This window comes from Bubalus bubalis, chromosome 2, assembly GCF_019923935.1.
Source record: "Bubalus bubalis isolate 160015118507 breed Murrah chromosome 2, NDDB_SH_1, whole genome shotgun sequence".
Lineage (NCBI taxonomy): Eukaryota > Metazoa > Chordata > Mammalia > Artiodactyla > Bovidae > Bubalus > Bubalus bubalis.
This window is the reverse complement of record NC_059158.1, coordinates 76,250,979-76,395,157: the sequence shown is the minus strand read 5'-3', so window position 1 is coordinate 76,395,157 and position 144,179 is coordinate 76,250,979. Positions and strand designations below refer to the sequence as shown.

The 144,179-nt window shown below is 42.6% G+C and overlaps 1 protein-coding gene and 1 long non-coding RNA gene across 4 annotated transcripts; one reads left to right on the top strand and one right to left on the bottom strand.

The window, feature by feature from the left end:
• Nucleotides 1–51,397: 51,397 nt before the first annotated feature.
• Nucleotides 51,398–53,137, bottom strand: LOC123330990. Its single transcript, XR_006547365.2, has 3 exons — nucleotides 53,024–53,137; nucleotides 52,365–52,487; nucleotides 51,398–51,878 (listed from the first exon to the last, which is right to left on the bottom strand). It is a non-coding gene; the product is annotated as an uncharacterized LOC123330990 (long non-coding RNA).
• Nucleotides 53,138–53,632: 495 nt separating this feature from the next.
• Nucleotides 53,633–141,243, top strand: ITGA6 (integrin subunit alpha 6). Of its 3 annotated transcripts, none has more exons than XM_044933773.2 (26): nucleotides 53,633–53,985; nucleotides 94,592–94,716; nucleotides 96,055–96,134; nucleotides 97,811–98,066; nucleotides 99,694–99,825; nucleotides 101,717–101,833; nucleotides 102,928–103,138; nucleotides 103,841–104,034; nucleotides 104,177–104,265; nucleotides 104,967–105,085; nucleotides 110,534–110,632; nucleotides 110,885–110,946; nucleotides 116,461–116,621; nucleotides 116,795–116,938; nucleotides 119,325–119,440; nucleotides 119,561–119,750; nucleotides 119,845–119,928; nucleotides 120,025–120,104; nucleotides 120,259–120,336; nucleotides 120,424–120,526; nucleotides 121,920–122,093; nucleotides 123,998–124,096; nucleotides 124,194–124,304; nucleotides 124,404–124,502; nucleotides 134,232–134,357; nucleotides 139,075–141,243. In XM_044933773.2, exons 1-26 carry the CDS (start codon nucleotides 53,804–53,806, stop codon nucleotides 139,234–139,236), a joined length of 3,393 nt encoding a protein of 1,130 aa, XP_044789708.1. In that variant the 5' UTR covers nucleotides 53,633–53,803; the 3' UTR covers nucleotides 139,237–141,243. The 3 variants fall into 3 exon arrangements, with proteins under 3 accessions (XP_044789708.1, XP_006070322.1, XP_006070321.1); XM_006070260.4 differs by lacking the exon at nucleotides 101,717–101,833 and adding an exon at nucleotides 136,755–136,884 and having other exon boundaries at nucleotides 139,075–139,240; XM_006070259.4 differs by lacking the exon at nucleotides 101,717–101,833.
• The last annotated feature ends 2,936 nt before the right edge of the window (nucleotides 141,244–144,179 follow it).

Genomic DNA, 144,179 nt, shown 5'->3' with positions numbered 1-144,179 from the left:
ATGCAGATAATTCCCTAAGATAGTCTGTACTATGTCTGAGATCAGGGACATGAAACCGAAAGGAAGGGAGTGAGTGAAGGCACAGGAGCGGAAAGGGGCTGGTAACCAGAGCCCCGTGTAAGGTGAATCACATGGTGTCATGTGATAGGAAAAGCAATTCCCATTAGCTGCTCTGATGCCCTGATTCTAATGTCCCAGAGATTTCCTCTAACCTAAAACTTTAGTCCTAAGGGCAAATTTGTTTGCTGCTTAGAAATAGGAAATGGAAGTAAGAATGGTGGTCAAGAGATCTTGCCTCATCTCCACCACTCTCTCTTTGTACATATAAATGTATGTGTGTGTGTTCACATGTATGTGTGTACCTATAAACACACATGCATGTACACAAATACACATGTACACACAAACCTACACTTGTATGTCTTTATGTGTAAGTCCTGATATCAGCATGTTTCTAACCATGTTTTGCTTTTAACAGACATTTTTCTGGATCTCTGCTTTCAGAACATGGTATTATGTGTTTCAATTGTGACCTATATTCTGTGATCTTTCACCTCCATGTCTATTTTGAGGCATTAATCCTTGGCATTAAGTTTTAGATATTCTACATGTTAAATTCCATCAGTATGTTCCATGTAACAGAACTTGGGTCCAATATCCATAAAGACAGCGTTTGCTTAAGAATAGATTCTGTCTCCTTGTTGACTCACTTTGAGGCCTGGAGAGTGGAATGTCTTGCTCTCAGAGGCTCCCTGATAAGCATCAGAGTTGCCCTGTTTGACTAGGAGGATGGGGAGTGGACACAGGAAGACTCCAGTACTTAAGCTGTGACGACCAAGTCAAGCCCTTTCCTTGGCTCAAACTGAGAGACAGTCCTTTGTGAGAAAATGCAAGCGTAGAAATTTTCAGTGAGACCAAGAGGAAGAGGAGGCAAGTCCATGAACCATAAATGCTAGGGAAGGCCAGGCAGAACTGCAGTTTGAAGGAGCTGGGCCTGAGACCACGGGCTCCTTGGGTGGGAGCCAGTGGAAATCTGTGTGGCTGACATGGGCCCGGAGGTTCTCCTTGGCTATGAGGTCCTTTGTCTAGACCAGTGGACATCTCTGTGCCTCTCCTGAGTCCTGTGATGCTTATGAACTCCAAATGGGTGGGCCTGTAAGAGACAGATCTGGGGGCTGAGCTGCTTAGGAGAATCCAGACACCACAATGAGCACAGACCCTGAGTCTGTTAAGAGCCTGTGAGGTAAAAGCTACTCATTCCCAGCTACAACTTTCCCATATCCACTGACCTTGAAAAAATAGCAGATGGAACACGAACAGCTGGGCTCTTTCATGCCACAGCCCCCAAAACCCGTGAAAGCCTTCCGTGCAGTTTTCCCCACTGGCGGGTTTTGTGCCTAGAGGTGATGCCCCTGAGCTTGCATCATCTGTGATTTCTATTTAAAGGCAAATCCCAGACAGAGAAATGTTTGTCGTAAATTATTACAGCAATGTGACACACGGCTTTTCGGCCACTGAGGTCACTCTGCCATAGGCCTCTAGCTTCCTCCTCAATTGCTGTTCATTCCAGGAGGCTTCCTCAATTTCAGCAATTCCTGTGCACAACTGCCCGCCCAGCCATTTATCACTGGTAACAGCCCAGAGAGCTGTGATCTTTTACATCTCCACACAATGGTCTGAGTCTTGGAAGCCTTCCTAAACTCCCCGACCCCCTCTGCCTGGCCAGGGCCTCTCTTCCTTTCCGAGTGCCACAGATCCCTCTGCTAGAATCCTGAGGTTGACCATCCAACAGATTCATTAACATAGCAATCGCAGGAAAGAAAAGAAGGCTGAGTCGTCCTGGTGAATGCTGAGCCTTGTTCCAAATCCTCACAGAGAATCTTTTTTTGTTTGTCTGTTTTTACCATTGCAATTTATTTATTTACTTATTTTGAAATACAGTTGATTTACATGTTGTGTTCGTTTCAGGTGTACAGTGAAGTATATGTAAGTAAAATGTATATTTCTTTAGATTCTTTTCCCATATAGGTTATTATAACATATTGAGAATAGTTGCCTATGCTATACTGTAGGTCCTTGTTGATTATTTTATTTATGATAATGTATACATGTTACTCTCAAATTCCTAATTTATCCCTCTCCCCCTCCTTTCCCCTTTGGGACCATAGGTTTGTTTTCTATGTTTGTGAGTCTGTTTCTGTTTTGTAAATAAGTTCATTTATATTATTTTTTAAGATTCCACATGTAAGTGATATCATATCATATTGGTCTTTCTCTGTCTGACTTATTCCACTTAGTATGATCATCTCACATAGAATCTTGATAGACCCATGAGCAAGAGATTTGAGATACTGTTTTGCAAAAGAATTTCAGAAAGTCAGAAGCACGGAAGGGAACCATCTGGACAGAAAGGCATGTGTTGCAAAGCCCTACTAGAATAAGCTCCGCTCTGGGGAGAGGTCTTAACTGAAAAAAATAGCACACAGCTGTCAGTCATTCCAGCTCCATTCCAGCTGGTGAAAGCATTTGAAGATTTTGAGTGGGACTTCCCTGGTGGTCCAGTAGCTAAGACTGTGCTCCCAATGCAAGGTGCTGGGGTTTGATCCCCAGTCAGGGAACTAGAGCCCACATGCCACAACTAAGACCTAGGGCATCCAAATAAATAAATAAAAGTAAATATTTAAAAAATAAAAAATAAAAATTTTGAACCAAGGCAAGAAATCTTTTTCTCCCTGTCTGTGGTACCCATTACTTCTTCTCTTAGGACTCAAAGCTTTCCTTTAGATCTAACTTTTGGAGCCAGAGGATCCTCTTGCATCTTGTAGACATTTCCCTATTTTTTGATGGACCCACCCTGGATTTGAGGGTGGGAAGCAGGGTGTGTTAGTTAAATACAAAGTCCCAGAGGATGCATTTCTTGAGGAAACAGGCCTGCATGTGCCTGCCTCTATCCCAGTTTTTTCCATGGATGCGTCCCGCCTGTGAGTGGCCCTCCAGGCTGGCACCCCCGCCAGCTTGCACGATGGCCTGTGAGGTGTTGCTGGCCAGAGCCAGGACTCTACGGGAGTCCACAGCAAACAGAAAGGTCTGAGCATGTGGGATCTGGACAATGGACCGTCCTGAACTTAAAATTACGTGTTGGGAGCAAAAACTATATTATATAGAGATTTAAGGAATTCAGTATTAAGATAAAAGACCAACAGTGCTATGAGGGGAAAGCTGATTTTTGTCCCACCTACTTTTTTGGGCCACAAATTCCAGAAAACTTCTGGAATTGCTTATTCTAAAAATCTTGATCAGAAAAAAATCTAAAACACATTTCCCTTTCCCAACTACTTACAAGTACTAGATTTGGAACATAAAACCCAATAAACCAATTGCCTCTTCCTCCTTTGCGACTACACAAAATCAAACACACTAATAAGGTGCATTTTTGCTTCACAAAGTGCAGTCACAAGAGTTTCTTTCTCTTTACAATTTATTTTGGTAATGAGTTGCTACAGAGAAATTTAGTGATAGATGTGCTTGCTCTGCACTGATCTTCCTCCTTTAGCACCCCAGTTTCTTCTGATCAGAGAGCAAAACAGGTGCCTACATAGGAGAGGAGCACCTCTCCTGAGTAGCTGCCCCTGCCCCCTCCTAAGATCACAGGCTCCTTACTCAGAGGGAGGAAGAGTTGCCATTTCTTTTCGGTCAAAAGTCATGGTCAACTCATGCTATTGGTCTGGGTCCCTCACATCACAGTAACAGGGGCTCTCATGGGAGCAGACTCACTGGAAAAGACCCTGATGCTGGTTAAGATTGAGGGCAGGAGGAGAAGGGGGCGACAGAGAATGAGATGGTTGGATGGCATCACCAACTCAATGGATATGAGTTCAAGCAAACTCCAGGAGAGAGTGAAGGACAGGAAAACTTGGCGTGCTGCAGTCCATGGGGTCACGAAGAGTCAGACATGACTTAGTGGCTGAAAAACAACCACAATGTGGGAGCAGGGAAAGGGGGACTGAGCCAGGTGACTTTGGGGTTTGAAAGTTGGAGGCACAATGAAATAGCACAGGTTGGAGGGTCAGGGATGGGGAGGGGTGGGCTCAGGGTCTGCAGATGCGGAGGGAACCAGCTTTCCTACTTCTGGCCCCTAAAGTGCTACCAGGCAGGGCTGACCTGTACAATCCTGGGGGCCCCATTCACCCTGGCTCCTGGGTCTGTGTCTTCCCAGCCTTGCTGCCTGAGGGGAAGAGGTGCTGAGGACTGGGCAGATCTATGATTCTGCCCCGACTCCACCTGCTGTTCCAGTGTGCTTCCATTCAGAGTTGTGTGGCAGATTGTGCCAGAGTCCATCTCTGAATGCCCCATGTGGGCGAGAGTCTCTTTCTGGTTTGGAGATGCTCTCAGGCTGCCCCAAGTAATGGGGGATTTTGTAAGGACACAACAGCGATGCAGAGATGGGGGTCCTGCAGGAGCCCAGGCTAGAGGACAGAGGGTCCTCATGGAAGAGGGAATAGAGTTCGGGAACTGGAAAGAGCTAAGATTTCTCTGGGGTCTGTTTTGTTGCTCCCTCAGGATGACATTTTGAATCCACAAGGAATCACAGTGGCGGCACTCTTCCTGTCTTTCCTTGGATTTTCCCAGCGTCTACCTACCTCCTGTATCATCTTCCATCCTCTACATCTTTTTTCTACCTTAGGGACTTCAGTTCAGTTCAGTTCAGTCGCTCAGTCATGTCTGACTCTTTGCGACCCCATGAATCACAGCACGCCAGGCCTCCCTGTCCATCACCAACTCCCGGAGTTTACTCAGACTCACGTCCATCGAGTTGGTGATGCCATCCAGCCATCTCATCCTCTGTCGTTCCCTTCTCCTCCTGCTCCCAATCCCTCCCAGCGTGAGTCTTTCCCAATGAGTCACCTCTTAGGGACTTCTGCTAGTCCCAATTCAGGGGTACTCGTGACTTCAGTTAACCCCTAACTTTGCTTAACTTGTGGACTCTCACTGCCCACTGCCAATCAGCACTCTTATGTCTCATTGTCAAGATGCTCCAAGAGACAGACTCTAACTGGCCCCGGGTGTGTCACCAACAATCCTTTGGGCAGAAGCTTTCATGCTGGGCCATGCAATGAACCTTCTGTGACTTGCCTGTTCCTTAGCAAGGAGGGGTGGGGGTGAGGAGGGGATGTCAGTGAGGGATTTCCAATGAAAGACTGGCTTGCAGTACTTGACAGTTCCCTCCAGAATGTAGGACAAAATGTGAAAAGGCTGAAAATGAGATTTTTCTCTGATTCCAAAACAACTCGAAAGTCCCCCTGATACTGAGGCATTGTGGGAACCTGCTCTTAGCAGAGAGGTTCCCAGAACATCTCTGGCATTTCTGCCAACAGCAGAGCCTGTAGATTGCTGGCCTGAAAGCAGCTCTCCGTTTTCTAAAAGCAAAAGAAAAAAACCCCAAAACCCAAACAAAAACGCCCTCCCAAACCTTTGCTCAAGGCTATGAATACTAAAATTTGCCAAAGGAAGTGGTGGCAACTGCATTACTTAAATCCTTTCAAAATTGCCTGAATAAAGCACTTCACTCAGACATAAGGAGAATAGGCTGGCACTAACCCTGCAGGGCATCCGTAAGATGACCTCAGAGGGTTTTTCTTTTTCTTTTTTTCCTGTGTCTGGTTTCTATGAAGGAGAAAGCGTGGAGCTGAACCAATGAAACAAAGAAGTAAGTTCATACCCCATCCTGCCCCCAAGCCCTTTAATCTTCAGTTGGGTTCTGATTCCAGATTGTCTTCACCAAAGAAGTTTTAAAAGCGTCCACACATCATGTCATCCTAAAATATTGTAAGATCATCCTTTCCACTTTGAAGAGAGAATTCATTTCCAAAAGCTGTTCGTGTTTCCATTGCTCCTTCCATAATTACTTCAAATGTCATGGTGAGTGGACTCTGAATAATGCTCCAGATTCCCTCTGGTGCCTCAACAGGCCCTCCAGCTTACAGCCGCCAAATGGAGCAAAATGCGCCTTGCATGGCTTTACTTCATCTGTTATGAAATAATGGTGGTTTGCTCTTTGAGATCCAAATGATCACAGCGCAGCATCTCAGGCAACAGCTAGAATTCTGAAAAGGAAAAGTAGATGGAAATAGGCATATTTTGCAGAAAATGTGGCTTTGCTTTCTTTTCTTCTTCTTTCATTCATTCTTCGGTTAGAAAGCAGATAAGGAGGTATTGTTTATTGAGAAGGAAGTGTATGTATTTGCTACCATGGTAACTTATGTTACTGTTGGCACTATCCAGGCCAATTAAGAGCCTTTTATAATGCTCATTTTCTTTCTAGGGGCTGGAAAGCCACTCAAGTCAAGATAGATAAGTATCTTACAAGCCCTGAACATCAGGCTTCGAATGTCCCTCTGGTGACTTTGCTGAAAATCTTACTGTGCACATGGGAGTCCAATTTACTCCCAGCCTGTGCCCTGGATGGCACCCAGCTCTGGGGCTGGGCAGGGAGACAGCATTTAGCAGGGGTCAGTCTTACCATCACACCCTTCTGCAGCTGCTGCCCAGCACTCTGCAGTTAGATTTTAAGCCTCACTTTTTTGATTCTGTGAGATTTTCCTTTCCTGGCTCTTGGCCCTCAGTCCCTGGGTCAGACTTCTTTGGTGCTAAAACTGCTGGTCTGATGATAACTGCGAGTTTATCCATCTGCTCATCTACACAGTCACCTACCCATCCATCTGTCCATTTATTGCCTTCCTACTACACACCACATGCTATATTTGGTGCCACAGATACGGAGGTGAATGGGACATAGTTTCTGCCTTCAAGGGACTCATCGTTTCATGGACCAGGCAGACAAATGAAAAGGCCAGTGATTTTATATGTGGAGGTCTGCCCTGGTGGCTCAGAGGTTAAAGCGTCTGCCTGCAATGCAGGAGACCTGGGTTCAATCCCTGGGTCCGGAAGATCCCCTGGAGAAGGAAATGGCAACCCACTCCAGTACTCTTGCCTGGAGAATCCCATGGACAGATGAGCCTGGTGGGCTACAGTCCACAGGGTCACAAAGAGTTGGACACGACTGAGCAACTTCACTTCACTTCACATCACTTTTATATGTGGACATACAAAAGTCACATTATATGAAGGATTTACAGTGAAACATTTCATGCCCACTCCTGCAGTGCAGAGCCTCAGTTCCCTTCCCCACTAACTTCAACCAATTTGTTAACATCCTTCCAGGGATACCGTGCACACCCAGATGTCATGGTAAGGCAGGCATATGGTGGATGCCTTCTGGACATGGGGCCTCTGGCTGAAGCAATTAGTGTACAGGCACATTAGCAGGGCCCACGGGGCTCCATCCCACTCCTGGCACACTGGCAAACACACTCATTCTTTCAACTCTCATTCTTACAACTGTGGGTTATTCCTCCCAGGCTACTATATTGTGTGTGATGTGCGCCAGTCCCTAACTATCTGCTCATCTGGATACTTTCTTGTTTCCACAACCACTTCTTTGGAGGTGACATGAGGCGCCCTGGGACTTGCATTTCAGATCCTATGTGCATCATTCCCGTTGCCTCTTGGGAGGCCCAACTCCTTCATTCATACTTCATTATCCATGAGGGGTGTTCACCGTCATGCAAAATGATGGGCAGGAAGGAAGGTCACACAATCAAGTTAAAAAGTGATTGTTTAGCTCAGGGGAGTATAGCTGAGTGCTCGTGATTCATAGTCTGGAGAACATACACACTAATGGAGGATTTCTAGTGGAAGGATTTTGTAAGTGTTCAGCGCTTACATTCATCTAGTATGCAGTGGGACAGCTATATGTTGGCTAATAGCTGGTATATTTCTGATTAGCTGGTGTGCATGCCATACAAATTGGAACCATTTCAGTGATTAATAGTGTTAATATAAATAAGTACTTCACTGGATAGTTTTAAATGAATAATGCATGTATTTTTATGTATAATCAATGGTATAAATTAGTTCTGGGATTTGAAAAGCATTTTCTGAATCCCTTTAGCTTTCCCTTGGAAATTTCTCAGGGTGACCTCCTTGAGTAAGCAGTGGGGCCAGGCAGGCAGGCCTTGGGTCTCCCTCCTTCTCCTGCCTCCACTTCCTCAGACATCTGCTCTGAGATTTTGCCTTCAGTTCTGAGTTAAGATTTCTTTTGAAGAAATTAGAAATAAGCGTGAAACCCTTTGAGACATACAATCCCCATCCTCTGGTGGTATTTCTAAGAGGGCCATAGGAGTGCATGGGGAAGGACCCCTAATCCAGTCTTAGGGTATGACATGGATCAGGGAAGGCTTTCCATGAAAAGTGATTCCTGAGTGTGTGTAGGGTGTGATCAGGTGATTATGTATCTTCTGGGCAGAGGTAGCAACACATGTGAAGTCCCAGAGCAAGGCAAAGAAAGTTCAGGTTCTTCAGAAAAGTTGCAAGGTGTTCAGTGTGGCTGGAGCATTTGGTTTAAGATGAGAGTGAAGGGCTGCCTCCTGCCTACTCCTCCTTGACAGTTTCACATCCTCAACCAGTGCTCTGGCCATGGGCAGTGCCTCCCAAACTCTGAACTTCAAGCCTGTGAGAGCACCAACGACCCCCGCCTGTCTTCTCAGCACTGCTGAACTTTGACCCAACCACATTCTCAGAACCTGCATCCGACCTGACTCAGTCTGAAAGACCAGACATTGAATGCAGTTAGCTCACCTATGCATTTGCTTTTTTTGGAAGTCTGTGTATACTCATCAACTTTGCAGATTCCTGAGCCCTGGCACTTGATTTGTTTAAATCGAGTGCTGAACATCCACTGGCCATGACCTAATTTTTGGACTCTCATTTGGTTTCTTAGTTGAGTCTTTGGACAAGAATGTTGCAATGGACTAATGCAGCAATCTTCTAAATGCTCAGCACCTTACAGCAAGAAGGGGCAGCCTGCTTAGGAAGATAGCTTTTGGTTTCAGTCTGAAGTGAAGTGAAGTGAAGTTGCTCAGTCATGTCCGACTCTTTGCAACCCTATGAACTGTAGCCTGTCAGGCTCCTCTATCCATGGGATTTTCCAGGCAAGAATCCTGAAGTGGGTTGCCATTTCCTTCTCCAGGGGATCTTCCCAACTCAGGGATCAAACCTGGGTCTCCTGCATTGCAGGCAGACTCCTTACTGGCTGAGCCACAAGGGAAGTCTAGCCAACCCTTAACAATTATGGTGCTTGCTTTTGAATAACCAACAATTCACAGAAGAAATAAAAAAAGAAATAAAAATATGCATAGAAACGAATGAAAATGAAAACACAACAACCCAAAACCTATGGGATTCAGTAAAAGCAGTGCTAAGGGGAAGGTTCATAGCAATTCAAGCTTACCTCAAGAAACAAGAGAAAAATCAAATAAATAAACTAACCTTATACTTAAAGCAACTAGAAAAAGAAGAAGAACCCCAGGGTTAGTAGAAGGAAAGAAATCATAAAAATTAGGGCAGAAATAAGTGAAAAAGAAACAAAGGAGACCATAGCAAAAATCAACAAAGCTAAAAGCTGGTTCTTTGAGAAGATAAATAAAATAGATAAACCATTAGCCAGACTCATCAAGGAAAAAAGTGAGAAGAATCAAATCAACAAAGTTAGAAATGAAAATGGAGAAATCACAACAGACAACACAGAAATACAAAGGATCATAAGAGACTACTATCAGCAATTATATGCCAATAAAATGGACAACTTGGAAGAAATGGACAAATTCTTAGAAAAGTATAACTTTCCAAAACTGTACCAGGAAGAAATAGAAAATCTTAACAGACCCCTCACAAGCATGGAAATCAAAACTGTAATCAGAAATCTTCTAACAAACAAAAGCCCAGGACCAGATGGCTTCACAGCTGAATTCTACCAAAAATTTAGAGAAGAGCTAACACCTATCCTACTCAAACTCTTCCAGAAAATTGCAGAGGAAGGTAAACTTCCAAACTCATTCTATGAGGCCACCATCACCCTAATACCAAAAACAGACAAAGATGCCACAAAAAAAGAAAACTACAGGCCAATATCACTGATGAACATAGATGCAAAAATCCTTAACAAAATTCTAGCAAACAGAATCCAACAACATATTAAAAAGATCATATATAATGACCAAATGGGCTTTATCCCAGGGATGCAAGGATTCTTCAATATTCGCAAATCAATCAATGTGATACACCACATTAACAAATTGAAAGATAAAAACCATATGATTATCTCAATAGATGCAGAGTAAGCCTTTGACAAAATTCAACATCCATTTATGATAAAAACCCTCCAGAAAGCAGGCACAAAAGGACCATACCTCAACATAATAAAAGCCATATATGATAAACCCACAGCAAACATTATCCTCAATGGTGAAAAATTGAAAGCATTTCCCCTAAAGTCAGGAACAAGACAAGGGTGCCCACTCTCACCACTACTATTCAACATAGTTTTGGAAGTTTTAGCCACAGCAATCAGAGAAGAAAAAGAAATAAAAGGAATCCAGATTGGAAAAGAGGAAGTAAAACCCTCACTGTTTGCAGATGACATGATCCTCTACATAGAATACCCTAAAGACTCCACCAGAAAAGTACTAGAGCTAATCAATGACTATAGTAAAGTTGCAGGATATAAAATTAACACACAGAAATTCCTTGAATTCCTATACACTAACAATTCAGACTTAAACTGAAGAAAGTAGGGAAAACCACTAGACCATTCAGGTATGACCTAAATCAAATCCCTTATGATTATACAGTGGAAGTGAAAAATAGGTTTAAGGGCCTAGATCTGATAGACAGAGTGCCTGATGAACTATGGAATGAGGTTCGTGACATTGTACAGGAGACAGGGATCAAGACCATCCCCATGGAAAAGAAATGCAAAAAGGCAAAATGGTTCTCTGGGGAGGCCTTACAAATAGCTGTGAAAAGACGAGAAGCGAAAAGCAAAGGAGAAAAGGAAAGATATAAGCATCTGAATGCAGAGTTCCGAAGAATAGCAAGAAGAGATAACAAATCCTTCCTCAGCAATCAATGCAAAGAAATAGAGGAAAACAACAGAATGGGAAAGACTAGAGATCTCTTCAAGAAAATCAGAGATACCAAAGGAACATTTCATGCAAAGATGGGCTCGATAAAGGACAGAAATGGTATGAACCTAACAGAAGCAGAAGGTATCAAGAAGAGGTGGCAAGAATACACAGAAGAACTATACAAAAAAGATCTTCATGACCCAGATAAACATGATGGTGTGATCACTCACCTAGAGCCAGACATCCTGGAATGTGAAGACAAGTGGGCCTTAGAAAGCATCACTACAAACAAAGCTAGAAGAGGTGATGGAATTCCAGTTGAGCTATTCCAAATCCTGAAAGATGATGCTGTGAAAGTGCTGCACTCAATATGCCAGCAAATTTGGAAAACTCAGCAGTGACCACAGGACTGGAAAAGGTCAGTTTTCATTCCAATCCCAAAGAAAGGCAATGCCAAAGAATGCTCAAACTACCGCACAATTGCACTCATCTCACATGCTAGTAAAGTAATGCTCAAAATTCTCCAAGCCAGGCTTCAGCAATATGTGAACCGTGAACTTCCTGATGTTCAAGCTGGTTTTAGAAAAGGCAGAGGAACCAGAGATCAAATTGCCAATATCCGCTGGATCATGGAAAAAGCAAGAGAGTTCCAGAAAAGCATCTATTTCTGCTTTATTGACTATGCCAAAGCCTTTGACTGTGTGGATCACAATAAACTGTGGGAAATTCTGAAAGAGATGGGAATACCAGACCACCTGATCTGCCTCTTGAGAAATTTGTATGCAGGTCAGGAAGCAACAGTTAGAACTGGACATGGAACAACAGACTGGTTGCAAATAGGAAAAGGAGTACGTCAAGGCTGTATATTGTCACCCTGTTTATTTAACTTATATGCAGAGTACATCATGAGAAACGCTGGACTGGAAGAAACACAAGCTGGAATCAAGATTGCCAGGAGAAATATCAATAACCTCAGATATGCAGATGACACCACCCTTATGGCAGAAAGTGAAGAGGAACTCAAAAGCCTCTTGATGAAAGTGAAAGTGGAGAGTGAAAAGGTTGGCTTAAAGCTCAGCATTCAGAAAACGAAGATCATGGCATCCGGTCCCATCACTTCATGGGAACAGTGTCAGACTTTATTTTTCTGGGCTCCAAAATCACTACAGATGGTGATTGCAGCCATGAAATTAAAAGATGCTTACTCCTTGGAAGGAAAGTTATGACCAACCTAGATAGCATATTCAAAAGCAGAGACATTACCTTGCCAACAAAGGTTCATCTAATCAAGGCTATGGTTTTTCCTGTGGTCATGTATGGATGTGAGAGTTGGACTGTGAAGAAGGCTGAGCACCGAAGAATTGATGCTTTTGAACTGTGGTGTTGGAGAAGACTCTCGAGAGTCCCTTGGACTGCAAGGAGATCCAACCAGTCCATTCTGAAGGAGATCAGCCCTGGGATTTCTTTGGAAGGAATGCTGCTAAAGCTGAAACTCCAGTACTTTGGCCACCTCATGCGAAGAGTTGACTCATTGGAAAAGACTCCGATGCTGGGAGGGATTGGGGGCAGGAGGAGAAGGGGACGACAGAGGATGAGATGGTTGGATGGCATCACTGACTCGATGGACGTGCATCTCAGTGAACTCCGGGAGTTGGTGATGGACAGGGAGGCCTGGCGTGCTGTGATTCATGGGATCGCAAAGAGTCGGACACAACTGAGTGACTGATCTGATCTGAACAATGAGAAAACAAAGAGAAATTAAAGAAACAATTCCATTCACCATTGCAATGAAAAGAATAAAATACTTAGGAGTAAATCTACCTAAAGAAACAAAAGACCTATATATAGAAAACTATAAAACACTGATGAAAGAAATCAAAGATGACACAAATAGGGAGAAATATACCACATTCATGGATCGGAAGAATCAATACAGTGAAAATGAGTATACTACCCAAAGCAATCTATAGATTCAATGCAATCCCTATCAAGCTACCAATGGTATTTTTCAGAGAACTAGAACAAATAATTTCACAATTTGTTTGGAAATACAAAAAACCTCGAATAGCCAAAGCAATCTTAAGAAGAATGAAACTGGAGGAATCAACCTGCCTGATTTCAGACTAAACTACAAAGCTACAGTCATCCAGACAGTATGGTACTGGCACAAAGACAGAAATATAGATCAATGGAACAAAATAGAAAGCCCAGAGATAAATCCACGCACCTATGGACACCTTATCTTTTACAAAGGAGGTAAGAATATACAGTGGAGAAAAGACAATCTCTTTGACAAGTGGTGCTGGGAAAACTGGTCAACCACTTGTAAAAGAATGAAACTAGAACACTTTCTAACACCACACACAAAAATAAACTCAAAATGGATTAAAGATCTAAATATAAGATCAGAAACTATAAAACTCCTAGAGGAAAACATAGGCAAAACACTCTCTGACATAAATCACAGCAGGATCCTCTGTGACCCACCTCCCAGAGTATTGGAAATAAAAGCAAAAATAAACAAATGGGACCTAATTAAACTTAAAAGCTTTTGCACAACAAAGCAAACTATAAGCAAGGTGAAAAGACAGCCTTCAGAATGGGAGAAAATAATAGCAAATGAAGCAACAGAGAAAGAATTAATCTCAAAAATATACAAGCAGCTCATGCAGCTCAATTCCAGAAAAATAAACAACCCAATCAAAAAATGTGCCAAAGAACTAGACAGACATTTCTCCAAAGAAGACATACAGATAGCTAACAAACACATGAAAAGATGCTCAGTATCACTCATGATAAGAGAAATGCAAATCAAAACCACAATGAGGTACCATATCATGCTGGTCAGAATGGCTGCTATCAAAAAATCTACAAACAATAAATGCTGGAGAGGGTGCGGAGAAAAGGGAACCCTCTTACACTGTTGGTGGGAATGCAAACTAGTACAGCCACTATGGAGAACAGTGTGGAGATTCCTTGAAAAAACTGGAAATACAACTGCCATGCAACCCAGCAATCCCACTGCTGTGCATACACATCAAGGAAACCAGAATTGAAAGAGATATGTGTACCCCAATGTTCATCAGAGCACTGTTTATAATAGCCAGGACATGGAAGCAACCTAGATGTCCATCGGCAGATGAATGGATAAGAAAGCTGTGGTACAGATACACAATGCAATATTACTCAGCTATTAAAAAGAGTGCATTTGAATCAGTGCTAATGAGGTGGATGAAACTGGAGCCTATTATACAGAGTGAAGTAAGTTAGAAAGAAAAACACCAATACAGTGTATTAACGCATATATATGGAATTTAGAAAGATGGTAAAGATGATCCTATATGCGAGACAGCAAAAGAGACATAGATGCAAAGAACAGTTTTTTGGACTCTGTGGGAGAAGGCTAGGGTAAGATGATTTGAGAGAATAGCATTGAAACATGTATATTATCATATGTGAAATAGATCGCCAGTCCAGGTTCGATGCATGAGACAGGGTGTTCAGGGCTGGTGCGCTGGGATGACCCTGAGGGATGGGATGGGGAGGGAGGTGGGAGGGGGGTTCAGGATGGGGAACACATGAACACATGTACACCCATGGCTGATTCATGTCAATGTATGGCAAAAACCACCACAATATCGTAAAGTAATTAGCCTCCAATTAAAATAAATAAGTAAATTAAAAAAAAAAAAAACCAGTTATGGTGCTCTCTCTCCAGTTTGCTAAGATGTCTTTGGTAAAATTGTAGTCCAGCCTATGACATTTTAGGTTAAAGTCTAGTCTTTCATTTGTAGGAAATGTTCTATCCTTTTTTCTTCACATTGAACATAGTCAAAGGGGATCTCCAGGTTATGAGAATTAGCAAATGCCAGCAATGTCTTCCCTTTGTGCAGTGTTGAGCATCATGGTGGGTGCCAGGAAGGGAACTTTGGGCTTGTCAAGATCAAAGAGCTCAGTTCAGAGTCTTTCAGGAGCACTTTCTAATGAAGAAACCATCAGGTCCTACACTGCTTATTATGGTCTCCAAATTGTTGATTGTGACAAAGCCAGTTTTGTGTACAGGAAACAACCGCTTCCCTTCTCCCTTAGGAGAACCTAAAAAAATTTGATCTTAGATAAGAAGCCATAAATAATTAGATAAACAATTACTCAGCCTTTGCCTTTTTTCTTTTAATCCTATAATGGTACTTTAGCAAAAACATCAAATACCACTCTTCCTCTTCAGTTTTCACAGTGGATAAAAATAGGAAGAGAATTCAAATATTGTAAGTACTTGGTCTTTAAGACTTCATTAGTTGTGAGAAGACGCTGTTATGGATGCATTGCTGACTCCTGATGTGCTAACCCTGCATGACTGCACAACTGAATGCAAATTTTCCCTGAGCAGAGAATAAGACCATTTTTACAGTATGCCATTGGGAACATAAATTTCCAAATATATGAAGTGCTTAGATTAAAATGATGCTTTTTGATCTAAACCCTAGCTCTGATATTTAGTGTTAATTATCTAAACTTTAACTTCTCCCAAGCCATGAAGAAGTTAAAAGCCAGGCCACTCTCTAAACAGAGGTTGGGCTTTCTAATATACTGTAATCTTTAATGGGAAGAAAAGTATTGGCAAGGCTCCATACATGTTAAGCTGAATTATCCTATATAGCTTTCTAGGGGAAGTCAGGAATAAAAATATGACCTGTCAATGTGGACAATAAATATTTGCCATGTACTTAGTGATAGATTAGGCATTTACTATTTGGAAACACTCTTGAAAAGAAAGTAGAAGTCATTTGACCATGGAGAATATGACTATCCATTAACAAGTGAAAAGAATTTCCAGGATTTGAAGTTACTCAAAACAATTGATTTAATATTTAACATTAGCATTGTATATATTTTAATATTTTATAGCCATGACAATACCTGCTTGTGATCTGAATGGTTAAATACTGGATAATGTGCTGTGCCTAGTAAAGCCTATTTCATGAAAAGTATCAAGTGGGAAGCTTCGTTTAATGCCCTAAAGTAGTTGTGTAACTGTCCCTTTTATTTTATTAAGCCTGTTGGTGGTAGTAGAGTTGATTGCACAAACACCCTCCTCTGTGCCTTCCTGTGGTGCTTTTGTCATTCATTTATTCACTCTATTTAAGTGGTTCATTATTCATTCATTCTACTTAACAGCTGTTGAGCACCTAGAGCTGCCAAGCTACTCAGTAGGTGCAAAGACACAAAGTGAGGAGGCCTGCGTCTTCACTCTCCAGGAATAAAAAACAATTGGAACCAGAGTGTTTGACCTGCTCTGACTCAAGTGTGAACAGAGTGCAGAGGAACAGTGGGTCTTGGGTCTTGACAGGGGCCTGGTCTACATAGTCCTACTTGATGCAGGATTTACCACGAAATGCAGACGAGAGGGTATCATGAAAGAGTCCTGCCCTGGGCATTAGGAAACTTAGGTCTGCTGGCTCCATGTCCAGCTACTTAACTAGATTTGTGACCCTGAGCAATTCATTTCAATTCCCAGAGTTTTCTAACCTGCAAAACAGAAATGATAATAGTGCTTCACTCATCACACAGAATGGTGGTTTAAAGGCTCAAATGAGCTAATGCATATAATTGTATTATATAATATTATTTGCATTATATATACATATATAATATTATTTACATTGCATAATTATATACACTTACCGAGGGCCGAAGAACTGATGCTTTTGAACTGTGGTGTTGGAGAAGACTCTTGAGAGTCCCTTGGACTGCAAGGAGATCCAACCAGTCCATCCTAAAGGAGATCAGTCCTGGGTGTTCGTTGGAAGGACTGATGTTGAAGCTGAAACTCCAATACTTTGGCCACCTGATGTGAAGAGCTGACTCATTTGAAAAGACCCTGATGCTGGGAAAGATTGAGGGCAGGAGGAGAAAGGGACAACAGAGGATGAGATGATTGCATGGCATCACTGACTCAATGAACGTGGGTTTGGGTGGACTCCGGGAGTTGGTGATGGACATGGAGGCCTGGTGTGCTGCGATTCATGGGGTCGCAGAGTTGGACATGACTGAGCGACTGAACTGAACTGAACACACACATGTATATATACACACACATATCTTTCCTACATGGGGACTACATATTATTATAACCACTTCTCTTCCATAATAAAAAAGGGGGATAAAGAATTTGAAGAGGACTCAGAAGAGGTGGATAAGAAGGTAAAAAAAGAATAAAATGGGAAACTTGAGACAGTTGTGCAGTAAACACAGGAGGGGCTCCAGGTGTTTCCTATATTTACCAAGGCCAAACAAGAAGAAATGGATTTAAACTGCAGCGTGAGGGGTTTAGGTTAGGAATAAGGATGATTTGATTTTCTCTAAAGAGCTGTTAAAATACTAAAATGGCCAGTGAAAGAAGGTTCTGCTGCTTCTCCTCTGGGAGTTTTTAGAAATAGAAAGAAGAGAGCCATCTTACATTGGGTCAGTGGTCAGTGCAGAGGATCCAAGCAGAGTTCAGGTACAAGGAATGTCCAGGTGATGCTTGGAACATGTGCAGCTTTATAGTATTCCTCTGGAGGAGAATCAGAACGTGGAGAAGTACATCAGGGCCCAGTTACCTTCTGGACGAAATGGATGGAAAAGAGACACTTTCTCTTCTGCAGACCTGTTTCTGTTATTCTTTTTTCCTTACTTGGTGTAATTTCAGATGTTTCACACCTATACAGCCTGAGGGCCATGAAAGATTTGCTTTAGGACCAACCAAACACACAGCTGGTTTCTCTGAAGCACTTGAGTGGATCCTCACTTTTTGGTGGGATTCTCTGTTTTCATCCTAATGCTGCGTGGAGTGCTGCGCAGGCCTAGTGGACACTGGGTTAAGCTAAGTCACCAAATTATAGCTCTCAGCTTACTGGAGTGTATTTCAGGGACTCCTGGTATGTGGCTGGCAGAAAACCAGGTACACTGGGACCTAAAGACCCTACTTAACTTGGCTATTTTCCAGGCTCTATAAAGTGACTAAAATGAAACAGAACCTTTAAAACAGCCAGGTACAGACCTAGACCAGGCAGAAAGCAAAAGACAGCCCGTATAACTAGCCCCAATGTACTTCAGAGAAGCCAACTGTCCTATTGGAGATCTTCTGAAATGTTCTTGAACCCAAACTTGGCTTTCATCCCCCAAAGAAATGAGAGCCTGCAAACAAGCTGTGGCCTATGCTAGGTTTGTCCCTCTGGCTGTGGGTTTGTCTTGCCATTCCTTCCTTGGCTATGGGAGGAAGGGTTCAGTACCAGATGATGACCCAGTGGGTCCTCTATTCTCCAGGTATGTTATTTGTCATTCCTGAAATGGCACTGTTCTTTCTAAAACTTATTTTCGCTCAGATTATACCATAGCTTAGAGCTATAGTGATACTTTTTTCTACCTCTCATGTCTAGAGTCTGCCTCTGTATTTGTGTAGCCAACAGGGAAGATGGCAGAAGTCGGAGGGAGTTTCTGTTGTAACTGTCTATTTTTAGTGGCTCATAAACTTCCCAATATTCCTTTGGCCTGAAGCTGCACATGCTTGGTCAGCCCAAAGGGAAGTTGTCTTGGAAAGTCTGAGCAAAGTTCTCTCCATTGCTGCTTAGGCTGGGTAAGGGAGAGAGAGAGAAAAAAGAAAAAAAAAGAGCTTTTGCAACATCAGATCAGTAACTTTGGGGCTGGTGTGCAACTGGCCACTAGAATTCTGTGTGGTCCATCCTCCCCCAGCCCCCTATTAGAGGTGAAGCTGCTGGACTGAACACTTGAGGGAGGGGCCTTTTCATAGGCTGCTTCTTGTCAGAAGAAAGTGGCCACACCATTGCCCCTGAGTTAAGGGCAAATACTAGGGCAGTCAATAGGCTGCACTGTGGAATTAAAGAAAAAACTAGATCAGAACTCAGGAGACTCCCAATTTGCCTCTTACTGTGAATAGCTGTGGGGTCTTGGACACATCCAGTCCCTCCCTGAAGTTCAGTTGCCTCCCCTTTAAGATGAAGTAGTTAGGCCAGCTCTCAGTGCTAAGTGTGCTCTGGAATAAGTGGATAGAAATGTATTTCTGCTTGGGATGAAAGTACTCAAATAATTGTGGGGAAATTATCTTCATCCTTTAGGGGCATTGCTCGTAAGAAACCATTGAGACCAAAGGTAGGCTTTTCCTGTAAGGAGAATAAACATTTGAGGCTCTAGAATACAAATATATAGAGGATTTCTTGTTTTTGGAGGGTGGAGATGTAGGAAAGATATTAACAAAAGTGAAGTGAAGATATTTTTATATGGTCATTCTATGTAGTTTCCCAGAAGTAAAGCTATTTATCCATCAAAGCAGATGAAAACTGAGGTCAACTCTCTTTGCTCAAAAAATATGAAAACGTTCATTTGTTTATTTATTCATCTATTTATTTCTTCAACTAATATTTACTGAATGCCCACTAATTTTTACCCTTTCCTCTTGGTAGTGGGAAAGGAAATGAATAGGGGGGAAAATCTGGCTGAGCTTCAAGTCACAGAAGGTGGGCTTGAGGCCTCTGGAGTGCCCTGAACATGAGAATGGTGTCCTCCAGGGGGGCTTAAAGCATCACTGAGCAAACAGAGTGACCAAGTGCCTGAACTGTATGTTTGTGCTTCCGACGGGCTTCCGGGTTTCAGAGGCAAATCCCCCTTGCTGACTGGCCGAGACGATGCTGGGGCTTTGCACTCAGAAGCAATGGGCAGGATGCCATCACACCTACATCAACCTTCTCGCTTCCTTGCTCTGTCATCCATTCCCATGGGAAGCTCTGAGTTCCCACGTGTCCTCGGCCAGGAAGGTCAGTGTGGACACATCTGTGTGTGTCGTGGGGTGGGACTGATAAGCGCCAGCTGCTGGATCCTATTTGGCCCAGAGTGCCACATCCTCTTCCATATCAGCTATGGCAACAAAACCACAGATCCCAGTCTGCTGATCAGAGCCGGCTTTTAAGAAGGAGAAACAGGCATAATGCCAGGAGCTTGATTGATTTTCTTACCAACCAGGTGGGACCAGGTGTTGGGACTGCTGCTGGCAGGAGCCGCAGAGGGGAAATGGTGACATCTTTTTTCTGAGGCTTTGACATAAAACCAAGAGAAAGGAATACCTATATTCTCACTAATCTGAGAAACTGATAGCAGAGCATAGGGAAGTCCTTCTCAAGCTTTATGGGACCTGAGAATTTGCATGAGTAACAAGCTCATGGGTGATGGCTACATGGCTGGTCCATGGATTACACTTTGAACAGCAAGGCTTTATTTTAGTCTCCCCAGTATTCCTCCTCAGAGGAAGCTACATGAACATGAACCAAGCTAGATCAATGATAATATCTCAACACAGGTCAAGGGGTAACACATGAGCCAGAGTTTTGCCTTTTTTAAAAAAATTGAAGTTTGGGGATTCAATATAGACCCAAGGAAAGGAAGCCCTATCCTATTTGCTAAAGCATGAGCTGGAGCTGCTGCTGGCGATGAGTCCCACCTCGCAGAGGCAGTACCCTGAGAAGATGCAGCAGACGGGTGGGAAAGTGAGCAGGGAGCAGAAGTCTGTGTTCAGTGTCCTGGTTCCAATTGTGCCTATGGGCAGCTCCTCCGGGCCTTTCCTGCGGTTTCCTCGGTGAGCCTGCAAATTACCCTCTGTCTCTTAAACCAGCGGTTCTCCAGCTGGCTGCACGTTGGAATCTGATGTTGGGCCCCTCACCTGGGATGGAACTTGGGCAAAGGTCATTTCTAAAGGTCCCCACGGAGAAGGCAATGGCACCCCACTCCAGCGTTCTTGCCTGGAAAATCCATGGACAGAGGAGCCTGGTGGGCTGCAGTCCATGGGGTTGCTAAGAGTCGGACATGACTGAGCGACTTCACTTTCACTTTTTACTTTCATGCATTGGAGAAGGAAATGGCAACCCACTCCAGTGTTCTTGCCTGGAGAATCCCAGGGACTGCGGAACCTGGTGGGTGGCCGTCTATGGGGTCGCACAGAGTCGGACACGACTGAAGCGACTTAGCAAAGGTCCCCAAGTGATTCTGATGTGCAGCCAGGATGGAGACCCAGTGTTTTTTTTTTATTTTTTAAAGTTAAAGTGTAGTTGATTTATATTATTGTGTTAATTTCTGCTGTACAACAAAGTGATTCAGTGATACATACACATTCTTCATGTATGTTTTTACACACATCAGTTCAGTCGTTCAGTCGTGTCCGACTCTTTGCGACCCCATGAATCGCAGCACGCCAGGCCTCCCTGTCCATCAGCAACTCCCGGAGTTTACCCAAACTCATGTCCATTGAGTCAGTGATGCCATCCAACCATCTCATCCTCTGTACACACATACACACACATGTATGTATATATTCTTTTCCATTATGGTTTATCACATATTGAGTATAGTTCTCTGTGTTGTACAATAGGACCTTATTGTTATCCACTCTGTATATAATAGTTTGCATCTGTTAGCCCCAAACTCCCACTCCATCCTTCTGCTTTCCCCACATCTCCCTTGACAGCCACAAATACGTTCCCTATGAAACCCACTCTCTTAATACTCATTCAAGTTGTGTACGTGTCAGTAGCACCTGAGAGAGTCCTAAACTGGGTTCTTAGGAATCACTGAAGCCGAAGAGTCAGACTGAGCAAGAGGGTTGGGATAGACTCCTGGGTGAACAGCATCTACAAAGGGCCTGAAGAAAGGGAGACTTAGGACCGCTTTCTATCCTCCGGTGATTTCTCTGCTTCCTAAGCTCTCTGAGTGCCATGGGATACCATCTCTGAATTATGTGCACTACTGAGTCTTATTTTGGTCTTTGAATCCAAGGGGTTAGCCCTCATTCCAGATTGTATGCTCCTCTAGGGCAAGGGTTGCATCTTATGCCTCCTTCGTTTCTTTCAAAACACCAGTCACTGTACATGTACTTGCTAACATTCCCAAATTCAAGGTGATAAACGGATATCCAAGCATGCGCCATAAATGGCTGGCCACATCTTTCAAACCCAAGTCTCACTGACTTCCTCCTTGATTGTGAAGAATTCCTAAGGCAGTTCACCATGTTCTCAGCATGTGTTTTGGAGGCGGGCAGGGGAAGTGCTTATTTTATAGTCCAGACCCACATCTTAGCCCAGAGTGGCTGGAACGTGCCAGAAGTGGGAGATCAAGGGGTTGGCGAACTCTCTTGCCACTTCAGGTTCAACAACTTGTTCTCTTGAAATAGAAAGAGCTGCTCGGTTTATGGGTTGTTGTTTTTTCCCCCCCTAAGTCCATATCCTTTTCTCAGAAATGCAGTTGCCTGTGGAAAACTGACACTCCCTAATGAGCCCTTAACAGCTGTTAGCCCCACAGCAATAGTAATTATTCTGCAGGCTTCTTGCTAAATTCCAGCGATGGTCTCTGCCAGAACCGGGGTGCACATGCGCACTGGAGGTGGCGGGAGATCCCTGGGCTCTTCGGGAGGGATCCTCTCCCTTCCCTGGGGAGGATTTGGCCTGGGCGGCTTCCAGGCAAACCTTCTGTAATGGAGGTGAGGAGACCAGGGAGTGTATGCAAAGCTCTCAGGCTGCGCCTTAAGGCTGTTCTCCCAGAGTCAAAGAACCTGAGGCACATCAGAGACTGAGCCGATGACCCCAGCCTTGCCAAGAAAAAAAAAAAAAGGTACATGAAACCTGTCAATATATAGAAAACCTTTCACAAATTAAACTCTATCATTCTTTCTCCTTCAGTATTTTGTACCTTTTGACCGAAGCCCTCGGTGAGGAGTCCAGCTCTAGGCTGTGGTCTTCTAGGCCTTCTACCACCAACTTCCTTTGTGACAATTCAGCTGGTTGGCCCGGGCCTCCGATTTCTTACATCTGGATATCCACCTGTTCTAGCAACAAGATTTTTACAGTTAGGCAGAGTGTTCATTGGAGAAGGCATGGACGGTCAACAGTCCTCAAATCATGTGTGGGAAAATAATTACAATTATTGGCAAGAATCAGTTCAGTTCAGTCGCTCAGTCATGTCCGACTCTTTGCGACCCCATGAATCGCAGCACGCCAGGCCTCCCTGTCCATCACCAACTCCCGGAGTTCACTCAAACTCACGTCCATCGAGTCAGTGATGCCATCCAGCCATCTCATCCTCTGTCGTCCCCTTCTCCTCCTGCCCCCAAATCCCTCCCAGCATCAGAGTCTTTTCCAATGAGTCAACTCTTCACATGAAGTGGCCAAAGGATTGGAGTTTCAGCTTTAGCATCAGTCCTTCCAATGAACACCCAGGACTGATCTCCTTTAGAATGGACTGGCTGGATCTCCTTGCAGTTCAAGGGACTCTCAAGAGTCTTCTCCAGCACCACAGTTCAAAAACATCACTTCTTCGGTGCTCAGCTTTCTTCACAGTCCAACTCTCACGAAAGGGGCTATTTCCAAGTGACTTGAATTGTTTGGGTGTCAGTTATTTATTTCGAGGAGCCAAGGCCAAAATAAAGGGCTAAGTGGGGAGGACTTGTAGCTCCCTGGTTGTTGCCTTAGTGTTTTAAATGGATGCTCTGTGGCTTAGTGAGCTAGAGAGTTCATTTTTCTAACTCATCTGAGAGTTTCCTCTGGGCTCTGTTTCTCTCTCCCTTCTCCTTTCCCCAGTTTTTACAAGAACACCTGGAAAAGGCACGGGGGCGGGGATGTCCTAGATGGGTCAGCTGCTGCCCACAGCACATGCTGTAAGGGCTTTAAGCAAACAGTGCAGGATGCCTATCCAGAGGGCTGCCCCTCCCAGGCCATTCCATAGAGCTGGAGTCCAGCCAGTTCTTTCCAGCTGGCTCCGAAATCCGATGCTTCAGTGATTGATCTCACCATCTGACTCCAAAAGCCTTGCATGCTGGGGTGAGAGGGACATCTCTCAAGAGTGTGTTAATCCACACTTCCTGAGGAGGTTTCCAAACACCAACTTCAGTTTTTTTCTCATTTGGTTGTAGATCTTTCTCTTGATCATCTGAAAACATCATTCGGTGTTACAAAGTGAGTTTTGTACTCTTTTTCCCTAGAATGTGAAGAATTCAAAATCTGTGGTTTTCACGCCCATTCCTCTCTGTTGCCACATATCAGAAGGAGTTGTAATTGTGGTGGTGGTGTTTAGTCGCTAAGATGTGTCCGACTCTTTTGCCACCTGCCAGGCTCCTCTGTTCATAGGATTTCCCAGGCAAGAATACTAGAGCAGGTTGCCATTTCCTTCTCCAGGGGATCTTCCTGACTCAGGGATCCAACCTGCGTCTCCTGCATTGGCAGACGGATTCTTTACCACTGAGCCACCTGGGAAGCCCAATTGTTGTGTGTGTCTTCATTTAACAATGATCTCTTCATAGATGACGGAGAAGGCAATGGCACCCCACTCCAGTACTTTTGCCTAGAAAATCCCATGGACGGAGGAGCCTGGTAGGCTGCAGTCCATGGGGTCGCTAGAGTCGGACACGACTGAGCAACTTCACTTTCACTTTTCACTTTCATGCATTGGAGAAGGAAATGGCAACCCACTCCAGTGTTCTTGCCTGGAGAATCCCAGGGACGGGGGAGCCTGGTGGGCTGCCGTCTATGGGGTCACACAGAGTTGGACACGACTGAAGCAACTTAGCAGCAGCAGCAGCAGCAGCTTCATAGACAAAAGCTGGGCTATATTTATTCTCGTTGATTCAGCACCTAGCAACAGTTGGTGTTAACAGTAGGTGTTAACCAAATGTTTTTGAATGGCTGCTTTGCACAAACTACAAGAGGGCATTATGATGATTTCCAGGAAGAGTGGAGACCATCAAAATCAAAAGTCAAAATGTAAAAAACTGCATGGGGTTTTAAGGTATCAGTAGGGGAAAGAACATTTGACTCGAATTCAGAACCTGAGATAACTTTTGATGTCAGTATAATCCAACTGTTGGTTAAATTGTTTTTTTCATAAATGACTCCAAAATCTTTTAAGATAACATGAAATCCCATGAGGCCTTAAACATGTAGATGTAAAGAGACTATCTTCATTTACCCATTCATAAGTTTTTGTCAAATGAATGAATCTCTTAATAAACAGAAGATACATAAATTCCCTTTAATTTTCTTTGAACTCCATTATTAAAAAAAAAACTACCTTTAAATGAGATAATATACACAAACCTACTATGATGTGTGGCACATAAATGTTATCTATTTTGGTTATTTTATTCTGGATAATGAAGTGTTATTCTTCCAATCATTCAGTACAAGTCACAGCTAATGCCAAGAACTTCCCCACCCTTATGTTTTATTAAAAGCAAGTTAAAAATAACTTTTGGAAAATTCTGTAGCTAAATATACAGAATAATTTCTTATATCTGAAGCACTTTCTGTTTTTCTTTAGAAACACTTTGATATAGCAAGGCAACAAATATTACCTTCAATTTGTAGATGAAAAAAAAAAAATGGATAGTTTAGGAGAAGAATTTGGCTAGATCTCAGGTCCCAGTCTCTCTCCAGGGACGTCTGAGTTGGTAGCTTATTGTTGTTGTTCAGCCGCTAAGTCACGTCTGACTCTTTGTGACCCCATGAACTGTAGCACACCAGGCTTCACTATATCCCAAAGTTTGCTCAAATTCATGTTCATTGAGTCAGTGATGCCATCCAACCATCTCATCCTCTGTTCTGCATCATTCCCTTTGCTTTGCATGGAACCAGGTGAGGACAATTCTGTTCATGGCGTTCTTGGCCCCAGAGGCTCCTAGAAAATGGGGCTGGAGTAAAGGACTGAGGAGAGAGGAGAAAGGGAGGGAATTGGGGAATTTCATTACTTACTGCTGTCTTCAAAACTCCTGAGAGGTTTTGGCTAATCCCATCAGGGAACTAGAGAAGGTCATCACCGCTCAAGAGGGTCTAGTGTTGTTTTTTACTTATTTAAAAAAAAAATTATTTATTTATTTGGCTGCATCAGGCCTTAGTTGCAGCACACCGGGTCTTTATTGGGTCATGCAGGACTCTTTCATTGTGGCACCAGGACTTACTTATCCCAAGGCATGTGAGAGTCCCTGGTGGCTCAGATGGTAAAGACTCTGCATGCAATGCAGGAGACCTGGGTTCAATCCCTGGGTCAGAAAGATCCCCTGGAGAAGGAAATAGCAAACCAGTCTGGTACTCTTGCCTGGAGAATTCCATGGAGAGGGGAGCCTGGCAGGCTACAGTCCACGGGGTCGCAAAGAGTTGGACCTGACTGAGAGACTCAGACACACCCACATACACACACACACACACACACACACACACACACACACACACACGTGGGATCCCCGGTTCCTGACCAGGTATGGAACCCATGTCCCCTGCATTGCAAGGCAGATTCCCAACCACTGGACCACCAGGGAAGTCCATGGTGTTGTTTTAAATAATCCTGGTGAGCGAGGTCTTCTCACAGGACACACAGTCTCCTCACCCTCCACCCAAGCCTTCTCCATATCTCAGTGGTGAGGCTGGGCTCCACCCCCTTTGCCAGCCCCCATGGGTGCAGGGGGGACCTCCCTTTTTTCCTCCCTCTCTCCATAGGAGGCACAGGAGGCAGTTTCTGACTTCACACGATCCTGTTGTCCCCAAATATGGGCACATGAGTCACACCCATTTTAAGGACAATTTTGCTATTTGGGACAGGAAGACAGACAGGAGATGACGAAGCTTACAAGATCCACAGAACCCCCATCTCCGGAGCAAGGCTGGAGTTAAGAGGGAGGTGAGTGAGGGTGAGTCATTCAAGTGCAGGGTCTGATCTCATCTTTATTTAAAATGTGGATATTTTGTTTATTCTGGATTTTTTTTTTGCATTAAAATTGCCTTGATTACTGGCTTCTTTGCCCCCTACCCTCCTTACATTTTGACTGAGTCAGTAGTATTTAAATCACCAGGACTGTCAGACTGGTTAGCTGTTTTTTCTTGAAGATCTCAGAGCATGTCAAGGCCCTGGTACTTCCATCATGTCACAGAGCACCTTGTCACCTGAGTTAACACAGAGGCGTAACCATGCCCGGCGTGGGGTGGGAACTTGACAGGTACAGCTTCCCCTTCTTCCACTTGAGTGTGGAAGTGTCTCAAAGCCTGAGCCATAACTAACACGCTTCAAGTGAATGTGGTGGTTGAGCATGTCTGGGATCTATTCTCCACTGAAACGGAAGGGCTGTCTTTACTTCGGAGGGAAGGAAGCTGTTTGCTTCTTCCTTTGAGCTCCCACAGCACTTTGTTTTCCCTAAATGACAGCTCTGACTGCTCGTGTTCACATGTCTGTCTCTCTAGACTGTGCCTCTCTCTGTGTGTGGATGCTGTTTCCTCCCAGGACCCAGCACAGTGCTGGCCCTGGACCTGCTCAGTAAGTGCTTGTGGACTGAAGGCATCAGTTGGCCATGTTTCTGTATTTGTATTATTGTTCTCCAGTTTGTAGTCACCTACCCGACGGGTATAGGATTTTATTTTATCATGATTGTGCCCTCCTACTGTCTCTCTGCAGCTTCTTTGCCTTTGGACACGTGGTAACTTTTTTGGTGGATTCCAATGCTCATGGCACCCCACTCCAGTGTTCTTGCCTGGAGAATCCCAGGGACCAGGGAGCCTAGTGGGCTGCCGTCTATGGGGTCGCACGGAGTCGGACACGACTGAAGCAACTTAGCAGCAGCAGCAGCAGTGTTGTCCTGTTGATGGTCGTTCAACAGTTAGTTGCAATTTTGGTGCTCTTGCAGGAAGAGATGAGTGCGCATCCTTCTACTCTGCCATCCTGAACTGGAAAAAAAAAAAAAAAAATTAGGCCATGTTTCTGACTCAGAAGTTTTTGAGTAAATTTTGTATAAATTTTTGGTTCCAGAAATTCTATAATAAATCAGAACTTAGTGCTTTCTGTGAATGCTCTCTCTGGCTCTCACTTTCAGTATTGCCATTTGGGAGAGTTCAGTATATGTAGGATCTAGCCATTAAGGGATGTTATTAGGAACTGTCCACAATGCCTGTCACTGAAGATCATTATTTTAGCAACTGAAAATTTTTTTGAGTTAATCAGGAACTTTTCAGTTGCAAGCAACAGACTCCAGTTGAAATTAGCTAAAATGGGAATTAGTACAAATAACAGCGGTGCAGAGTCTGAAATGATGTAATTAAAACCCCATCTCTCACTGATGAAGATGGTTTTCAGCATCTCAAGGTTCACATGCAACCTGCTTTCAACTTCCAATGAGGAAGAGCTCCTTCCCTTGAGCTCCACCAGGAAAGTGCTGGCAGAGACTCAGCCAGGCAGTCTCTGCCATGCTGAGATCACATGCTCATGATCACATGCTCACCAGAGAACCCATCCCTGGGGCCCGAGGGATGGGCTACCTTGAACAGGCTTGGGTCATATTCCCACACCTGTGGCTAAGGGCGGGCGGGCAATCAGGTCCACTTGAACTGCATGGCCTGGGAGGCAATGGGGATGGGTCTGAGCTGGCAGAAGCAATAGATGCTTGCTACACTTGTTAACTGGGTATACTCATTTTCCATGTTTACATTCAGTCTTATTATCTTATCTTTATTTAAGTTGTGAATTCAATTATAATTGGATCCTTTTTATGGTTCGGTCTTTACCTTTTTTTTTCCACTTTGGTAAATGTTTTCAGGCCTGTCCTGAGGTAGCCTGCTTTCTTGTTTCCCACTCTCCATCCTTGGTCTGCTTCCCTTTATTTACCATATCTCCCCCATTTTAGTCCCCAGCTCAGGGTTGGTCTTCGTTATCCAGGGTGTATCTTGGGCTTCTGGTTGTAAACAGCAGTACCGTGGGTGTGTGTTTTGTTTCCAGTCCTGATTATCTTCAGATGTCACTTCTGATGCCTTCTAGATGGCTTCTGTCTCATTTCACAGAGCCTGCTTCTGATAAGCCCCCGGGATGCTCCCCGAGCCTGTGTGGTGAAGTTACGCCCCTTCGCCTGGATGTGCAGCGTGCACTCACTCTACCAAGCATTGGTGCTGTTATCTCTGTCTGAAATGACCTTGCCTGGCTAATTTCTACCTGTCCTTCAAGTGTCTAAGCAGGCATCACTTCCTTCAGGGAGCCCCCTGTCCATCCAGACTGGGCTAGAGACAAAGTTCTCTCCTCATCAGCTGGTATAGTCATTGATGGAGCCAATAGTTTATGATTGGAGTCAGTTTGGATTGGTCAGTTATATATCTTGAATCCCCCTATTATGTTGTGTATTATGCTGTTCTGTATTCATCTGTTTATCTTGCTCTCCTGGTAGACAGTGTGCAACTTGAAAACCAGGACTATCTTTTAACTCCATTCCTAGTGTTGGGAACAAACTAGGCCCTTGGATAAATTTCTGGAGAATGACCTAACCCCTCCACCTAAGCTCTGCCTTAGGTCCCCACTGTCCTCAGGGCTCACACTTGTTATAGCATCACTGCTATTTGTTTATGCATCTCATTTCCGCTGAGACATTGTAAAGTTCCTGGGCTAACCAACTATGTCTTCATTCAAATCTGTTATCTGCCACTGAGTCAGCCACCTGCCATGTATATAGTAGGTGCTAAAAAAGTGTAACAAAAATATTTTAAACTCTAAAAAGTTTCAAAGTGGCAGTTTATTACATATCCTTTTCTTTTTATATCTACTGAAGTGCTTGGCTAGTTTCACATGAGGTGAACCATGTGCTTTTTGTCAGCACTTGGTTTGGATGTTCCTTAGATGCTCTCAGATGCCACACTGTGGAGTAGCATGACTAGACTTCGGTTCCTCTTGATATTATGATGACAACAAACTCTGAGAGACAGTGAGCACAGACTGGACATTCTGAGCATCCCATGTCCTGAAATGTGTCTTTATCAGGCATCTTGCAGATGGGACTTCAGTCTTTGAACTGGATTCCAAGACCTCAGGCTGGTACTGGATGTAAACGGACTGGAATTTGTATCCAAAGCTGAAGGTGGGGTGGGATCAAGTACAGGTGGGTAGAAGGAGAACAAGAACTGGTTTGCAAGTAGAAGATCCAAAGGGAGCCGAAGCTAGAGAGACCCCGAAAGGAAGTACTGGAAAGACTTCAGAGGCAATGAAATGCAGCAAGGACCTTCTCTCTGCAAACCTACAGTTGGGTCTGTGGGTGGAGAGGGATTGTTTCGGGGCCATGGGTGAGCTCTGAAAGAGCCAGAAGAAGTTGACCTCTTGGCTTTATGCAGCAGCATGCTTGAGGGCCACCACAAACATACCATGTATGTCAAAGGACATGGTACAGATGGAATGATGAGTTTCCCTGAATTGGTCTTAGCCTGGAGGCCTTTGGGGCGCGATGAGGTGGAGGAAAGATGGGTTTGTTGTTCTCTTCTGTGTTCTGAGCAGCCCAGTCTCTGACAGCCAAAAACTCTTCCTTGTCCCAGAATGAGGCTGAACTAGCTTACATAAATATGATAAATAATGTGTCAGAAGGGTCCAGATAAAGGAGCTCAGACCCAGCATTGGTTACCCAGCCTGTGATTCACACTGGCTCAGTAGCTGTGGGCTCACAGCCTGTGCTGGATAAATGAAGGGAGACTGGGACAAAACTCCAGGGAAGTGAAGATGGGAAACCTTGATTCTGCATTTTTATAATACCCATCACGGGGAGCAGGATTAGATATGGAGAAAACAGACTCGATCCACTTTCCTCTCGGGAAGGAGACACTTTATTTCTTAGCCAGCTTACGTCAGAGTAAAAGAAGAGAATTTGATAAAAACAATGTCTTTATTTCCTATGTATATTTCTTTGTTCCAAAAAGAGCTCTAACGTGTTTTCATGTTAGGTTCAAAGAAGAGATTGTCCTGGAAAATCTCAGCTCTTTTGGAAGGGCAACTGGGATGTGAAAGCCCTGCTGCTAAATCTTCACCCTGTTAAGCTGAGCTCTCTGGCTCAGGTGGTTTTTAATTAAAGCAATTTATATTCAAAGAATGTGCACGCATGCAGGCTCACACAAAATCAATGAAGTCAAGAGAGGAAAAACAACTGATGTAACCAAGAAGTACTTACAAAGAAGGGCAAAAGAAATTTTTTTTGGTTTAATTTCTGTTTAAAGTATTTGTACACATTGCTTTATTTCAGCCAAAATCCCAAGTGTGTTGCACAAAGTTTACTATTCTCCCCCTCCCTCACTGTTCTCCTTACAATGTAAGGCTAAGTTCATCCTGGATTCTGCATGGCTTCTTGTTTTTCTTACATTTAAGAAAGCACACAGTGTGGGTGCTTAGTAGAGCTCTTGGAATCATTTGCTGCCGCTCTCCTTCTACCAGCTCAACGGGAGTGAGGTATTAATGAGAGTGTCCCCTTAAACAAGCTGCACAGTTTTGTCATTTCCATGAGGTTTGCTGGCATATGAATATATCCCCACATTCTTTTATGAAATACATAAGTGTAATCAAATAGTTGCTTTGGTTCTTTTCTGGAGGCATAAGGAGAAAAATGTCAAACTCTCATTGTTCAGTGTTTCTAACAGACCCCTTTTGTATAACTGCTGACTTTCCAGCACAAAGTTCCAAACTGCAGATAATAGCTTAAAAGGCTATCTGAACCCATTCTGTTATATAGATGAAAGGAAGTCTTTACAATTAATCTATGGCATCTCTGAATAAAAAAGAAGGGCACTCATCCAAGTCATTTCCTTGGGCCAAGGCAGTGAGTGAACAGAATGAAAATGCCAAATTTTGCTGCTTGAAACCAGAGTTTGACATGGCACAGGGGCAGCCGATAGCAACCAGATTTTTGCTTCTGACCTGTCACTGTTTGGAAATCTGAAACAATGTGTTATTATTCAATGTTATCAGTAAATTTAATATAATGCATCTGACTAAAGAAAGTGTAGCATAAATATTTAGAACCTGTTACATTGCTGGTTTACAATAAAATATCTTACGAGAAAACATATTTAAAAGGAGATGAAATAATTCTAATTAAAAAATTAGAAGATTATCTTAGAAGTTCCCTGGTGGGCCAGTGGTTAGGACTCAGCACTTCACTTCTATGGCTCAGGTTCAGTCCCTGGTCAGGGAACTAACTCCTGTAGCTGCATAGCATGGCCAAAATAAATAATTCAGAAGACTGTCTAAAAAGCAAGGGAAGCAATTGAAAACCTATGTTTGTCAAATTGGAAAGAACATACTGGGAAATATGAAGGACATGTCATCCTAGAAAATAAATCTTATAATAAAATTGTGTCTCCAAATTGTATATTACAACAAATACAATATCAAGGAATCAAATGAAAGTGATAATAGAATAAGAAATTAAAAAAAAATTTCAGTTAATAACATCAGTTAAAATGGTATCTGCCATTCAGGGCATTTGGGTGAAATGATTTAGGATTACTCAATTATCAGAACTAATAAGCATTTAGGGGGATCAGCTATAAATAATTATGCAGATCAATACTGTTCTGTATGCAGGCAATTAATGGAAAATGTAATAAAAAAACAGATCCCATTCACAATAAGACAGCTATACACAAAATATATAATACATGAGAATAGAAATATTCTAGACCTATATTTAGGAAAAAACCTATTTCCTTTTGACATACGGGAAGGAGGATTTTAATACATGGAGAAATATGTTCTAGATTTCTACCACTAAAGACACAATATTATTAATAAGTCAGTCTCCTCAGTTAAGCTTTGATTACTGCTGCTGCTGCTGCTAAGTCGCTTCAGTTGTGTCCGACTCTTAGTGACCCCATGGACGGCAGCCTACCAGGCTCCTCCGTCCATGGGATTTTCCAGGCAAGAGTACTGGAGTGGGGTGCCATTGCCTTCTCTGTAAGCTTTGATTACTATCACATTCCTAATGAAAAATGCCAATGAAATTTTAGGGAGAACTTGACGAAAATGTTCTTTTTAGTTTTACGACTGGGATCCTATCCATTGGTCCTTATATTGGTTGTCCAGTCAGTTTGGCACATTGCCTTGTATACAATGTGTGCACAGTGCTGTATATAGCTCTGTTTAGTGCCTGGTCTCTTGGAGGCACAAATGCAGGTGTTGAACTCTAGACAGTATTTGGTTACAAGGTGGTCATCCCAATAGTGCAGAACATTCTTATATTATTTTTCTTAGATCATAATCTTAAGAAAAACCCCAAATCAAAAAATTCTTTCAGAACTTGTGAATCTCAGTTTGAGAAATATTGCCCAAACGTATTTCAAGTTGTAACTGATTTTTTTTTTTAATTCAGGATAACAGAAGGCATTGGGCAATCTTTCGTGATTGCTGAAATGAGATTCTGTGACCTTTGATCCATATTTTCGACATCCGTCTTGGGCTTGAACCAGCTGTTTCTCCTTTGGAGATGGGCACTGAGAACTCTATTCTGCAGATGAAGAAAGTCAGGCAGCAAACAGCACTGCAAGGCCACAGAGACCATCGTGGGGAAATTTAGATTAGAGGTCAGAGTTGTGTCCAACTGAGAGGAAAAACGAAGGGTAATCACACAAATTGCTCAACCTTGGTAGGCGCTGACAGTCACTTAAGCTGTACCCATCTCCTTCTGCCTAGAAAGGACTCATTGGTATCTTAAACCACAGTGCACAGAGCCTCATCTAGTGCTTGTGCTAAATACACACTCCCTGGGTCTCGTGCCCTTGTGTCCTATTCAGTTACAAGGGACTGAATGAAAGCTAATTGCTTTCTGAGACCTAGTTACAGGTCCCAAGTTTAACAGGAGCTACCAGTCCTTCCCAAGTACAGACGTTCCTTCTTGAGAAGCTGCCAGGAGCTCAGCGGCTTGGGAGCCCTTCAGATAAATAGCACCTGAGGTTATGTTGCGTCAATCACAGCGTGTATGGGCACAACCCTCAGGTATTTGGGCTTGGACTTGCCTTACAGTCAGACTGGAGAGAATGTTTCTTCAAATCAGACCAAGTTATAACCACCTCTCCAGATATCAGGGTAACATCACCCTAGCCATGCGTGCTAAAATTTTGTCCATTTGCTTTAGCATTGCTTCTCTCTCTCAAAATCTCTCTCTCCATCTTTGTATATATATTATTTTTTTTCTGAATCATTTGAGGGTAAGTTGGTGATGATTCCCATAATGTTTATTGTTGTGTCCTCGGTCATTCAGTCATGTCCGGCTCTTTGCAACCCCATGAACTGTAGCCTGCCAGGTTCCTCTGTCCATGGGTTTCTCCAGGCAAGAATCCTGGAGGGGGTTTCCCCCCTCCGAACCCCCTCCAGGGGATTTTCCTGACCCAGGGATTGAGCCCACGTCTCTTACATCTCCTGCATTGGCAGGTGGGTTCTTCTTTACCATTCTCGCCACTTGGGAAGTCACCCTAGCCATAGATACTCTTTTAACCAAAAGAAATCAGCAGAGAACATAGAACATCAGAGAGACTGTGCCAAGTAGATTCCCAATGAGTGTTAAAGAAGATACCATTTAGTATAAAATAGAGCTTTCTTCTGTAGAAACCTATCTGTAATTCAGCAGAATAGTATTAGAAAATAATTTCAGTTCCACAGTTCTTCTTAATTCTAATAAGAGCTGGAGTCCTATTTTTCAATTACCAGATTTGATTTATTTTCACGTTTGGGGTATCCTTCTGAAGTTTGTCACAGCAAGGCAAGAAGGTTACCCTCTTCCATATTATGTTATTTTGTTTGTCTTTAGTATCCCCACAGTAGGCTAATACATTAATTAGAGGGATTTGACCTATGGTCTTTAATAGGGAGCTTCTTAAGTTAGTCAAAGCTTGAAAGACAAATATTTATAAACATGTTCCTACATGTTTAAAAGGGAGGATGTAAACTAAATTGCTAACAATGAATGTCTCAGGGGAGTGGTATTGGACAGGGTGGAAAATGTCACTTTCTGTTTCTTACATTTCTATTGTCCAAGTGTCTTTGTTTAATAATGACTCATATTTTAACTTTTTAAAAACATTGTTTTTATTTAGCATAACTTCTTCATTCAGTTGTGAAAAATTAAACTGGCTTCACACACATGCCAGGAACAAGTACGATTCGAGGTGTATTGGAGTAAGTTGATTTGAATTGACTGACTTTAGGAGGAACTGATATATCCCAGGGTAGAGTCTCTGCTGTGAACAGGAGGGTTGCTGTCACCCAGTGTTTTTCTCATCTAAACCTCTGGATTAGAAGTGTATGAAACCAGGAAGACTGCAAGCCCGTGTGTGGATCCTGCTGGCAGTGACTGGTGGGCACCATGTTCGGCTGAAAGTAGACAGGACCCAGCCCCAGTGGAACATGATGTCAGGACATAGTCACAGCATCTCCTCAGCCTCTACCACTTTAGGATTTCTGGGCAAATAGAACCTCCGTGGTTGTGTTCTACTACACAGCCTGCTGAATTCTAGTATGTTGGGTTGTTTTTGAGAAAAATAACATGTCACTGATCTGGTCTGCTGGGAAAAATACTTGGTGAGATTTGGGGGGCTCCTGATCCCATCCTCTGCTGCCCCTAATCCTTTACGGGCCTCAGTTTTCTCAGCTCCACACACATGAGAAGATTGAATTTTACATGCTGCCCAAGGTCTATTTTTGCATAAAAACTTTATGGCCTCTATAGTGGTCCATAAACCAAGAATTCTGAGTAGTGAGTACCACATAGTTCCTCTCTCTTCCTTTTTTATTTTAAGCCCATCTTTTTTCTTTTCTTTTTTTTTTTTTTTGCTGTGTTGGGTCTTTGTTGCCGTGCAGGCTTTTCTCTGGTTGTGGCAAGCAGGGGCTTCTCTTCATTGTTGTGCGGATTCTCATTATGGTGGTTTCTGTTGTTGCAGAGTACAGGTTTTAGGCACATGGGCTCAGTAGTTGTGGCTCGTGGGCTCTAGGGCATGAGGGCTCAGCAGTTGTACTGCATTGGCTTAGTTGCTCCACAGCATGTGTGATCGTCTGGGATTAGGAGTTGAACCCGTGTCTCCTGCATTGGCAGGCGCATTCCTAACCACTGGACCACCAGGGAAGTCCCTAAACCCAACTTTGACAAAACACAGAAACTCAGTCAGATATGTCTGTTATGTGTCCTATGTAGGATATCATGTCTGTTAGAGGAAAGTCAGTCTAATCTGCTTTGTAGGAATGGCAGTGGGAGAACTGAGAGCAGTAGTGTGCTCAAGGTTTCTCATGCAATACACACGGATTTGAGATTAGGATGTAGCCCTCCATACTACAGCTCGGAGACAAGGCTGCCTTCAAGTCTGTCTTCAACAGTGCAGTTTCTTAAAAATAGGGACCACATCTCCCATTTTCCTTCAAGCTCCAAGAATAGGGATGTATGTAGCACAGTCAGGGCAAGGTGGCGCCATAATTGATATTCTTCTGGCCAAGGCATTCCCACCCTGGTGGGGGCCACTCTCAGATGGGTTCCTGAAGTGAGTTGGTGAATCAGTCTTGGCCGGTCCCTTGTGGTGTTTGAGCTGTCCCCAAGGAGCTCTTGTGGAGAGTAGGGGAGCAATACTGCATTCAGAGTGAGCGCCTGAAACTCTTGGCTATTCTGTTTGTCATGCTCAACTTGGGTGATTTCTAAACGAGCATGGCATTTGATGATGACAAGTCTATTACACTCTATATTGTGCAAAATAACAGAGGTCAGAGTGACCTTCAGAAGTATCTGATAGGTGAATGCTAACTTGACCACTTCCTCAGATGTACATTCATATTTATTTCTTCTTCTTCCTCTGTTTTTCTTCTATAGTCTTTATATTTCTTCCTTCTTATCTGACTGACGGCTTCCCATGGTACTCATGGATAGGCACTGTGTGTTTCTGTTGGCAGCTCAGATTCAAAGATGCTACTGAGCTCTATTTGTCAACCATCCATGACTTCCAGGTATTTTCTAAATTTCTTATTGAACATCTCTAGGACTAGACAGTCCTTGGCCTTCTTCTGTAACTGGCCAACAGACTCTTCCCTTGTGTTCATTACAAAAGCTTTGACTGAAGGTCATTTCTGTTTCTATGAGTACAAGACATAACTGACTGAAAACCTTCCATATTCCTTACAACAATAAAAAGTCACTCTTAGCTTTCTTTTCTCTAAGCCAAATATCCCCAATTTCTTGCTACTTCTCTTGTAAGTCTTACTTTAATAATTTTAATTATTTTTGGAACCCATGCTAGGATTTCTGTATCTCTTTTCTTAAAGGGTGCTAAAATGACCATGTATATGAAGAAAATTTGATTAAAATAAAGCAAAAAGTTTTTTTTAAAACCTACCTCTTTAAAAATCACAATTTATATAATACACTCCTTTTCATTTAGACCTAATCATTGGATTTTTAAACAATGGTTTCACAGAGGTAAATTATAGTTAATTATGCATAATTTTTCTTATCAATATTTCCATAATCTAGTTTAAAGTAGAAGGATTTTGTCTAAAAGCAAACTACTTTTCACCCGTATGCTTCTCAGATTAGGTTTTTCTGTTTGCAAGGAACTTGAGTTAAGTAAGTCCGTGGGGTGTGTCCAAGTCCCTGCAGACCACAGTGGAGCCTGAGAGCCACCAGCAAGCGCAGCCACTGTCTCGTCTGCTTCTCATGTTCACCCATGAACACATCCGCTCTCCCTTTTATTTCTGCCTCATTCTCCCCTCTAAACTGACTGCCTTGCTGTGCTCACTCAGAGTCTACTTCCATGTGCAAGTAGCTGTGACTTGCCCATGACATGGCCACAGTGGTCCTTTCTTTCCCTACATCACAACTTTTCACCTTGACTTCTTGTTGCCACTGGGTCATTCTGTATTCCAAAGCAAATTCCCAGGAGTGGGAATCTGATAAGCCCAGCTCATCTTTTTCACTCTAGCCTGTGGACTCACTGTGCCCCAAGGGTGACCTGACACCCTGGATCAGGTACTCACCCATGTCTAGTCATCTGTGCTGGGCGTGGGAGCTGGTAATTCAAGGAGCACAGTGGGGAGTAGATATTTGGCACTGTGATTGATAAACATCTGGCACATCTAAACTGAATGATTCTTATAGAACTACTTCCCCCATTTTCTGAGAGTTAGTTTGAATTTCTATTGTTTTCCCTGATATTAATTTCACTAAAGTCATTATCATATAAAAATTGAGGGCATATATTCTAACTTTTTTCTACCAAATACAGATATCCAATGAAATAGATTCTAAGAATGAACCCCGTGAGACTTTCTCCACACCATCACAGGTGGACACTGTTCCTTCTGAGTTCAATCTGTAAGCCCCTACTCTAATTCAGACCAAAATAAAATCAGAAGATAACACTTTTTCTTGATTGATAAATAGTCATGTTACTGGTCGAGCATGTGGGTCATGCATGCTGTCTTTGGAGCCAGCCCACCTGGGATCAAAATCTGGCTCCAACTCTTCTGATTTATGTAACCTGGGGGACTTATGTGACCCTGCTGCTCATGACTTTTCTCATGTATTAAACGGGATTACTGAGGATATTAATGATACAGGTTTTTGCAAAGATTAAATGAATGAATCAATGAAGATGTTTGCTGGAAATGGTACCTACTACAGGGCAAACATCCCATGAAGGTTAGTTATTATTGTCACAACTAGTTCCATAAACTTTGTTGAACACTAATTGTGTAGCTTAAGCTAGTTTCAGGTGGGAGTTTGTGAATTTTACAACTCTGATGGTCTTAAGAAAATGTACATAGACTTCTTGTCACTTTTTACTAGTTTATGAGCCTGTAATTTTATTATAGAAAGAAATTAGACTGATCGGTTATGCAAAGCTTTTTACAGAATCATCTGTCATCTTCATACATATTATTTCATGAATTTTCTGTTATGAATCTTTTCAAATGCCTGGGATCAAATTGAGAGCAACTGCATGATTTTTTGTTGCCTTCCAGAATAGTAGGTATGTAATTTATTCCAATTTAAATTCCCTTATTTTAATATGAAGTGTTTTACAAAACCAATTCTTTGACTCCTATAGAGACACTGCTCTTTGTATCACCTCCCTGCCCCGCCTCGTATTACCTCTGGGTATAGTAACTTGAAGCTGAGAGTATATTGGTGTGAAAGTCTACACTGAAATAGACACAAGAGTCACTCTTGAATCCAAGTTCATGAACTGTGAGAAGCCTAATAAGCAAAGAAATGCTGTATTGCTCGTGTTAATCTTGAGCTAAGCTGCGCACGTTCTGCTCCAAGGTTCTGTCACAGTGAATACACTCGTCTTGTTAAATACACATCCCAGCTTCACTGCCTCTAAACAGGGAGCCTCTTCTAACCTCATGGTAAACATTTTGATTAGTGAGAAGTGTTTTCACATCTGCTTGTTTCAAGCATAAGTGTTTTTCTCCTTCTCACAGAAAAATGGGGATAAGGCAATTTCCCCCCATTCATTTCCATGGCAGTTTCAGCTAGTATGTAAATACAAGGCTTGGAGGAGCAGAAAATGTCTTAAATTAACACAGTGCTTAAACTGCATTGCCCAGCGCTGGGGAGTGATGGGAAATTGGCATTCCTGATGGAGCTGTGGTGAATATTCATTTTTCCATCTGGAAACGAAGCACATGCCATTTAGCAGATTGAAAACTGGTGTGACTTCGGCCCTGTAACTACATAAACTTTACAATCGTGAGAATGTAATGCACATTACAAAACGAATGTGTTGCTGTAAAAGTATACAGACGAGAAATAGAACTGAATTGGTTGCTGACACTAATTAAGTCCATTTTTCAGAGGTAACCACCACATTAAGAACACTCATGGATGGGGATTCAGGACTCCACTTTGATCACTATTCTGAGGGGCCAGAGGAACTTGGAAACCTTCTCTGCTCATTTCTCCACAGGATTCCAGTTTCTATAAGAATTGCCAGGATCTTCTTAGAAATATAGAATATTGAGGAAATGGAAAGAAATTGAGTCAGTCAAAGACATACCTTATGCCATAAATAAAGTCCTGTAGTTAGACCTTGGATTGAAAACCTCCTGGGGACTGACAGCTCGTTCCTCTGTTAGAACTGCTCTCTGGAAATTAATGGGCTTGGCTTTGTATCTCCAACTGTTCTGCACAAATGAACCAAACTGGGAATCAGTTGGAGTCACTGAAGCTTAACACAACTCCAGCTATTGTTTACATGCTCCCATGAAACCCCCAATGCCAAACTGATTAGATTTACAGTTCATTCGATAAGCTTGTCTGCTCATGGCACATAAGGCAGTGAACCTTTTCACAAAATGAAACTAGAGCTGGAGAGAGAGAGAAAAAACAAAGCCTTTAATGAAGAGGGAGGCTGAGAGACTTTGGTGGGAGAACTTTTAAGTTTCTAGGAGGCCTCTGTGCTGAGACTGTTCTACTTGGTGTTGGAATGACACTCTGCAATTTGCCCTTCTGCTTAACAGAAAGTCTCTGCTGCCATTTGCAAATTCATTGTGATGATGGATATGTATAATGCTGATGGGAACTGTAAAAGACTCTTTAAGATGAAGTGGGTCAGGGAGCATCATGTGGATCAGTGGAAGCCATCTCCAACCACACAATGGCAGACAGAGCTGCTTTTTGTTCTTCCCTTCTCCCCATACTAGAGGCTGTGAGAACCATAGAAAGCCCACTGTATTTGCAAATGCTTTGGACCTATTATTGAGTGATTGGGAATTAGTCATGGAGCCATGAAATCATCACTCCCAAATTCTTTCTAATCACCTTTTCAGCAAGTATTACTGATCTCATTTCTTTAAGTGCATGACTCAGTAGGTTAGTCAACCACATCCTGGCACTGTGGACTTGCTTCCACTGAGAAAGATGGCAGAGGACAGGTCAGCTGAGTGGAAGTTAACTCCCACCCCCAGAGGAATCCCACAGAGGAACTTTATACTACATCTCTTTATTTATTTATTTTTTTTGTTCTTCAATTTTATTTTATTTTTAAACTTTACATAATTGTATTAGTTTTGCCAAATATCAAAATGAATCCGCCACAGGTATACATGTGTTCCCCATCCTGAACCCTCCTCCCTCCTCCCTCCCCATTCCATCCCTCTGGGTCGTCCCAGTGCACCAGCCCCAAGCATCCAGCATCGTGCATCGAACCTGGACTGGCAACTCGTTTCATACATGATATTTTACGTGTTTCAATGCCATTCTCCCAAATCTTCCCACCCTCTCCCTCTCCCACAGAGTCCATAAGACTGTTCTATACATCAGTGTCTCTTTTGCTGTCTCGTACACAGGGTTATTGTTACCATCTTTCTAAATTCCATATATATGCGTTAGTATACTGTATTGGTGTACATCTCTTTAGATTATCTATTGCTTTGTCACAAACCACCCTGAAACATAGTGGTCTGAAACAATCATCACTTTATTAATATCTATGGGTCTGGAACTCAGGTAGGGCTTAGATGGGTGATTCTTCTGTTTCATATGGTCACAGTAGGGATTACTTGGTTTCTAGCTGGTGGCTGGATAGGTTTGTAGGGCCAAAGATAGTTGTAGGGCCCACTCCCACACCTGGCACTTTGGCACAGATGGGTAAAAAGCTGAGCTCAATCAGCCACCCCTCCTCTGCCCTGCTCCATATTCTTTTGTGGCTGTTCCATCATGGAAGGTGGACTTCTTACATGGTAGCTCAGGGTCCAAGAATGAGTGTTTCAAGAATGCCAGGAATGAATGAGCTATATGATTCATTATGCTTTAGTCTGGAAAGTCCCAGAATGTCATATCTGCTTTCTTGACCAATTTTTATTGGTCAAAAAAGTAACTCAGGCCAATTCAGATTCAAACGTAAGTGAAATAGACCCCACCTGTCAATGAGAGGAATGTCAAAAATTTCTACGGTCATCTCAAGTTTGCCTCAAACACTTTCTTGTGATGGTGTAGAAAGAATTCAGTATTATAAGTCATTTCTCAAATCCTTTACTCAATAAGGGGGGAAAAGTAAAGGAAAATTCTTAAGAAACTCTTATACACATACTGAGTATGCACTGAGTGCTTACTATTTAGTCAACCCTCGTATTCATTGAGTGCTTAATAATATTCAGTAACAATTGAGAGATCTGTACAGTGAAATATATGACTGAGAGTAACTGCACGGATTTCAAGCAGATAGCACTTGGCTGACAATTTTACTATCAACCTTGAATAAATCACAGAGAACTGATAAAACAGTATAGTCTGTATGTATTAAACTGGGACTTACACACTGGATGCCTTTTCCTCTTGTTTGCCTTGTAGTCTTTTATCTTATTGCTATAACCATATTCCCTCAGGCACTTCCCAGGTCTCCAGAATTCTACATAAGCTATAATTGTGCCTTGAAACCATATCCTATCACCTCTACAGATGCAAACAGAAATCCATTTCCTTCAGTGTTTTAATTTTCATCACAGTAAAAAGTATCACATCTGTAGCATTGCTTCAAGTTCAGAAACCTCAGCTCTGTCTGCTAGGATACTCCATGCATGCTTGTCTGAGAAACCTTTTCCTGAGAAGGCCTAGCTGGGATTAAGCATCCTCCCATGTAGGCATGTCCAAGTGTCATGGGAAGAGGGCAGGGGGCAGAGCTGGCCCAGTTATGTACTGTTGTATACTATTGGGGGGGTCAGGTGGTGGAGAGGGAGGTTACAGAAAGCCACCACCTGAATCTTTCCTACTTCGTGCCACCATGTCCTTCCTTTGTTTGGTGACTAAAAGACAAGGTAGACTGAAGGTGATAACATTGTTAGCATTTTGGGACAGTAAATCAAAGAGTGAAACAAACGTAGTTCTCAATTTCGGGAACCTAGCCTTTTTAGAACCTGGCTGCTTTCTTTGTTCAAAGGAGTTCTGGATTTGCAGCCATCATGCTCTCTTCTCTAATCCACCCTCCTCCTCTCCCCACTCCCTCCAGCCTCCCCCAAATCTTTTGCTCAGAATGTCCACTCCAGATTAGGCAATCCACTTTCACTTTTTCTAGCTATCTTCGAATTGTTGGCAGGATTATAGTATTAAAGAGCTTGAGTCTAAAATGGCACCTTGTTAAGTGGCTGACTTGATGCAGGGGTTTTCTATTTCCATGAAAATTACTGATCTTTAGAGGAATCTAGGTGGAGAGGATATGCCCTTTGAATAATGTGCATTATTGGCTATGCTCCTTTCTAAGTTCCCAATACAAGTATGACACACTTTCTTTAAAACCCCTCCAACTTCAAAGAAGTCTTCTGGCATAAAAGTTATGATTGGTAAAAACCCTTAGGTACCCTGGTGGTGGTTTAGTCGCTAAGTCATTTCCGATTCTTGCGACTCCATGGACTGTAGCCTGCCTGGCTCCATTGTCCATGGGATTCTCCAGGCAAGAATACTGGAGTGGGTTGCCATTTCCTTCTCCAGGGGATCTTGAATTGAACCCAGGTCTCCTGCATTGTAGGCAGATTCTTTACCAACTGAGTTATACGTCAGTCATTTTTTAGTAGCTTCCATGTTCCAGGCTTAGTTATTGGTACTGAAGATACAAAGATGAATAAAGCATGGAACCTACTGTGAAGGAACTAATAGTTTAACAGATAGTTGTATAAGCAGATAAATCATAATATTACTCAATATGAAGTAGAAGAGAGGTATATGACGAGTGTTGATAGAGTCTGAAAAGGGAGTACCTGGGCCGATGGATAGGTTGTCCACTTAATGCAACTATTCTCTTTGAATATTTATCCTAAGTGGCTGATGACTGGAGTGTGTGTATATATATATATATATATATATACATATATATATACACACACACACACACACACACATGTAATTTTCAGTTAACATTTGAAAATATTTCAATTTTGGAATATATTTTAAAAATACACATAACCCTGAAACTATTTTTCCTGCATTTGAATCATTAAAAAAATACAGATTGAAAACTGTTTATAACCCCTAAAGACATTGCTAGATGACTACGGTGAACACATAAAGAAAGTCTCAGAGAAATAGATGTACGAATTTTGGTTATTTACAGAGTGTAAATTAGGAAATTCTAATAGGCCTTCAAAATCAAAGAGCTGACTGTCTCCCATACTCTCTTAGCTCCTTCTCAACCAATGTGGCATTTACCTGAAGGTTTCTGTAACCAACAGCAACTAGGGTTGGGTTGGCTACTTGGGGAAAGTAAACTCTTTCTGGAGCAATGGGGTGGAGACTATTTCCTACTAGGATCCAAGGCTGAAAAATTCACCGTGGCTCATTGCACTTGGTAGAGCACGAATCCCCCTGGTTAGCCTTTCTATACTTCCATCCTCCTATGAGCAACAGGAATAAGAAGCATGTGTTCATGTATGGACACCCCAACCTATCTGATAAAGTGTGACTGCTAGTCTTTTCCTGCCAGAGAACAGCTTAGATTGAGATGATGTTTCATGAGCTGCTACAATTCCTTGTTTGGGAGGCAGGAAATTTGGTCTCGGTGGACTATTCGTCAGCCAAGGCTGAAAAAAGGTATGAAGGTGTGGTCTCAGTTATGAAGTCAGAAGTCGGGATATCCTGAATTTGGTGGAGATCCTGACATTCTCTCTTAGGAAAAGTCCCTGCTTAGATGCTTCCAGACAAGAAATAGAACAATGCCTTTTGTTTTGTGGAGATACATTGATCTTCTACAGGTTTTGAAAATGAAATGTGGTGTAAATATCAGTGAGTCCACTTTTCTGTCTTTCACCAGGGAGTATCTGGAAATAGCTTGTATAATGCAGGACTGGTTAGCCTCTTAGTTTGGATCATGTGATCTGGGACAGCAAAGTTATTGTTATAGAAACATTCTTGGCTGTTAGGTGGTCCGAATTTCTGCATGCTTTTTTCTCATTTCCTTGTTATTTGCTCTTTATAGTAATTCTTTTTTTGTATTTGTTCTTTATTCTTAGGGCAGAGTGTATTACATTGCCTTCATATGTGTTGTTGTATGTAGTAAGTACTAAATTATTTGTGTGCAAATGGCTTGTTTCCAGATTCAAACATTTTGAAGAAATTTTGAAGTTCAGGATCTGATTTCCCTATGAAGTGTCTGATGATTCATTTTAAGTGGTAGAAGCTGCTTTAATATAAGCAGCAAGATATGTTTGATAAGATAAAGCTAAAACAAAATAACAATGATTTTTATGTTGGCTATGACTTTTGATAATCCTTAGTACTAACTTCCCCTGGTCAATCAGACTGTGGAAATAAGAAGATAAGGATATGTTTGGAAATGTCCAGCTTTCATCTCTTTGTACTACTGGGATTCCTGGCTGGCTAGAGAAGAAGTCCTCTGAACTTTTTCTCTTTCAAACTTATGATACTAAGTTTAGAACCCACTGTTGCTCCTGCAAAGACTGGTAGTAAATGGAAGTGGTCCAGAGTCAGGGTTAAGCACAAATTTGCTTCCATCCAAACCTCAGGCACTGAGAAACTATGATATGACAGAGATTATTTGCCAAACTATAATAAGAAGGAATGGCTTATCCTGACCACTTACATCAAGTGAATGTGGGATGCAGGTGACCTCATTCACATGCCTCCTCTTCCTATGTATCTCTGACCTGGAGCCCTCTATTTTTTTATATTCTAGTATATTTTCTTCTTCATTTTCACAGCTACTATTTTATTCAGCCCATATTTAATAGCAGATATTGTGCTCTCACAATGTCTCACACAAGTAATCTCATTTAATTCTTACCACAATCTAGTGAAATAATATTTCTGGCCATTTTACAGATTAGAAAATTGAGTCCTAGTGAAGTAGAGAGACCTGCTCCAGGCCCTCTCCTGGGAAGTGGGTGAGGCTAAGCTGCTTCTCTTGAGTGCTTGCTTTGACCTGAATTAATACACTCCAGAGAACACTGGGTTAAGTTCTAATTCAGAATCAGCTTGTCTTTTTTTTTTCCATCCCCCTCGCCCCGTGAAGATATTTTTATAGAAAGCAAGAAAAAATTTTAAAAATGTCTCCTCTAAGTTCAGCCTGTCAAGACTGCATTTGTGTGGCATGAGATACACACAGCTTCATGTTTGTTTCTGAAGATGGTAGGGATGCAAAGCCAAATTTTCCAGTGGGGGTTTCACCTCAGCGTTGGGAGCTCAATTTTAAATTTAACTTGATTCATTTAAAGTCTGAGTTTATTTCTGGCTGGCTAGCAAAATGTGGCTTCTTGGCTTAGAAAAATTCCCTCAAAACAAATTTGAAAAAAGAATCCCACCTAAAGTGGCAATGTGAAATACTGTACAACATTTAATGAGTTAATAATAAGGGAATGAGAAGCATTCAATTTAAATTTACTTTAAAATAGATCTGGTGAACTTAAGGGTCTATTGATGGATGAATGGGTAAAGAAAATGTGATATATATTCTATCTATCTATCTATCTATCTATCTATATATCACAATGGAATATTAACCAGTTATAAAAAAGAAAGAAATGCTGCTGTTCGAGACAACATGGATGGACTTTGGGGGCATTGTGCTAAGTGAAATAAATCAAAGACAAATACTGTAGGATGTCACTTATACATGGAACCTGAAAAAAAAAAACAACACAAAAAACCTCAGAAAAACAAAGAACAGATTGAAGATTACCAGAGGTGGGTGGTGAGGGAAACGGGTGAAAGCGGTCAAAAGAAACAAACTTTCAGTTCATAAGATAAATATGTTGTGAGGTTGTAATGCATAGCCTGGTGACAATAGTTAACTATACTGTACTGGATATCTGAAAGTTGCTAAGATAATAAATCTTTAAGCTCTCCTCACAAGGAAAAAAACTGTAACTCTGTAAGGTGATGCATGTTAACTAAACCTATTGTGATCATTTCATAATACATACATATACTAAATCATTATATTGTATACCTTAAATGTATACAATGTTCTATGCCAATTGATGCAAAGAAATAGAGGAAAACAACAGAATGGGAAAGACTAGAGGTCTCTTCAAGAAAATTAGAGATAACAAGAGAACATTTCATGCAAAGATGGGCTCGATAAAGGACAGAAATGGTATGGACCTAACAGAAGCAGAAGATATTAAGAGATGGCAAGAATACACAGAAGAACTGTACAAAAAAGATCTTCACGACCCAGATAATCACGATGGTGTGATCACTCACCTAGAGCCAGACATCCTGGAGTGTGAAGTCAAGTGGGCTTTAGAAAGCATCACTACGAACAAAGCTAGTGGGGTGATGGAATTCCAGCTGAGCTATTTTAAATCCTGAAAGATGATGCTGTGAAAGTGCTGCACTCAATATGCCAGCAAATGTGGAAAACTCAGGAGGACTGGAAAAGGTCAGTTTTTTCATTCCAATCCCAAAGAAAGGCAATGCTAAAGAATGCTCAAACTACTGCACAATTGCACTCATCTCACATGCTACCAAAGTAATGCTCAAAATTCTCCAAGCCAGGCTCAGCAATATGTGGACCGTGAACTTCCGGATGTTCAAGCTGGTTTTAGAAAAGGCAGAGGAACCAGAGATCAAATTGCCAACATCCACTGGATCATCAAAAAGGCAAGAATTCAGAAAAATATCTATTTCTGCTTTATTGACTATGCCAAAGCCTTTGACTATGTGGATCTCAATAAACTGTGGAAAATTCTTCAAGAGATGGGAATACCAGACCACCTGACCTGCCTCTTGAGAAACCTATATGCAGGTCAGGAAGCAACAGTTAGAACTGGAAATGGAACAACAGACTGGTCCCAAATTGGAAAAGGAGTACGTCAAGGCTGTATACTGTCACCCTGCTTATTTAACTTCTATGCAGAGTACATCATGAGAAACGCTGGGCTGGAAGAAGCACAAGCTAGAATCAAGATTGCCGGGAGAAATATCAATAACCTCAGATATGCAGATGACACCACCCTTATGGCAGAAAGTGAAGAGGAACTCAAAAGCCTCTTGATGAAAGTGAAAGAGGAGAGTGAAAAAGTTGGCTTAAAGCTCAACATTCAGAAAACTAAGATCATGGCATCCGGTCCCATCACTTCATGGGAGCTAGATGGGGAAACAATGGAAACAGTGTCAGACTTTATTTTTTTGGGCTCCAAAATCACTGCAGATGGTGACTGCAGCCATGAAATTGAAAGACGCTTACTCCTTGGAAGAAAAGTTATGACCAACCTAGATAGCATATTGAAAAGCAGAGACATTACTTTGCCAACAAACATCCGTCTAGTCAAGGCTATGGTTTTTCCTGTGGTCATGTATGGATGTGCGAGTTGGACTGTGAAGAAAGCTGAGCACTGAAGAATGGATGCTTTTGAACTGTGGTGTTGGAGAAGACTCTTGAGAGTCCCTTGGGCTGTAAGGAGATCCAACCAGTCCATTCTATAGGAGATAAGTCCTGGGTGTTCATTGGAAGGACTGATGCTAAAGCTGAAACTCCAGTACTTTGGCCACCTTATGGGAAGAGTTGACTCATTGGAAAAGACTCTGATGCTGGGAGGGATTGGGGGTAGGAGGAGAAGGGGACGACAGAGGATGAGATGGCTGGATGGCATCACCGACTTGATGGACGTGAGTTTGAGTGAACTCCAGGAGCTGGTGATGGACAGGGAGGCCTGGTATCCTGCGATTCATGGGGTCACAAAGAGTCGGACGTGACTGAGAGACTGAACTGAACTGAAAACTGGAAAAATGAATAAAATGGATCTGGGTGTTAAAATAAAGTAGAGCTGACAATATGGATTCTCTTTATCCCAACCAAAGGCAGATTGGTTCCTATAAAATGTGCTGTGACTTAGAACAACAACAACAAAAAAGCAAAAATGAAAAGCATTAAGAAGGAAAACCCCTAAACACATATATAGAGACAAAGCAACCAAGGAAAAACTTTTTTTTTTCCCTGAAACAAAAAATAATCTACCACTGAACAGTTTAAATCCAAGTTTGGAACAGTTCACTATATATATATATATATATATTTATATTTATAAATATAATTTATATTTTAAATAAATATAAAGTATATATTTATATAAAATGAATAACATATAAACACATTTATTTTCATATATAATATACAAAATATATTAATATATGTTTATAAATATATAATAAATACATATTTATTATATTTATATATAAATAAATATAAGTTATATATTAAATATAAACTAGTTTTCAAAAGTAAAGGTATGCCACGGGTCAGCGCCTAACTTGTAAAAGCGAAATTTGTAAAGCTTGTACACGGGTGCAAGTTCTGGTTTGGACACAACACTCTTTTTATAATATTTATTTTTATTTATTTATTTGGCTGCACTGGATCTTGTGGCATGCTAACTTTATTCATCCCCAAGGCAAGGCAGTACTTTACCAACAAAAGTCTGTCTAGTCAAGCTATGGTTTTTCCAGTAGTCATGTACGGATGTGAGAGTTGGACTATAAAGAAAGCTGAGCGCTGAAGAATTGATGCTTTTGAACTGTGGTGTTGGAGAAGACTCTTGAGAGTCCCTTGGACTGCAAGGAGATCCAACCAGTCCATCCTAAAGGAGATCAGTCCCTGAATAAATATTCATTGGAAGGACTGATGCTGAAGCTGAAACTCCAATACTTTGACCACCTGATGCAAAGAACTGACTCATTAGAAAAGACCCTGATGCTGGGAAAGATTGAGGGCAGGAGGAGAAGGGGACGACAGAGGATGAGATGGTTGGATGGCATCACCAACGTGATGGACATGAGTTTGAGTGAACTCTGGGAGTTGGTGATGAACAGGGAGGCCTGGCGTGCTGCGATTCATGGGGTCACAAAGAGTCAGACACGACTGAGCAACTAATCTGAACTGAAGGCGAGGTGACTCTGTGTCGGGGGAGGGATGCTATCATCTCTACTTCGTAGCTGGGAAGCTGAAGTGGAGAGAGATTCAGTGATTTGTTTAAGGTCACCTGACTGGTGTGGAGCAGAGATGGGATTTGAAGGACTTGGGTTCTACAGGCCACGTGCTAATCACTCTGACAAATGGCCTTCAATAAAGGGCTGCAGGGAATATGTGAAGCTGTTGATATAGAACATAACCACAGAAGAAAAAAGAGATATTTTAATAGTTTCCATGTTGCCTAAATGCAGCAATATGATATCCTTGCTATTGGTGATGATGAAGTCAATAGAACAGGGAACCTGAGAGCAAAACTGATTAAAGTAGGTCCCAGGAAATGGAAAATATATCAGGCATGATGCGAGTTCCTCAGAATCTACAAGGTAACCCATAGTTTAAAATTATTGCAAGCTCCTCTACCAAAAGTGGGATATAGAACAACAAAATTTCTTTTGTAAAGTGTATTGGTAAAATACAAGAATTCAAAAGCTGTCAGCTAAGCAAATGCCTCTGTTCATTGCTTTCACTGTTTTTTTATTTAAAGTTTTCAGTTTGTAAAATTTCTTCCATGGTATCATCACAAAAGGCCTATGACACAATTTTGTCATAACTGGATTTGTGCCCTTTAGATTTCTTATCCATAAGTGTGTGTGTGTGTGTGTGTGTGTGTGTGCACACGTACACACACACATACACACATGCCATCTGATGGTCAGCATACCTTTATTATCAAGCTATCTTTCTCCCTTTGGTCCCAGACAAGTTTCCTCTTTTTCCAGATTCTTTTTCCTTATAACTATGTACCTCCCTCCTCAGATCTTTCCTTCATAGTTTCTAGATTTCTTGATTCTTTCATTTCTTTGGCCTTATAGGCTGACAGTATCCTCAGCAGATCCTGAAGGACTTCTAAGTCTCCCTTTTCTAAGACACTTCTTATTTCACTCTTACCTCTGTTTACCACAGAATTGACAACTAATTCACAAAACACGATTGTTAATCAAGAAGAGGGGACAATCTTCAAAGGGATTATTATTAAGAGCCCAAGTTTGACTCAACTTCAAGTATGTTTGGCATCACAGCCCGAGGTAGGTGGAAGGCAGGAGCAAAAGTCACATGTGACGGGCATGTGGCACACTCCAGAACAAGACTCTCATCCTTGTTTTCCTTTATCCCTCACTTCTCCTACACAAGTATTATTCATTAGTAGCACTATATTTTTGGCTTCCCAGGTGGCTCAGTGGTAAAGAATCACCTGCAGGGCAGGAGATGCAGGAGATGTGGGTTTGATCTCTAGGTCAGGAAGATCCTCTGGAGAAGGGAATGGCAACCCACTCCACTATTCTTGCCTGGAACACTCCATGGACAGAGGAGCCTGGAGGGCTGCAGTCCATGGATCACAGAATCAGACACGACTGAGCAACCGAGCACACGGCACTATATTTAAATTTAACATTATATAAAATTTCAGTTTGTGCTCAGTTGATATTTGTGATCAACTAGCTAACCCCGGCTATTCAAACATCATCCACTAAATGTATCTTGGAGAGGAAGCAAGATTACTCTTGGAAGCAGGGTGTGATATTCGGTATAGTTAACAGCTGTTATGACATGGGCACACCCAATTAGAAGACGCCCTTGTAGTGCCAGGCAGGGCTTAAGGGCTCAAACCTATTAGTTGCTGAATTGTGGGAAAGTTGGCAGGTCACAGCAAAGTGGCCAGGGTGGGGCCGATTGAATCTGGGGAGCTCAGGGCATAGCTTTTATCTACCAGTTTAGGAGTATTTCAGTAACCATTACAGCCCCATCAGTGCTCCTGCTGAGTACCAGCCCACACTGAGGTTGTGCTCTAGCTATAATAGCTGGGCCCTGTCCCTCTGGAATAGTATGTGTTTAACATGAAAAAGAAAGGTTAATTTGCATGAAAAATCACATTGCAGGTGTTTCTTAGCTTGCTAAATTATAATCTACAATAGTTTCTCAATCTTATCATGGTTACCACATACAAGTTAAAACAGTATGACCTTCAAGACTGTCTACTGAACTTGACTATATTTGACTGAAGGTATTGATTGCAAGAATTGATGCTTTTGAAACGTGGTGCTGGAGAAGACTCTTGAGAGTCCCTTGGACTGCAAGGAGATCAAACTGGTCGATCCTAAAGGAAATCAACCATAAATATTCATTAGAAGGATTGTAGCTGAAGCTCCAATGCTTCGGCCATCTGATGCGAAGAGCTGACTCATTGGAAAAGACCCTAATGCTGAGAAAGATTGAGGGCAGGAGAAGAAGTGGGCAGAAGAGGATGGGATGGTTAGATAGCATCACTGACTCAATGGACATGCATCTCAGCAAACTCTGGGAAATAGTGGAGGACAGAGGAGTCTGGTGTGCTATTGTCCATGGGGTCCCAAAGAGTTGGACACAACAACCAAACAACAACAACTGATTGGGAGAAAAGTGGGACATACCCCACTTCTAGCAGCTGTTACCATCTGTGGACCCTTGTCATGTTCAGGTGTCTTCTGTGTGTGGTACAGGCTGCTCCCTTGGTACAAATACCCCTTGAGGCCACATGGCACGTGACTCTGCCTCCTTCTCCCCACATGCATATTCAGAGCTCCAGCTTTCCCCTGGTACTCACTCAGCTTCTATTTCCAAAGTAGGGATGTAAGATCAAGGCAGGCTCCCCAAGGCATTCCAGGAATCTTTGAGCTAACACTTTCCGCAGATTGCTGAAGGCCATGGACCCCTTTACAGAACAAGGCTTTTAAATAAAATACATAGGAATATAAAGGAAACCAATGCTAAATATTAGGAAGGAAATACTAAATATTAGTTAAAGGATTAGGGAAAATAAAAATGTAAATTTTGTTGTCATCCAAATTCAGAGTAACGTGAATTCTCTTTCCTCCTAGGTTAAGAACCCCTGCAGGATAAAGTCACCCCAGGGGTCAACACCTCACTAGAGGCCCCACCCCTTGTGCTGGAGGCTGGAACCTTTAGGCCACCCACGCTGATCTCGGAGTAGTCTCTAGGCGGGGAAATTCTCCTCCCAACTAATTCTGGGAATTTGGGGCAGGAAGGAAGGGCTCCTGAGCGCCTGGGTGCCACTTTAAATAACTCTTCCTTCACTAATGTGGACCTTCTCAGCCTTAGGAATACCTGGAAATCAAGTTTTAAGTTGCCTACACTAGTGTGACTTTTCCCACAAACTCTCCTTTCTACCTGGACGCAGTTCCCTGGAGACACTGGGGCAAGGCTGAGCTAAAGTTTTCTCATCTGCAAAAAGAAAATACCCACCTCATAGGATTGTTAGGAGCATGAAATGAGATAATAGCTGTGCGTTTGCAATTGCACAGCCCTCTTAAAATCTGTGCTGTTATCGTTTTTGACGTTAGGTCTTGAGGACCGAGGACAATCTGTACAACTCCAGTCCCCAAGTACCGGGCCCGCGTTAAGCGCTCCATAAACACTTGTGGAATGAATGAACTCAGCCTTTGCACGTGGGTCGGAGAGCACCAGGGGCTCCCGGCCATTAGGGCCGGCGCATCACCACCACTTGTTTTTAGAACAGGTAGCAAATGCCTTTCCGGCTCCGTGCGGAACGGCAACCACATTTCAAGCGCTTTGCTCCTGGAGGACTCGCAGGCTGGGACTGCCCGGCCCGCAGCTCGCCTGCGGGTCTCCCCCGCGGCTTCCCGACCAGGTGTGAGGGTGGCGGGGGAGGCGCAGAGGGGCAGCGCTGGGTCGCACCGCAGCCGGGCGGGCCGCAAAGGTGCCGGCGGCTGGCGCGCGAGGAGGGGCCAAGGGGTGGGGAGGGCCGGGGCGGGGCCGGCGTCCTCGTCACTTGATAAAACGCCTGCGAGTCTCCAGAGAACAACGGGCTCATTCAGTGGTCGGGAGCTGCCCGCGAGGGGGAGCGGCCGGGCGGAGAGCGCGATTCGTCCCGGGGGTGGGGCCGGGCGCGGCGGCGAGAGGAGACCGAGGTGGCCGCGGCGGCAGCGGCGCTGTAGCCCCGAATCCGGCCCGAAGCGCGGGGCGGCAGCGCAGTTTCCCGCTCCCCTCCGGGTGCGCCGGCCCATGGCGGCCGCGGGGCGGCTGTGGCTGCTTTACCTGTCAGTGGGGCTCCTGCCGCGGCTCGGCACCGCCTTCAACTTGGACACCCGCGAGGACAATGTGATCGAGAAAACCGGGGACTCCGGGAGCCTCTTCGGCTTCTCGCTGGCGATGCACTGGCAGCTGCAGCCTGAGGACAAGCGGCTGTGAGTTCCCGACTCTGTCCACCCCACCCGGGCCCCGGCCCACGCGCGAACCAGGTCGAAGGCTCTCCGCGTTCCCGCCGGCCGGCCCTGTCCGGTCCGGCACTCCGCAGGCTCCGGGGGGAGCGGGGCCCGGCGCTCCGCGCGCTCCCCTCCGGCCCCGCCTGTCGCGGCGCCTTCCCCAGTTCAGCCCCGGAAAGAGAACCCGGGGGCCGACTCTGCACACCACGGCCCCGGTGCCAGGCGGGGCTGTCCTCGGACCCGGGAGAGTTTACTTTTTTTTTTTTTTTAAACAAAGTGCTTTCCGGCGATCCTTCCCTCCGGGCATGTTTGCTGGGAACCCGGCAGGTGGCACGCTTTGCTGAGTTTCACGTGTGTATTGAGCGGGCGCGGGGGTGACTTGGGGTGGAGGGGGGGTCGCTGTTTTCGCTGCGGTGAGATGACTGAGAGGGTCGTTAGGGAGATCCAGGCCTTACCCAAACTCACAGAGAACACCCGGCTCCCCAGCAGACTCGCGCGCCTCGCAGAAGTTGGAAAGCCACCTTTCATCATGTCCTGGGGGGCTTTCCCTGAAGGGCGGGTTCCCGGGTAGGCGAGACTTTTACACGCCTCCCCCGCTTTTAAAAAGATAGAACCAACCAAGCACCTGTTCCGCAGAACTAGATCAGCTGAGAAAACAAGACCCTGTTAGTGGTGTGGCCGACCCCCCACCCCCACCCCTCACAAGCCACAAAGCGTCCGGCGCCACCCGAGACCCGGTGGGCCCCAGCCCTGGGAGGCCCCTGCCGAGGGGTTAAAGCAAAATGTCCGATCTAGGTTGGGGGCTTTGCAAATGAAGTCTGGAAGTGACAACCCCCGAGCCCCCCAACACCATGGCACAGCGGTGCTTCTCCAGGGAGAAAGTGGAGACCGGCACTCTCCACTTCTTTTCTTTCTTAGACAGTGTTTGGTTCCCACATGATCAAACTGTTTAGGCAGGAGAGGGTATTTGGGAGCTTAGTGGCTTTAATCGCTGTGGGGCCGCATTCTTGATCTGGGCTACCGAAAAATAAACTCACAAAAGGTCCCGCACCTCCCCACCCCCAGCCCTTTGGTTGAGCTGAGGTCCTTCCAGGACCAACAGACGGAAGAATGCAAAGTACAGCTACAGAGGAGAGGACTTTATGAGAGGGGAATGGGGTTTTAGGGCCACAGGGAAAATCTTGATTTCAGTAATTAAGAACTTCGGAATTGGTGAAGGTTGTAGGTGCCTGAATCTTAAAGTCAGATTTTTCTAATAACACCTACCAGTGAAGCAAAGAAATTAGTACGGGGTGGGAAGGCTGGGGGGTGGTCTGCAGGCCTGAGCAGCTGCTTATACTCTATTTTCTCTCAGCAGAAATAATTGTGATGCTATAAATTTGAAATGAAAGGTGGTTTCTGTTAATGGATGTTAACTCAGTTAATGGATGATGTTTGGTGTCTCTGAGTACTTGAATGTGTAGATGAGCATTCACCCATATGGAGAATGAACTTGTTAGTGCAGAAATGACCACGGGCCAGCAGAGGGAATATATTCTCCTTGGCGTTCTCTGCACCAGTCCTCTACTGAAGCTGGTGGTTTCCTTGAAATACTGGTTCAGGCAAACATTGTGAAGGGGAAGTCGTGGGGCGGAAAGTTATCTGTGGGGGTGGAGATTTGCAAAAGGTAGTTTCAGCCAGGATCTCTGTTGTCACCAAGGTTAGCGGTGTGCTTGCTCAAACTTGTTCTTGCTGGTGGGCTTCTCTGCTGTTAGACCTGCTGCAGGTATGTAAGAAGAAGCCTGTGTTTGGGGGCTGATGCCTTCTAGAAATGCTCTTCTTAGGGACTGACAGAGAGGAGTGGCCCACTTTAAGGGAACTGTATCTTTCTCTGGACCTGGGAGTGTGGCAATAGCCCACTCGGGGGGCTGTGATTTCTGCTGGGTGCCACGCCCCCACCTTCTTTTGGTAAAGTAATCTGGCAGCACTGGCCTCACCCAGGAGAACCAGTACACACAGGCCATACCCATAGTAGTTATCACCTTTGTCAGTAAAGGATGTGGGTGTAAAGCAACAGCCAGTGAGGTCGAGACCCCACAGTTTATGGGCCAGCTTCCTAAACTCTGCACTTACTGGGAGTATTTCAGGGCACTGGTGAGAGAGACCTAAGCTCAAAATTCTTTCTTGGTATTTTGCAGCTGTTACTTTGAGCCTTGGTGTTTTTATCTGTAAAATGGAGCTATTACTGCTCAGTAGGCTTGTGAGGATTAAGAGATAACATGCAAAGTGCCTAATTCCTGACTGGCATGGGTATTTGCTGACTAAATGGTAGTTGTTAATGGTGATGCATTTAGAAGCAGTAACTGAACTCCGGTGTGCCTGTGACTCTGCAGGTGTTAAACATCCTGTGAGTCTCACTCTGCCAAAGAGTAGAGTCGAAGGTTTATTGGCATTGGGTAAGTTAAACTTAATCACTTTTATGAACCCCATTTTCAAAGCATTTTAACTTGAATCAATCTTAGATTTACAGCAAAAGTAAATGTCTCAAACAAGAGACTTCATTGAGGCGGAAGAAGTAAAATATCAAAGATGTGTGAGCATATCAGATAAATGCAGTGTTGTGGGAACAAACCATAGATTTTTGTGGGTTAAACTTTCTACAATGCTGTTTAAATATTTCATATCTTGAACTCTAAGATTTTATAACAGAATAATATTGTATCTGAGAGCCTTAAAACAGTAACTAAAAGAGCCTTAAAACAGTTTGTTGTTTAGTTACTAAGTCGTATCTGACTCTTTCTCTTTCCTTAAGATTTTCTAGGCAAGAATACTGGAGTGGGTTGCCATTTCCTTCTCTAGGGGATCTTCCTCACCCAGGGATCGAACCCATGTCTCCTGCTTGGCAGGCAGATTCTTTACGTCTGAGCCACTGGCTATTCCTAAAACTTTCGGCACTGTAAAACTGAAATAGTGATCATAAAACTTCACTGGGCTTTTTAGGCTAGATATTAAAGAAGTTTGGCTGAGTTACTGAGGTCAGGATCTAAGGTTGAGTCACCCCCAACGAGGTAGAAAGTATGGGATGGTATCTGTGGGTATGTCCATCCTGTGAGTCAGCCCTTTTTACTCTTCTGGGAGGAGCTGAGTCTGTGTGATTGCAGGACAGAATCCAGAAGGAATAGATCTTTAAGTTATATCTGCGATGCTGGGAGTGATGCTGGGCTTATCCCAATTGACACTTTCTTTTTGGGAACTTCCTCATCTCCACTGTCTTCCTAAGGCCCACCAGCCCCACTGTCGCTTCTGTTTTGACTCTATAATGTTTACTCTTGGTTTTTCTCACACTTGTGATGCTCTTGCTCTTAAAATCAATTTTACTGAACTAGAGATCGTCTAGTCCAGCTAGATGAAGAAACTTTATAGATGAAGAAACTAAAGCTGAAAGTTAAAGAAATGTCTATAGTCTCATGAGTGCTTAAGCAGAATCTTAACAGAATCTGGATTTGAACTTGGCATTTCTGACTCATGCTCATTTCACCTCTAAAAGGAAAAGTCAGACGTGTCCTTCAGACCTGGAGAAATTGAGTTTTGGAAATGTACTATGTTAGGTTGATTTATTAAACCACTCCCCACGTGGGTCAGGGCTGTCTATTTAAATATCTGTGCCTGGACTCTCTTCCTATGGACACTTATTCCAGCTGGCCTTGAATCAGCTTCTGGGTCCTTCCTTCTTTGCCTGTCATTCCTTCCCCTTCTGAAAAAGCCCAATGAGGAGCCAGCTGGGGATCAGAACTACGTCCAGGATGTGTACCTAAGCACTCGCTTCCTTGCATTCATTCAGAGTGCCATGTGGCCCAGGGCCATCGTTCAGGGACTGTCTCGGTCACCGTGAGTCCTGAGAGTGGAGAAAGAGCCAAAATGGGCAGGGAGACTTAGAGGAGATCTTAGGACTCTGCAAGAAAGCAGAAATAGACAAGTTTAATTTTAACACAGGCTGGTCTCGTGAGTCCATCCAAGTCATGACTTAGGGTTTACAAAAAAAAAGTCAGTATTTTTGTGATATGAATAATAATGTCAGGAAAGTCAGGTGAAATGCTCATGTAAAAAAGCTTTACATTATTTTAAAGAATCAGTTACTATGTTCTTAGTTGTATAATTCCCTATTTTAGCATAACAATATTGTTGTTGTTGTTCAATGGCTCTAAGTCTTATCAACTCTGTGACTCTGTGCACTACCGCACGCCAGGCTCCTCTGTTCTGAACTATTGGAATTTGCTCAAATTCATGTCCATTGAGTTGGTGGTGCTATCAGTAATATCAGGATTTAAGCTTTGTCACCAAGTAGTACTGGAACTGTGATGCATGGATTCCCTTAGACCTTGACTCAGCCTAGGGACAGAGTGACAGGTGAATGCAATGCCCTGGCACTTTCAAGATAGATACAGAGACATAATAGAACATACTATCTTGTGCTTAGATGACAGGGTCAGTTTTCCCTGGAACGCTGGTTCCAAGTCAGTCCATCCTGAAGAACATCATCATGTTGTAAGAACCAGTTTGCCTTTCTCCATGAAAGCCTTTTGAGCCCAATCCATACTACATCACGTCCTCGTCCTTTGAGTGTCTGTAGTCCTTACTGTCGTGTGCCTGACAGCTCTGATGGTTTTGTATTATTTAATTATGTAATATTTAACTGTTGTCTGCCATTTTCAGAGTATGGTCCAATCCCGCCTAGGTGGATAATAGGTTATGTGAGGGCAGGGGTCTTATGTTCATTTCTTTGCCTGATAGCACCTTGAATATGCCTTGCAAATAAAATGGAGTCATAGCATACACTCTATTTAACTTGTGCAATCAACTTCTCTGGCTCAGGGTAGAAAGGGAGAAATCCCTTTATTTAATGGTCTGCGCTTCTGGAACTTAGTGTGGACATTGCTCTCTGCTGCCTCCAGGGAAAGGGGAGCTATAGTGGTAATGCAAAGAGACATCAAAGAGGTTCAGTTCAGTGTAGTCGCTCAGTCGTATCTGACCCTTTGCTCAAAGAGGTTAACTCTTGGTTTTTTGAGTTCTCAAGGGCCCAAGGCCCTGCTAAGGGATTTTTATGAGTGATTTTTAATTACACTTGACTTTTGCCTTAAAGGCACACTTTATAACTTAACCCCAGAAATACAGGCTGACCTATACTGCACTGGGTACTGAGATCTGCTAGTTGTTAAATCAAGACTACATAGAGAAGGGTGGCTGTAGACTAAGGTCCTGAAGCTACTTGACAAGGGTGTGAGGGTCAAATGGAAGTAAGCATGTGAGAGCACGTGTGAATTGATGGCTAAGTATTGGTTATTCATGGTCAGTAAGGGAGTCTTGGATACATGTAGCTCTTTAAGTGCAGTGGTGGGGTAGCTGCCAACCCCCTCCAGTGAGAGCTTTATGTAGAATGGTGATCCAGGTGGCCCACGGGTCAGAATCCGTTCTAACGGCCTTTTGAGAGAGTGGTCAAGGTTGAGCCCCCGCAGTAATGGGCCCTGGGAGCAGGGCCAGCCCCCTCCTGTGTTTGGGTACAAGTTTAGAATCAAATGATTTTGTCTACAAGGAACTTTCTGGGTTCTCAAACCTGGCTGGTTATCAAGGTAACTTGGAGAATCTCTTTGTAAAAATATAATTCGAGGCTCACTAAGTCGTGTCCAACTCTTGTGACCCCATGGACTGAGCCTTTCAGGCTCCTCTGTCCATGGGATTCTCCAGGCAAGAATACTGGAGTGGGTTGCCATTTTCCTTCTCCAAGTTTGAGCTCAGGCCAGATCTATTATACCAGTTTCTATAGGTGTGATCTGAGAATCTGTTCATAACATTTTCTTAGTTTGAGCTAGATGAGCTTTCCGTTTTTACCCAGAAGGAACATAATATAATGCATCAGAACAGATTCTAGAGCTGGAGTCTGGATCCCAGTGGATGAGATCAAGTCCTTCTCTACCATTTCCTGCTGTACATTATGCAGAATACTTAACATTCTGCTCCCCATGCCAGTGTGTAGGGGTTTTCCCCACACACCATCGAACCATCCTCAGATACCAGTCAGCTCAGTTCTGTCAGTCTCCCTGGAGATAGCAACAGATCCCGCAGATTAAGGGCTCAATGCTACATGACTGCCTCCCCCACTTCAGATGCCCATGCCAAGTCCAAGTTGTCCCCTGGGCTTCTGACAGACTGGCTATACATTGGAATTTCCCACGATCCCTGCCTTACTGCTACTGCTAAGTCACTTCAGTCGTGTCTGACTCTGTGCGACCCCATAGATGGCAGCCCACCAGGCTCCCCTGTCCCTGGGATTCTCCAGGCAAGAATACTGGAGTGTGTTGCCATTTCCTTCTCCAATGCATGAAAGTGAAAAGTGAAAGTGAAGTCGCTCAGTCGTGTCCGACTCAGCGACCCCATGGACTGAAGCCTACCAGACTCCTCCGCCCATGGGATTTTCCAGGCAAGAGTACTGGAGTGGGTTGCCATTGCCTTCTCCTACCTTGGATTTGATTAATTTGCTGTAGTGGCTCACAGAACTTGGAGAAGCTTTTTTTTTTTTTTTTTTTTTTTTAGATTACCAGTGTATTATACAACGATATAACTCAGGAACAGCCAGATGGAAGAGATGCGTAGGGCAAGGAATGGAGGAAGGGTTTAGAGTTTGCATGCTCTGTTCCAGCATGCCATCCCCCCTCCCAAATCTCCATGTGGTTTCCAACCCCAAAGTTCTCCAGACTCCCATCATTTTGAGTTTTTATGGAGGCTTTGATAAATCAATTAGGCACAATTGATTAAAACATTAGCCATTGCCGAGTGAACTCAACCTCCAGCCCTTCCTCCTCCCTGGAGGTCAGGAGGCAGGGGCTGAAAGTTCCAACCCCCTAATAAAGTGCCCCCACTCCTTAGGTGCAGGGGGAGCCACCTCATTAACATAACAAAGACACCTTTGTCGCTCTCCTTGCTTGGCAAATTCCAAGGTTTTTAGGAGCTCTGTGCCGGGAACAGTAGATGAAAACCAAACATATATTATTATAAATCACAATACCTCATCCCTCTAGGTCTCTTTCCTCAGCTGTAAAATGAGGATAATTGTACCTTAGACTAGTCCTGACTCAGAGTAAGTACTTTGTGCATGTTAAATAAATGTGGAAACCATGACAGTCAGAGGTGAAGTGCCCATGACATGTTGGGCGAGTTGGTTCTCAGTCCACAGCCTCCACGCTGCCTGGTTTGTGTGGGTGTACTTTCTCTTTGGGGCATCGATTGTGATGATGTTCAAGTGTCCATCCTCTGCCTGCATTCTACAGTGACCATGTTGGGAAAGTACATCTCAGGAGAACCATAGCTTGTGGTCTTTTGGTAGCCGTGGCGTCAGATGCACACCAGCAGGGTTTCCACAAGCATTGGAGGCGAATGGGCAGACTGGTGCAGGAATGACGGGCAGGGACTTTGGGCGTAGAGAACCTACAGAGGGTGGCTTGTGCACATTCAGGCTGGAGTTATTCATAAGGAATACCAAATGTCTGGTTTCCAGATCTTCTCAGACCTCTGTGACTTGGAAAGTCACACCCCTCCACTCCCATTCCTGGCAGGCTGGGTAGTGTACACTCCGCCTAGGGCTGGGCTGGTGATGATTTATTTTTCTTAGTCCTTTGTTTGGCATTAACGTATGATAGGAAGGAGCCTGTGCAAAGCTGGATCTGATTTGTCAATGATGAAGCTGCCTAAAGTTGAGAGATGCGTGGACAACGTGTGGAAGTCATGTTTTAGCAAATTTTTGTTTATTAAACTGGTATTTAGAATTGCACACAGATTTCTTGGAACTAAATTAAGAGGCTAATTGTTAACTGGTTGTGAACTTCACCAGTGTTGGTCCCTGTTAGTCTAGTAACAGGGTGGAATGATCACCATCTAAATGGATGCTGTCTGGCTTTTCCATTTCAATCAACAGGGCGAGACAGTTCTGAATCAGCTCACCTGTTGCATGGTTGGTGTGTTGGCAGAATGACGCCGTCCTTAGGCCACACTGTAGCCGCTGCCCTTCCCCACACCACACACCCACATCTACACGTGCTGGCTTCTACTGTTGGGTACTGCCGTCACTTCATCTAATCCCAAATTGGCGAAAAGACTGTAGGAAACTTTTAAGTCTAGAAAACCAATTAAGTGGTAAGGACAACTGTTCTGAATTAGCCGAAATGGGGAAAGTACCATGAAAGAAAGTGCAGAAGGCAAAAACAAGGGACATGAAGCCATGGTTGTCTGCTCACATGTTTATTTGCCAACCAGCTGGATATGTTTTGCATGTCATACAATCCGAAGATTACTTTTTTTGAAAAGCCTTTCAGATATGAGAAAAACCTTTTAGAGAAATAGGCTTTATAAGCTTGGGAGTATAGAAATAAAAATAAACCTTGGTATAATTTGCAAGGGGCATACTTCTGATACGTAGAATAAACAGAGCACAGGGTAATGCCTCTTTACCCTTGGTCTGTGCTTGCTGTGCTTGGGGATATCAGCGTTGCTCCAGTTTCTTCATTTTGAAAAGGACATTCGTTTGTACTGAGGTTATTTTAATCATGTGTGTGTGTCTAAGAGAGAGAGAGACAGACACATGATAATAAGTGTTTCAGACCCAGAGAGTAGAGTGTCACTGAACTGTACGTCTCCTGAACCAAATAACCTCTTCTTTTTAAAGAATCAGAGTCCTTGTCTTCAGGGTATACTGCCATCGATCAAGGGGTCAGTCTTCTGTGGTCCTGATAAAGCAACATGATATAAAGTTAACTGGAGGATCCCATCCATGGGAGCTGTGGTGTATGTGTGGAATGGTAGTTCCTTAGTGTGAATGGCTCACTGGGTAGCACAGGAAATTTGAAGTTTTGTATTCCCTCTCTGCTGAGGAAAGTGAAAAAAAATTTTTTTTCCTGGGTTCCCTTCCCACTGATATGACCCCTCCCTTCCACCCCACTTCCTGACAACGTAGTTCCATCTGTCCCTCAAGTACAAAGGGAAATGGAAGTGTTTAGAATTCTACAAGGCCCAGAGAGATTGGAGATAGATAGGACAAGATATTTAAAATACCTGGAGGAAATGTGCAGTGTTGAAAACCTGTTGTTTGGGCTTCAGGAATCCAGAGGCCTTGTGGTGCCTAGTGAGAGTAGGCCCACAGGCCAGCTTAGAACAGTACTCAGGAAAGTTGAGAGCTGGCTTTCAGATCTGGTGATAAGAGTCTTATGGAAACCCGCAAGTGCAAAAGGAGGTGGGTCTGGACTCTTTTGGATCTACTAGAGGCTCAAGGATAGAGTCCTGGGGAGAACCGAAGGAGAAGCCCCTGAATTAGATGGTCCAAACCTCAAGGGAGGACTTCGGGGGCCAGCTGGAGAAGTGTTTGACTGCCCAACACATAGTAAAGTCTTTTCAGATTCCATATCAGATCAGCCAGTTTAGAAAGAAAAGTACTTTCTAAGCCTTGTATTCAGAAAGGGCCCAAGGCTGAGAAAGGGTTTTGGGGAGTATGGAGGGGCATCCGTGGACCTTTGCTCACAGGATAACCGTAACAGATGAGCCCTGAGACACGAGGGTCCCCTCAGCTTAGCTGGAGTAGGAAATGCTTGGCTGTCAGGCAGCCAGGAAGACTTCATGAAGCAGGCACAAGCCATGTCAGTACTGAGGGGAAAGTATTTCTGGCACTGAGAACAGCAGGTGCAAAGGCCCTGGGGCAGAAGCATGTTCAGGAGCAGCAAAGAATCGGAGCCAGATTGTGGAGAGCCTTCTAGGTCATTGGAAGGCTGGTTTTTACTCTTGAATGAGATGGGAAGCCATTGGAGGATCCTGAGAAGAATATGACATATTCTGACTTAGATTTTGCATGGATTTGCTAGCTACTGTGCTAAGTCACTTCAGTCCTGTCTGACTGTTTGTGACCCCATGGACTATAGCCTGCCAGGCTCCTCTGTCCATGGGATTTTCCAAGTAAGAATACTGGAGTGGGTTGTCCTGCCCTTCTCTAGCTACTACATTATTGGAAACACTCAAGTACAGATGTAGTAATCTTAATGATGAAAGTCCTTTTAAATAATAGGTAAGTGATGATAGTGGTTTGGCCCAAGGTAGTAGTGAAGATAAGTGAGAAGTGGATGCATGCTGAATATGTTTTGAAAGTAGAGTGAATAGGATTTCCTATGGACCAGTTAAAAAGAGAAAAGCTAGAAGGATAAAGTTATCATTACAGTGGTTTAGAGTAGACGATAAAAATAGATTTGAGGAGAAGAGCAGGAGTTTAATTTTGGAGATCATAGTTTTGGGATGTCCAGATATCAGGTGGAGTTGTTGAGTAGGCAGTTGAATGAGTGTGAAGTTTGGATGGAAACATTTGGATTGAAAATACAGATGGCGGAGCCATAGTTCTAGGTTGTATTTGGAGCTGTGGACCGAATGAATGAGATCACCAAGGAGGAGAGGCTAGAGACTAAGGACAGACCTGCAGGGTATTCTCTCATAGAGAGTGGAGATGAGGGACCCAGCGCAAGGCATGAAGAGGAATGGCCAGCAAAGTAGGGAACTAGGCAACGTGCTCTCCTGGAAGCCACATGATGAAGGTGGTTTAGAGAGGGAGTAATCAATCAGTTGTGTCAAATAGCACTGAGATTTGATCCCTGGCACAGCAATATGGAGGCCATGGGTGACCTGATCAGAGCTCTTGTGGAGTGGAGCAGGAGCCATGCCTGGTGTGGGCTGGTGAGAGACTCAGTTCAGTTCAGTTGCTCAGTCATGTCCAATTCTTTGCGACCCCATGGACTGCAGCACGCCAGGCCTCCCTGTCCATCACCAACTCCCAGAGTTTACTCAAACTCATGTCCATCACGTTGGTGATACCATCCAACCATCTTATCCTCTGTTGTCCCCTTCTCCTCCTGCCCTCAGTCTTTCCCAGCATCAGGGTCTTTTTCGATGAGTCAGTTCTTCACATCAGGTATTTGAGTTTCAGTTTGAGCATCAGTCCTTCCAGTGAATATTCAGGACTGATTTCCTTTAGGATGGACTGGTTGGATCTCCTTGCAGTCCAAGGGACTCTCAAGAGTCTTCTCCAACACCAGGTGAGAGACTAGAAGATGAATTGGAGGTCCTGGAGAGGGGAGCAGAGCAAGAGCTGGAGGGGAAACTGGAGTCGAGAGGGAGTTTTATTTTAAATGGGAGGAAGTGACAGTGAGGGGGTTTGTTGATAAGGAGAGTTCAATAGAAAGGGAGAGGTGAACACGGGAGTGGGGAGACTTGCTGGTGTGATGTCTGTGCATGGGTGAGAGGGACACATTGTGGGGAAGGTTACCAGGTTACTGAAGAACCGGTAACTCGTCAACCACAGAGTAAAGGGGCACACATGCGTGTCGGTGGGTAGTTATCATGGTGGGAGACTGTGAGTGTTTTTTTTGGTTGCTTCTAATTTCTCAGTAAATAATAATATATCATTACAGTGGCTCAGTGATTAAGAATCCACCTGCAATGTGGAAGACTTGAATTCAATCCCTGGGTTGGGAAGATCCCCTGGAGGAGGGCACGGCAACCTACTCCTGTATTCTTGCCTAGAAAATCCCATGGACAGAGGAGTCTGGCAGACTAGTCCATAGCGTTGCAGAAGAGTCGGAGATGACTTAGTGACTCAACAACAAACATAAGTTACTCGGCATCTGTAGAGACATTTGCCTTATAGGAGTAAAAACTTTGTTCCTCAGGCAAAGAAATGTGGGGTTTGAATCTCAGCTGCTTCACACTCTGTTGATTTGATCTTGGGCGAGTTGCTTGTCCTCATCAGTGAAATTGAGGCAGTAATGAAAACTGCCTCATAGAATTGTCAAGATGAAACGTAGTTAGTAGGAAGCCCTGAGCATCGTGCCCATTACTTCCAATAAACACCAGCCTTTACTGTTGCAGGTGCCTTAAAGTAAAATAGTAGTCGGGATCCCCTCACATGGGGGAGTTCTATAGCTGTTTTTACAGTCTGGCAGACAGCGGAATTTACCCTTTGGGGGTCAGATCAAAGGTTAAGTTGCCCCCAGAGGTGGAGGGAAGTTCACAGATGGATGGGAACTATCATATTGCCTTAAAGAGGGGCGCTTGGAAGAAGGAAGAGGACATGACAACAAATGTAAACTCTGTAAGGATTTCCAGTTTCTTAGGCCATATTTGAGCTACAGAGAACCACAGCTGCTTATTGGGTTGGCCAGAAAGTTCATTTGGGTTTTTTGTCAGATGTTATAGGAAAACCTGAGCAAACTTTCTGGCCAACTGGATATTTTGTTAACCTCTTACAAAACTCACTTTATGTGTTGGATGGAGGTCTCTCATATGGGAGTATCTGCAGCTCCCACACCTAGTTCCGTCTCAGACAGCACGGCATCCGTGTATCCTGCGTGCCAGGTGGACACGCAGGGTGCCAGGGCGCGGCTTCCGGTTCCCCGCTCCCTGCCCAATCAATGGTCTTCCTGATCATCCTCAATGAGCACAGCGTTCACCGTGTGCGTTGAACAAGGATGACGTATGGCCTTGTTGAGTTGTCAGGGATGGAGAAAACTGAATGGCTCCGGGGATTCTAAAGTACTGGCAATTTTCGGTCTTCTTTCAAGATTAGTGGTATTGGCTAAAGAGGTGACGAGGTAATTCTGAATCTGAAAGGAAAGAAAGTATCTTTGCAGTTACACAAGAGTGTGACTCACAGGACCTTCGAACCCTTGTCCTGGTGTGTGCCACAGATTCATTAGGGAACATCTTCTGGAGGTGGTGTGGCGGTGAGTTACTTAAAATAAAAAAGTTGTCTCAGTGTAGTGCAGGTTGAAATATGAGTAAGTTCTTAAATATAAAGCATAACACTTTTAAAGACAGTCCAAGCTTTTGGTGATCACCTTGGGCTGTGCTCCTAGACTCGGTCATCTCCTCCCTCATTCAGGACTTCCGTGAAAATGATTGACGGGCTGACTGGCTCAACCCTTTATCTACAGAGGTATGACTGATCCCCAGGAAAGTTGAGTGACAGCTGGGTAGTGGCAGTGTGAGTCCTGAAACCTACCTGCTCCATGCCCAGTCCACTCAGTGCTATGCCATACACGTGAACATCTTGGTAGCCAATTCCTGGAACTAAATCTGTACTGGCTGATCTTGCTCTTAAGGGAACAGTATCTGACAGTTTGAAATGTTCTTCTCCCATAATGGCCTGGTATAGCGATAGCAAATACACAGCCACTGTTGCCCTTCCACCTGCTAACTGGGGACACTCCACACGACCACAGCACCTCTTCCAGCTGAGTCTCCGAATTCTCCAGGCCAGCGGTAGTTAGCTGATGTAGGTATGGGTGTTTGCACATAAGACAGCATAGCATCTTAGTTGCCCTCATGGCCTAGCCAAATTCTGTACGTGTGGAAGATACTCTCTTCATGTCTGTTGGAGGGACATTATTCCTCCTGGTTTGTGAGCTTATGAGGAAGGCCGATGGCTTGTCCATTTCTGGTTCCAATCTAATAGACAGAAATGGCACCCAAAAGGCATTTAAGCTCTTTGAAAGTACATGGAAGCCTTGTGGAAAATAGGAAGTAAGATGACAGTTTCTTTAGAATGATCCTTTATATCCTGGTACTAGTACTAATACTACTACTACTAAAAAAAATAAAAAAAACTGGTGAAATACACATGAGATCTATCATCTTAACCATTTTAAAGTGTCCAGTTCAGTATGTTAAATATATCCACATGGTTGTTAAATCCTAGCACCCCATAGACTACTAGAGTGCTCAGAAATGAGGATGGCCCTGTTATGAGACCATCAAATATTGATAAACCAAACTTACTTAAACATAGAATTGTGCTTAATTCTATCATCTGATGTGATATTCTAACATAGGTTACTGGCAATGGAATTAAAAGTTTAACAAATTTATGGTGTTAAAAATTCCATCTCCTAGCTTAGTATGTGTTTTTCAATCTGGTAAAGGATGCCTCCTGATTGATTTCAACCGTTGTGCCCCTGGCTCCATTTGTGGAGCCCTTGGGTTCCTCATGCGTGTTCCTTGAGAAACCAAGGTAATGAAAGTCTTTTGCTGAGTTATGAGAGAATTGCAGCAGATTATTAAAACAAACAAACAAACAAACAAAAAAAACCCCCAAACCTGGCTGTTCGTTTTGTCTTGCTACTTTTCCTAACTACCTCTTCAGTTCAGTTCAATTCAGTCGCTCAGTCGTGTCCGACTCTTTGTGACCTCATGAATCACAGCTCGCCAGGCCTCCCTGCCAATCACCAACTCCTGGAGTTCACTCAAACTCACGTCCATCGAGTCGGTGATGCCATCCAGCCATCTCATCCTCTGTCGTCCCCTTCTCCTCCTGCCCCCAATCCCTCCCAGCATCAGAGTCTTTTCCAATGAGTCAACTCTTCGCATGAGGTGGCCAAAGTACTGGAGTTTCAGCTTTAGCATCATTCCTTCCAATGAACACCCAGGGCTGATCTCCTTCAGAATGGACTGGTTGGATCTCCTTGCAGTCCAAAGGACTCTCAAGAGTCTTCTCCAACACCACAGTTCAAAAGCATCAATTCTTCGGTGCTCAGCTTTCTTCACAGTCCAACTCTCACATCCATACATGACCACTGGAAAAACCATAGCCTTGACTAGATGGACCTTTGTTGGCAAAGTAATGTCTCTGCTTTTGAATATGCTATCTAGGTTGGTCATAACTTTCCTTCCAAGGAGTAAGCATCTTTTATTTCATGGCTGCAGTCACCATATGCAGTGATTTTGGAGCCCCAAGAAATAAAGTCTGACACTGTTTCCACTGTTTCCCCATCTATTTCCCATGAAGTGATGGGACCGGATGCCATAATCTTCGTTTTCTGAATGTTGAGCTTTAAGCCAACTTTTTCACGCTTCTCTTTCACTTTCATCAAGAGGTTTTTAGTTCTTCTTCACTTTCTGCCATAAGGGTGGTGTCATCTGCATATCTGAGGTTATTGATATGTCTCCCAGCAATCGTGATTCCAGCTTGTGCTTCTTCCAGCCCAGCGTTTCTCATGATGTACTCTGCATATAAATTAAATAAGCAGGGTGATAATATACAGCCTTGATGTACTCCTTTCCCTATATGGAACCAGTCTGTTGTTCCATGTCCATTTCTAACTGTTGCTTCCTGACCTGCATATAGGTTTCTCAAGAGGCAGGTCAGGTGGTCTGGTATTCCCATCTCTTTCAGAATTTTCCACAGTTAATTGTGGTCCACGCAGTCAAAGGCTTTGGCATAGTCAATAAAGCAGAAATAGATGTTTTTCTGGAGCTCTCAGTTTTTCGATGATCCAGTGGATGTTGGCAATTTGATCTCTGGTTCCTCTGCCTTTTCTAAAACCAGCTTGAACATCTGGACGTTCATGGTTCACGTATTGCTGAAGCCTGGCTTGGAGAATTTTGAGCATTACTTTACTAGCAAGTGAGATGAGTGCAATCTTGCTGCTGCTGCTAAGTCGCTTCAGTCGTGTCCGACTCTGTGCGACCCCATAGACGACAGCCCACCAGGCTCCCCCGTCCCTGGGATTCTCCAGGCAAGAACACTGGAGTGGGTTGCCATTTCCTTCTCCAATGCATGAAAGGAAAAGTGAAAGTGAAGTCGCTCAGTCATGTCTGACTCTTAGCGACCCCATGGACTACAGCCTACCAGGCTCCTTTGTCCATGGGATTTTCCAGGCGGGAGTACTGGAGTGGGTTGCCATTGCCTTCTCCAAATGCAATCTTAGTAGCTTTAAAATGAAACCAGTTTTAGTGGCACACTGAATTCAGATGGAGCAGAGGTTTGGTGTGTCAGTAGCACGTTTGTGGTTGATGCTCAGGAGGAAGCGTGTGTTCAGGATGTCAGAGTAGACTAACAACTGACCCTGTTGGTCAGGCCAACTTTGGCTCGTCGTGCACTTTTCCTTGTTCATACCACCCTCCCATCTCCACCCACTTCCTGTGTTGCTTCTGCTGCTAAGTCACTTCAGTCGTGTCCGACTCTGTGCGACCCCATAGACGGCAGCCACCAGGCTCCCCCGTCCCTGGGATTCTCCAGGCAAGAACACTGGAGTGGGTTGCCATTTCCTTCTCCAGTGCATGAAAGTGAAAAGTGAAAGTGAAGTCACTCAGTCATGTCCAACTCTGCGAGATCCCATGGATTGCAGCCTAGCAGGCTCCTCTGTCCATCGGATTTTCCAGGCAAGAGTACTGGAGTGGGGTGCCATTGCCTTCTCTCACCCACTTCCTCTAGAGCCCTGTTATCTAATACCTGGGAACAGCTTTATCTTTTTTCTCTTTGGTTTTCTAATGATTAATTTCTCTATTGCCTGTTGAATTTAATAGGCTTTCTTTGTTCTTAATATTTTCATTATGAAATTTCTGGTAAGCTCTTTGGGAGCTGTCAAAATAGGAGTTTACTGACTGTTCTGAATTGTGGGCCCTCTGAAGGTGGCTTGGGTCTGATTTATCTGTTTGCTTAGAGCTTTAATGTGGAGCCTGACGTGTCATTTGTCAAAAATAAAACAAGAATGTGCTTTAAAAAGAAATCTGACCTCCACACGCAAACCCATAGGTGTTTTCAGCTGTACAGAGAGTAGTCACATAACCCAGCAATGCTTTTGCAGATTTCTTTTACCACTGAAATGACTTACCACCTGCAGAAGTTAGAAAGGAACCCGGGGAGTGATCTAGAAAGGTAGCCCATGTCTTTTTTTTAATAGATCGAGAACTGGAGGCCTAGGATTTGTCGTCGGTCACACAGCCAGTTCCTAAGAGAGCTGCCCCTCCACCCCTCTTCTGCCTGTGTCCAGAGGTCTCTCCTGACTTGAACCCCTGTCTTCTGCTTCCCCTGCCCAGCCCAGCAGGGATCCATCTAGCCAGTATGTCTATTTTTATAAAAGTGTCACTGGAAAGAAGCTTCAGCTGTTCAAGTTCTACCAAATTTCTTTGAGAATCTGTACTTATCAAAAAGAGTTGCCACCCTGAGTTCCTGAGATGGCCCTGTCTCTGTGAGGAGCCCAGCCTGGGCTTGCAGCTGAACATGCAGAAGTGATTGTGTGTTCTCCAAGTGGATCCCCACCCCCTCGCTTTAAATGAAAGGTGAGGTGCTGACTCAGGCTGTGACTCAGCCCTGCTCCTCCCCGAGACAGGTGACTGCTGCGGGCGGGGTCGGGCAGTGTCCACAGCATCTAAGACAAAGCCTTTTACTGGACCCTGCAGCTATTTATAAAAGGTGCTCACCGCACTTAAGCCTTGTGTACTGAGATGCCCCTGAATGGGGCGCATTCATTCCGTTCTAACCAAAGATGTGAGGGGTGAGCGTTTTGTATTGTTTCTTCATAGCTGAGACTTCTCCCTGAGTGTGTCAGTTTCCTGGACTTTTACAGCCAAGGCGGGAGTTCCCCTCTCTGATGTCATTGCATTTTATTCTGCACCTCACTTGATCGCGGTGGAAAGTTTGTCCACCCTCTCAGCTGGTTGGATTTCTTCTCTTCAGTATATTTCTTTCTCTTCTTTTTTTGGAGGAGTAGAAAGGGGTAGCTTTATTACTTTGCTCGGCAGAAAGGGAGACACTGTGGGCTCCTGCCTCGAAAAACTCTGTGTCCCTCCTCAGTATATTTCCACCTCTGTCCATTACAATAAATTTGCACTGTATTGAAATGCCCAGATGGCCAGCACGGTGCCTGGTACACAGTAGGTCTGGGTCTATATGCTTCTTTATCGATGTGTTGTCATGCCTCTGGAATGGGCTGTGAAAGTCAGTCTCTGACTCTTGCTTGCCTGCAGCTGCCTACAGAAAGATAGCACGTGTGAGCTTGTCTTATGCAATTATGAGGTTTGCCTTTCGTGATTTCTGGGCACTGATTTTTGACTTCCATGATCATCTATCTCTGTCATTTTCTCTGCAAGACTTTTAATGACCCATTGTCCATCAACCAACATCATTTTTAAAATTACATTTTAAATTGATCTTTGAATAGTAATACAGTCACGTGGTACAAAGATATGAAAACTAAAACGATCACCCTTGCACTTCTGGTTTCTAGTCGTCCTGCTCTTGGAGGCAACTGTTGTTTTGCCAGCTTATTGTATATGTTTGTATTTGTTTATAAATTTGCAGACAGCTGTGAAAGGATTTATATTTTTTTTACATGTGATAGCGTGCCACATGTATTCTGAATCTTTTTTTTTTTCTTGGCATGTTTTAGAGCTTGTTTGATGTAAGTAAAGAATTTCTTCAGTATTTTTAATGTCTACATGGTGTTCATTTTTAAGGATGAGCCATGATTCACTGAACCAATATGGATATTCCAGTATATTCTAATCTTTTGCTCTTAAAAGCAGTGCTGCTGTTAAGAATTTTATACCTTCCTTTTTTCACCTAGGTAGAAGATCAGTTCCTATGGCAGTGGCTTGCCCAGCACTGTTTAGTGATCAGGGCTAATTCTGGAGGCGTGACTGACTGCTCTTCATGACTTTCTATCACAAACTATATCCTACCATCTGATATTATAGGCTTCTCAGCTGGTCGGTTTGCTGGAATCTTTTCAACAGCTAGAGCTGACCGTCTTAAGCCTGAGCTGTTGGATTCCTGATGGCTTCAGCATTTGTGCCCCACCTGGACCTATGCTTGTTAAAAAGTGCTTGTTAAAATTAGAATGGCTTGTTGGAATGTGTGTTGACCGGATACTGATAAGAGCACATGTAGTGCTTCATCACTGCATTAGAGTTTAAAAGGTTATGTGACGTTTCGTTTGATCCTTGCAACACCCTATGAGAAATCTTAAGAGCATTTCACAGATAACCCATACTGATGACACCCAGCTAATAGGCGATACAGCCAGGACTTGAACCCACTAGGTCTTCTTGGAACTCCTTCACACTTCCGATTATGGTTTTGACTTACCAGTCTGTTACCGGGCAGGCAAGGCCTGGGCTAGCTGGAGGTATCTGCTATAAGCATGTTCTATATTTTCCTGATAATAACAGGCCAAGCAGGACAGATGTTCAGCTAGTGGATGTGGTGCTGGTGGTTTAGTTGCTAAGCTGTGTCTGATTCTTGCAACCCCATGGACTGTAGCCCAGTAGGCTCCTCTGTCCATGGGATTCTCCAGGCAGGGATACTGGAGTGGGTTGCCATTTCCTTCTCCAGGGGATCTTCTCGACACAGGGATCAAACCCAGCTCTGCTGCATTGCAGCGGATTCTTTACCGACTGAGCTGTCATGAAGTAGGGCTAGTTGTTAAACTATCAAAACACTTCTGGTTGGTTAAAAAAAAAAAGCTTCCCCGCGTCCCCTGAGTGTCCCTTGGCACTGCTTTGGCCGGTCTTCCCATAGGACACACTTCTCCCATGTTTCGCCACAATCCAGCAACTAACAGGGAAATGTCCTAATATGATGGGCAATCTGGGAAGTTGCTCCAGGGCTACAGTGCCATCTGTGCTGATTAATTGGTTTCCAAGCCATACTGATTGCTAAATATTTTTATTTATTTTTAATTTTATTTTTTTAATTTTATTTTATTTTTAAACTTACATAATTGTATTAGTTTTGCCAAATATCAAAATGAATCCGCCAATATTTTTAAATGCCATGTTTAAATGCAGGAGTAGGGTGGCAAAAGTGTAAATGTTTTAGCAGTGTAACTTGTCTTCTATAAATATATGTGTACACTTTTTTTTTTGCCTTTTAAGACTTTATTTCAGCATAACTGTGCTCGCAGAAATACACTCATATGGGTTAATAGAATACAATTTAACTCATTTTAACACAATTTGTACCAAAAACCTGGTACATGGTTTGCTTAAAAAGAAAAAAGAATTTGCAGTCTGCTTTTCCATCTATTAAAAGTGTATGTAAAAGATCCTCCATAAAATGCTGCTAAAATGAACAGCAGGAACCTTGAGAAATAAACCTTTTGTTTGTCTCTGAAAAATAATGTGTATTGCACTGTAAAAGTTTGTAAAACTGGCACAACAGAACATTGTTGTAATGTTTCAATGCCATTTTACCAAGTTTAATAACTAATGGATGTTGACAAGGGTGGAGAAAGCTTGTGTATACACGTGAAAATATAGAAGCTATCTGATCTAGTTAATATTACATGTAGATCCCAAATCTACTCAAACCAAGATTCAGATTTCTTAAATCTGAATTAACACTTATCAGTCCAATTCATCTGCTGAAGTCAACAAGGAAAAACTCTGCACAATAGCTTGTTTTTTTGTACAAAAAAGAAAATGGAGTTTCTTCCCCAACTTTTTAGTCTAGAACTACAGCAAAGTATTTCTTCATTATCATGGGGTGAGAAGCAATGAGGTTACTCAAGCTTTAATCTGAATTAGCACTCAGACACCAGAGTCCCCAGGGTTAAAGACCCTGTGATTTTAGAAGTGACTCTGAAAATAAAATGGCGCTTCTTGGAGGACTAGAGCAAAACATCCGGCAATAGTTAAAAGAAGCCTTACCAAAAAAAATGTAGCCCTTTATAAATTACACCTCAGTTTTTTTGAAAAGCCTCAAAGAAGCAGCTCTGAAAAGAGGAAAAAAACATAACTTAAAATATCTTGAAAAGCAATGTGAACATAGTTTCAGAAGATAGAGATGTATTTTACAAAGTTGCCTAGGATTAGGCTTATAATGTATTCGAAGTATTTCAACTTTCACTCTAATACTAAACATCAGTTTACAAACAACATATTTACTTTTTATTCCTTTATGAAAAGGGGAAAGTCTAGCTTCAGTCCTATCCAGTGGAAGGGAAACTGAGGGGGCAGAAAAAAGATTCCAATAGTCCCATGCAAATAGCACATTTTTAAATGGAAGAACTCCCAAGTAGACCAGAAGTTCATATCACTAAAGCACTTTTCAATGAAATGATTTTTTAATAAGAACAAACACATAGTATTAGCCTGACAATCAAGTCCTTGTTTTCTGGAGGAAAGGCCTCAAGTTCTTTCAATGTCCAGTAACAATGTTTTCATAGATCACTTTAATAAGGAGTTTTAATTTCTTTCGTATTTTTGTTTTTGGCATTCTAGTCTTAAAATCTAGATAAGAAAATTAGTCCAATTCTCCTGAAGTCAATTTTTTTTTCTTTTGAAGTATCAAAGAATCTTGACTGATTCCCAGTCTCCAGTTTGTACTTAATATGAATATTTTCATACGTAATATGGAAAAGGTAGCATTTTAATATGTCTTCATGAACATTAAATCTAGTTGTTAGAAAGGTTTAACTAGCTTTATAATTTAATTTTAAAACATATTTACAGCTTGATCTGTTTGTCAGATTGTCAGAACTGAGGATTCACCTAGAATTCAACATCATTTACAAATACCCGCTATGTATAAAAAAAGCACTGCAATAATATACAACTTATTCACGTCTTGAGAGAAATATGCTTTTTTCTTTAATCTTCTGCTTTAAATCTTTGGCCACCTAGTCAATTCCAGGTTCAAATATCTTTTACCTTAAATTTCACTCTTCAGATTAACTAGCTTTCCACCCACGCTTTAATACTTTTTCCTAATCTTTCTTGTTGCATTGCCAAACCCTGAAACCTGCCTCAGAGATCACCAGAAAAAACAAACAAACAAAATATAAAGTGATTACTTCAGAATAGAACATGGGAGATAAGAATCAAGATTCCCTTACGGAATCATACTTTATTGTGCTGTAATGAATAACTTACCAGCATATATATATGTACACTTTAAATGGTGTTTTTGTTGTGGTTCCCAGCATCTTGTTTCTAAATCCTTTTGTCACCTGAAAAATTTATTTTGGTTTTGCTTTTGTGTAGTTTTTGTTGTTGCTCCTGGATATGAAAGTCTGGGTGGCTGGTCTGAGGCATCAGGGACCCCAGGACTCATTCTCCTTGCTGCCCCACCAGGCCTCAAGCTCATAGTCTACGATGGTAGCATCTGCACTGTAGGCAGGATGGACAGGGGGACAAAGAAGGGAGCTGAGGCCCATATGTCCGCACTTTCAGAGACGGCTCCTGGAGGCAGTGCTGTGCCACTAGGTCAGAGTCCTGGTCAGCAGCACCAAGTTATACGGCACGGCCAGCAGGGAAGGGAGGCTGGGCTGAGTAGTCTTTCTCAAGGGTGGCCTTGTGCCCAGCTACAAATTCTTTTACTATGGAAAAAGGGGAAAACCGGCCCTGGGTACCAGCCAATGGTCTCTGGCACAGCAACTAAGCCTGTTGCTTTAGTTATCTCATTTAAAAAATAAACTATGTGATCATACTCATTTCCTTTTCAAAACATTGAAAGATCTGGATTTCCTAAGCTATTGAAATATTCAAATGGATATGCTGACCTACCAGGTGTGTACCTGTTAAATGTACCTTTTCTTGGTTTTTATTAAATGTATTTGACTGAAACTTGGTGGAAATGGAAATGTCGCTTTTTCCTTCGCAAATGAGCTATTTGGTAACAGCCTTTAAGAAATGAATCTTTTTTTTTTTTTTTTGAGTTAGCACTGACTATACACTTAGTCTACTGGCATAGAAAAACTGTATAGTAACAACATACTTGCATTTAAAATCATGAAATGCAATGATAATGATAAAATTTCATTTACCAGAAATTCACTAAATGCCTATGTACCGAGTACTGTGTGAAATGTGAAGGTCAAGGATAGAAGGGTGCACTCACGGTCCAGTTCAGACAGGTCCTCGGACTTGGTTTCTTGAAAGGACAATTCACTAGAAGGACAAACGTGATTTGATTTGGCAACTGGAAAGTCAGGTATCTGACAATTCAGAAGCATAGAAAGTGAGCCAGTGGCACTTTGGACAAGCAGCTGCTTTGTAAAACTGAAAGAACAGGATTGCTGGGAGATTTTCATTCTTCCTGTTCTTACTACAGTAGATAAAAGCATTTTATCAAAAGCATTTTTATCATAACTCCTTGAGTGATGTCTTACTGGTAATGAGTTGCTTGGTCAGCTTAAAAAACTGCTTTGCATCTGATGATTTAATTTTTTAAAATAACCTGGTTATATGTTTATACTTGTATCATTTTCTGTTGAAGTGGAATTCTTGGCCATTCTCCATATAGGCTAGTATCTGTTATGATTTTGTCTTACTGGGTGCTAATTATATTCTTTTTCCTTGAGATTATTTAAATCTTTGTTGTTGGGAGATTAGAAGCAAGTGTTGAACCAAGGTTATTCCAAAAATTGATGCCAGGGCTGGAACCAGAATTCCTTCCCCATCCCCTTCTCCATGTTGCTATCTGACTGCTCTTGTTGGCATTCCAGTTAAATAGTTGAAATTGGTGCTGGGATTTCACATTTTCCACCCCTGGTTGATAGTGGAGGTTTCTGAGCCAGAAGAGGAGTTGCATGTTGTGGGTGATAAAAACATGTTCTGCTTTGGGTGTTTCTTTATTGCATGAGCGCTCTTGTTCTTGGTCAGTGACACACCTGTTTAAAACCTACCGAGTCAGGTAATAACTAGACCCTCAGGCTCAGGCGTTGCAGGAGTTTCATAGTCACTGGAGACTGATTTTAGTAACAGCATGTTTCTCCAAGGAGACAGGAAAAGAGTCTCAAGAAATGTTGGGAAGGCCAAGAAAGAATGACTGGTTTCAAGATCCACATAATGGCTGCAGTATCCTTTGGGCCCCTGTGGCGTGGATCTCAAAGCACTTTCTAGACTTTAATTATAACTCTTGTAAAATACTTAAAAAAAAAAAAAAAGATGGATCGATCAAAGTGCTTTTGTGATGTTAGCTAATGAAGCAGAAAGGAGATTTTCGGTGAAGTGGTGTAGAGCAAGTTCAGGGAGTGCTGGACACAGCCCCAGTTTGATCATGTACCAGCTGTGTGGCATCGGACAAGTTACTTGTCCTCTCTGAACCTGCATCCGCATTTGTAAAATGGGTGGTAGTCACAGTGTCTACTTAAAGAACTCAGAGTGCCTAATGCATTGTAAACAGCACGAGAGATGATAGCTCCAGTGTATAATTGTGTGTGTGTGCGTGCTCAGTCATGTCAGAATCTTTGTGGCCCTATGGACTGTAACCCACCAGGCTGCTCTGTCCATGGGATTTCCCAGGCGAGAATACTGGAGTGGATTGCCATTTCCTTCTCCAGGGGATCTTCCTGACCTAGGGATCAAACCCACGTCATCTGCATTGGCAGGTGGATTCTTTACCCACTGAGCCACCAGAGAAGCCCCCAGTGTATTATTAATAATCGCTTATTTACCCTGATTTGTAGTAGGGTATGTATTTCTCATGAGATTTCTTAGCAGGTTATTAGAAATCTAAGTCTTTTGAAAGTGAGATTGTAGACCATAGAGAAAAAGGAGCCTTGGCCTTTAAATCACCTTTCTGTGTAAATGTGAAAACCCAAGACTAGGAGGTGAACAGATTTGTTCTACTGTGAATTTTGGCTCATGCTTGCCCTACTGGATCAGCCAGATGATATAGTTAAATAGGGTTTTGGTGTTTCTTGGTCAAACATCCCTCGAGGTTATGATTATTATTATTATTATTTTAATGGCACCAGATTCTTGCCCTCAAGGAATAGTCGATTTGAATGACGTTGGGAGAAATCCTTGTCCAGGCAAGTTGACTTTGGAGAGGTGAAACTTGAGGCAGAGTCTTGATGCATAAAGCCTAGAGCTGGAATTGGAAGTAGTTGTTGAGGACGATTTGGTGAATTGGGGGCGGGATGGTGTGAGCCAAGGCATCAAGACTTTTGTGTGCTGGGCAAGTGAGGGGCACAGGGGCAGCTGGGGCAGGTGGCTGGTGTGGGGCCAGACGGCAGGGGCTGGCTGCCACTGCAGTGAGAAGGTAATTGGGCTTGAAGCCCCAGCCGTGTCAGGTTGCATCTGAGCCTCAGTTTATTCACCTCCGCGATGCAGATACCTACCTCCCAATTGCTGAGACGTAGTTGAATCAAGGGAACTTCCTTGGTGGTCCAGGGGTTAGGACTTTGCACTCCCAGTACAGGGGACACGGATTTGAGCCCTGATCGGGGAATTAAGATCCCACATGCTACACGGTGTGACCTAAAATAAATAAATAAAACCATAGCTATTTCATTAAAAAAAAATGCTTATGTTAAGGACTTTGTAATTAGAGAGTTCGTACAAAGGTGAGTAGTTTGCTCCCTCCTCAGACGCGCAGTCTATTTGCTAAGACAAATCTTGGGATGTGTGAGCAGTATCGACCTGCCAGGTACTGCTCTAGGTGCGAGTTCGGGGAGTAAGAGAAGAGCCCTTGCATCCTTGGAGCCAATAGCATTCCAGTGCGAGGAAGACAAGCAGTTGACACAAAGCGCCGAACATCTTTTTCGGTGCTGCTGAGGGCTGCGACAGTCTTTACACAGGGCGAATCTGTAGAGGCTGACTTAGCGGAGAGCTCTTGCTAGTAAGGAGGGTGAGTTGAGAAAGTGACTTTTCAGTTGAGCCCTAAGGGATATAAAGGGTGCAATCCACAAAGGTCTGCGGCAAGAGTGTTCTCAGCTGAAGGAAGCAGCTGCAGAGACCCTGAGATGGAAACCAGGTGGGTGTGTTCAAATGACAGGAGCCAGGCCAGTGTGGCAGGAGTATTCACCTGGCTGAAGCCGCAGGTAAAGGGCAGTTCTGTAGGGCCTTGTGGAGCGTGGCGGGTGGTTGAATTCCATGCCAGTGGCCATGGGAACCAAGAGAGGGCTAAGAAGAGGGGTGATGTGATGTGACTTAAGACGTAGAGAGAGCAGAGATTGCTTTGTGGAGATGGGCTTGGGTAGGATGAGAGTGGAAGCAGGTGGACCAGCCAGAAGGGTACTACTCTTGTCCAGGTGTGACCAGATGGAGGCTCATGTCCTGATAGCAAAGTAGCCACTGAGAAGTGGGTGAGGGTAGAATAGAGTCAGAAGGGAGAGCATGCCCTGATGCCTTGGATGTGAGAGGTGAGGGAAAGTGAGGAGTCCAGGGTGACACCTGGGTTTCTGGCCAGAGCAGAAACTTGGGTGGACAGTATTTATTTATCAAGAGAGGAAAGACTTGTGGGGAGCATAGTTGGGTGGAAGGAAGCTGAGTTCAGTGTTAAACACAGTAATTGTGAGATGCTGGGTGTAGACATCCAGTAGACAGCTGGGTGTTGGGGTGTGGTTCTTAGTGGAGAGGCCTGGACAGAAAACAGATGTTCTGAGAGTCACCTGTTAATTGAAGGTGTTTCTAGCCCCAGGACAAGAGTATAGCCAGAGACATGGAAAGACTCCCAAGATCTGTTGGAGCTCCTGGCAAGGCAGGAAGATAAACCTGGCAAGTATCAGCAGGCTCAAACAGGCCTCCTGCCCTCTCCTCCAGCTGCCCCGTCTAGTTCCTGGTTAGATAAGACTAGAGGGTCAGCATGAAACTAGACATGGGGTCTCTGAGACTTTGGGGTCCCTCTGCTTCTCCATAAGGGAAGTGAGCCCACAGTTCAAAGCTCTGCATGTGGTGCCCCCCCCGCCCCCCGAATTATCACATAAAGTCAAACAGTGAAGCTCCAATACTTTGGCCACCTGATGCGAAGAGCTGCCTTGTTAGAAAAGACGCTTATGCTCAGAAAGATTGAAGGCAGGAGGAGAAGGGGACGACAGAGGGTGAGATGGTTGGATGGCATCACCGACTCAGTGGCATGAGTTTGAGCAAGCTAAGGGAGATGGTGAAGGACAGGGAAGCCTGGCATGCTGCAGTCTATGGGGTCACAAAGAATCGGACATGACTGAGCAACTGAACAATGACAAAGTCTTAACAGAAGAGGAGCCCCTAGCGCTCAATCTTAGATTGAGGTAAGATTGTGGAGGAATTTGATATTCTGGGGATTTCTCTCAGTGAATGAAATACGGTTTCAGAATTTGATTAAGAAAGAGGTGGAATGTAGTCCGTTTCCTTGTCCAGTTTCCCTTGATCTTCTAGTTCCTTTTTCCAGGTGATTACTTGTCTTGACTATTAAGGTCTGAAATGTAGGCTGCATAATTGACCAGGGGACCTGGACAGGTCCTCTTTGACCCTTGATTCCTGTTCCCCTAAAATTAGGAGCTCAGATGAGATCAAGCTGGGATCTGTGAGCTCCTCCAGGAACCCGGGGCCTGGTAGGGGTTGGTAGGCAGGGGATCTGCCCAAAGGGATACCAGCACCGAGCTTTGGTCCACCTGTGGCCACCAGCACCTGAGGAGGCAGAGAGGGCTGGACGTCACCAATGGAGATGATGCTGGAGTTGAGTGGGAGTGTAGGGAGGAGTTGGGGATGGGACAGATGTTCTGCAGGGAGTGGACAGCATGTGCCCAGTGTGGAAGCATGAGCCAAGAGCCTGGCAGAAGGGAGGCTCTCGGTGGGGTGTGGAGGGCAAGTGATGTGGTAACACTGTAGCAATGTCACAGGACTAGACACGGTGACTCCCTGTATAGGAACAGGGCAATTCTGTATTTTCTCATCTGTAAGTAATCCTGCTGAGAATCCAATGTGGGTCAAGTAAAGGCATTCACAAACGTTAGGTCTATAGATTCTATGTGTTTAAAACCAGGAGCAAAATTCAAGCTTCATTTGGTAAGTGATGTTTCTAACGCTTTCTCTCATAACACACTGAATGGGCTCATTTTGGTGTGTGTTGTTGCAGCTGAGTCATGGGTAAGAGCATGGATATAAAGCTACCTTTGAAACCCCCCAGCCCCTCTTTTGGTTCCCAGATGCAGTGTGGGCCATGGAGGCCAAGTGCTGTCTATGTAAGGTGTTGCTGAGCATTCCATGAGGGAAGACTAGGTTCCTTTAAGTCTCCTGGGAATGTGTTCATTGGTAGGAATCCTGGAAATTGGAACCACTGATGCCTCCCAATAGGTAACTGCAGTAGGGAGTTGTGTAGGCAGAGTGGTCCTGAAGTGGGGGCATGGAGATACTTCCTGAAAATGAACAGGTGGATGACTGAAAGGTCGTGTGCTCAAACTGGCTGCCTGCATTTCACCATCATTTATTCAAATTCGTTGGCAAAAATGTTTTAAAACAATGGTACATTATGCTTTATAATTCTAGCTGTGACATACAGTTTAGACATCACCGTACAAAACAAAATACAGACTTTTTTTGAAAACCAACTTGAGCCCTCTAGGAATGTCTGACTTGCTGGAATTCGGCCAAGGGGTGGGGAGTGTGGTGATGGTAGGCAGTGCTGTTTCCCCATTTTCCTCTCCTTTCTCAGGGCCACTTATAGAAACAGTGGTGGGGTTCTCTGCTGCTGCTGCTGCTGCTAAGTCGCTTCAGTCGTGCCCGACTCTGTGCGACCCCATAGACGGCAGCCCACCAGGTTCCCCCGTCCCTGGGATTCTCCAGGCAAGAACACTGGAGTGGGTTGCCATTTCCTTCTCCAATGCATGAAAGTGAAAAGTGAAAGTGAAGTCACTCAGTCGTATCCAACTCTTCGCAACCCCATGGACTGCAGCCTACCAGGCTCCTCTGTCCATGGGATTTTACAGGCAGGAGTACTGGAGTGGGGTGCCATTGCCTTCTCCGGGTGGGGTTCTCAGTTTAGTTTAAATCTGCTGTGTTGAAATTATTAAAAGTGAACTTTGCTTTTGTGTGTATTACTGAGATGAACTTGGTTCATTAGAAATACTTGTTGAGTGCCCTTTAAGTGCTGTGCCCTAAGCTGGACACTGGGGGGCCCAGCATGAGCTGAGCAGACGTGCCACCGGCCCCATGGGGCCCACCTTCTGGTGGGGCAGGTGGTTGGTGCGCCTCTCACGTTAGGATTGCTGACGTGGTCATGCTGTGGAGGCAAGTAAAGGAGGACTTCCAAGAGGTGGGACCTGACCTAGGCTGGAAGGTGCAGTAAGATTTTTAAGCAGTGACCTGAAGAGGCGAGTGGGAGGATTCCAGGGGGTGGGAGAGGAGCGTGCTGAGCCAGGAGAGCATAGTAGTTGAGGGGTTTGTAAGAAGCCTAGTGTAAACGGGTCAAAAGGGAGGGAGAAGGTAACCCCCGAGTGTGCTCTTCACATAGACGTAGCCTCAGCAAAAGCGTTTTAGGATGCTGTTCCAAAGTCAAGTTCTTGGTGTGTGTGTACAATTCAGTATGAAAGAGACTGTTTAGATTTCCTGCTCTGATAGGCAGAATAATGCCTACAGAGTCTGTGTCCTCACCACCACCCCAACCTGTGACTGCGTTAAGTGGCAAAGGGGAATTCAAGTTGCAGATGGATTAAAGTCGCTAATCAGCTGATTTAAGATCAGCGAGATAGTTCTGGATTATCCAGGCGGGCCCAGTGTGATTACAGGGATCCTTACAGATGTGGAAGAGGGAAGCAGGAAAGGGATCTGAAGGTGCTTTGCTGCTAACTTCTCAGATGGAAGAAGGAGCTGCGAGCCAAGGAGTACAGGCAACCGTAGAAGCTGGCGGGGTAAGGAAATCTAATCTTCAGAAAGTTGTCAACACCTTGATTTTTTTTTTAAGTCCAATGAGACCCATTCTAGACTCCTGAATTACAGGAACTGTAAGATAAGAAATCTGTTTCAAGCCACTTAAGTTGGTGGTAACTTGTTACAGCAGCCACAGAAAACTAACACACCTCAACTCAAGGTCTTGTTATAGATGGCTGTTGCCACCAGGTTGCTTAGTAGTAATGACCTCTGATACTTTCTTTGCCGTTCAGGGCAGTGGAGAGTGGTTCTTACACATCCCACCTGGAGGGGGTTGGGCTGTGGTCATTGTTCAGTGAATACGTGCATCCCCATGTGCCAGCACCTGCTCCAGGAATTTGGGATGGGTCTCTGGGTCAAAAACAGCAAGATCTGTGCCCTCATGGAGATGCATTCTAGGTGCCTCATGCCCCTGACCTGTGTGAGAGCAGAGACTTCGTGTCCAGACACTCAGCCAGGCAGAGGATCACTGGTGCATGATTGTGAATAGCAGTGACTTCCCTGGAAAAAGACCGGTTTGTTTCCTATTTGACTACTTCTTGGAAGGCTCGAGTTTTAGCCCACATACTTATACTTAGTTTTCAGGTTGTTTGGAAATGATTCTTTAGGACTAATAGTACATGTTTAATACAATAATATTTGCTAGCGCACAGCTGACTGCTGCTGGATGTCAATGCTTGTGAGTGCAGAGTTCTCGCATATATTTTTAGATCTCCAAATAACCAGTCATCAAAAAAAGAATAGTTTGTTTTATGACTTTAATAACATATATGATATACACTTTGTTTGGAAAGCCTAACAAGGGGGTTAGTCTGATGATTGACTGATTCTCTAGTTGAGACTGATTGACTGATTCCAAAAGAGAGAGAAGCAGGCTCTCTCTCCTCTGAAGGAATTTGTTTCAGAGGCAGAGTTTAGATTAAAGCACGGGTAAGACTCAGTGCTTCCTGTTCTCTTCACCTGGTGGAGAAGGAAGGAAGGGAGGAACGGATAAAACTCGAGCAATCTGGGCAGTTATCAGGTGTGATGATGGTGGCCAGGGGTGATGAGTGGGGTGTGGACATTCCCTGTTTATCACTGGTCCTTGGCAGAGGAGGGACAGTGCTTCTGTTGGTGGACACCTGGAGATTGAGTCTGGCCAGAAGAGGGGCTCTCAGAAGGCCAGTGGAGCTTTGGTGACCAGACAAGCTGTTCTCGGGTAGCCTGGTCACGTGGAGATTGACTGTAGGGCCTCCCAGGCCAAAATAAACTCCCCGGTAGCTGTATGACTGTGGCCAAACCCAGCCACACAGTTAGACTGTCAAGGATAGCATTATTAAATTCAGGCTGTTGCATCAGTCAGGTTCCATTGCTCTCCTTGTATCTGAGGCTGGGAGGACTGTATAATTTGTCTACCAAACTGGGACATTTTTGAGAATAAAAGGGGCCCAGGTCCCCAGGTGTGAGTCAGGCGTGTGCTGGGGAAACCTGCACCTTGTCAGCCCAGCTAAGGGCAGGAAGCTTTAACCACTTTGTGGACACGCTGACCAAAAATGACTCACTACAGTGTGGCCTCTGTGTGGAAGGGCCTAGACCTTTCAGAGGAGGAGAAAGTATGACCTGGGGCCTTTTGTAAGATGCCTGTCCGCCACAGAGAGCTCTCCAACTTGGGGGTTTTAGAGCTGTTTTCTGTATATCCTTAAATATAAGGCAAAATCTATTTTTTATCCCCAAATTATGCCACCTTATATTTGAGCCCTTATAAAATCATTCTCTTAATGAGAGCTGCACTCTTGATTACTTTACTTGAGCGACAAAGTTTTATTTGCCGAAAACACAGTAGCCCAAAGGGACCTCGATCAGTTATAATTGTGGGTGCTGATGGAAGTTAATTTTTTTTTAATATTTAAGTAAAATATGTTGATTTGAAAAGGCAAAGAAGTTTAGCTCACATTTAGTAATAATTCTCAGGATTTCACACCATAATTGCAAGTCTTGGATATGGTTATAAACTTGAAAATGTCCTAGAAATGCTTTGAAAAAACTGGTTAGACAGTGCCTTCAGAAAGTAATGTCAAAGCAGCTTTTGGAGTTTGAATACAATTAATTGCTTCATGAAATAAAACTATTAGATGAATATTAAATAAAATGTTATTCAAAACCTTTGTATAAATGATCACATGTCAGTGGACTGTTTCATCTACATTCATAAAGGCATAAATATACAAACTGATTAAAAAAGGATTCCCCCCCCCCCCATGCATGGAGTCTTATGAGGCATCCTTGGTATTCGAGGTGTGGCGGTTATAATAGAGATGGTGTGGTAATAGCTGGGAGAAGGACATTCATCTTCTAACTGCAAGGACTAGGCTGGGTGAAAAATCTGATTCCTTCAGATTCCTTCATTTTATTTTATTTTATTTTATTTTTTTTAATTTTTTTATTTTTTAAAATTTTATTTTATTTTTAAACTTTACATAACTGTATTAGTTTTGCCAAATATCAAAATGAATCCGCCACAGGTATACATGTGTTCCCCATGATTTATGGTTTCAGATGGCTGACTAGGTGTACAGGTTCCCCTGCAGGCTCCTCAAGGCTCTGTGATGGCTGAGAGATTATTACTAAAGGCAGAAAGCAGATTGGGATCTGACTTATGACTTCACAAGGGAGGGAGCCACACTCAGGAGTGTATCCTGCAGGGACAGCCCTGTGTCCACCCTGAGATCCCTCAGCTGCGGCAGGGACTGGGAGTGAGGGGTGGGTCTGGAGGTGAAGGTCTGAAGGCTGGACCGCAGGTGCCAGGTAACACCTTCATTCCCGTCTCTCTCGAGTATAGAATGCTGGCAGTTAACACTCTGGCAAAACAAAACATAGTACTTTTTTTGAGGGGGAAAGGGGATGGAAATGTTGACAGGTGCATGTTTTACGAAGCTTAAATGATTACATCTCAGAGATAAGAATGGACTCTTGTAGACGTAAGTGACGCAGTTACCGTATTTGAAAAACAGCTAGGGAAAGCTAGGTTTCCTTAGTGTGAATGCTGGCACCCTAGGAATTCAGCCTTCTTCCTCTGGCATTGGGGCTTCCCAGGTGGCACTAGTGGTAAAGAACTTGCCTGCCAATGCAGGAGGCACGTGTTCCATCCCTGGGTTGGGAGGACCCCGTGGAGGAGGGCATGGCAACCCACTCCAGTACTCTTGCCTGGAGAATCCCATGAACAGAGGAGCCTAGCAGGCTACAGTCCATGGGGGGGTGCAAAGAGTCGGACACAACCTAAGCGACTTAGCACACCTCTAGCATTGAAGACGGGTTTTCAGTCATGACAGCAGCTCCCTACTCAGCCTAAAGTGACTCCTCTGTCAGCAGGCCCCACCCAGAACTCCCTTTCAGAATTCCTGATCGAGGTGAGACGGAGCCAAAAACTGACCTTTTTTAGACAAGAGCAGAGCAAGGATTATCAGACATGTGATGAGAGCTGGCAGCATAAAAGGGAATGCCTGAAGTAAACCAGAAGGAAAATTGGAAGAAAATCCAGAAGCAGAAAGAACAGAGGGGGAATACCCTTCTAGGATATGTTAATTCACAAAACAAGAATAGGGTGTGTTATGTGAAAGGCACAATCCATCAAAGAGCTTTTGGACACTACAAATTTAATTGCTGAAACTTAAAAATTAGAAATACTAGAAAATTAAGTCAAATCTCAGAACTATAAAGAGGGAAGGAAAAGGTAAAGATTAATCCAGGAGGTCCAACACCTGACTAGCTAACAGAAGTTCCAGAAAGAATAGAAAATGGAATGAGTGATATGATGGATGCACCATGAGAATTCTCTGGAACTTGATGTCCTAGCTCTGTAGATTGAAAGAAGCCCCACAGCACACGGTGAGTAAGTAATGGTTCAACATAGGTACTGTTGTTGCGCTGTTCGGAGTGCCTCGGATAAAATGCAGAGCCTAAAAGTCGCCTTTAAGAAATGAAAATAGGACTTAACGTCAGAATTTTCATTGACAACACTGGATTCTGGAATAAATTAGAGCACTAATGTCAATGTTCTGAAGAATGTGTTGTCCAACCTAGATCCTACACCCAAGCTCTCAGTCAAGAGCAGAGCAAAATAACATTTCTGAATATGCAGGGACTCGGTTTACCTATCATATACTGTTCTTTAGGATGACATTTAAGAAAATCAAATAAGAGGAAAACATGAGCTCCTAGGTCAAAGGAGACCAACTTGAGAGGGCAATGAAAGGAAGGGCTAGGATGACCCCGTATAACAGCCAGAGATGACTCTGACCTTGCTTCTAGAAGAACACTCAGGAGCTCCAAGGGCCCTGAGGAGGACATCTGAGCAAAGACAGCTCCTGACTTCCACCCAAGGTATGACTGGGAGCTTAGAAACCATAGAGGTTGGAATGGAAGCAAACAACGGAAGGGGAAATAAAGGTCATGAGAACGCCAAGGAAAGCAGAAGTCGTGGTCCAAATGTCAGGCACACCAAACAATTGATAGAATGTAAGGAAAGCAAGTCTGTGTGACCTTGATGCTAGGAACAATACCCTTGGGGGCCAAGAGCTTTTCTCAGATTTTATTTATATTTTACTTTGGCTGCACAGACACTTTGTTGCAGCAGCACAGGCTTCTCTGGTTGTGTGTGTTCTAGGGCATAGGTTCAAGAGTTGTGCAGTCTTATCCACTGGACCACCAGGGATATCCCCCTTCTGATAGTGGTGCCTGATAGAGAGTAATTTCAACGCTGTTTGGTTCAGCACTGAATAACATTTACCTGGTTATATAAAAGAACAGGTGACCAAACTGGGGTTACAACACAAAATGTAAATGGGAATGGTTCTGATAATAGTGTAAAAATGGGATTTAGAGAAACCAAGAGGAAAGTTGGGGAGACAGTGCTGATAGCATCGTATTCCTAACTGGGGAATGGAAAAATTTTTTTGTCAAAAGTTGATGAAGGGGAAACAAAAGTTAAAATACATTACTTGAAACATAAAGGGTAGCAAATAGAAGAAATAATGTAGTTATTAAACATAGGAGGGAAAGTAGCTCGTAGTTTAAGCTCTCTCTTTTTCCTATTGTGGCATCAACAGTTAATTGTCTAAAACTGATAAATTGAGAAATAAATGTATCAGCATAATATCTAGAGTTACAGAGTTTTAAAAAAAATCCAGAATTAAAAAAAAAAGGAGTTTGCCCCGAGAGTAGGGTCTTGGGATGAATGTGGAATCTGTTGCTCTCTACTGTAAATTCTTTCATTTTTATTTCTTGCCATTTGTCATTATTACTGTTAAAAATTAAGGACTGAACTCGAAGATGGGCTAAATGTAGAGGTGACAGTTGAATTATTAATGTCATCTTCTAATTTAAGGCTTAATTTGGACAAACTAAGAAGGCTGTGTTTTAAGTTAAGCAATAATAGTGTCCTTGTTCTAATGAAGCAGTATTTCACATTTCCTGGGACAAAGTTGCATAGCTAGAGACAGAATCTTTAATCCTTGAGGAAATGAATTAGTGCCAAAAACAATGAAGCAAAGCTGCTATTGTCCTTAGAGTTTTAAAAGTACCCCAGTGTTGAGAACTTTTGGTTGCTGTATTAATAGTTATGCAAAAGAATACCGACTCTATTTGGGAGAGAACTTGACTATAGGAAACAGGAGTAAGGCTTATTTGAAGTTTGAAATAATTTTGTGATTAGCATGATAGGGTCCTGGATCTTTGTGCCAAGAATTTTGATCTAGACTCCAAAGACCTGAATTTATGTTACTGCCACAGTTGTGTAGTTTGACATTGTATTTCACTATTTCAAATTTTATTTCTCATCTTTAAAGATGATGTGGCTTTGCACATTTTGAGTTTTGTATCTTACAGGTAGGTTTCCAATATGTTAGAATCCCAAGGCGGTTTTTATGTCAGTACAGCTTGAAAACAGGGGAGGTGATCATCTACTGGCCCTGTGGAAAGCAATTTGGGAAGTAATTTTTCTTGTTCATTTTGGTGTCTAAAACAATCTAAGTTCAAACTCAGACTCTTGCCCTTCCTTGATTACGGTTTTTCTTTTGACCTGATAAGGGAATAGGTTTCTTGGACCGTGTTCTGTTAATTTCCACCATTTCCCTTTGAAGGCCATAACTTTTAGGTCCCTTGATCCCTGTCACTCTGAATGTGAGTTGCTACCGTACTTCTGAATTCTTCTACTCATCCTGGGTGGGTCAGTAAGAAGAGCAGCCTCTGCTGCTGCTGCTGCTGCTTAAAGGAAAATGAACTGCCTGGCAGCTGCTGCCTGGGTCCTAGGAGTTGCTGTGGGCATCCAGGCAGTGCCCAGACTGCCTGCTGCTCACTAAAACCAGCTTCACAGGGGGCAAAAAAGTAGGATTTGAGCAGAAAGTGGATTTGGATGCGGCCCGAGTCTTCCCCCCACATTCAAGCTGCCCCTCCTAGAGCTGCACTCGCTGTGCTATCCCAGGAGCTGGCTGGTTCCGATTGGCTTAGGCCAGTGCCCAGGTCCTAAAAGACTTAATTAGGAAGTAGAGGGGTTGCACCAGGCCAATGTCATTGACTAGGTACATACAGCTCTGTTTTCATTTCTTTGTCCTTGCCAGGCATAGCCTTAGCGAATGGGTTGTGATCTTTTGTGACGAAGGCTGGTTCTAAGCAGAAATCAGAATTTGCTTAGTTCCTGAACAAACAAGGGCAACTTTACCTTGAGGATTAAGACACCTGTCAATTGTTGACTTTGATGCGGGGGAGCGGGGGTACCGGGTTCTTCCATCAAAGTGCTTCCTTACCTTTTCTAGGACTCTGATATGATCTGACTGAGCTCCACCTGCCCTCCCCATTGTTTTCCTGATTTTCCTCTAAGTGTGGGTTTCACGGAATGGGGTGCAGTTAGAGCAGGGACCTGGGAGAAAGGACAGGGCTGGGAACACAGGAGACAATGTGACAACTGTTTTCCAGAGGCACGTTTCTCTCGTTTTGTCAAGTTCTCTCTTCCTTCCATGTTGTCCCCCCCACCCCAAAATCTTCTATAGGAGCTTGGCATTTATAGCACAAGGGAAATTTTTGCTGCCTCAGCTCCTATAACCAGCCAGCAAACTGGACTTGAAGGGCCAGTCTGTCTTGCTTGTGTGTTAGAGGGTCAGGGAAACAGGAAATCTGCAGGTACCCTAGAGGCAGAAGTCCTCCCAGGTAGCTGGGGGGCGGGGTGGGGGTGGGGTCATGGCTGGAAGGAGCTGGAGGGAGCAGCTTGATCTCAAGGATTGTCTATGTAAATGGAACAATCTCCGTAGCATTGTCAACAACAGGAAACCCGGAAGCACCTGTTGGGCTAAAGGGAAGCCAGCCTGCTCGGCAGGTGCGCCTCTGTGGCCCTTTGCACCAGAACCTGGAGCTCCACAGACCAGGATGCCCATCCCCTTCTTGTTGCATTGCCGATTCTTGTGCCTCCATTAACTCTGGCTCCTTCCCTGTCAGCCTTTGCACGTGCTATGCCCCTCACGGGGCCACCTCCAGCTCCTGACATCTCTAGGTGACACTTCCTTGGGGCAGATTTAGCGCCCTCTGGACCAGGCACAGCACTCTGCCCCACCTTGGCATGGCTTCTACCTCCCTGCAATTTAAAGATAATGGATCTGGCTTCTGCAGGGCCAGGGTTGGGCAAGGAGAGGGGGCAATTCTTACTCATCCTAGGAGGCTCTTAAATGTTTGTGGAGTGAATAAACGAAGGAATGAGCAAGGACGGTCAACAGGAAATAACAAGCCCAATACCTGCCTTTGGGGTAGCTTGCCAGGCTCCTTGGGTGGGGATGAGGAGAGGAAGTGGTCAGAGAAGATACACTGTAATAACCTTGGAACTCCTGGCCTGCTCTTTCCCTTGCAGTCATCATTACCTTTATAGGAAATCTCTTCCGGACCTTCACCCCACCCAGCTGCAAAAATGCTCTGCCTTCCCTCTTGCTTTCTGAATTGGTCTTAAATCTGTCAGGAAAGGAAACTGGTCTTGTTTCAGTGTTTCACTTGTGTAGGTTTTGCCCTTCCAGCTGGACTGTAAACACCTGAAAAATCCTGGGTTTTATTTCCTAGGAAGCAATTTAAAGGAATGGAGAGAACATGGCTCCAAAGTAGTTTTTTCCCTGACTCTCAGCTACCTAGGAGACCTTAGGGGCAGAGTACTTGCCCTCCTCCCAAAAGCCTCTGTTTGCTCATCTGTAGAGTTGGAGGGCTGAACACATTCTCCAGTGCTTCCAGTGCCCACATGCTGTGCTTCTGACCCCAGCAGTTTGCTTATCCTTTCCAGTACCTGGACAGGGTTCCGTCTTCACCCTTGCTGAGTCACTGAACTTGTTCACTCACAGGGTCTAGGCTAGTTGACCTTGCAGCTCTTGGTCTGAATCCCTGGGATCAAGCAAGGATGATGTTAACGAAATAGGTGTGGGATAGCAGCCCTTGGCCTTGCTCTGCCCCAAAGTCCTGCCCAGTGTGTCTTCCAGTTCTGTACCTTGGAGTGTGCTACTTCATCCTGTAAATGCTGGACGGATTGGAGGTAGAGGCTGATGGTGCTGCCATCCGAGGGGCTAGGGGGAAGGATGGTGCTAGGGCTCCGGGTTCACATGTGAGTGAGTCTGCCAGTGTTCTGTAAGGTCTGCTTCACTGGCTCTCCCTGGCAGAGTCTGGCACCCCTCTCTGTTTTCTCAGTGCATTTTTATTCCATTGTAGCTACTGCACTGCATTGGTTTTAAAAGAAAATATGTTAAATCCTTTATTGGGATCATAGCAAAGACAAAAGCAATAAGGCCTGTCTGTCGTTGAGCTGGGAGAGGGTGGTGTAATTATTTGTCTTAGTTTTTGTTATTTGCATCTGAGAGTTATGAGTTTCTTGAAGGCTGGGATTGGCTTTTCTGTTTTGGGAGTTGGCTGTTGGTTTACATTTGTGTTCCCAGCCATTTTTCCCAGCTCTAGCCTGGTTGCTCTTTCAGCTCTGTTTCTCTCTGTCCAGTGTCTGCTGTATATCCTTTTCTCTTTGTTTCTTTTCCTTGTTGTCAGTTAGCCAGACCCCAAAGACTGTAAAACTGATGGTAATTAAGACATTAGCAACCGAAAGACCTAAACAGCTGTTTCTACAAAGAAGACATAGAGATGGCCAATAAACACATGAAAAGATGCTCAACATTGGTCATTACTAGAGAAATGCAAATCAAAACCACAATGAGATGTCACCTCACACTTTTCGGAATGGCCATCATCAAAAAGTCTACAAACAATAAATGCTGGAGAGGGTGTGGAGAAAAGGAAACCGCTCTTGCACTGTTGGTGGGAATGTAAATTGATATAGTCCCTATGGAAAATGGTATGGAGATTCCTTAAAAAACTAGGAATAAAACCACCATATGACCCAGCAATCCCACTCCTAGGCATAAACCCTGAGGAAACCAGGGCTGAAAAAGGCACATGTATCCCATTGTTCATTGTAGCGCTATTTACAATAGCTAGAACATGGAAGCAACCTAGATGTCCATCGACAGATGAATGGATAAAGAAGTTGTGGTACATATACACAATGGAATATTACTTAGCCATAAAAAGGAACACATTTGAGTCAGTTCTGATGAGGTGGATGAACCTAGAACCTATCATACAAAGTGAAGTGAGTCAGAAAGAGAAAGATAAATATCGTATTCTAATGCACATATACGAAATCTAGAAAAATGGTACTGAAGAATTTATTTACAGGGCAGCAGTGGAGAAACAGACATAGAGAATAGACTATGGACATGGGGAGAGCGGAGGAGAGAGTGAGATATATGGAAAGAGTAACGTGGAAACTTACGTTATCATATGTAAAATAGGTAGCCAACAGGAATTTGCTGTATGGCTCAGGAAACTCAAAAGGGGCTCTGTATCAACCTAGAGGGGTGGGATGGGGAGGGAGATGGGAGGGGGGGTTCAACAGGAAGGGGATATATGTATACCCATGGCTGATTCATGTTGAGGTTTGACAGAAAACAACAAAATTCTGTAAAGCAATTATCCTTCAATTAAAAAAATAAAAAAGACGTTAGCAAAAGAACACAGCAGAAAGATGGTGGATCTTTAAAAATCCCATTGTCTGAGAAGCAGTCAGCTTTTAAGGATTGTGGGTTTAGCTTAGGATCCTGTCTTACTGGAGGTGGCAAGAACCCTGAGGTGGGAGGGGAGAGGGAACATTCTGGTGCCTACTGCACAGAAGGTACTCTCAGACCATCCCTGAATCCTTGGTGGAGACTGATTGGATGATAGAAGAGGAGCTTGTCCAGATGGCCAAGTACCAGAAAGTGAGAATTGATGCAGAAAGAAGCTACAAAACAGTAATTCAGTCGAGTTGTATCTCAGGCAAAGATTTGGTTCCAAATCTAAATTGTTAAAAGGTAAACTGAGGCATATTAAAAACTTGACAAGTTTATCTGAGCAGAAATCAGTGCAAACCTGGCAGTGTCGAACCAGCAGGAGCAGGGAAAGACACAGAGAGTAAGGACAGTAAGGAAGCAAAGCGAGGAAATGATTCGATTGGCTTACCATCTGGGTGCGCCTGTTTGTGATCGGTTGCCCTTGGGTTTGGTTTTGTAACCTTGAGACATTTACAGGCTGGGATTTCAGTTTGGTTCCATAGGCTGCCATAGCCTTAGACCCACCTCAGTCCAGTGGCCACCTGGTTTAATCAACTAAACAGTATATAAACTGGAAACCTGGGGGATATTCAAAAATTACCTTTGAACCCCACGCCCCCACCCTAAGAAGACACAGTGTTGGAAACAGATGTATTGTCATTTCAGTTTAATGTGACCATTTTTCTCCCCCAGTGAGGGAGTGTTTGTTTTGTCTGAGTTCCTTGTGATGTCCTTGGCTTAGGTGTAGGGGGCAAGCTCTGTGGAAAGTGTCTTCTAAAACACCAGACTCCTGCCCGGCAGAGAGCTGCTGATACTGTGAGAGGCGGGCGTATCTTTCACCTGTTTCAGCAACCCCTCTTCTTGTGCTTTGCTTGCATCTTTGTTTGTGTGCCACGGGCTCTGCCTTTGTTCTCCCTCACCACCTAAACTGGCAGAGAATTAGGCGGCTTTTTGACAAGAGAATAATTCAGATATCTCTCGGCTCTGGCTCTAAATGTTAAATGCACATTCAGCTCAAATCTCCAAATTCTCTGTTTCGTCAACAGATTGCTCGTGGGGGCTCCCCGCGCAGTGGCCCTTCCACTGCAGAAGGCCAACAGAACAGGAGGCTTGTACAGCTGCGACATCACCTCCCGGGGGCCGTGCACGCGAATTGAATTTGATAACGACGGTGTGTTCTGTGCTTGCTCAGTGTTCCTTTGGCCAGCCCACTTGCCCTTTCCAAGAGGAAGGATAGAGGGGGACAAGCATTTATTCTTGGAGAGAAGGCCTCTCTTAATTGCATGGGCCTTGACTGTTTCTTGCTTGCCCTGAGAACATTTACTTTTTAAGTCACTTTGGCTGCCCTGTTTTTGCTGTCTCCCCAACCCTGGTTTCCAAACTGGTATGGTGTATTGATATTGCCACCTAGTGATGTGTTGAGGTTCTACAGGAGACTGTTGAAAAATTGTTCAGAAAATTGAATGTGTATCCTGTACTCAGCAGCCAAAAGTTCTCATTTGCTGTTAAAATATTAGGGAGAAAGGCTGTTAAATATAAGATCTCTCTAAAGTGAGAGCTGGACGACGTGGATAAAATTTCCCTACTATCTCAGATAGAGGCTTGTTTTGTATAGACTGTGGTGGGCAGAGCAGTTGGTGTCCTGAGAAGCTGCAGCCAAACCTAATTTGGCGTTCTTGGTTGACGCAGATTTGCAGCTTCATGTTTATGTTCCTCTCTTGTTTGTTTGTTTGTTTTTTTAATCTTTTTAGCAACAGTTTTTTTTAACTGATTGGAAAATAATATATGTTAATTGTGAGAAATCTGTAAATGACATTGAACTGTAAAGAAAGAAACCTAAACCCACCGATATTGTAGAGATAATCCCTATTTATTTAACATTTTGGCATTTTTCCTTCTGCCTACCTAAAGTTGTTTAATTTTGATCTTTTCGTAATGATTCAAAATTGAAAATCATGCCTACATTTTGGATGTAGGGTTATACAGTAGGTTCAAACTGATGCTGAAGAGCACACGGTGAGATTTTTGGTTTTCCTCTCTCCTTTTTGGAAGGAGGAGGTAAAAATAAATATATCATTTTCCTTTTTTTCATCAATAGAAAGATAGAAAGTGGATCTGAGGCCTTGTTTTCCCATCTCCAGTACAGAAAAGCAAAGTTCATGCTATTATGTAACAAATTTGAGGGTATGTAGAGAAGTAACTCCCTTTTTGTTAGTTTGGATGGTCATTTCTGTACTTTGCACTCTGGGTGTCAGAGAAGGTGAATGGCCACCAGGTAGAATTACATATTTTTGTAAACAATTTGGTGAAACATTCATACCAATAACCACTCACCTGTTTTCTTAAGATGGAAAGCAATTTTTATGGAGTAACTGCACTTACTAAGTACTTGGAGTCAAGGCAGTTTAGAAGCTGTTTCTTACATTTTTGTTCATTAATTGGTTCATGGCCTGTTGCAGTAGCTTTGAAGTCCTAGCTGTGTGTGTGACCTATGCTGCTTTCTCCGCAGCTGACCCTTCATCGGAAAGCAAGGAAGATCAGTGGATGGGAGTCACTGTCCAAAGCCAGGGTCCAGGCGGCAAAGTTGTGGTAAGTATAGAGAGATGTGTCCATTCCGCGCTGAGTGCCTGTTGTGTGCTAGTGCTGGGCTTATAGCAGTGAACAGAGCAGACGGCTTCCGCCTGCCTAGAGTGTACATTCTAGAGAACTGACTGCTATACAGCAGGAATTGATGTCAAGAGGAAATCAAACCATTGCTTTTTCTGTGATTCCTGATTTACTTTGAAACGGCTCTACAAGCTGCTTTTCCTTAGAACGTTTAGATCCAAAAAAACTTACTTTTAAAAGCCTTTACTGAATGTCCCTACAACTTTAGGTGGTCTTGAAAAACCAAAGCAAAACCGTACATGGTTTTTGTCCTAGGAACTATGCAGCTATTATAGATGAGTTACAAAAATATGGGAATGGTCATGCAAAGTAAGGATCAGATCATTTTAAACTCTTTATTTTCTGGGCTACTTCAGATAGAAGTGGTAGCCGAGAAAAAAGGGTTGTTCGATGGAATGTGTTAGGTGGCCTTGGAGGTACCAGACTGAATCACGATGATCTTTCCGTCTCTTTCAAAATCTGGTTGCTGTAACAAATTTATGTAAAATTTTGAGAAAAATGAGAATTCTACCAAGTATTGGATTTTTACATCTAAGGAGATGCATTATAGGATATTGACTTGGACATTGTAAAGTATTTTTAGCCTGTGTTATATGGAGGGTGGCCATGAATACCCATAGGTGAAAATTAGAGTTTATTTAGTCTCTCCCAGCAGTATGATTTTTCTCTGCCTTTTTAAAAGGCTTCTCTCTGCCTTTTAAAATAAACTTAATCTCAGAGTTTAAAGGATAAGTTAAGATAGGATTGATTATGAGGAAATAGTATGGATAAAAGAAAAATGCCTTTGTTTTTAGCCCAATTCCTGTGAAAATATGTCCATGATTTCTCTCCCCTGGAACATGTTCCTTCTTTTCATGAACATAGTGATATGAAGGTTTATGTAGCCACTAAAATCCAATTAAATTGAGAAGATGAAATAAAGTGTTTCCCATTGTTTATGTGACAGGTAAATTTACACATAAATTGCCTGTGAATTGCAGACTGTTGTTGTTTAAACACTGAGTCGTGTGTGTGCTTGTGTGCTAAGTTGCTTCAGTCGTGTGCAACCCTGTGGACTGTAGCCTGCCAGGCTCCTCTGACCATGGGATTCTCCAGGCAAGAATACTAGAGTGGGTTGCCATGCCCTCCAGGGAATCCTCCTGACCCAGGGATCAAACCTGCGTCTCTCGTTTCCTGCATTAGCAGGCAGGTTCTTTACCACTAGCGCCACCTGGGAAGTCCCACTAAGTCATATCCAACTCTCTTGCGCCCACATGGACTGGAGCCTGCTAGGCTCCTCTGTCCATGGCATTTCCCAGGCAAGAATACTGGAGTGGGTTACCATTTCCTTCTCCAGGGGATTACAGATTGGCCTTCAATATTTAGATTGCAGCATTATTCTCTGGGTGACGGTAAGACAGAAGTCCTGTGCTAGATAATGGTCTCCTTCTTGCAACTTTGGGGAATATTTGCTGGTTTTCTGACCTGGTCTCAGGATGAGGGCACATTTAACATCCCATTTAGAATTAACCTCTCGATTGTTGACAGTTTCATTGGTTTGTAATGAAAAACGTCAGGTTTGCCAACACATGTGGGCTGCTTTATTCATCTGCTTGCAGACGTGTGCTCATCGATATGAAAAAAGACAACATGTTAATACGAAGCAGGAATCCCGAGACATCTTTGGAAGGTGCTATGTCCTAAGTCAGAATCTCAGGATTGAAGATGATATGGATGGAGGAGACTGGAGTTTTTGTGATGGCCGGTTGAGAGGTCATGAAAAATTTGGTTCTTGCCAGCAAGGTGTAGCAGCTACTTTTACTAAAGACTTCCATTACATTGCGTTTGGAGCCCCAGGCACTTACAACTGGAAAGGTATGCCGGATATTTATAGAAATGGAGATGAGAATGACTGCGTAATTTCTGCCTATGCACCATGATTTAGTACATTTTAAATTAAAACAGAATGTATCATAAGGCATTTTGATATTATAGAGGTAGAGTAGGATTATTAAAATATCTTAATTTTGATTTTTAAAAACAATCGTCACATGTATGTTCTAAGATTTTTCCCCCTCTGCCAGCAATTTACATTCATATAACTAATTAACTTCCTTTTGTAAAAATATAGTTAGCATTAGTTTTTGCTGTTTTGTATTTGCTTATCTCATGAAATTGAAAGTTTAAATTTTAACATAGGGATCTGAAAACTGAGAAGACTTGAGTGGTGGTGTATACAAATAATATTGTATTGATACAGACATTTCTTTAGTCATGTATTACTTGGGCTATGTTTTGCTAATAAAGCAGGGTAGTTAGAAAGACAGATGAAAAATTAGGAAAATTTGAGATGATCACAGATAACTTGCGGAAAGGTTGTTAAATGATATTGTTTAAATAATCTCGAGATGTAGGTGAAGGGCGTGACATCACATTTTTTGCCTGGAGGAACATGGTCAGTGCCCCCGTAATAAAAGTTCAACTTCTGAAGAAATTAAGCAGGTTTAGAAAACCGCTCTATTATAAAGGACAATTTACCTAATTCTAATTCGTAGTGAAGAGAAATACATCTGATTCAGAAATAAGATTTTGGGGGGGAGAAATTTATTATAATAAATCCTGTGTTCTAACATTTTCTATAGTCAGAAAAATCTTGGGAAAAATTTTAATTGTTCATTCAAAAATTTCGGAGTTTTAATTTCTGTTAGGAATGGTCCTTAAACACCTTCCTGGGTATGTCATTCATAGCAACCTTTGCAATAATTTCCTTAGGCTACCCACCCTCAGCTGAGTCTTCCACATAGCAGCATTTGTTGGGTTATCTTGACCTAATAACACACTGCGTTTAGAAATAGTTTTATTTTAGCACGAGATGCCATACATAGTAAAACAAAATAAAAACACCCACCAATTATGTATGTTTTAATTTATGGGAAATACCTCTTGCCTGCTTTGTAAATGCTGACTTAAAAATGTTACCACTTAAAAAAAATCATATAGTGGACTTACTATGTGAGATCTTCTCTTTTCAATATTAGGTCTGAAAATTTTTTGAAAATTTAAAATCTCTGGTTAAAAATGATTGGAAGAAAATATCAAAATACTAATCTCGCTTTCACACTATAGTAAAGAAGGTAAATTGATTTAGGATTACAGAATATGTAAAATATATCAGGTTCATATAATTAAAGAGTTTTCTGTAGGTTTAGTTAATTAAACATTCCAGTTTCCATCTATAGTTCCATTTTCATGGCATTATAAAGATAATTCATGAAAACACGTGGGCATTTTTTTATTACTAGAACAATTTTGTTTGATGTAAAAATCTATACAAACAGTATTTTTTAACTTTAATAACCTCAAAAGTCATCTTCTGCCTTTTGTTCCTCCAAACTTTTCTTTCTGAACTTAATGATAACATCAGGAATGTTTATTACAACCATCTATTTTATTTTGTTTCATCTTCATTTTTTTTTTCTTTTTTACCATTTCATTCCTTTAGGGATTGTTCGTGTAGAGCAAAAGAATAACACTTTTTTTGACATGAACATCTTTGAAGATGGGCCTTATGAAGTTGGTGGAGAGACTGACCATGATGAAAGCCTAGTTCCTGTTCCGGCTAACAGTTACTTAGGTAGGAACGAGAGTAGGTGACACGCCTGCCTCCTCAGATGCCTCTGTGTGACGCTCCTGTCACGGGACCCTGGACTGCGAGGCTGAGAAAAGGCCAGACTGGGGCTGGGGGCCTGTGGCTGCATTTAGTGGAATTTAAAGCTTGGTGATCCCTGAGGTATTCTGACTGATACTTGGGGTATCTGACCTGAGCTGCCTCAAAGCAGGAGGAAACCTACCGTCTCCTAAAATCTTCTGTCCTGCGTGGAGGTCTGTTTCCTGAGCTAATGTCAGCTTCTGTAACCCGCACCAGGCGGTCCATGCAGCCATGACACCATGCATGGTTGTAAGCAAGAGGCCGAGTTGTCTTCCCTCTCCGTTCAGAGTCTCTTTTTGCAGAGATACTCTTGAAGAGCTACATTTATGAAGTTACTCTTAAGTGGCAGGTCAAGACCTCCAGGTCCATCCTCTGTGACTGCCCCTCTCCAGGGGTTGGCCTTGCTTCTGGATTGTCACAAGGCCCCTGGCGGGTGGCATGGGGGCTTTCCAGCCGAGCCAGAGCCGCACTGCTAAAGCAGCTCCAAGGACACCCAGATTGTGGTCTAAGTGCCAATTCCTTAACTCCTAACGCTTGTTTTCGTTACTAATGGGTGTCCTAAATTATTCATGTGCATTATGGTAATTACACAAAGGCTTTTAAAAGCTTTAATTCTTGGTATGAGTTGACATAAAGAATAATTACTGTGTAATTCTTGGAAAAAAATGTAAAAAATCTACTAAATCTAAATAGTATCCTATTCTTTTTAAAAAATAGAGAAGTACCATATGCTGGAGATCTTACTAGAACAATGGAAGGTTAAAAAGGGGGAAAAAATGGGTGTAGATCTAAAAATAATTCTAAACAAGGTATTAATAAACATATTCTTTAAAAATTGTTCTAATTATATAGATATGTATGAACAATACTGTTAATTAAAAAAAAACTTTTCAGAAACTCCCCCACCTCTAAATTAAAAACTTGATGTGAAGACATAGAATGGAGAAAACTTATACTTACCACTTGTTAAGCACCTACTGTATGCCATAAATCACACACTATTACTACTTTGTAGGTTTTATTTGTTCTTTCCAACTATATTATAAAAAAAGTATTATTTTCCTTTTGCTAATGGGGGAAAAAATCCTGTAACTGAGGGAAATGACTTTCCTAGTCCAAGGTCACACAATTAATACTCCCCCAGCCAAGGGAAGAAATGCTCATGAAAATGATTGGGACAGGATAGGAAGCAGCTGGGTATGTGAATGCTGTCAGTGACTTTGCAGGATAGGAGGGGAACACAGGGCTGAGTTCTTTGCAGGCTCAATTATTAAATAGGATTTTCCAGGGTAAAATTCTTTTCAAGGTAAATATTAATACTATCAATAAACCAATATTTTATTTGAATAAATTTTAACAGACAACCTCTTCAAATGAGTTACTTAGGGATTAGTTTATGCCATATCAATTTAATGGCTCTGGTCAACAAGCCAACACTTTTGTGCGTAAAATAGATGCCCATGGATTTTTATCTTAGTGTCTACTGGAACATGTGAAACTATTAAACTTTTTTTTATTAAACACATTTGCCACTCTCAGAATGGATTTCCTCAAAAGCGGGTACTGGAATCTGGGTGGGGAGAATAGTGTCACATTTCTACTGTCACATTTTGGCTGTCTATGCATCTGTCATTTCAAAAAAATCCGCAGGTTTTAGGAGGAAAATGATCTGCATGAGGTTTGGAAGCTGGCAAAGAGGGTGGCTTGCCGGATGCAGCGGTGGCCTCATCATTGCGAGCACGGCAGTAGCCGGCGTGCCTCTTACCAAGCATAATTGCTTTTTCTTCAATCTCCTCCGTCCCGTGCATGTGTACAGGCCTGCTGTTTTTGACCAGCGTTTCCTATACAGATCCCGATCAGTTTGTTTATAAAACACAGCCTCCCAGGGAGCAGCCCGACACATCCCCTGATGTGATGATGAATAGCTACCTAGGTTTGTGACCTGTGAAATGACAAATAAATGGTCTTGGTCATGGTCATTTAAGAATTTTTTTTTTGATCCATACAGAGCATAAATCTTTTTATTTTCTATTTCATTTCAAGTGAAGCACATACAAAAAGCATGCTGCGGTTGAGGCTCTGCAGCCAGAATGGCTTCCAGAGCTGGATTCAATTGTGTCTCCTTTCTAAACTTGTATCCTGTTTTTCAACTCGCTTCACAATTTGAGAACTGCAACAGTAGCGGTGATGCTTTTCATAAATAAAACCCAATTAAAAGGGTGAGCTTATAGTACTCTGCATCTGCCTCGTCTTCACATAGGAAGATTTGCTTAATTTGGACAATTTTGATGTGGACATTTGTGTCTGCTTGCCCTTTAACCTCATACCAACCTCTCAGTTGGTAATCTGACATCCTACCTGATGCTTTATAATGAGGTTTCTAATGTTTTTCTGCCCTCCGAACAAGTGTGTAATTGATACAGATGACAACTTGCTCACCTCTATTGTTTCCGCTAGGTTCTCAAATCTCATCAGTCATGGTTTTGTTTGCATGTTTGTGTCTGAGAACTAAGTTGGCCCTAAGGAGTAAAATGCTGGCTGTGGTATATTAATGTTCGCATTCTTTTATTGCCTGATGACCAAAGAGATTGATGAATATACAAGTTACTAATCACTGCATTATAGCAAGACCCATAGGCACTCAATTATGCTATGTCGGGTTGCATCTTGGTGTACAGGATGTAACTTTCCCTTGATAATTTAGTATCTAGCTTGATCTCCTTTTACAGCAGTTTCAGTATTGGAATGGAGTTTGAACTGATTCTTAAGTAGCATGTATGCTTCATGATTGAAGTTACACAAATGCTAACTAGCACAGGTGCTTTTTTAAAATGCCTTAACAGGGAAATACCTACTATTTTGTGCTTGAGTCAAATCTCTTGGTTCTGTAATTTTTATCATAGATATGATAGCTGGTGGGGAGGGTCAGAAGGAGAGTGGTGGGAAAGGACAGGTAGTGATGAAGTAACCAGTGTTAGATACCTCCTGAAAAACAGAGTTGATAAGTACCATGTTTTGTTTTTCTAGGCTTTTCTTTGGACTCGGGGAAAGGTATTGTTTCCAAAGATGAGATCACTTTTGTATCTGGTGCTCCTCGAGCCAATCATAGTGGAGCTGTGGTTTTGCTTAAGAGAGACCTGAAGTCTGCACACCTTCTCCCTGAGCACATATTTGATGGGGAAGGGCTGGCTTCTTCATTTGGCTATGACGTGGCAGTGGTGGACCTCAACAAAGATGGGTAAGAGCCTCTGAGGTTATTTTACATTTGCAAAGAACTCATTGCTGCTCTGGCTTCTATAGGTGTTGAGAGGAAATACCCTTCCAGGTTAGTTGATGGAAAGAATATTTCTGCTGCAAAATTTTTACCATCCCATCAGTCTTCCTCACTTATATTTTGGTAGCAAACATTCGTTACCCTCCCTAGGATGTAGGATTACATTTTCAGTCTTCAGTTTTTACTGTGTCCTAGGACCATGGGTCTGTGAGAATTAAAATTTAACTTAAAAAAAAAAAAAAGACACCTACTTGGTTCTGTTCTGTGGTTTCTTAAGGGGATTTTGGAGCAGCCAGAATGTCCTCTAGAAAGTAGGGATTGGTGACAAAGTTGATACAAAGGTCTCTGGTTGGTGGTGCCAATCTGGGTCTTTGGTAGAAGGTCAAAGGTGGAAGGGAGTGGAATCTTTACTGGGAGTCTCTCTGCACTATAGATGTAACTTGGAAACTGGCTTCAAGTTCTTACAGTTGATGTTTTCCTTTGGGTGTTATTAGAGGCTACCTAGTTTTTTAAAAAAATACTTCAATTGATGAGATATAAATTCCAGATTTGAGGTCCTTTTTATCATATCTCTGTGTCCTTAGTACCCGTTCACGTGGGATTCTCCCTAAGCTTGCTGGTATTTTGGCCAGTGGTTCACAGTTCTTCCCCTCATTATGTTTTCAGGTGGCAAGATATAGTTATTGGAGCCCCACAGTATTTTGATAGAAGTGGAGAAGTTGGAGGTGCAGCGTATGTCTACATTAACCAGCAAGGCAGATGGAATAATGTCAAGCCGATTCGTCTTAATGGAACCAAAGATTCTATGTTTGGCATTGCGGTCAAAAATATTGGTGATATTAATCAAGATGGCTACCCAGGTAGACAAATAGATTGTGAAATGGTCATGATTTATAGATTATGTGATTGTCTAAAATAGTGAGTGCTCATGACATGTTTTAAAACATTGTATTGGAATGCTTTTAAAATGTGATGTTTGTTAAAACGTGGTGTTGTTAACAGATATTGCGGTTGGAGCACCCTATGATGGTAAGGGGAAGGTTTTTATCTATCATGGATCTGCGAATGGAATAAATACCAAACCAACACAGGTAACCAGATAATTTGGATTTCTATAGTTAAGGTCTCAGTAGTTGTCTTTCCAATGGATTGTTTAGGTTTACGTGAATTATCACACTAATCATGTGTTACTTACAAGTCTAAAATAGTATGAACTTTGGTTTTATAAAAAATGTATTAGAAAATAGCTTGTAAATAGATTTAAATGCAATGAGCTGCTTGTTTTAAACTGTAAAATTTCTTTGGTAAATTAAGACTCAAACTAAGCCAAAGGAAAAGACGGTTCTACCCTGGTAGCATAAAGAGATGGAATGTGATGTATTTCCTTTAGTAGCATATTAAGAAGGGATGAAACTGGACAAACATGAGATGATTGTAATTGCATAGAGAATCAGATACCAAAATCTAAAAATTGCTTTAGAGGAAAATAAGACATTTGGAGGGCAGGAAGAGAAGTTTGGTTTGAAATACACTGATTGACTTAATATGGTACATAAGGTTATCAAAAATTCTCTTTGTCTTTTGAGATACAACATAAATCAGATAACTTTTGCGAAAATAAAATGCATGAAATGTTTGATCATGTGTATGCGTATTTATAATTCAGTTGTGATTTAATATAATTTGTAAGTAAACTCTTTAACTTCAGTTCAAAAGAGACTTATCTTCAAAGCATAAATAAAAGGCTTATTTTAGTAGCCAGGTGTCCGTTCTGATGCCCTATTCCTTTCAGGTTCTTGAGGGTAAATCACCCTTTTTTGGATATTCAATTGCTGGAAACATGGACCTTGATAGAAATTCCTACCCTGATGTTGCTGTTGGTTCCCTCTCAGATTCGGTGACTATTTTCAGGTGTGTAATCTCTTGCTTTAAGCTTGTTTGGTAAATCTGCTTATACTAGAGTTGTTTTTTTTTTGACATTTTGAATTGAAATTTGTAACAACTGTACTTCAAAGGCAAAGTCTTATATGAGTTTTGAATATTTTTTTCTCTTGCGAGTAGTACAACAGTGTAATAAAAAGCTATTTTGTAAAGTCTTTGTATAATTTTGAACTAATTTTTTTAAAAGGTCAGAACTGGTGGAAATTTTTTACCTTTACATTTATAAAAACTGAAACAAAGAATTTGACCATATAAAGAATTTAAAGAAGGAAATGAATGTACTGTATTTTACCATCCATTAAGAAACTCCAAAATTTTGGTTTATATCCTTCTAGGTTTTTTCCTGTGAATATACACGTATGTTTAACAAAATTGAGATTGTAATGTACATATAGTTTTGTAACCTGCTTTTGCTGGTTTGTAATGAATAGTGGCCTTTTTCTGTGAGTGAGTATAATGCATAGTGGGTTATTTCCCTGTCATTGAGTACTTTTCTGAAATGAAGTTAACGGTTGCCTGAGACATCATATGGGTCATGTGTTTATTTAACAACTTTTGGGTTGTTTATTTTGGGTCATAGTTTATTTAACAACTGCCATACTGTCATACCGGAGAAGGCGATGGCACCCTACTCCAGTACTCTTGCCTGGAAAATCCCATGGACGGAGGAGCCTGGTAGGCTGCAGTCCATGGGGTCGTGAAGAGTTGGACACAACTGAACAACTTCACTTTCACTTTTCACTTTCATGCATTGGAGGAGGAAATGGCAACCCACTCTAGTGTTTTTGCCTGGAGAATCCCAGGGATGGGGGAGCCTAGTGGGCTGCCGTCTATTGGGTCGCACAGAGTCGGACACGACTGAAGTGACTTAGCAGCAGCAGCAGCAGCAACATACTGTCATTGGACAGTTAGGTTGCTTTCCAGGTTTGATACACAAAGCTGGTAAGCATCCTTACTTTTCTTCATGTCCTAGATTATTTCCTTAAGATAACTTCCTGAAAGTGAGTTGCAAAGTTGAAGCGCATGTGTGTTTTAGGACTTGTGATTCCTTCAACCAAAATGATCTCCAGAAAGGCTGCAGCGGTTTGCCCATCAGCTGTGTCTCAGTGGCCTTATCCCAACAATTCCATCACTGCTGGAAATTGCCAGGAAAAATTGTGCAAAACATTTTTTTTTTTTTAACTTAAAAAGTAGCACATTCTTTTTTTTTTTTTTTTATAAAAGGTTAATACAGAATTGCAGTTAAGTGCAAGTATTCCAATATTCTTTCCTTCCATCAAACAACTTTTAATAGTTTTGAGTCTCTCTGCACTTCTAGGGTATCATCAAACAGCCATACTGTAAGTGCTCTCCTCTATTCTGGTTTGTAAAAATTAACCTCTTCCATTTTCTCTCCTTGTTAATACAGATATATCAATCTTATTCTTTTTAAAAGCTCAAGGTTATTCCATAATATGCATTTAATGAGTCTTTGGTTGATGGAATTTTTAGATAGTCTGTGACTTTTAGCTATTATAAACAGTGTGTTAGATGGTGTATTGTATATATATCTCCATGTAATGGATTTTTTTTTAAAGAAAAAGTCCTAGAAATAGAATTGCTGGGATCAAGGTTAGCACGTTTTTGTATTCATCATGTGTGTATATGCATACACATGATATATGTGTATGCATATACACTCTGACTCCAACCACATGGACTGCAGCCTGCCAGGCTCCTCTGTCCATGGGATTTCCAAGGCAAGAATACTGGAGTGAGTAGCCATTTCCTCCTCCAGGGGATTTTCCTGACCCAGGGATTGAACTCTCATCTCCTGCATTGGCAGCTGGATGGATTCTTTACCACTGAGCCATCTGGGAAACCCTTACATATACCCACAGAAAAGTTGTAGCAATTTATGTTCATAGCAGCAACCTACCAGAGGGCCCATTTTCTCACACCTTTACTGACACCCAACAGGATGAATCTATTTAATTTTTGCCACCGTGGTGTGATCTCATCTTTTGATTGAATTTGCAGTTCTTTGATCATTGGTGAAAATGAACCATTTGGGTTCATTGGTTTTGTTTGTTTGTTTTTTAAAAAAACGATTTGGCTTTATAGTCATTTTTATCTGAAGAATCTTTTCAAAGAAATGGGCAGCGATGTTCAGTGAAACCCTAAACGAAAAATAATCTGTATGTCATGTGTACACTTGGTACCGTTGTTGCTCTGTATTCTTCTGGAAGGATGCCAAGCATAGATGTAGCCTCTATATCTAAAAGAGTAGACTAACCAAAACCCCTGCAGATAATAAAATGACACCAGGATACTTTTGAAGATAATACTACTTTAAAAAAGACAGAATATACTGTGCATTTATATAATGTTGTATAAAATACTATAGAAAAATAGTCTTCTAGTTAAATGGCAAGATCTATGAAAGTCGTTTTATGAGAAAGCTAAGAACCAGAAGAGACATTATAGATGGCAAAAGTGGGAGACGTGAAAGTAAGTGGAGAAAAATGTATCTGGAATATTAGGCCAAAGGAAGAAGATAAAAAAATAGTTTGAATGTATGTCTGTTACTGCCTTTATATGCCTGTTTCTCTCTGTTCATGTGTTAGGTATTAACCTTAAAATAGTCAACATTTTTAAAAGGTAGAAGAGTATAGTATAACATTCGATTACTTCAGCAGTTTCCATCAAAAAGCAATTTGAACTTCTAGTTTGAGATACATACCTCTGGTGTCAAGAAGACTTGAATTCCTGTAACAAAAGTTGGTTACCAAGACTTTCCCAGGAGATAATGTCTTTAGCCAGTTAAATATTTGTATCTGTATGTAACTGATATTTAATACCCTTACTTTCCTGTCCCCATAAGTAGGTTGACTGTGAATCCTGTATACATGTTCCTTCTTTCCTCATAGATAGCATGAAAATGAATTTCAAAAGCCTTTGCTAATAAGATAACTTTCCTATTTTACAAATAAGAAAAACAGAGGCTCAGGACTTGCCTGTGCTTTTGAGCCTGGATCCTGTGAGAGCAGGGCATGGTACCTAAATCTTCCCAATGTCAGTCTCCACTAAATCATGCTAGTACTATGATACTTAATAAGTAAATGCCAATTAAACACAAGACAGCTGAGCAATAAGATTTGCTTTATGTGTTAAAAGGCATTTTTACGATTCCGTATATAATGTGCTCTGAAAATTGTGTATATTGTATGTTTAAAAACAGGATTTAGGCAGAAGTGTGTGTTAAAATATTTATTTTGAAATGTGTGCAGTACCAAAGCCTTAGTACTATTATATGTAAAACACTCTAGCATCTGTAGCAACTGGTATTTAAAACATTTATGAACTTTTTGCCTTCTAAATATGCTCTCAAACTTTAGAAACATACCTACAGGCATACCTCATTTTATTGCATTGTTTTACTGTACTTCACAGATACTGTGGCAGTTTTTTGTTTGTTTTTTTAAAAAATTGAAGGCTGTGGCAAGGTGTCATTTTCCCAACATGTGTTTACTTCATGTCTCTCTGTCACATTGTGGTAATTCTTGTAACATTTTTCATTTATTATTATAACTTTTTCATTTATTATTACTTTAATTATGGTGATCTTGGATGTTACTGCTATGAATTCCTGAAGGCCCAGATGCTGATCAGCATTTTTTTTTTTAGCAATAAAGTATTTTTTAATTAAGGCAGGTACCTTGTTTAGACATAATTCCCTTGCAACTTACTAGACTACAGTATACTGAAAACGTAATTTATAGGAAACCAGAAAATTCAAGTGACTCCTTTATTGTAGTCTTCGCTTTATTGCTGTGGTCTGCAACCAAACCTGCAGTATCTCCAATGTAAAATAACAATAGAAAGATAAACAATTAAAGGGAAATGAAAAAAATGTGAGCATCATTTGGCTCCTGCATTTTATTGGCTCCTGCCTTCCCCATGAAGGTACTCATGCTCTGTCTGGCCTACAGACAGATTGATTCCAGAAGTTCAGACTGGCTCTTAGGAATTTGGAATACATTTTCCTGTGGAACACTATTCTCCAGAATGGCTGGGTTTACCACAAACCCACCGAAGTCAGTGTGACTGAATCCCTGTGGTAATGGAACCATAGAAGCCATTGTGAGTTCATGTGGGAAGTGCCAGAGGCGAGAGGTGTACCATCTGCCCAGCCCTTTCGCACCCCCAGCCACCACACCCTGGCGCTCCTGTTCCAGTGCTGCAGGGATCAAGCCATACGCCCTTGATGACCCCTTTGGCTGTGGCGGGTAGGGAAGAATATATAAGGGAGAAAGATGATGATTTTACATGGTGAGAAGGGCTAAAGGTGTAGGATTCTGCTGCTTGTGTGTCCGTGAGGTTGGGTTAAGGCAGAGATAGGAAAGGATAAAGGATTCCAGGCTTTGCTTATAGAGATATTGTGGGGGTAGTAAAGTTGTGGTCAGTAACTGGCAAGCACGTGAGGTTGGAGATAGCAGAGTCCCAGGGAGGATAGGAAGCTCGGCTGTTGTAAGATGGGGACCTGTAAGGTCAGGACTTGCCTAGATTACTAAAATGCACATATGTGTAGAAATCCTGGTAGTGAACACCCCAGAATGTTAGATGTATGTTGGTATAACCTTTTTGGAGCTTTTTTTTTTTGGGGGGGGGCAAGATTACCCAGAATAAAAAATGCATATATTGTTTGACTCAGAAATTCTGCTTAAGAATTATCCTACAGATAAACAGATGTATGAACTTAGGACACATATATGTACATAGATGTATATGCAAGGATGTCTGTCAGCTGAAAGCCTTACAGAATTATAAATGTCCACCGATTAAGGGACTGGTTGAATAAATGATGTTCCATTGGTATATGCAGCACCACCAGCTGTGAGAAACAACTAGATTTGTGTGTAGAGATATGAGACGACCTCTGAAATGTGAATGAGAAAAAGCAACATGCAGACCAATAAGCATGAAAAACTCCCACTTAAATGCTTGTTTTATATTTAATTTTAAATAGTATTTTTAACTGAACCAGACTGATATGTCTGGAATGACATGCAAAGCTCCTTGAGAGTTTGGGTGGGGATGAGGCATATTCACCTGAAAACTATGGAACTTTTTACATATTGCCCATATTATTCTTTCAGTTTAAAAACTCCATTAATATTAAGATTATTAATATAAAACAATTTATAATTTTGAATGTGTCACGTTTAAACAGTTTTATAAATATCATGTCATCGTGTTTTATGAAATTATGTCTGTTAACAGCTATTTTCTTTAGCAACGGGGGAGCAGGAATAACATCGGGAAACAGTTTTTCCTGTGGCTTTTAAGATGTAGCATCTGAGGATGCCTGTGTAGTACGTGAGCTCATCTTACATCCAGATAGCAAAAGGCTGAGCTTGTCTTCTCCTTTGTCTTCAGATCCCGGCCTGTGATTAATATTCAGCAAACCATCACAGTAACACCCAACAGAATTGATCTCCGTCAGAAAACGCTCTGTGGGGCGCCTAGTGGGATATGGTGAGCATTTGCACCGTGTCCACTCTTCCCCCACAGTTTCATATCTCTGCTTTATGCTGACCCGGTTGCCCCGAGGAGCCACAGGGAAGATTAAGAGAAATGGGGAAAGGAAAGAGGAATCTTGTCAAGTGGATATATAACATTTTACTCATCAGTCATCCCTGGGGGGATATGAGGATGAGGAACGTGTTGAGATTTTTTTTCCAGGGCAGTAAGGCATTTCTTAATGACTATGTGTTTGATTTTGTACAGCCTCAAGGTTAAGGCCTGTTTTGAATATACTACTAAACCCACCGGTTACAATCCTTCAATAAGTAAGTACCTAGTACTTTTTGTTTGTTTGCTTATCTGAACATCTTTATTTTGCTTAATTTTCTTTAATTGGAGTATGATTTCTTTACAATGTTGTGTTAGGTTCTGCTGTACCACACAGTGAATCAACTGAAATTAGATCTTTTCTGTCTGCCAGGTTGAAAAGTTCTGAATAAATAGCTAGAAGAACAAAACTGTAATGGCCAACATGGGTCCATAAATTCTGATGTAAAGAACTAAGTCTGTCTCTCATCTTCTTTTTAATCAGGAGGGTGAAGCACAAGAGGAAAAAAATGCATTTGGTCCCCATTTGAATTTTCCAGAGCAGATGGTTTAGGGCAGAATGAATGCCTTGGATAAGTACTCATTTGCTGCCACAACCATTTCCTCCATGTCTGTCTCTGAAAAGCAGGGTGGTTTTGTGGTTGTGAGGTGGCGAGTGGTAGTTGTAGAAGAGTGACCGCAGGAGCCCGAGTCCTACTTGAATAAATTGTCAGTTTCTAGTCTCTTCGCTGCTGGGTCCCTTCCCAGAGGCCTCTGTGGTCCAGAACACCCATGCTGTGTCCCTGGGGGTGGGCCCGGGGGGTCCTGAAGACTGGGCTTGAACTCAGAGACTTGGGCTCTGCTCCTGGATCCCGTGCTTCAACACAGAGCTAATCCCATAATGTTTGAGTTTTTATTTTCCTATCAGTTAAAAATAAATGCCTCTGGTGGGAATTAACTACGTAGGATTGTGGCAGAGTTCAGATGAGATAAGGTGGTGAAAGGGCTTCCCTGGTGGCTGAGACAGTAAAGAATCTGCCTGCAATGCAGGAGACCCAGGTTTGATCCCTGGGTTGGGAAGATCCCCTGGAGAAGGGAATCACTACCCATTGCAGTATTCTTACCTGGAGAATTCCATGGACATAGGGGCCTGGCAGGCTACAGTCCATGGGGTTGCAAAGAGTTGGACACGACTGAGTTTCACTTTTTCAAGGTGGTGAAATCAGGTTGTCATTTATAAGGTCTTACTCCACTTCACTTTTTTTTTTAATAAGAAAGACAGGAGTTTTGCCACAGGGTTTGACAAATTTTTAATGATACTCTCACAATAGTGATGATCACCGAGGCCTTCTCTGGTGTGTTTTAGTAGCAGCTGTACCTCTTCAGGAGTAAGCCAGAGTAAAGTTGGGGGCCTAGGAATCTAAAGACATCTTTTCCCCAAAGAGGAAGTGCAGAGCGAAGGTGGTTTCTTTTCTGGGTCAGCCATGGTCCCGGTGGCTAGGTGTACCAGTGCGGCAGAGCCACCAAGGAAACCTTTCTGGAAGGACAGGGCGGTGCTCAAGGTTTTCAGTTTTTACTCCTCTTTGAGATGGAATGAGTTTTCTTAAGGCTTCTCCATGTTACTTTGAGTATATCTTTTCTTTATGAAGAAAAGATGTCCCTTTATGATATCCCAGAACTTCATAAGTAGTCTGCCTTCACCCAATCCATGCTGTCTTAAACCCACTTGGCCTTCATCTTCCCAGATTTTAAACTGTCCTCAGGAGATTTCTTCATCTCCTTCACCTTTTTAGGCCCCTTCTTCTGGGCCGCCTCCCGCTCTATTGTCGCTCCGTGAGCTCTGCAGACCTTGCAGTATGGTGTGCACGTATTAGGACTTTCCACCCCCAGGGGAGCTGTGGCCTTTCGCTTTGCTCTTGAAGTAGCCGGTACTTTACTGAGTAGAGAAAATACTGTTCTTTGTGTGGCTTTCAGCAATAGAACATATTTTATGATTTCTCACAATCTCTCACCCTCTCAGATTTTGTGTTGTTTTTACCCAACTGTGGTCCCTTCCACTTGCCAGCTTGGATCGTGGGGCCTTTTACCATTGTGTCTGGAAGCAGCCTAGAGAGACCTGGAAAGACAGAGATTAGGCAGGGAGAGGGAAAGGAAGCATGTTTTTATTCTATTGGTCATCTTCTCAAACCACAGTGTTTGCCAAAGATGTGAAATCTCATCAGAACATTTCTTGTCTTCCCTCAGATCAATCATTTATACAGAATAAATTACAAACTTCCTTCTAGCATAAATGCTGCCCTTGATGCCATGTATATTAATTTTCTATAACTATCCCTACATTAACCAAGTATTTATGAATAGCCCACTATAGATTGGGCTTCCTTTGTGGCTCAGCTGGTAAAGAATCCACCCACAATGCAGGAGACCTGGGTTCGATCCCTGGGTTGGGAAGATCCCCTGGAGAAGGGAAAGGCTACCCACTCTTGTATTCTGGCCTGGAGAATTCCACGGACTGTTTAGTCCCTGGGTTGCAAAGAGTCGGACACAACTGAGCGACTTTCACTTCACTATAGAAAGAACTTTTTTTCTCTGAAGAAATTGAAAGAGAAATTATTGCCATTGCTTCCACGGTATTGGGAAATTCTAAGTCAAATAAAGCAAAACTTGCACAAAGCTGCACGAGTTAATACATCTAAAACTGTTCCCCATGTCCGAGTGTGTGAGCTTATTGTTCGGCTAGGCTGTTTTAACTCAGCAGTCCTTGGATATAGTGTTCCATACTTACAGATATTTATAATTGAGCCTTAATGACTATTCTACTTGGCTTGCCCCTGCAAAGGTCAGCAAAGGTGGCCAGCAAGGATTTTAAGATGATGTGAACTGTCTGGAGGGTCAGAAAAGGTTGGAGAGGGTTTGGTAGATAAATGGTTTTAATGCCCCCACGCACTCCCCTGCTTTTGGCATGAGGGGCACTCAGCATGTGAGCCTTCGTCTGGTTCATTGTGAAGTTAGCAGGTCACTGATAAATGGATGATGTCAAGGCTCACAGAGGGCCTAAAATGGAGGCACATTCCATTTGGCAGCCATGACATTTAAGAATTCTTCAGATGGACACAGAAATTACTATTGAAACAGTTGTTTCTAAATTTTGGTTTTACATATGGGAACAACCATTGTTTCAGCACAAGGATGACGACTGTATGTGTGTGTGTGCAAATGTGCGTTGGGTGTGTGCTGATGTGTTTGTTCATCTGTTCTACTATCCTGTTTGTGTCAGATGTTGTGCTGTTGCTGGGGAATACAATGGTGAACAGCTGGAGGTGGTCTCTGGAACGGCTTTTCCTGAGAAAGTGATTGGGCATTCATAGTGCAGCAGACTTAAGTGTCGTGCTGCTGCTGCTGAGTCACTTCAGTCGTGTCCGACTCTCTGCGACCCCATAGACGGCAGCCCACCAGGCTCCTCCATCCCTGGGATTCTCCAGGCAAGAATACTGAAGTGGTTTGCCATTGTCTTTTCCAGTGCGTGAAAGTGAAGTTGCTCAGTCGTGCCTGACTATTCGCGACCCCATGGACTGTAGCCCACCAGGCTCCTCCGTCCATGGGGTTCTCCAGGCAAGAGTACTGGAGTGGGGTGCCATTGCCTTCTCCAGTGTAGTGATGAGAGAAATAGAATACTGTCGGACCCTCCAGGAGGGGCCGGGAGAGCTTCCTGGAGGAAGTAGCATCCACATTGAAATCTGAAGGAGGAGTAGAGTTAGTCTGGCAATGAAGGAGAGGTAAAATGAAAAAGAGCGGGGTGGTCCAGCTGGCAGAAGCCTAGGGGAAGTGGGAACCTGCACATCTAAGAGGCTCTATAAGGCAGTTATCTTTTGTGTTTGTTACACAAAAGGAGCTGACTCCATTTCTTGCTATAGGACTCTGGGCCGGTCACCTAGTTCTGTGGGTCTCCAGTTCTTCATGTGTAAGTAGAGGGTATTAGGTGCTTGCAAAAAGGTCCCTTCCAAACTCTAATGTGATTATTAGAACATGGATTCATTTTCTGGAGCAGGTTTTTTCCCTGAGGCTGGCTTCTCTGACCCTGGACACACTGGTTTGCTTTCCCTTCTGATGGTTTTGTTGTTTAGTTGCTAAGTCATAACCTTCTCTTTTGCGACCCCATGGACTGTAGCCCGCCAGGCCAGGCTCCTTTTGTCCATGGGATTTCCCAGGCAAGAATATTAGAGTGGGTCTCCATTTCCTTTTCCATGGGATCTTCCCAACACAGGGATCGAACCTGTGTCACCTGCATTGCAGGTGGATTCTTTACCACTGAGCCACCAGGGAAGCCCCTTCTGATAGTTTTTTGTTGTTGTTCAGTTACTAAGTCAAGTCCAAATCTTTGCAACCCCATGGACTCGAGCATGCCCAGATCCTCTGTCCTCCACTGTCTCCAGCGTTTGCTCAAATTCATGTCCGTTGATTCAGTGTTGCCATTTAACTGTCTCATTATCTGTCGCCCCTTCTCCTACTGCCCTCAGTCTTTGCCAGCATCAAGGTCTTTTGCAGTGAGTTGGCTCTTGGCATCAGGTGGCCAAAGTATTGGAGCTTCAGCTTCAGCATCAGTCCTTCAAGTGGATATTCAGTGTTGATTTCCTTTAGTGTAGACTGGTTTGATAGCCTTGTAGTTGAAGGATGGTTGAAAGTGAAAGTGAAGTTGCTCAGTCGTGTCTGACTCTTTGAGACCCCATGGACTGTAGCCTATCAGGCTCCTCCATCCATGGGATTTTCCAGGGAAGAGTGCTGGAGTGGATTGCCATTTCCTTCTACAGGGGATCTTCCCGACCCAGGGATCAAACCCGGGTCTCCTGCATTGCAGGCAGAAGCTTTACCGTCTGAGCCACCAGGGATGGTTAGTGAGTGATTAATAAATGTAAGTCATTTAAGTATTAAAACATAGCAGCTATATCCAGCGAATTGGCAAAGAATGCATTCTGAAGTTAAGAAATGAGATTTTGATCATCCAAATCGTAGCTTATCTCTGAGCTCTGTTAGTGTAGGTAATCACAAGTAGGATGTGCCCTCTGGGGCTTTGGAAGTGGAAACCTTGATTCTGGGAGTTTTATTAACGGGCAAAGGGGCCCTCTAACCACTGAAAGGAAGTATGTTTTACCTTTAAATTCTTCATCAAGACATCTCCATCTCTAATATGTTTTTCCTTTTTTAGACAATTATTCTTTATGAGCGCTTTAATGTGTATAAGAACCACCTGATGATCTTACTAAATGCAGCCTCGGGTTCAGTAGTCTGGCTGGGCCTGAGGATCTGCATTCCTGACACCATCCAGGAGAAGCTGCTGTTGATCTAGAGGCCTTTTTGGAATTTAAGCAGCAGACTGTTGAAGAGGGAGTCAGTTTAGCTCCTTCGGCAGGGTTGGCTGCCCTCCTGTTTGTTGTAGTCTTGTGAGTTCTTGAAATGCAGTGAAACTGATTCTTAACGCGTCTCTGAGGTTTTGACTTATTCTTGAGCTCCCCCACGTGGCCCAAAGGAAATGTAGCTTTAAAAATTGTTCATAGTAATGGGCAGGAAAGGACAGCTTGATTTGAAGCTTCATAAGTCAGAATGTACATTGCCAGGAAATATGAAAGAAAACCATGGCAATGAGAAAAAATGTTCTAAGAGGAATTAAAATATATCAAAAACGAACTCAGTGTACTTATAGCTGTGTTGTGTATGAGTATGTTTTAAGTTCCTGTGATTTTCTTGATTTCATCTAGCCATTGTGGGCACTCTGGAGGCTGAAAAGGAAAGAAGAAAATCTGGGCTGTCGTCAAGAGTTCAGTTTCGAAACCAAGGTTCTGAGCCCAAATATTCGCAAGAGCTCACTCTGAACAGACAGAAACAGAAGGCATGCATGGAGGAAACCCTCTGGCTCCAGGTGAGGGCCGCAGGCAGATCAGTTCTGCCATGCAGGTACATGGTCACAAGTGTAGATGTGACCTTTTATATAAATACTAGCAACACATTATCCAGGACAAAGGAAAGCATTGTTTTGGAGTTCCCTGGTAGTGTTTATAGCATGCTTCAACTGTGTCTCTGCATTCTTCTCAGGAAAACATCAGAGATAAACTGCGTCCCATTCCCATAACTGCTTCAGTGGAGATCCAGGAGCCAAGCACTCGGAGGCGAGTGAATTCGCTTCCAGAAGTTCTCCCAATTCTAAATTCAAATGAACCCAAGTCTGTTCATACAGATGTAAGTATTTCTGATTTTCATTTTACTAATTGTTTGCCATTTTATTATGCTAAATCAAACATCTCTGAAGGCAATAGACTAGTGACTGATTTGCCCTAAAGGCCATTTCTTTGTATAGTAAATAAGCTTTTTAATATATGTATAATTTGGAGAAAATTTGCATCCCAAGTAAACAATGGATATAGAAACCTACAGAATACAATTTGGAGATGAGAATTGTTTTTCTTAATAATTTCTGGTCATTGAGACTTATTGAGACTATAATTGACAAAACTTATTATTCTCATGAGCTTCCCTGGTGGCTGAGATGGTAAAGAATCCGCCTGCAATGTGGGGAGACCTGGGTTTGATCCCTGGGTTGGGAAGATCCCCTGGAGGAGGGCATGGCAACCTACTCCAGTATTCTTGTCTGGAGAATCCCCATGGACAGAGGAGCCTGGTGGGCTATAGTCCATGGGGTTGCAAAGAGTCAGACACAACTGAAATATATGAGCAATGAAATAGTCAAAATTTAGTGTCTAATGTAGCCTATGTAATCTTAGGAAGTAAAATTTATATGGTGTGCCTTTCTGTATACCTCTTATTGAAGTGATGGGTGTGTGTTTGCTAGGGTTTAGGATGCCTGCATCTGCAGGATTAGGCTGGGGACCGGTGACATCTTGATTTAATGTTTTGTACTTGTCAGAATATAGTTGGTGGTGGAGTGTGCGCTCTGAGGCGCTGGTTCTGGTGGCCCACTGACGAAGCTTTGCATGAACGAGCTAGCTCATGCCTGCACGTGCACATCGCAGTATTTGTTGCCATCACATGTAGTTCCTTACGCGCTTTTCAGTACACTTTCAGCGTCATGTGCGCAGGTCACTAAGTCACGTCCACGGGCTGCAGCCCGTCAGGCTCCTCTGTCTGCCACTGTCTCCCAGAGTTTGCTCAAATTTGTGTCCATTGAGTTGGTGATGCTGTCTAGCCATCTAGTCCTCTGGTGCCCCCTTCTTCTGTTGCCTTCAATCTTTCCCAGCATCGGGGCTTTTTCTAATGAGTCAGCTCTTTGCATCTTCGCATCAGGTGGCCAAAGTATTGGAGTTTCAGCATCAGTCCTTCCAGTGAATATTCAGGGTTGATTTCCTTTAGGATTGGCTGGTTTGATCTCCTTGCTGTCCAAGGGACTCTCAAGAGTCTTCTCCAGCACCACAATTTAAAAGCATCAGTTATTCAGTGCTCAGCCTTCTTTATGATCCAACTGTCACATCAGTACATGACTACTGGAAAAACCATAGCTTTGATTATGTGTACCTTTGTTGGTGGAGTGATGTCTCTGCTTTCTAATACACTGACTAGGTTTGTCATAGCTTTTCTTCCAAGAAGCAAGTGTCTTTTAATTTCATGGCTGCAGTCTCCATCCACAGTGATTTTGGAACCCAAGAAAATAAAATCTGTCAGTGCTTCCACTTTTCCCCCTTCTATTTGCCACGGAGTGATGGGACCAGATGCCATGATCTTAGATTTTTTAAAGTTGAGTTTCAAGCCAACTTTTTCACTCTCCTCTTTCACTGTCATCAAGAGACTCTCTAGTTCCTCTTCACTTGCTATTATTAGAGCAGTATCATCTGCATATCTGAGATTGTTGATATTTCTCCTGACAATCTTGATTCTAGCTTGTAATTCATCCAGCCCGGCATTTCACATGATGCATTCTGCATATAAGTTAAATAAGCAAGCTCACAATATACAGCCTTGTACTTGTCAATGTCACTTATTGTTACATTAATATTTCTTCTGTATATTCCCATATACACAAGCTCCATAGTCATGTTAAACATAAAAATAAACATAAAAAATGGAGCTTTTTTTCTAATTATTTTCCTAATTATTGATTAGTGTGATTATCAAGCATCCCTTAGCATAGTGCAAGATACTCTGCCCTTTGCTTTCCTAACCTTGAACTCTATTTCCCCATCTGTGCAATGGGTCTCTGAACAGTATATGCATCATAGTCCCTTGTGAGGATTGCATGAGTTTAAATACGGAGTCATGTGTTACGTAGTACTGTCATTATTATTGTTAATTCTTACAGTAACCCTGTGTAGCAGGGCGGTGGTATCCCCACGTCTCCTGTGTTGAAACCTGGACTATGAAAGATTAAGTGACTAGCCCAAAGCCACACAGCTGAGCCAGGCTTACTCTTTACTGCCCTACAGCATCTCACTGCCTTGGTCAAAGTGTTCTGAAAACACAGTTTCATTAAAGGACAGAGTGGGCGTTCGATGCAAAGTATGTTTGTAGTTTGAATTCTGCTATGGTAATTGTCACAATGGGAAATGAACTGTATGGAAACAGTCACCTATTTAGAGCCCTAAATGGTGTAAATTACAATTTTGTTTTCCTACAGGTGCACTTCTTAAAAGAGGGATGTGGAGACGACAACATATGTAACAGCAACCTTAAGCTAGAGTATAAATTTTGTACCCGAGAAGGAAATCAGGACAAGTTTTCCTATTTACCAATGTAAGAATTGCGCTGTAGTACTAGCAAGAATGGCTCTGGCTTTGCAGTGACTTTTTGTGAAGGGTTATTGCCAATCTATTGAGACCTTTGTTGTTTTCCTTTTTTTTTTTCTTGTAATAGTCACAAAGGTGTACCAGAACTAGTTCTAAAAGATCAGAAGGACATTGCTTTAGAAATAACAGTGACGAACAGCCCTTCTAACCCAAAGAATCCCACCAAAGATGGTGACGACGCTCACGAAGCTAAACTCATTGCCACTTTTCCAGACACTCTGACTTATTCTGCATATAGAGAACTGAGGGCTTTCCCTGTAAGTATTTTAAGAGACCAGCTCGGAGGGGAAAAAAAAACAACATTGCGTGGTAAGTGAATGTTTTGTAATCTGGTCTGTTTTTCTACTACAGGAGAAGCAGTTGAGTTGTGTTGCCAACCAGAATGGCTCGCAAGCAGACTGTGAGCTTGGGAATCCTTTTAAAAGAAATTCTAGTGTAGGTGATGCCTTTACATACTGTATTTTAATTTTTAAAATACCATTGCAGTGTCAATATGTTCAGCCTATGGTAACAGCTATTTCTGTTTCTTAGGTTACTTTTTATTTGATTTTAAGTACAACTGAGGTCACCTTTGACACCACAGATCTGGATATTAATCTGAAGTTGGAAACGTAAGAGATTCTTTCAACCTTCCATTCAGAATCATTTCGTGAAAACACAGCCAGTCAATGAATTGGCCTTTATCTAACTCATAAAAGGAGTGTAATTTAATGAGAAAACTGACTGTTACAATAAAACCCTATTGTTTCCCTTTCATTTTTTCAGAACAAGCAATCAAGATAATTTGGCTTCAATTACAGCTACAGCAAAAGTGGTTATTGAACTGCTTTTATCCGTCTCCGGGTAAGTGTTTGTGTTTAGCATAACAAATCAGTGTCTGAAAGAACCATTTACAATTCTCACTAAAACTGGTGTTTTTTAATTTAACAGAGTTGCTAAACCTTCCCAGGTGTATTTTGGAGGTACAGTAGTTGGTGAGCAAGCGATGAAGTCTGAAGAGGACGTGGGAAGTTTAATTGAGTACGAGTTCAGGGTAAGTGGTTGCAGTTGGCCCTTCCAGTCTGTGTATCAGAAGCCAACCTATGCTGTGTATGATCTTGAATATGTAGTTTTAATAAGTAACAATAAATAAGCATGATAAAGAGAGCTTGCCAGTTTTTAAACAGCATACTGGCTTAGTGTAAAAGTTGGCTTTCAGAATGGAGAACCACAACTTCATTCAACATAGGACTTTGTTCAGAATCAAATTCAATTTGGTCTTTTTCTTCTTAGGGAGTTTTAATGTATTAATAATAAATGTGGTGTTGAGACAAAGAAATACTCGCTTTTTTTCTCCCCAGAGTCTGTCTATAAAACAAAAATCTCAAAATGCTATTTGGCTTTAGAATGTGTGAATGATTTATTTCTTCCTCTGTTATAAGGTCATCTCTCTTATTGCTTATGGTTAATGTTCACTGACCTTTCCCAAGCACAGTTTTGTGATGGTGAATGTGGGTTTGACATATACCGGTAAGGAAGACTAATGATTGCTCTGACCCATTCCAAAGTAGGTAGTCACAGTGGCTCTTGAGTCCAGTCAAATGAACATAAGTGCATGGTACAGAGGTGACTCATAACTCAAACGCAGGTTCAGGTCTGTGTGGCTCAAATCATACTCCTGAAAGCATAGTGACTGTTGTTGAGGTGGAAGTCTGAAATAGCAAAAATGGGTCCACCCTTGACTCGAGGAGGATGAAGAGGTGGAATTCTCCTCTGAAAGCATCTCTTAGCTTGAGACAGAACTGTGACAGCTAGTGGGTGGTGGTGATTATGACACCTGTGCAGATGTGGCTGCAAAGAGCTCTGTGGGTTCTGGAGCAGTCTTGCACACAAACTCTTGATTTCTGTTGCATGGAGTTGCTCCCTGCCCCGTCCCCAGCTTGGAATCATGGGTTCATGGCTGCCAGAATGGCCCTCCTCTGGGCCTCTCAGTTGTTATCCCAAGCCCCCGCGCTGTGGTCAGGACAGAGGCAGCTTCATTTGCAGTACGTGGGGCTTCCCAGAAGCAGGTTATGACTGTACTCTCGCCACAGTGGCTTTGTCACCTGCCAGGCAGAGTGGTTACAGAGCGAGACAAGAACACACGCGACTTCTCCCTGGGCATTTTGAGAGCCTGGCAGATTCTGTTGCACACAAAAGTTGATCCTGGATTGAGGGAACAATTATTTCTCTTTGATCTTTTTTTCCCCCCTGTTTTTATTGACAAGAATCTTTAAACACAAATCTCTATTTTGAATGTCCTATCCAAAGTCCACTTTTGGAGCCTGTGCTTTTATTGTTGGATTATGCCAGATATTTTGGCTTTTTTTTCTTGGCAATAGGGACTGCTTAACTTAATTTTATGTTGAGAGAATTACACTGAGATAATACATATTATTTTCTAACAGGTAATTAACTTGGGCAAACCTCTTAAAAACCTCGGCACAGCAACCTTGAATATCCAGTGGCCAAAAGAAATTAGCAACGGCAAATGGTTGCTTTATTTGGTGAAAGTAGAATCAAAAGGATTGGAAAAAATAACTTGTGAGCCACAGGGTGAAATAAACTTCCTGAAACTAACGGTATGTTGATGCATCTGTCTCATGTCTCCATAGATGTTAATATAAGAGAAAGGGGAAATCATTGCTTGCCTTGGGAAACTGACATTCTGGCATGTTGAATTTTTTTTTCCTTTGGTGTCCTAGTTTCTGTTTTGTTGTGAGTGACCAAGTCAGGCTGAGGATTTCTGCTGATTAGGGACCACTGTGGCATATAAGTCAGGGTCATTTTGTGCATGTTGAAGCAAATGACATTTTCTAAAGTTTGAAGGCCCAGTGTGACATATAAGGACACGCCCTGGGGATGGGCCAGCCAATGTTAACTCCCAGTGGAATCAAGCATTACAGAACATACTGGCACCTTAGCAAGTGACCTTGAAGACTTTTCATTCCTTTTAAAATAGAAAATATTTATTGAGTACTTGTTATGTCTCAAGCACCATGCTAAGCATTTGGTTTGCATTTTCTCATTTCATTCTCTTGATCGTCTGATGAGGTATTTTTCTCATCCCCACCATTTCAGAGATGAGGACATTGAAAATCAGAGAGATTAACCTTCTCAGAGTCACTCAGCAGTTATGAGGGCAGTGCATTCGTGCACAGCCCTGCTTGTTTGCAAAGCCTGCACGGTTAACCTCTCTCTGTACTGCTCCACACTTAAGTAACTATCTGGTCTATCATTTTTGCTCCATTTTGATAAAGACTTGCTTTGTTATTGCAAGTTTGTTTCTTTTAAATTGTAAGGTGACTGGGTATGACCAGTGTTCATAGTTGGTGGTTTATATTCATCAACTTGGAGAAACAAGATGGTCCATTATTCCTAATCTTTAAGAGAAATGCAGTTTATTTATTTGCTTTTGGTTTTGCTGGGTCTTTGCTGCTGCTCGTGGCTTTCTTCTAGTTGTGGTGAGCGGCGGCTACTCTTCCTTGCGGTGCGTGGGCTTCTCTTTGCAGTGGCTTCTCTTACTGTGGAGCACAGGCACATGGGCTCCCTGGTTGCAGTTGGCAGGCTCTAGAGTGTGGGCTCCCTGGTTGCAGCTGGCAGGCTGGAGAGCGTGGGCTCCCTGGTTGCAGCTGGCAGGCTGGAGAGCGTGGGCTCCCTGGTTGCAGCTGGCAGGCTGGAGAGCGTGGGCTCCCTGGTTGCGGCTGGCAGGCTGGAGAGCGTGGGCTCCCTGGTTGCGGCTGGCAGGCTGGAGAGCGTGGGCTCCCTGGTTGCGGCTGGCAGGCTGGAGAGCGTGGGCTCCCTGGTTGCGGCTGGCAGGCTGGAGAGCGTGGGCTCCCTGGTTGCAGCTGGCAGGCTCGAGAGCGTGGGCTCAGTGGTTGTGGCAAATGCGCTTTAGTTGCTCTGAGGCATGTGAGATCTTCCCGGACCAGGGATTGAACCTGTGTCCCCTGCATTGGCAGGTGGATTCTTATCCATTGTACCACTGGGGAAGTCTGAAAAATGAAATTTTAAAGCATCTTCCTTGGCTTAGTTTTCAGTATTCTCCTTTGAATAAACCATGCTCGATCTTTTTCTACTTGCCCTTTTCCTCATTCCGTGTCACTCATTCAGGATGTGCTTACTTTTTACAGTTATGTTAGGTACCAGTCTGAGTGCTTAGGGGTAGAGGAATGAGATTGGTTCCTGATCTCAGGATGCTCACAGTTTGGTGAGGAGACAGCAGAACAAAGAAAGCCTTTGTCTCACTCTGAGTTTTAAGGTTGGAATGAAAGAAAATTACCTTGAAAAATAAAGTTGAAATGAGGTTGGTAATTAATACTTTGTGATCTTACACTTAAATTATTTACGCACCTTGGTGCTGGCAGAAAGGTGAGGATTATCAGTCGTGAATTTGGCACAATCTGGGAGGGTGTGCTTTGGAGATTTGTACAGTAATGCCAAAAATTACACTTGGTGGAAGTATTTCAGATGTAATTCTTTTCAGGAGGCTCACAACTCAAGAAGGAAACGAGAAATTGCTGAAAGACAGACAGATGATGGCAGAAAATTTTCTTTATTTTCTGAAAGAAAATATCAGACCCTTGTGAGTATTTTTCAAGAGCTGTGAGTTTTCCAGGGGGTGGCGGGAAGGCCTTCCCCAGACCGTTGTGCTGTACCTCCTGTTCTTCTTTTCTCCCCAGAACTGCAGCGTGAACGTGAACTGTGTGAACATCAAGTGCCCGCTGCGAGGGCTGGACAGCAAGGCCTCCGTGGTTCTGCGCTCGAGGTTATGGAACAGCACGTTTCTGGAGGTGTGACCCCTGCCGCAGGCTGTGTCTCCCAAGCCGTCTGCCACCTGCTAGACCATTTCTCTTTTCACTCATGCTTTCACTCACTTTGTCTCCAAACAGGAATACTCCAAGATGAACTACTTGGACATTCTCGTGCGGGCTTCCATTGATGTCATTGCCGCCACCGAGAATATCAAGCTGCCCAACGCAGGCACTCAGGTTAGGATTCCATGGGCTTCACTTAGTTGATCTCTCTCCTGCACCCCACGCCCATGGCCTGAGGACACGCTGTTCTGGACTCATGTCTCTCACGGCACTGATACTCCCTTTAAAGAGAAAGCAGATCATGTCTTAAGGTGGTACCCACCCCAAGTTGTATTTCAGTAGAATCATGGAAGAAAGACGTGACTCGGGTCATCTCATTCTGCTGTGGATGGGACAGACTTGAGAGCTGTTGGCTCAAGGAGAGGAGGGGTGCACCTCCTAAGTCTAAAGATCCCACATCTTGTACCGCCCTTCATGCCAATGCCAATGTTGGCGTACTCCTACTGATGGTAACCTCCCTGCGCTATGGGGGAGCTCTTGGCGTGTATGGCCAGTGGCAGTTATTAGAAACCATCTCTATATAGGGATTGAGACTTGAATCTTCTAAGATCAGTTCCTGATTATGCCCCCTGGAACAAGTCCCAACGTAAGTTCTCCTTCTCGGCCATGTAGCAGCCTTTGAAATAATTGAAGGAAACTGTTATACTTTCTTGAACGTATCTCTCTTACTGTCTTCAAAGCTGACCACCCAGCTCTTCAATTATCTGTCCTGCCCGATGCGGCTGCACAGGTTCTAGATCTCTTCTCTTCCTGGGCCAGCTCCAGGAAGGAGAGCTGACGTGTGGTCTGCCTAGTTCAGCTTAACTTTATTCAACAGCCTCCCAGCTTCTGTTAGTTCAGCCTAAAATGTGGTCTTTAAATGGTTGCTGAAGATGGTTTGCATTTCTGGCAGCTACTATTTTTCTGTTTGTGTTCTACTGAAACTTCCAGGTGTTTTCATCTGAATGTGCTGTCAAACTATATTTCCCACATCACACCCTTGAGCAGTTTTTTAAAATGTAAATACACGCCTTTAAGTGCATCCTCACATCTTGCGTGGTTTACTTTTGATCTGTTGTTTGGGCTTACAGCGTAATTTTGAGTCTTGATCATTTACTCTCTGATAACTTTCTTTCCTTGCAAGCTTTATCTTTTTAAAACCGAGAAGCATGGGTGTTTTCCTGCAGGTAATTAAGAAAACTGTTGACCAGGACTAGCAGCAGAAGCTTGTGTATAGTAAAGGGTTCCTAGTTGGGGGTGGGGGGTCTGGACCCACAGGGACTTGTATCAGGCCCTCAAAGTAAATGACTGCAGGTCACAGGTGGGAGTGTTTTGCAGAAGAGAGTGAATGGAGAAGAATGACTGTCCTAAAGCTGATCTACTGATGTACTTAAGGCAAATGTCTAGGCTTCAGGCCTTTGACCAGCTGAAATCCAGTGTGTTTCCCTGATGACCTTGGTTTCTGGAATATAGTGACCCTTAATTAAAATTTACCATCTCAACTAGAATACAAACATTTGTCTGGGCACGTGCTAAATTGGGCAGGATGCTGGGGCATGTGGTGTAAACCGGGACTATCCCATACTTAACCGGGATGTACCCTCACCTTGACCTTATGTTGTCTTTGCAGGTTACTCCTACCTTTCTACATCTTTTTAAAAAGTTTAAATTAATTTTTAGGGGGCACTGAGTCTTCCTTGTGCGCAGGCATGTTGTGGCATGTGGGCTCAGTTGCCCCTTGGCATGTGGGATCTTAGTTCCCCAACCAGGGATTGAACCCATATCCTGTGCTTTGGAAAGCAAATTCTTAACCACTGGACCACCAGGGAAGTTCCTCTACCTTTACTAATAAGGCATCATAAGGACTGTCAAACCACACCGTTCCTGAGAATCCTTTCTCTGCCTCTCTGACTAAAGGCAGTTGCTATAACTTTATGTAGCTTTAATCAGCAATCCTGAGATTCACTGAGCTTCAAAGAGAAGAAAACTTTAGAGGGAAGAAACTAATATTAATAAAGCACTAATTAAATGTCTACCATCTACTAGATGCTTTACCCATATACTATCATTTAAACTGCAGGAGAATGCCAAGGTAGACATTGTACCCACTTTACAAAAAAGGAAGCAGGCATAGACAGGGGATGTCATTTGGGGTCCTGGATTGAAATCTATACCATTCTGGCTTCTGGGCCCCTATTCTTTGACTCTGTAGTACTTGCTCCCCATGAAGTCCCCAAATCTCAAGTTCAGATGAGAAAACGTGAGTCCAGGGAAGGTTGTCTGTCCCTCAGGGTCACAGGACCAGCATGTGGGGTAGAGGTAAGACCAGACCTTGCGCTCATGACTTCTCATCAACTGCTCTTGTTTTCTTGAAGATGATGGAACTGAAGGCCATGGTGTCTAGACAATGAGGTTCTCTTGGGCATTTCATGTTCTCAGGGCTTTGAGAGCCCATGCCTACTAATGGGAATTGGAATCTTTGCTATACTACTGTATAGCAAAGTATATACTATATACTAATACTATACTATTAAATAAATCATACTTGATTTATTTAATAATTGGTAGATTTGAAAATGGATTAGTCTCATATCTGGAACCCATTTCTTTTTAAAACAGAGACTTTTTAATCTCTAGTCTTCTGTTACCTTTTCTATTAACTGATTTCTGAGATATAATAGCTCATCTGTCATATCTACATGTTTCTTTAGAATTTTAAGGTGCAGTTTGGGGGGGTGGTCTAAAGATTTCAAGCTTAATTCAAGTGTCAAAATGCCTTCATTTTTTATTCCCTCACTTACTAAGGGTTTCAATTTCATTTTTAGCTTGATTCTCTGTCTTTTCCAGTGTCTAGATTATTTTTCTTTGGACATGAAGCAAAGGAGGTTGAATAATTCAGCCTTGTCTTTTGGTCTTAATGTTGATATGTTTTCCCATTGCTTTTACTCTAATCCTGACCTTAAAAAGATAAAAAAATCTTTGTTTCCTTATAACTCAACCAATTTTAAGAGTTTTGTGTTCAATTCTTTTTAAAATATTTATTTTTTTAATTGAAGGATAATTGCTTTACATAATTGTGTTGGTTTCTGCCAAACATGAACATGAATCAGTCATAGGTATACATATGTTCTCTCCCTCTTGAACCTCCCTCCCACCTGTGTTCATTTCTTAATAAAACACATTTAAGATATTGTTATAAGAAAAGTCAGGGAGAGCTGGTCACCCAACTGAACCAGATAAGATGGTTACTAAAATTTTAGCAGCAATTAAATTGATCCAGTTAAAAAGCCAGTTAACCATGGCACTGCAGAAGTGCCAGAGAAGCCTTCCTCACAAAAGTGCTAGAGAAGCAAAATTGAATAAGATAGTGTCAATTGTTAAGAATTTCATGGTCTAGGAGCCAGTGAGTGGGGCTCGCCACGTGGTGCAGTGGTAAAGAATCCACCTGCCAGTGTAGGAGACACAAGAGATTCAGGTTCAACCCCTGGGTCAGGAAGATCCCCTGGAGTCGGAAACGGCAACCCACTCCAGTATTCTTGCCTGGAAAATTCCATGGACAGAGAAGTCTGTGGGCCACAGTCCATGGGGTCCCAAAGAGTCAGACATGACTGAATGAACACAGAAGAGAGTGAACCAGGAGAGATTTGTTGAATTCAGTCAAGGAAGGAGGAAGTTTCTTACTGGTTGTACTTACATATCCCCACTTCATTCCTTCCCAAAGAAAGGCAATGCCAAAGAATGTTCAAACTACTGCACAATTGCACTCATCTCACACACTAGTAAAGTAATGCTCAAAATTCTCCAAGCCAGGCTTCAGCAATATGAACTTCTAGATGTTCAAGCTGGTTTTAGAAAAGGCAGAGGAACCAGAGATCAAATTGCCAGCATCTGCTGGATCATGGAAAAAGCAGGAGTTCCAGAAAAACATCTATTTCTGCTTTATTGACTGTGCCAAAGCCTTTGACTGTGTGGATCACAATAAACTGTGGAAAATTCTGAAAGAGATGGAAATACCAGACCACCTGACCTGCCTCTTGAGAAATTTGTATGCAGGTCAGGAAGCAAGAGTTAGAACTGGACATGGAACAACAGACTGGTTCCAAATAGGAAAAGGAGTACGTCAAGGCTGTATATTGTCACCCTGCTTATTTAACTTCTATGCAGAGTACATCATGAGAAACGCTGGACTGGAGGAAGCACAATCTGGAATCAAGATTGCCGGGAGAAATATCAATAATTTCAGATATGCAGATGACACCACCCTTATGGCAGAAAGTGAAGAGGAGCTTAAAAGCCTCTTGATGAAAGTGAAAGAGGAAAGTGAAAAAGTTGGCTTAAAGCTCAGCATTCAGAAAACAAAGATCATGGCATCCGGTCCCATCACTTCATGGGAAATAGATGGGGAAACAGTGGGAACAGTGGCTGACTTTATTTTTGGGGGCTCCAAAATCACTGCAGATGGTGATTGCAGCCATGAAATGAAAAGACGCTTACTCCTTGGAAGGAAAGTTATGACCAACCTAGACAGCATATTAAAAAGCAGAGACATTACTTTGTCAACAAAGGTCCGTCTAGTCAAGGGTATGGTTTTTCCAGTGGTCATGTATGGATGTGAGAGTTGGAATATAAAGAAAGCTGAGCGCCAAAAAATTGATGCTTTTGAACTGTGGTGTTGTAGAAGACTCTTGGACTGCAAGGAGATCCAATCAGTCCATCCTAAAGGAGATCAGTCCTGGGTGTTCATTGGAAGGACTGATGTTGAAGCTGAAACTCCGATACTTTGGCCACCTGACGTGAAGAGCTGACTCATTTGAAAAGACCCTGATGCTGGGAAAGATTGAGGGCAGGAGGAGAAGGGGATGACAGAGGATGAGATGGTTGGATGGCATCACCGACTCAATGGACATGGGTTTTGGTAGATTCCGGGAGTTGGTGATGGACAGGGAGGCCTGGCATGCAGCAGTTCATGGGGTCACAAAGAGTCAGACACGACTGAGCAACTAAACTGAACTTCATTCCTAAGGAATAGGAAGAGAGTGGGTAAACTTCCCGCCTGCTAAAGATGAGAAAGAGTGTGATAAGTGGAAGTAGGCATGTTATTCTTCAGGGTGGAGGAGATTTTCATTTTTTGGTTCTAAATTCAGAGAAGGACTTGAGATGTGGATTCCTCTATAAGATGAATTTCTTATATGAAGAACACTCACTAAGGGGATGGTTTCCTTAATAATTTTGTAAAAGATAACAAAAATCCCTTCATTGGGTGAATATCTTATACTAAAGTTCAATGAGAGTGGAGTATATTACATTAAAGAGTGATTTAGGGAAACAGCTTTGGCTGGGGGCAAGCTCATGTGGTCCCAGCACTCCTCACTGGTGATGCAATTTAATGCATTAGCAGAATTAAACCCTTTTCCTCTGATGGACACATGATGGATGAGGTTCACATGCACAGGTCATCCCTGTGGAAATGCCTAGATTTTAATGCAAGCAAAACAATTTTTTTGTTTGTTTGTTTTTGAAGTTGGAGTAGTTTCTACTCGCCTGAACCTGTCATTGTTCATCAGTAATAGTTGCTGTGACGAGATGAGACAAGGTGTCCAGAGCTCTGGGAATCTCAGCTCATAGTTTGTCTACCCGCTCCTGATTCTAAGGCCAGCTCCACTCCCCTCCTCCTGTTCTCAGTCCCAGCTGGAGAATGACTATCATGCGTGCACACGCACACACCACACAGAGTTGACAGTTTAAGGCAACAAACAATAAAATCTTGCTGACCGGGCTCTCTTGCCTTCCTGCGGTGTGGCCTTACACACGAACACACTGAGTTTGCAGAGCACATCTGAACCTTAAATGTGTGGCCCAGAGCCTAGCATTCGTCCTCAGTCTGATGCACAGTGACTTGTTTTAGTAGGCTCCAAGATCTGATTTGAATGGTAGCCAGACCTGGGGCTTCGAGCTCTCAGCTGAGTTCCTGCTTACACTGCACCCGACCCCTAACCCCACAAAATAAAAAACTACCTTGTTCAGCCCTCATGGCTGTCGGATTGCAGCAGTTTTGGGGTGTGCTTTCCCTCTAGGAGCATCCATTTGAAAGGCTGGTACCGCGGTGACAGGGCGGATCCCTCTGTCTGTGGACCAGTGTCCACTCTCCACTTCACAAGGCTTCATCAGGGCTTATTGTTGAGAATGGCCCTTCCAAGTCATCACCTTGCCCCAGGGATACTGTGTGGCTTGCCTGTGCTACATACTAGGGAAGCAGAGTTAAATGAGATAAAGCATGTGTGTGTGCATGCTGCTAAGTCGTGCCCGACTTTGTGCAACCCCATGGACTGTAGCCCGCCGGGCTCCTCTGTCCTTGGAATTCTCCAGGCAAGAACATTGGAGTGGGAGCTGTTCCCTTCTACAGGGGATCTTCTGGACCCAGGGATTGAACCTGCATCTTTTGTGTTTCCTGTACTGGCAGGTGGATTCTTTACCACTGTGCACCTTGGAAGCCAAGATAAAGCACAGGCTGGTTGAATTAATACTTTTTAGTTTAGGATTGTCTGATTTAGCACTCATATCAACTATATTATTTCTTTACTGGTCTCTCACCATTCTTTCTCCCCTACTTCATGGGTACCTCTCTGCTTCAACCAGTAATCTCAAGAAAGAGTTGATTTAGCTTAAAGCTAGGACACCTGTGGAGGTGATGGTATTCCAGTTGAACTATTTCAAATCCTGAAAGATGATGCTGTGAAAGTGCTGCACTCAATATGTCAGCAAATGTGGAAAACTCAGCAGTGGCCACAGGACTGGAAAAGGTCAGTTTTCATTCCAATCCCAAAGAAAGGCAATGCCAAAGAATGCTCAAACTACCGCACAATTGCACTCATCTCACATGCTAGTAAAGTAATGCTCAGAATTCTCCAGGCCAGGCTTCAGCAATATGTGAACCGTGAACTTCCTGATGTTCAAGCTGGTTTTAGAAAAGGCAGAGGAACCAGAGATCAAATTGCCAACATCCGCTGGATCATCAAAAAAGCAAGAGTTCCAGAAAAACATCTATTTCTGCTTTATTGACTATGTCAAAGCCTTTGACTGTGTGGATCACAATAAACGGTGGAAAATTCTGAAAGAGATGGGAATACCAGACTACCTGACCTGCCTCTTGAGAAATCTGTATGCAGGTCAGGAAGCAAGACTTAGAACTGGACATGGAACAACAGACTGGTTCCAAATAGGAAAAGGAGTACGTCAAGGCTGTATATTGTCACCCTGCTTATTTAACTTCTATGCAGAGTACATCATGAGAAACGCTGGACTGGAAGAAACACAATCTGGAATCAAGATTGCCAGGAGAAATATCAATAACCCCAGATATGCAGATGACACCACCCTTATGGCAGAAAGTGAAGAGGAGCTCAAAAGCCTCTTGATGGAAGTGAAAGTGGAGAGTGAAAAAGTTGGCTTAAAGCTCAACATTCAGAAAACGAAGATCATGGCATCCGGTCCCACCACTTCATGGGAAATAGATGGGGAAACAGTGGAAACAGTGTCAGACTTTATTTTTTTGGGCTCCAAAATCACTGCAGATGGTGACTGCAGCCATGAAATGAAAAGACGCTTACTCCTTGGAAGGAAAGTTATGACCAACCTAGATAGCATATTCAAAAGCAGAGACATTACTTTGCCAACAAAGGTCCATCTAGTCAAGGCTATGGTTTTTCCTGTGGTCATGTATGGATGTGAGAGTTGGACTGTGAAGAAGGCTGAGCGCCGAAGAATTGATGCTTTTGAACTGTGGTGTTGGAGAAGACTCGTGAGAGTCCCTTGGACTGCAAGGAGATCCAACCAGTCCATTCTAAAGGAGATCAGCCCTGGGATTTCTGAGGGAATGATGCTGAAGCTGAAACTCCAGTACTTTGGCCACCTCATGTGAAGAGTTGACTCATTGGAAAAGACTCTGATGCTGGGAGGGATTGGGGGCAGGAGGAGAAGGGGACGACAGAGGATGAGATGGCTGGATGGCATCACTGACTCGATGGACGTGGGTCTGGGTGAACTCTGGGAGTTGGTGATGGACAGGGAGGCCTGGCGTGCTGCGATTCATGGGGTCACAAAGAGTCGGACACGACTGAGTGACTGAACTGAGGACACCTGTTGGGGAAAGGGGAGGCAAGAGGAAGTGAGTCAGGAGGCCCTCCCCTGGGCTGAGAGCTTAAGTGAAACTTCATTGAGACCATAACAGGAAACATAGTAGCTGATAAAGGTGTTTATGCGGTTAGAGTTTAGAAAACTCTTAATGTGAATTCTGTTCCTGTTAAAGATGTTTAAAGAAAAGCAGTTCCTGCTTTTAAGTATATTCTGTAAGAGCAGGTTGAAAACTTGTTTTCTAGTATAGATAGAAGTACTTTAAGAGTTTTTTTTTTTTTTTTTTTTAAGTGTTCTAGTATAGTAGTATTGGATCACAGTGTAGACATGGAAGCATTTTAGGCAGCATCCAGAATTCAACACTAATGTAGAATACTTAACTAGAAACACTTCTCAGGAGTTAAATTGTTCTCTCTTAAGTTTTCTTTACCCTTCACTTTATATTCTTTAAATTAAAAAATAGCAGAAACCTCAAACTGATAGATGACTAATCAGTATAGTTGACAAAATCATATTTGTAGCTTTCACCAGGTCTTTTATAAGCTTTGAAGATTTGTTGCCTGGAAAAAACCTTCTGGCATCACAGAAATCCGCTTGAATTCTAAGCTCACATAACCAAATTGTTGCAAATTACCATAAGCAACTTTTTAGATTTCTGAATAAACACATCTATTCAATTGGTATTTGCCAGCTATCAAGTGTTTAGAGCTTAAACTTCTCATCAGCTGCCTCTTAAAGCTGTAAGCTGCCTCTGAATGAATCCAGAGTCTCGTTTGTCTGTACACATTGTCGTAGTAAATGACTGCAAGCCATTTCAGGAAATTTTATTCTTTACAAGCGTCTTTAGTTTGCTATCCTGTTGCTGAACTCAGGTTTGGCTTCTCGTAACCCAAGAATCCAATACTGAGAGATAAATGTTAGGTAAAAGAAAAGAAAGCTTTATTGAGGAAGCTAGCAATCCTGGGGAGAAGGTAAACTCATGTCCCAAAGAACCAACTCCCCAGGTTTTGTTCTGAAATTACTTAGGGAAGAGAGGAAGGGGCTATGTGCTGGGGAAGAGGTAATCTGTTTTCAAAGATGACCATCACAATCCTGTGGTTCCAAGTAACTGTCAGGTTTGAACCATAAAGCTTTGGTCTGCTGAGAGGGCCCCACTGGGTCCTGCTTGCTTTTAACCTTAAGGGAAAATTAGAATGGTATCAGTAATGCAGCTCCATTCCTCTTTTATATTTCATAACATCTTTAAAATATGAGTGAGGAATGTAGGCTAATTGTGCATAAATGGACCGTTTTGTTGCCATTGTTGAATGCTTGATTAAGAGAGGGTGGTTGGTCTCAAAAAGATACCAGGTTACATTAATGTAGATATAACAAGATTGGTTGTATCCCTCTGGGTAATTGTTGAAACTTGCTGTTGATTAACTGATGGTTCATTATACAATTTTCTCTACTTTTATTGATTATAAAAATTTATAAAAGATAAGTTAGCACAGAAGCAATTATTTCATCAAAACATATTTCAGCATTTTCCAGGTTCTGGCAAAAGAGCTCCAAGAAATGCCTCTTGAAGCAATATTCCATTACTAAAGGAAAGGAACTCACACCAAAAAGACATGTCATCCATCTGTAGGCTGCATTGACCAAGTGTATCTAGAAGCAGAATTAGTGATACAAACTCAGGGTTTGATTCTCACCCGAGTTTGTAATGGTATTGCTTTCCTTTATGCCCCATAGGTTCGCGTGACTGTGTTTCCCTCAAAGACTGTAGCTCAGCATTCAGGAGTACCTTGGTGGATCATCCTCGTGGCCATTCTTGCTGGGATTTTGATGCTTGGTCTATTAGTATTTTTACTGTGGAAGGTAAGTCATATCTGGGACTTGAGTTTTGTGATATAAACGTTATTTCAGGTTTTCTTTTTAAAGTAAATTAACACTGATAGTACATACATGTTTCATTGCTTCTTTTTCCCAACATTTTATTCTATGAAATTTTTCCAAAATACAGCAAACTAAAGAATTATATAATGAAGATCTGAATACCTATCTAATATTTTGTAAAGGAATACTATTTATATAAGAGGTTTCTTAAGTGTGTAAATTCAGTGTTTTCACATATAATATAGCATGTTTGGCAGATAATAATTTTTAAAATTTTACCACTATGACCGTTTCTTTATTGCCAATCAAATTCTGAATCTAAGCCAAATTGGTTATCACCCTAATCAGAATCTGTATTCTTATTAATTTCAACTTTTGTAAAGAAATGTTCATGGCAGCAATGGGGGCTTGTTACCGTTGCAGCTAGATTAGGAAATAGGAAAGCATGAAATCAGTGAATCTCAAAGTGGTCACCATAGCCTATGTCAAGCATAAGGAAGATCTGTGTTTAATATGATGTACTTCATTATAGTCTGGTCCTGTAAATATAATGTAGTATCTTCCCTCTGCTTTCTACCAGTAAATAGTCGACATTACAAAAAATGTATGAGATGTCACGTACTTTTCTTGGCAAAAATTATCACCTATAGATCTTGGGTTATTCTCAGGTGGTAATGGAGATTCACAGACTTTTATCAACAATCCCAAAAAACTCAAAGTTTGTAATGACTTATTTGCAACTCAACTTGACATGATGTGAAGAGAGGATATTTATAGTCTCTATCCTTTACGCAGTTCTAAAACATTAGGATAATTACCGTGACATTATGTATGCAGTGTATTACTTTTCTAAAAGGCCAGAAATTTGGGGTTTCCAAACATGTCTGGTCTAGAGGCAAAGGATGATGAAACTCAACTACTAGTCCCTAGGATCAAACTATCCTTATCTTTTCTTTGGATCCAAGTATAATGGACAAGGACTTAAGATATTCTCACTTTCAAATATTGGGCATCTCTTTTTGCTTTATTTTTCCAAGTAACTTCCTTTTGCCAAGATAATTTTGAGATAGTTTTTGGGCATCCTCCATTCGTGTGATTGAAGTTTGGTATCTGCTCATGCCAAGACCCATCCTCCCAGGGGAAGTCAGCCAGCCCTACCTGATGTTTACTTCAGACAGTAGGTTTATCCGAGTGCAGCCAGCTGATATAGGAGATGCTCTGGAAATTATTTGGATATCAAAAGCTGAATGTGAGGTTTGATATTTGAGGATGGCCTTCTATTGCTCTCCAGAAGAGGTCCTATAAGGACAGTCTTTTCCTATACCTCTATACTCATTTAGAGTGACCTAATCTGAGGAGCACAGATTACTATCACTTAAACATTACGTGGTGGCTCAGAATTTGGGAAAGTGATAGTAATCATTATTTCATGATGGTATGTTCAAATTTATATTGTGATTTACCCCACAAAGGCCTCAAGTAGATGGCACTTATCCCTTCAAATTCACTGAAAAGGACAAGAATATATTCAGTGTTTCTTTATTTGGATTTGTGCTAAGTCTTAGAGAATTAATTCTTACACTTTGAATCAGTAATCTACAGATGTCAATCTTTCATAGTTAGACTCCATATCCCCTGCAAGAAGAAAGTGTGTGCTGAGTTGTGTCCAACTTTTTGCAGCCCCATGGACTATGGCCCATCAGGCTCCCCTTTCTGTGAAATTTCCCAGGCAAGAATGCTAGAGTGGATTACCATTTTATCCTCCAGGGGATATTCCTGACCCAGGGATCGAACCCCTGTCTCCTGCATTGGCAGGCAGATTCTTTACCACTGAGCTACCTGGGAAGCCCTGCAAGAAGAAACTACCCAAAACTATGATCAGATGTGTAAATATTTTTCCTTTTAGAATGATTTTGGCCCTTAGGATTTGCTACAAATAGAAAAATCAATTTGCTAGTGTCATCCATATAAATATTTGACCAGAGACCCATGGTAATTGACGTCACTGGGGCTTCCCAGGTGGTGCCATGGTAAAGAATCTGCCTGCCAAGCAGATCCCTGGGTCAGGAAGAGTCCCTGGAGAAGGAAATGGCAATCCAGTCCAGTGTTCTCGCCTGGAAAATTCCATGGACCGAGAAGCCTGGTGGGCTATAGTCCATGCAGTCTTTATAAAGAATCAGACAGGACTTAGCAACTGAGTACACAGCACACTGGATGTCACTGTCATACGGTATGGGGTCTGTTCCCTTTTGGTTGATCCATGTGGTCTCTTTGTAAGCAAGCTGTAAGTAGGAAACAGGTTAAACTTTGAGATTTTTCTTTTGTTTAGCTTTTATACACAGAACTGTAACACTGACTAAATACCTTGCTTCCTTGTAGTGTGGTTTCTTCAAGAGAAATAAGAAAGATCACTATGATGCCACATATCACAAGGCTGAGATCCATGCTCAGCCATCTGATAAAGAGAGGCTTACTTCTGATGCGTAGTATTGATCTACTTCTGTAATTGGTAATTGATCAATGTTTTTTAATTGCTAGCTGTGGACCCCGCTATGGTTGTGGTGGCTAACTTTAAAAGCAACAGCTTGCTGTGTGTGTCCCATTAACAGACGTTTTCCAAATGTCCACACTGGCTTGCCTTGCTTGAATTTATTTCATTTATTTCACTTGAAAGCTTAGGTTTTTTTTTTTTTCTTAAGTGCACAAAGAATCTTTCGTTGCAGGTGAGTTACTTTTTGTTGTTGTTAATAGACATCACCCACAGCAATGAAGAAAACTGCAATCTACGTACACGTAGGAGGTGTTAGACCTCTACAGTAGACCAGTTTCCCACGTGGTGTTAATCTAGTATGTAGCTTACCACTTGGAATTTCAAAGATGCATAAGAAATCATCCCAGATTTCTTGTCCATTTTGGAATTTCCCACAGAAGCTTGTGTTGACTGCCTGATTAACCTGTTGCATGTTGGAAACAGTGTGTTTCTCTTGAAGAGAAGGCTTTCTCACTGTCATCTTTTTGATTTTCGTGCTATAAAATGATGGGGCAAGGCTTCGGAATGCTTTTATTGTTGCTCAGAAATTGTTTTATGCTGGCTAAGCATGCAACTTCTTTCCCTGCATATCTACTACAAGTCAAAGACCATTACAACAAACTTCACTACTGGCGTGACAGACATTATGGTCAACTTCAGAAGATGATTCTTTGCCAACATGGCATTCAGTTTACAAAAGTTTAATATAAAAATGCTGTGGACAGTTTATTCAAAATGTTGTAATGGAGTTTGATCTTGTTCCATGTTCCTAGAAATTTTTTTCAGCCCTGGGTCTCAGCTGATTTTAAGTTCATGTTTGGCTTCTCTTATTTGTAACTCCATGGAAACAGGAATTGGCAGCAATTCCTTTTTCCATTTCTGTGGGCACCAGAGGGTAGAATTACCCCTGTAATCCCTTTCCATGGCCCTGTCATGATGAATCCCAGCATTTCCATTTCAGGTTATGTATCACCCCGATTTCTTCTTTGTTTAAATGGGGCAATAGTCACACTATGTGACAGATAGGTATTTTGGCTTTTTTGCAGAAAATAGAAAAGACCTTAGAACAAAAATTCTTGTCCCATTTTCCTCACCGATTTAGTGATAAATTTGTGATAAATAGTGATAAATTTGTACATAATTTTATTTTGCCCTGTGCCATTTTTATAGCTTAACATCATTCAAAACAAATGTTCTGTGCCTATTGATGTCACATAGTAAACACATTAATCAACTATTCTAAGTATCTTCCTCATCCATCTTTTATCTGCATTTAAAAATTAAAGACATATTTTTTAAAAATACATATATATTCATTAAAAAAATTCAATCTGACTTAAGAATTTCCAGGTATGTTCCCAATAAAAACCTACTTTGGATCAGATTGAATATGTTTTTAGAGATTAATAAAATATATATTCATTAATAATCTAAGTGTAAGTGCTGTATTTTTGCCAAAAAGAAAAGAAATTAGAGGATGCTCTGAAATTCAATCTAGTGATAGTTTCTCAAATTCTTTGTGGTACAGGAATGATTTTATTGCAGGACACAGTCACTGCATGATTTATTAATGAAACAGCTTAGTTTGGAAGCTTCATTTGGAAATCCAGGCAGTATAAATTACATCTTAGCTATTAAGAAAGATGTACTGGAGCCTCGAAGGAGAGGAGATTAAATCACCCATTTCAAGTAGTAATTTGTAAAATATTTGTGACCTGATTTCCATTTTGTTAGTGGAAGAGGGGCATGGAATAATCTTTGGTTTATGACCTTGAAAAAAAGTTGTTCTTGAAATTAACATGATGTTCTAGTAATCTGAAAGTTAGATCTTTTACATATAGTATGGTGATTATAAAAAAATGGAAGCACTGTTTCATAAACTCTTCAACTCTTAGAGGTAACTAACATTGCTATAATAGGACGGAAAGACAAGATGGGAAAAGGGACTTTTCTTCCAGTTTTACAGCTGTTCTCTTCTGTTTATCCTCACCGGCTATTACTATTTTTGACCTATTAGTTCCTTCTTAAAAGAAAACCATGTCTTTTATTCTTTGTCCTAGTCCAAATTTAGGCATAGCTGAACAGAAAGCTTAGATATTACCATCTAGTGGACTTGCCCTTCTTGGAATTACTTAATTTGTGTGTGTTTCTTTCTCCCCCCGTCTCCAGTGTGGATTCTTTAAACGCTCTAGGTACGATGATAGCGTTCCCCGATACCACGCTGTAAGGATCCGGAAAGAAGAGCGAGAGATCCCAGATGAAAAATACAATGATAACCCTGAAAAAAAACAGTGGATCACAAAGTGGAATGAAAATGAAAGCTACTCCTAGGGAGGCCAGAAAAGCTTCACAGTATCCAAACTACTTTATTTTTTCCCCAACCCAGACACTCAGATGGATTGAAAAACCTGTTCAATATCTGAATACTGATTTCAGACAGACTGCACAACAGTACGGGCCTACAGTTTTAACTGTGGACATTGTTACGTAGCCCAAGGCTCCTGTTTTGCACAGCCAAATTGTTGGAATGGATTTTTCTTTAACTGCCTTAATTTAACGTTCCGGGTCGCCTTTGTTTTTGACTTACTTGTGCTGGGGAAGGGCCTGCCCGGTTACTCTTACGCGACATCCTTCCAAAGGTGTAGCTGGAAGAAGGCACCATGACCCCTGCGCCAGAGTGACCGTCCCAGCCTTGGCACCACCTCTGCCAGCGTTCTTCTCAAAGGATGGGAGAACATGCCAGTTAACTGTCCTGCATCACAACCCTATGCCATCAGGGTAACTGTGTTCAAACTAAAGTGCTCCCATAAATTAAATGTGCAATAGAAGGTAATGTTGCCATCCTGCCATCTTTTTCCATTTCCTAGATGTGTGAATACCTGCTCATGCCAAATACACACGGGTTTCATTTCCCTTTCACTAAAACACACAGGCATAACAGATTTGAATGCTAGTTATACTTATTTGTATATGGTATTTATTTTTCTTTTTTACAAACCATTTTGTTATTGACTAACAGGCCAAAGATTCTCCAGTTTGCCCTTCAGGTTGGATTAAGCAATCAGAATCAGAACATAAGAGGTCACTGGTTGGACCTCAATTACTGACTGCCTAAAGAACATAGTAAGTCTTTATAAATATAGCAGAGAGTTGTTATACTTTACAGATAAAGTATAAGTTTAAGTTATTAACTGCCTTCATGACAGCACTCATCCTCTCCCTCCAAACCCAAAACATTTAAGAAATAGAATTTAACTGTGAGATGTTTAATTCTTAAACACAGAAGATATTTTTTAGTTTAGAGCCCTGTGTGATATTTCTGATTTTCCTGCTGTAACCATCAGGAACTCTTGGAAATAATGGGATTGTTTGTTGGACTTTAGTGCAGTTTAGTCACTGCTGAAAATATTGTATATTCAGGACTTGAAAGAAACGGTGAGTGCTGATGGTGGACCCAAACCGATCCAGTGTAAGACTACTGAATACCTGATACCCAAAGTCTGAACGTCGTGGCTTTGAAGTTTTAAAATATTATTGGAATCATTTAATCAATGAGTCCGTGCTCTGTTTTTTACTTTGTTTCCTCCCCTGTCTGTATCCCCCAAAATACTTTAACTACTCTGAAAAGAACTTTAAATTGTTTAACTTTAAAGATGAAGGGGAGGGAGGAGGAAGTTATTATTATATACATTCAATAGAGATTGAATAGCTGGAAAGCTAAATTTTAAAAAATTACTGTACTTCAAAATGTTAAGTTACGGGGGCACAGCAACAAACAGGTGCTAATTTGTTTGGCTGTGGGTATAAGTAGCGTCTCAAAGGCTTTTAAAAGAACAAAATACAGCTATATGTGACATTGATGCTTTTGCGTTTTTTTTTTTTTTTTTTTTCCAGAAATCTTATGCCCTTAAGATATTAGTTGTGCTTTGGAATTTTCAAAACAAAAATAGTTTTACAAATGATATTTTGTTTACAGAAATTTCTCTAAAATAGGTCATAACAATGTTTAAAATCTCAGTTTCTTGCTTAGATAACTTGGAACCCAGTGCACTGGCTTATAGGTTGCTGAGAAGCTGATATTTTGAAAGTGTTTATAGACCTTTGTTATAAAAATGAATGTCCTAAAAAGGGGGGCGGGGCGCAAGGGTGGTTCACCAACAAAAGAAACACGAATGTAGTGGTGTTTATAGTTGTTAAAAACGTCATCTCAAGTCAAGTCACTGGTCTGTTTGCATTTGATACATTTTTATACTAACTAGCATTGTAAAATTATTTCATGATTAGAAGATACCTGTGGATATTTGTATAAAAGTGTGAAATAAAAATTTTTTTATGAAAGTGTTTGTGGCTTAGAAACAGCATTGTACATGTGAAATTATAAATAACCTGACTTGCCTTTCTTTTTATTGCATTAAGCTGAACTATAAAGGTTTTGGTGTTTTTATTTATGGGACACTAAGAATAATCTCAGATCAGCCAAAGATATTAATGCTCCACAGAATGCAATGTAAATGTGATTTTTTTCCTCTCTTGGCTTTACTGTTTGTTGAGAATATTTTCAAAAGAAAATGATCTGAAAGGTGGTTTGTTCAAGATACCTGCAAATTGGGAGTTGTGTGTAAGCACTGATTGATCTGCTTCAAAGGCTTATTATGCCTCTGAAGGATAGGGTGTCAGCTAGCAATGACACATGGCTCAAAGGAAAAAGTTCTTATGGCTAAGTTGCTTTCTTCTTAGAACACACTTTCACTGACAGCAGTCCAGCTGTGACCTGCCTCATCATACTGATCACCAGGCACTGACTAGGCAGAATTGACAGGTCAGAACATATTTTCTTCATCAGTGGATTTCATTTAAATTTAAGCAGCTTTTTGAAACTTCTCTAGCCGGATTGTCACAATTGAATAAATGGAAGGCATGTATATAGTGTGCAGACAATATAGCATGCCCTGGCCTGAATAAATTTTCCATCATAAAATGTCCAGTCTATTAGGGAATAGTTTTCCATTGTACTTGGTATTACACGTTATGTCTTAGCCTTGTTGCTTCTTTGAAGGTCAGACCGGTGATGTTAACCATCTAAAGAAATGAGTGATAGGTACTTTTTAGACAGGCCAGTGGCTGGGACTCGATTAACCACAGTCCCATGGGTATACCCAGTGTAAGTCACTGCAGTGATGTGTAGTCAGTGGTTAGGAGCATCAGTAACTGGTTTCGCTAGGGCTGTGGCATAAATGCCCTTGGCAGAGGTCATGGTAGTGCTTCATGGGACTCCTGGGACTCTGCTTCTCTTCCTCACAAAAAACAGAGATGCCTCAGAGTGTGATAGCGTATTCATACAGGGGACCCTTGGACCTGTCTGTGAACACTGACACGTAATTGTTGGTTGCAGATTACTTGCTACAACCTCGCAGCATATCATGCAGAGTTATGGCTTATGTCATGCCCCTGTGGTTGAGAATATTCTAGAATGTGGGGTAGATGTTGGTGGGAAATGCCTTACATTGTCTGGACCAGGAAAGTAAGGATAAGCTCGAGCCTTCTACCCTGGATGAAAACATCTTAGTAAGAAACTTAGCCCTAGTACAATGAGGACATTGTGGGAAAACAGGCTGGGACTGATGGGCTATTGTGTTTTAAAGGAGAAAAATGGTAAAATGTTGTAGGTGACTGGCTTCCACATAAATACATTTCCAGGGCTAAGAAAACAGGAACGTGGAAGGGTTATTTGATGAGCTTGAAGCCGAAGTAAATGATTAAAGGCAGTTCCTCGAGCTCAAAGGATGAGTGGTCTGTCCTTTGGACTTCTGTGGTCCAACCTCTTACACTGAGCCTCAAGGAGAGAAAATGAACTTCAGGATGATTTCAAGAGTGGCTACTGCAGTGAAGCCAGGGGGCATCTGTTCCACCACTTGTTCTGATTGTGGTCAAGTGGCAAGTAACTTTTCTTTCTCTTAAAAATAGGTTTTGCCTTCTCTGGCCCAGCTCTCTGAGAGAGCTGTGAGCCAGTGGCTGAGGCCAGGTCTGCAGAAGTGTTACCAACAGACCCATTTAGGAGGGAAATGTTACAAAGGGATTCCTGGTTAAATCCTTGACAGGTAAGTGAACTCGAAAACAAGTCAGGGCGAGAAAATGGGTCTAACACAGTTCAAAGTGGACCACAAAGGGAAAAGCTAACCGGGTGATGGCTGATGACTACACTGGAGTGAAGGAGAAATGTGACTTTCATAGTAGTCAGCTAAGCTTAAATGCCCTGACCCTGGAGCATCTCTTTGTCAGGCTGCTTGTGCTGGGGTCATGGAAGTGGGCAGAGACATATCCATGTTAGCAGGGGTCAGGTAAAACTTCTCAGACGCTATTGACACACTGTCCTTCCAGAACATCCCCAAGAAATCTCAAACTCTAGGAAGAGAGTATGCTGCTTTCCCTATCTCAAAGCCTAGCAGATAAGTATTCAGTTCAACAGTAACCAGCAGATTTGAGTGAGTGAGCTGTCAAGATCTTGTTATATGGAGATGGTTAGATGTGGTTTCATTATTTCCTTCCCAGTTGGAAATAAAACTTATAGGGATGTTACCAGGCTCTGGGGACACACATACAAATAAGACACTGGCTCTGCCCTTTTACAGGAAGTTTATCCAAAACAACAGATGGTACTGACAAACAGGTCATCTACTTTACATAAATGTGCTCAGTCAGTCAGTCATCTGACTCGGCAACTCCATGGACTGTAGCCCACCAGGCTTCTCTGTCATGGGATTTTCCAGGCAACAATACTGGAGTGGGTTGCCATTTCCTTCTCCATTACATAACTAGCAGAATTAAAAATCTTGTGTCAGGGTATCAATGGTTGACACATCAGGTTAGTACCTGGTCCTACATGGGTAGAACTTGCCTCTAGAACCAACCCCATTCCTATAAAGTTGGGAGTAGTCTACTCTCAATCTGGGCTGCCTATTTGAATTCCTAAAAAACATTAAAAAACAACAACAACAAAACCCAGTGCCGAGAATTCATGTCAGACTGACTCCATCAGAAACTCTTCAGTGTAGAATCCAGGCATCCGTGCTATTGAGGCTTCCCTGGTGACGCTTAATGTATAGCTAAGGTTGAGAGCTGCTTCTAAAGCACTGGATGGCTTCTTCAATATTTATGGCAAGGGCTCTGCCCTCTGTGTGTAAATGCCTTATTGCTGCGTGTGAGGTTTCCAGCGCACCAGTAACAAGAGCTTGGAAGTTAGAGACATACTTGCCATAAAGTAGGAGGCAATGAAT

What these genes read in the sequence shown, in the direction of transcription:
- ITGA6 (XM_044933773.2), top strand. Translation starts at nt 53,804, where the DNA reads ATGGCGGCCGCGGGGCGGCTGTGGCTGCTTTACCTGTCAGTGGGGCTC. An exon ending in GGGGCGCCTAGTGGGATATG is followed by an intron (nt 110,633 to 110,884) that starts GTGAGCATTTGC and finishes GATTTTGTACAG; the next exon opens with CCTCAAGGTTAAGGCCTGTT. An exon ending in AAAGAAAATATCAGACCCTT is followed by an intron (nt 124,097 to 124,193) that starts GTGAGTATTTTT and finishes TTTTCTCCCCAG; the next exon opens with AACTGCAGCGTGAACGTGAA.